At 48.8% G+C, this 126,786-nt stretch overlaps 2 protein-coding genes across 5 annotated transcripts; one reads left to right on the top strand and one right to left on the bottom strand.

The window, feature by feature from the left end:
• Positions 1-7,134: 7,134 nt before the first annotated feature.
• LOC130284973 (TGF-beta receptor type-2-like) lies at positions 7,135-92,934 on the bottom strand. 2 transcript variants are annotated; one of them, XM_056535980.1, is made up of 7 exons: positions 92,799-92,934; positions 36,218-36,368; positions 30,732-30,934; positions 9,777-10,591; positions 8,681-8,822; positions 7,622-7,749; positions 7,135-7,504 (listed from the first exon to the last, which is right to left on the bottom strand). In XM_056535980.1, exons 3-7 carry the CDS (start codon positions 30,904-30,906, stop codon positions 7,340-7,342), a joined length of 1,425 nt encoding a protein of 474 aa, XP_056391955.1. In that variant the 5' UTR covers positions 30,907-30,934; positions 36,218-36,368; positions 92,799-92,934; the 3' UTR covers positions 7,135-7,339. The 2 variants fall into 2 exon arrangements, with proteins under 2 accessions (XP_056391955.1, XP_056391954.1); XM_056535979.1 differs by lacking the exon at positions 92,799-92,934 and adding an exon at positions 82,852-82,988.
• On the top strand, positions 92,872-122,394 carry SNX4 (sorting nexin 4). 3 transcript variants are annotated; one of them, XR_008847203.1, is made up of 15 exons: positions 92,872-93,032; positions 102,553-102,674; positions 102,753-102,888; positions 103,236-103,385; positions 104,441-104,488; positions 106,087-106,142; positions 108,536-108,608; positions 108,738-108,799; positions 108,879-108,944; positions 113,192-113,281; positions 114,358-114,457; positions 114,661-114,806; positions 115,433-115,547; positions 121,154-122,128; positions 122,233-122,394. XR_008847203.1 is itself a non-coding variant. In XM_056535981.1 (14 exons), exons 1-14 carry the CDS (start codon positions 92,937-92,939, stop codon positions 121,199-121,201), a joined length of 1,308 nt encoding a protein of 435 aa, XP_056391956.1. In that variant the 5' UTR covers positions 92,872-92,936; the 3' UTR covers positions 121,202-122,197. The 3 variants fall into 3 exon arrangements, 2 of the variants coding, with proteins under 2 accessions (XP_056391956.1, XP_056391957.1); XM_056535981.1 differs by lacking the exon at positions 122,233-122,394 and having other exon boundaries at positions 121,154-122,197; XM_056535982.1 differs by lacking the exon at positions 122,233-122,394 and having other exon boundaries at positions 92,873-93,032; positions 104,441-104,482; positions 121,154-122,196.
• The last annotated feature ends 4,392 nt before the right edge of the window (positions 122,395-126,786 follow it).

Raw genomic sequence — 126,786 nt, 5'->3', positions numbered from 1 at the left:
GAATCAGTGCTGATCGCTGTGGACAGTAAACGCCGTCCCATTCACTGGGAACTTGTTCATTTACTTACATCCTACCAGCAGCACAGATGTACCTGTTAACTGGTACACGTAGTTAAAGGGGTATTCCAGGAATTTTTTTTATTTGACTATGCTACAGGGGCTGTAAAGTTAGTGTAGTTCATAATATAGTGTCTGTACCTGTGTGTGACGGTTTTCTCACAATTCTTATGTGATTTTCACCCCAATATTTATTTTTACCAGCATACAAAATGACTGTTGTCTTAGATTTTTCCCAGCTTGCAATGCAGTCGAGACCTGACATCACTAGTCAGCTGATGACAGGGAAGCCTGTCTGCTTCAATGGGTGGAGGGATCAATCTGCAACTAATGCAACAGCCGTAGGCACCCTGATTGAAAACCACAGGTCTTTTGAATGGATGCAACTCATTTATGTATTAATGGGTGGGGTGTCTGATGTGTGGGAGGGAGGAAGATGGAATTGTGGGATTTGTAGTCAAAAAAAGAAAAGTCAAGCAGGAAATACCAGCTCACAAAAAGCTAGCCACAGTGTTATGGTAATCTCACAACATAGCCATTTATCCCCAAGACAAGTGCAGATCCTTCCTAAGCATGTCCATTACTGTCTGCCAGGTACGTACTAAAATCACCTTATGGTGGAGAACCCCTTTAAAACTAACTAAAGCTCTAATGAGAGTCTCTATAAACAGGGAGACCACCCTCGGTCCTGTGTGTATTTCATCTCCCTAGGACTGGTGGTCATCTCCCTGGAGATCTACGCCACTCACTAATGCTGTTTTCTCTCTCTCTTGCAGGTCCTGGAGATTGGCTGGTGCTGTGTCCTGCTCCGGTAGTTTATCTTGCCTGCATGTCTTTGCCTGAGCACTTAGAGCGCCCTCATGCTCCGGAAGTGACGTACGTGTCACTTCCGGTACAATTGGTCTGCAGTGTGGAACTGTCTTCGCTGCTCCTTGGCCATACAATCTCCATTTCCATATCCCTCTTCCTGAGGCTTCCCTCCCAAAAATATTTTACTTTAAAAAAATATATATACCTTAAAGGGGTACTCCGCTCCCCAGCGTCCGGAAGTTTATTGTTCCGAATGCTGTGTGCGGGCTTCCGTGTTCAGGGCCGCCCAATCTGGACATCACCCCCGCCCCCTCAACGAAAGTCCATTGACTTTTGTTGAGGGGGTGGGTGTGATGTCACGATTGGGCGGCCCTGAACCTGGAAGCCCGCACACAGCGTTCGGAACAATAAACTTCCGGACGCTGGGGAGCGGAGCTCCGGAAGCAGGGAAGCTTAGTACCCCTTGAAATTTTCCCCTTCTAGAGGTCATCTCGAGGCTCCGATAGAGGGTCATGTGGCAGGAAGTCAACATAGCCTGTTGTGAATGCAGCATTTCCCTGCCAGACACTTATGAGTATTCCCGGTGTGCCAGCTGTCGCACATGCCCTCCTGATTTCTGATTCCGATCCTCTTTCCATCCAAGACGTGGTGATTTAGGTGAAGGACTATGTCAATTCTACTATGTATCAGTCTAGATTCTGTAAGAGACCTAGACATGTCTGTCCGCAGAGGGCCATGGAAGTGAAGTGAAGTGAAGTGGAGGAAGAAAAGTTCTAGACGGTTAATGGAACCCATATATCCTCTAGTGAGGATGAATCCTCTTCTTTTTCTCTGTGGTTACGATGCAGATACTTATTAAATCCATCTGGGCGGGAGACTAGGATGTAGATATAGCGTGAAGCGCCTGATTCCAGCTCTAGGGGGCGGACAATCGTTTCTCTGTTATGGAAACAGTCGAAGTATCCCGAAAAAGGAACTGGCTAACAGGCTCAAGGTGATGTTTTCCATATTGGACAAACAGCTAAAGTCTTTCACGTTCCCCATCCAGCTATTCCCATCAGAGGTCGTCTCCTTTATTTCCAAGACGTCTGGTCACAAAATATCAGGGATCCCCCTGGGTCCTAAGGATAGTGTCAGAGGGATACTCCGTTGATCTGGTGTCTTGTCCTCCGGGAAAACTTGTTGCATCAAGATGTTTGCCTCGAGAAAAGCAAAGGATCCTAAAGGCTTCAATCATGGAATATCTCCAAAAAGGGGCACTAGAGGATGTTCCTCACTCCAAATCAAAAACGGCGAATTATCCCCCTATGTTTCTCATTCCAAAACCTGTGGGGCATGGCGTATGATAATTGATTTAAGATATGTAAATTGTTACATAAGAATAAAATGTTTCCATATGGAAAATAGTAGACTTCATGGCGACATTAGGCCTAAAGGACACCTATCTTTTATATTACCGCCCATCCTGGGTCCAGGAAATACCAAATTCTGTGCTGCCCAAAGGAGTTCTCGGACATCTTCAGTTTGTAGCCCTGTCGTTTTGGAATTTCTTCAGGACCACACACATTTGGCAGGGTTGAGGTCGCTGTCGTGGCCACTCTTAGGTTCCAAGGTCTAGAGATCGCCCCACACCTGGACGACTGGCTGATCTGAAGCAATTCTTACCCAACATCTTCAGCAGGCTCTTACCTTTCTTTTTCTGGGATGGCTAATGGCACAAATCCAACATTCAGCCGTTGAAGTCTTTGTGATTTTTGGGGTTCATCATAAACTTTACCCACATGTCTCTGCACCTCTCCCCAGTGAGATGAGACAGAGTCCAAACAACTGCAGAGTTCCTATCGGTACCCAAGAGAGTAACCATTCATACGCTGATAAGAATGTTGGGACTCATGTCGGCAACCATGGATAGAGTTCCATGGGCATTATGGCATCTTCACCCTCTTCATTCAGAAGTTCTTGCCAGGTGGAATCACAGGTCGTCAGGGCTAAACAGAAGGTGTTCCCTGTCCTGCTCCAATGTCAATGTCAGAAGGTCTCTGATCCAACCCGCTTGGATCACGTTGATAATGGATGCATCCCTTTTAGGCTGGGGAGCGTATCTCGTGGAACTTCCTGTTCAAGGTGCTTGGACTCTACAGGAGTGGCAATTCTCTTCAAATCTCAGCTAGATCACAGTCGGATTTACACTCCTTCAGTTCGCTCCTAAGATACGGGACAGAGCAGTAAGAATCCAAACAGTAAATGCGATTAATGCCATAAACAAGCATGGAGGCACCAGATCATAGCCACTCCTAAAGAGAGATGGGAATGATCCTACAAAAGGCAGAATGGAATCTTACCCACTGATCTGTAGTCTACATTCATACTCTGAATGTAATAGCAAACTGTCTTAAAGGGGTACTCCAGCCCTAAGACATCTTATCCCCTATCCAAAGCATAGGGGATAAGATGTCTAATCGCGGGGGTCCTGCCGCACCCACCTCTGGGAGCTGCATGCAGTGCTGCAGCCTCTGAGTCTGCCGAGTCACAACTATGGGGCCGGAGTATCGTGACGTCACTATCTCGCATACAGCACCCACCTCTGGGAGCTGCACACAGCTCTGCAGCCTTGGAGTCTGCTGGGTCACTAGTGACGACACGACTTGGCCCCCTGTGTGTTGTCATGCCCCGCAATGCAATACTACGGGACCGGAGTATCGTGACGACACGACTCGGCCCCCTGTGTGTTGTCACGCCCCGCAATGCAAGTCTATGGGAGGGGGCGTGACGGCCATTGGCCGTCACGCCCCCCTCCCATAGACTTGCATTGCGGGGGCGGGGCGTGACGTCACACGGGGGGCCGAGTCGTGTCGTCACGATACTCCTGCCCCGTAGTAGTGATCCAGCAGACTCCAAGGCTGCAGCTCTGTGTGCAGCTCCCAGAGGTGGGTGCTGTATGCAAGATAGTGGGGGTCCCCAGTGGCAGGACCCCCACAATCAGACATGTTATCCCCTATACTTTGGATAGGGAATAAGATGTCTTAGAGCCGAAGTACCCCTTTAATGTGGGTCTTTCTTCAGGAGACTGGGCTCTTGATCTGGACATCTTTCACCAGATCACTCTACAGTGGGGCATGTGAGAGATCTCATGGCTACGAGATTCAATATCAAACTGGAAAGGTTTTGCTCCCTATACAAAGAGAACAACCCAGTAGTGATAGACGCTTCGTCCGTTTCATGGAGGTTCAGGCTGGTATACATCTTCTCTATGAAATCCTTGACACACAGGGTTCTGCTGAAAATCTTGGTTCATTTTCAACCTGACAGCCTGGAGGATTCACCAACCCCTTCTAGTAACATAAGGGCTTTCAGAGTGGGGTCCTTGTCTAATTTCTGTGCAGACTCAACAAAGAAGTCGTATTCTAGGATTCAGAACATTTTCCCAGCGTGGTGTGCCAAGAAGAAGATGACCTTTACAGATTCCTCTATTGCGTCCATTCCGCAGTTCCTTCTGGATGGCTGGTCAAGAGCCTGGTGTCTTCTACCTTAAAGGGGTACTCCGACATTTTTTTATTTTAATCAAATGGTGCTAGAAAGTTAAACAGATTTGTAAATTACTTCTATTAAAAAATCTTAATCCTTCCAATACTTATTAGCTGCTGAATGCTACAGTGGAAATACTTTTCTTTTTGGAACACAGAGCTCTCTGCTGACATCATGAGCACAGTGCTCTCTGCTGACATCTCTGTCCATTTTAAGAACTGTCCTGAGTAGGAGAAAAACCCTGTAGCATACATATGCTGCTCTGGACAGTTCCTAAAATGGACAGAGATGTCAGCAGAGAGCACTGTGTTCCAAAAAGAAAATAATTTCCTCTGTAGTATTCAGCAGCTAATAAGTACTGGAAGGATTAAGATTTTTTAATAGAAGTAATTTACAAATCTATTTAACTTTCTGGCACCATTTGATTTTAAAATATTAAAAAGTTTTTCACCGGAGTACCTCTTTAAGGCTACATTTTACTGTCATTTCTGCCTTACTTGACAGACCTATATCTCAAGACACTCATAAGGAGGTTCCTAAAGAGAGCCAAGAGACTAAGGGTATGTTCACACTGCGTAATTCCTGCAGAATTCAGTGAGTGGTATTCCACGAGTGGAATTACACACAGTACACATTAGCATCACTGTGAATGGGTCTTCCGCGAGACCTGTTCACACTGAGGAATTGCAGCTGCAGAAATTGTTCCGCGCAAAGAAAGAACATGTTCATTCTTTGCTCGGAAGTCCGCGAGCACTGCATAGCCGTCAATGGTGACGACACAGTGCCGCACCATCCAACTGTTGAAGGGCTTTCATCGGCGGCCACCAAATGGAATCTCCGCTTGTGGAATTCGGCGAGTGGAGATTTCGCAGTGTGAACGTACCCTAAGACCTTTTGTCTTACAGCCTATTTCCCAGTGGGACCTATTGGTGGTTTTCAGGGGGTTGTCATCTCACCCTTTAAACCCCTGGAGGAAATAAAATGGAAATTTTTAGCCTGAAAAATAACTTTCCTTCTTGCGGTGCCTTTGTCCAAGAGAATGGGCGCACTACAGGCTCTCTTAGCATTTGAGCTTTATACAAAGTTTTTCTAAGTTCGGTCTTCTACAGTTCCGGACAAAAATGCCATCATTTAAAAACATAAATCAGCTAATATCTCTGAATATTCTTGCTCCAAATCCTTCCTCCGCAGAAGAAAGGGCATTGCAATAACATAGTCAGGTGCCTCCAGATCTATGTGGATAGGTCCGTGGAGTTTAGGGAAGATGAAAATCTTCTTATCCTGTTTGCCGGAAGTTGCAAGGGGCTCCAAAGCCTCCAATTCTACCTCATCTAGGTGGATCAGAGAGGCTATAAGAGAAATCTTTGTTGAACAGAATTTGGGTCCTCCAACTTTTCACTGCTTATTCGACTATGGCAGTGCCTACATCTTATATAAAGAGAAGATCTATTCTGTTGGGAGGTCTTACTCCACTTTCATTTCCAATTATCGGTTAGATTCCAGAGTTTCAACCAAAAGTTCGACCCTGCATGAGGTTATATCCCAATCTGTGCTGCTGTAGGACGTAAAGGAATCATTCATCACTAATGATCATTTGCTTTCCTTTAGTTCTAACAGCAGCACACAAATTTTTCATCTAGTTATTACACACCAGACTGGGGGTGGTCTCCGTCTTATGGGGGGGGTCTTATTAAATCTTCAAAACTGATATTCCCTCCGAAATGAGCCTCCCCAAAAAGAGGGATTTAGAAGCGTAGACTGTAGAGCCGAGGAGCGGCTGCCACTGCTCTGTACTGCGTGCTGATCAGACCAGTAGGAATGTGTAAGTCACTTCCGGAAGATCGCGGCGCCCAGGAAACACAATCACTGGTGCCGCCAAAGTGCTTGGGCAGAGACGTGAAGCAAAGTCAAAAACCGGAATAACCTCACCTGTGCTGCTGTTAGGACTAAGGAAAAACAAATTATGGGTAGAAATTAACGAATCTAATTCCGCTACGGAACTTTTGAAGAGCAGTGTTTCCCAACCAGCGTGCCTCCAGCTGTTGCAAAACTACAACTCCCAGAATGCCCGGACAACCAAAGCATGCTGGGAGTTGTAGTTATGCAACAGCTGGAGGTTGTACTGAGCAGCAGACTCCCATTGAGAACATTGGGAGTCTGCTGCAAGTGGGTATTTGATTGAGGAGGTTCCTTAGTGTGAATGGGCTCTTTTATGGGCTGCAGGAAGGCCCAAAAAGGTTCAGCAGCTGGTTTCTACCTAATGGGCCAGGTTTATAAATTTGCCTGAAGCGAACTGTCTGGTTTTGTCCATAACAACCAATCACAGCTCAGCTTTCCAATCTTAAAGGGGTACTCCATCCCTAGACATCTTATCCAAAGGATAGGGGATAAGATGTCTGATCGCGGGGGGTCCCGCCGCTGGGGACCCCCGCAATATAGCATGCAGCACCCACCTGTATCTGCTTCCGGCAGCCCTAGAGGTTCTGGCTCCCGACCACGGGAACGGAAGATCGTGACGTCACGACTCCGCCCCCGTGTGACGTCACGCCCCACCCCCTCAATGCAAGTCTATGGGAGGGGGTGTGACAGCCACCACGCCCCCTCCCATAGACTTGCATTGAGGGGCGGGACGTCACACGGGGGCGGAGTTGTGACGTCACGATCTTCCGTTCCCGTGGTCGGGAGCCAGAACCTCTCAGCTTTTTTCCCTTTTCCATGACAGAGAATCACACCGGCTGCTGATGTGGTTTACGCTTTATATAGAAGAGTCGGATAAACAGATCAGAAGTCAAATGTTTCTGATTATATAAGTCTGTGATAATATAATATCCTTGAGATAATGCGTCGTCTGTGGCAGGACCCCTTCCAGCCGGATGTTGTGCTATTGTGGTGAAGGTTGGCGTCATCGGCAGGATGTCTTGTTACGCTTTTTCATGTCCCTTCATGTTTAATATTGTCCTGAGTTAAATAGAGAATTTGTGTTTCTGCTGCCGTCCTCGCAGTCAGTCTGTCTCATTATAATGAAGCGCTCGGCCACACAGTGCGCGGTCAGACGAGCTTCAGGGTCGTGGTCCCAGCACTCGATGATTGTGTCACATAGGATGTCCAAACCCTGCGAGGAAGGTCAGAGGTTAGTGGGGTCAATATACTGACCATAGCCCCCTCCCCAGTAGCTCATTCTATAACATAGTGATATACACAAGATCCGTGACCCCCTGCGCAGCCTCACCGGGTGCCTCCTCCAGCTGTCGGGAATATCCGGCCGCCCTCGTCCATGTAACACCACGTCCCTCATGGTTTCCACACATGGCCGCTCCCGGACCATTGACCCAAAGGGCAATTCGTAGTTTCTTACCTCTGTGAGGGCAAATAAGCAAAGAGATCTGTAAAAGAGGTTCCCTAAAGCAGTGTTCACAAAATTGTGGCCCTTTAGCTGTTGAAGAATTATAATTTTTCTTCATAATCGTCTGAATTATTTATGCCGCGTAAACATACCCTTAAAGGGGTTTTCCAGCGAAAGAAACAACCTGTGCACGGTGTCAAAAAGTCAAATAAAGCAACTAATTAATGTTATTAGCCATTGTGCAGAGATCTTCATATCAGTAGAGCTGTCTGGCTTGTAAGCTGTGATGTCACATCACAGGATCTGAATGCAGAGCCCTCCTCCCTCCTGCCAGCCTGTGATGAGACCAGTGATGTGAAGGGGGGAGCTGGTATTTCTGATCATTACATTCTGAGACTGAGTCTGTTCTGAAAATACTGTGGCTAAGAATGGACTCTCTGCTACCTTATCTAATAACTTTAATGAGCAGTAATACCAGCAGACTCCCCTTCACATCACTGGTTCTTGTCCTATGCTGACAGGAGGGGGGGGGGGAGCAGTGACGGTGCAGACTGCTGTAAGGCCCTGTGAAGTGACAGGTCAGATCTCTGTACTATGTCTAATAAATGTATAGAAGCCTCCTGACTATGTCGGTGGAGAGAACAGTGGGGCAGGTTGGATTTTTACCACTTACCTTGTTGTTCTGGAAGAGATAAGTCTTGTTCTCTATGGAGGAAATGTGAACGATCATGTGTATGGGGAGGTCGGGAGAGATGACTATTGGCTGAAGGGTCTCAGTGCTCACCAACCTGTGATACTCCCAGTGTTGTAATACTACAACTCCCAGCATGTCAGATGAAGTATTAGAGGGCCACAGACTGGAGAACTCTAATCCAGATGAGGAACCGGAGCTGCGGCCCCTGTGTTATAATGTGGGATATAAGGAAAATTTCCCACAATCCTCACCTCCAATGGCTTCACACCTGGACACCATTTCCCACAATACTAGAGCCAAGGAGTAAACGTCCATCTGCTTAAAGGATTCCATATCCTCCAGGTTCACTCGAGATTCAAGGACCTCCGGAGCCATGTAGCGCGCCGTCCCAACCTGCGCAGGACATAGAAAGTGTTTCCATATATATACAGTGTGACCATAACACCACACCCACTATATATGACATCACCTCCACACCCACCATATATACTGTGACATCACCTCCACACCCCCATATATACTTGACTATGACATCACCTCCACACCCCCCCATATATACTGTGACTATGACATCACCTCCACACCCACCATATATACTGTGACATCACCTCCACACCCCCATATATACTGTGACTATGACATCACCTCCACACCCACCATATATACTGTGACATCACCTCCACACCCCCATATATACTGTGACTATGACATCACCTCCACACCCCCCATATATACTGTGACTATGACATCACCTCCACACCCACTATATATACTGTGACTATGACATCACCTCCACACACCCCATATATACTGTGACTATGACATCACCTCCACACACCCCATATATACTGTGACTATGACATCACCTCTATATATAGTATAATTATATCATCATCACACCACTCGCCCTCCCATATATACTGTGACTATGACATCACCTCCACACCCCTGTATATACTGTGACTATGACATCACCTCCACACCCCTGTATATACTGTGACTATGACATCCCCTCCACACCCCCATATATACTGTGACTATGACATCACCTCCACACCCCCCATATATACTGTGACTATGACATCACCTCCACACCCCCATATATACTGTGACTATGACATCACCTCCACACCCCTGTATATACTGTGACTATGACATCACCTCCACACCCCCATATATACTGTGACCTATGACATCACCTCCACACCCCTGTATATACTGTGACTATGACATCACCGTCAAACTTCTTCATCTTCTGTTGCCGTTCTGCTCTGTGCTCTACCCCATGAAATGGCCCTGACCAATCCCCCCTCCCCAGCTGACCCTTTATTCTTTCTCATGCCTTACTTGCCCACTGTTGGCAAAGTCATCTGCCGTGAGTGCCGGGTCCAGGCGGAGGGCGATGCCGAAGTCGCACAGTGCACACTCAGAGTCGCTCTTCACCAGGATGTTGCTGCTTTTGATGTCGCGATGAGCTATCGCCACCTTGGGTGCCCCACATGGGGTGTAGTCACTGTGCAGATGAGCCACGCCACTTACAATGGAGCCGGCCATGTCCAGCAGAGAGGTCCAGCTCAGGAGGTGGCGGGACAGGTAGTCCTTCAGGTTGCCCCTGGCATGGTACGCGGTGATGATCCAGTACTCCTTGTGCAGGCAGCTGCCGCGCTCCTCCATAGTGATGAACTGCAGCACGTTGTCATGCTTCAGGTTGGCGTCAGTGAATACGCCGCTCTCGTTCTTCCAGGAGGAGTATTCTTGTGCAGGGAAGATCTTTACGGCCACCATCTCATAGTGCCCGGACTCGGTGTGCTTCAGCTTGGCTCTCCACACCTCAGCGAAGCGCCCCTTGCCAACGCGATGGTCGAGCTCTATGGGGAGGAGCTCTGTGTTGTGGTTGATGCTGTTGGCGCGGGCCGTACTTATGTTACACTGGGAGGCGGACATCAGTGAGGAGGATAGTCTGCAGAAGTCGTGGCCCGGTCTCCGGCTTTGTAACGGGACGTTGTGCGCTGCTCTCTCCAGCCATGACTCGGGCCTCTTCCTCAGCCTGTGGGTACGGTAAAGGTAGAAGAGGCCGGTGACGGTAAGTGCCAGAAGGAGAGGAGGAAGCAGACTGATGGCGGCTACCGGCACGGCCTCCCGGCTATGGAGCAGAGAGTAACCTGAAGAGGAATATAGAAAACATGGAGGAGGATGCACAGTATATCCATCTATCTCATATACAGTACAGACCAAAAGTTTGGACACCTTCTCATTCAGAGTTTTCTTTATTTCCATGACTATGAATATTGTAGATTCACATTGAAGGCATCAAAACTATGAATGATCACATGTGGGATTATAGACATAACAAAAAAGTGTGAGAATCTGTCATATTCTAGGTTCTAGCTCCTTTTGCTTTGATTATTGCTTTGTACACTCTTGGATTCTCTTGATGAGCTTCAAGAGGTAGTCACCTGAAATGGTCTCCACCAGTCTTGAAGGAGTTCCCATGATGCTTAGCACTTGTTGGCCCTTTTGCCTTCATTGGGTTCAGGTCCGGTGACTGTGGAGGCCAGGTCATCTGGGGCAGCACCCATCACTCTCCTTCTTGGTCACATAGGGGGGCATTTACTAAGGGGTTTAGTCATTTTTTTCTGACTATTTTTGGCGCAAAATTGTCTCAATTGCGCCTACCCTATAAATTGTGCGACTTTCCCTAGCAAGAGCTAGAAAGTCAAAAAAAATTTCCCGCTTAATTTACGCAAGTTTTCAGTTTTGACTTGCAGTGGTCAGGAATTTATTAACTGAGACAGTCGCAGTTGCGCAATAAACTGTCGCAACGGCCATAAAAATTGACTAAATTTACTCCAGCTCCAACATGGAGCAGGAAAAGCTACTGCCGCCCGGGCCCCGACATACTTTCTCCACGCTATCCTCACTGCGCTACCGGGACACTGCAGTGATTTATATCCCCCCCCCTCTCACCTGCCAGCACCACACAACTCCCATCTATCTGCTGTTGCAAGACTACAAGTCCCAGCATGGCCTTACAGTGAGGACACGCTGGGAGTTGTAGTCTTGTAGCAGCGGGAGCTGAGCGGCACAGGCGGGAGACAAGGGGGGGGGGGGGTAGCGGGGAGGCCGTATGAGGAGCCCGGGCGGGAGACAAGGGGGGGGTGGGTAGCGGGGAGGCCGTATGAGGAGCCCGGGCGGGAGACAAGGGGGGTAGCGGGGAGACCGTATGAGGAGCCCGGGCAGGAGACAAGGGGGGGGGGGTGGGTAGCGGGGAGACCGTATGAGGAGCCCGGGCGGCTGCACTGTAATGTCAGCCCGGGCTCCTGCCCTGAGAGCCATAGGCTTTGGCTGTCAGGGCATGCTGGGTGTTGTAGTTTTGCAACAGCTGGAGGGCCACAGTTTGCAGACCACTGGTGTGTGGTCTGTAATTTGTAGTCCTCCAGCTGTTGCAAAACTAAACAGCTGAAGGGGACCGGCGAAGAAGTTCACTTACCCTTCCGAGGCTCCAGCGACGATCGCTGACGGAGATCGTCGCGCGGCAGTGTCGCGCGGCAGTGTCGTGCAGCGCTGGATCCTACGGAAGCCGGTAAGTTGCGCAAGCTTCCCAACCAGGGTGCCTCCAAATGTTGCAAGACTACAACTCCCAGCATGCCTGGACACCCTTTGGCTGTCCGGGCATGCTGGGAGTTGTAGTTTTGCAACAGTTGGAGGCACCCTTGTTGGGAAACACTGGCCTAAAACAGTGTTTCCCAACCAGGGTGCCTCCAGATGTTGCAAGACTACAGCTCCCAGCATGCCTGGACAGCCATTGGCTGTCCAGGCATGCTGGGAGTTGTAGTTTTGCAACAGCTGGAGGGCCACAGTTTGCAGACCACTGGTTTGTGGTCTGTAAACTGTAGTCCTCCAGCTGTTGCAAAACTAAACAGCTGAAGGGGACCGGCGAAGAAGTTCACTTACCCTTCCGAGGCTCCAGCGACGATCGCTGTCGGAGATCGTCGCGCGGCAGTGTCGCGCGGCAGTGTCGTGCAGCGCTGGATCCTACGGAAGCCGGTAAGTTGCGCAGGCTTCCCAACCAGGGTGCCTCCAGTTGTTGCAAGACTACAACTCCCAGCATGCCTGGACAGCCTTTGGCTGTCCGGGCATGCTGGGAGTTGTAGTTTAGCAACAGCTGGAGGCACCCTGGTTGGGAAACACTGGCCTAAAACAGTTGGGAAACACTGGCCTAAAACAGTGTTTCCCAACCAGGGTGCCTCCAGATGTTGCAAGACTACAACTCCCAGCATGCCTGGACAGCCTTTGACTGTCCAGGCATGCTGGGGCTTGTAGTTTTGCAACATCTGGAGGCACCTTGGTTGGGAAACACTGTTTTAGGCCAGTGTTTCCCAGCCAGGTTGCCTCCAGATGTTGCAAAACTACAACTCCCAGCATGCCTAGACAGCCTTTGACTGTCCAGGCATGCTGGGGCTTGTAGTTTTGCAACATCTGGAGGCACCCTGGTTGGGAAACACTGTTTTAGGCCAGTGTTTCACAGCCAGGTTGCCTCCAGATGTTGCAAAACTACAACTCCCAGCATGCCTAGACAGCCTTTGACTGTCCAGGCATGCTGGGACTTGTAGTTTTGCAACATCTGGAGGCACCTTGGTTGGGAAACACTGTTTTAGGCCAGTGTTTCCCAGCCAGGTTGCCTCCAGATGTTGCAAAACTACAACTCCCAGCATGCCTAGACAGCCTTTGACTGTCCAGGCATGCTGGGGCTTGTAGTTTTGCAACATCTGGAGGCACCCTGGTTGGGAAACACTGTTTTAGGCCAGTGTTTCCCAGCCAGGTTGCCTCCAGATGTTGCAAAACTACAACTCCCAGCATGCCTAGACAGCCTTTGACTGTCCAGGCATGCTGGGGCTTGTAGTTTTGCAACATCTGGAGGCACCCTGGTTGGGAAACACTGTTTTAGGCCAGTGTTTCACAGCCAGGTTGCCTCCAGATGTTGCAAAACTACAACTCCCAGCATGCCTAGACAGCCTTTGACTGTCCAGGCATGCTGGGGCTTGTAGTTTTGCAACATCTGGAGGCACCCTGGTTGGGAAACACTGTTTTAGGCCAGTGTTTCCCAGCCAGGTTGCCTCCAGATGTTGCAAAACTACAACTCCCAGCATGCCTAGACAGCCTTTGACTGTCCAGGCATGCTGGGACTTGTAGTTTTGCAACATCTGGAGGCACCTTGGTTGGGAAACACTGTTTTAGGCCAGTGTTTCCCAGCCAGGTTGCCTCCAGATGTTGCAAAACTACAACTCCCAGCATGCCTAGACAGCCTTTGACTGTCCAGGCATGCTGGGGCTTGTAGTTTTGCAACATCTGGAGGCACCCTGGTTGGGAAACACTGGCCTAAAACAGTGTTTCCCAACCAGGGTGCCTCCAGATGTTGCAAAACTACAAGTCCCAGGTTGGGAAACACTGTGCCCGGCCTCCGCCCCACCTTACTGTAAGGGCCTGCTGGGAGTTGTAGTCCTGCAGCTGGGGGCAGGGGACAAGCTTGTCACTTGCCCACACATCTCCTGCACCACACAACTACAACTCCCAGCATGTCCTTACTGTAAGGGCATGCTGGCAGTTGTAGTCGTGTGGGGCGGGAGATGTGTGAGCAGGTGATAATAAATGTACTAACCCATTTTTTTTGTTTTCTTCTCATTTCAGCTCCGTGTATCCTGTGGACTCCTTTGGATTCGGTGGACTACTTCGATGACCAGCGTTTTTCTTTGTTTGATTTTAATAAAATGGTTAACGAGGGCTTGTGGGGGAGTGTTTTTTGTAATAAAATTTTTTTAAAACCTGTTGTGTTTTTTTCTTACTTTACTAGACAGGCTTAGTAGTGGAAGCTGTCTTATAGACAGAGTCCATTACTAACCTGGGCTTAGCGCTAGCCACAAAAACAGCTAGCGCTAACCCCCTATTATTACCCCGGTACCCAACGCCACAGGGGTGCCGGGAAGAGCCGGTACCAACAGGCCTGGAGCGTCAAAAATGGCGCTCCTGGGCCTAAGCGGTAACAGGCTGGCGTTATTTAGGCTGGGGAGGGCCAGTAACAATGGTCCTCGCCCACCCTGGGAACGTCAGGCTGTTACTGTTTGGTTGGTATTTGGCTGAGAATGAAAATAGGGGGGGACCCTATGCGTTTTTTTTTTTTAAATAAATAATTAAATATATTTAAAAAACGCATAGGGTCCCCCCTATTTTTATTCTCAACCAAATACCAACCAAACAGTAACAGCCTGACGTTCCCAGGGTGGGCGAGGACCATTGTTACTGGCCCTCCCCAACCTAAATAACGCCAGCCTGTTACCGCCTAGGCCCAGGAGCGCCATTTTTGACGCTCCGGGCCTGTTGGTACCGGCTCTTCCCGGCACCCCTGTGGTGTTGGGTACCGGGGTAATAATTGGGGGTTAGCGCTAGCTGTTTTTGTGGCTAACGCTAAGCCTGGCTTAGTAATGGACTCAGTCTATAAGACAGCTTCCACTACTAAGCCTGTCTAGTAAAGTAAAATAAAAATAAAACACAACAGGTTTAAAAAAAAATTTATTACAAAAAACACTCCCCCACAAGCCCTCGTTAACCATTTTATTAACATCAAGCAAAGAAAAACGCTGGTCATCGAAGTAGTCCACCGAATCCGAAGGAGTCCACAGGATACACAGATCTGTAGAAGAAGTAACCAAAAAAAAAAAAAAAGTGTAAGTACATTTAGGGAGAAAAAAACTGTGTTAAAAAAATGTAATAAACACACACACACACACACACACACACTAAACGCCGTTTACCACTTCTGAGCCATAACTACAATTTACAGTGATCCCTCAACTTACAATGGCCTCAACATACAATAGTTTCAACATACAATGGTCTTTTCTGGACCATCGTAAGTTGAAACCAGACTCAACATACAATGCTACAGACAGTCCAGATCTGTAAAACGTGTCAATGGCTGGAAGAACCAACCAATCAAAATGGGCATTCACTGGTAAAACCCCTGTATTACTGAAGTGTATGCACTGACTGGTGTCTGGTATTACATGTTCTGTACACTTTACCTGTATCAGGGTTAGCTGCTCTTTTGGACACCAGGTGAGGGCGACTCCATTACTTGTTTGGGACATTGCCTGTACTGTACAGGACCCTCTGAAGAAGCTCTTGTCCTCTACATAGACAGTGTTTCCCAAGCAGGGTGGCCCCATCTTTTGCAAAACTACAACTCCCAGCATGCCCGGACAGCCTTTGGCTGTCCAGGCATGCTGGGAGTTATAGTTTTGCAACAGCTGGAGGCTCCCTGCTTGGGAAACACTGACATAGACAGTGATTTACAGCTCCCAGCAGATCTTTATTACTTTTATATGGAAGGATTTGCTTTATCTATATCAGTTATCTACTTATTTTTCTTTGTCACTTTTTCCTATTTTTGGATGACATTTTGGTGCCTTTAGAACCAATTACCACGTTTCCATAGAGTTATGGTCTCAACATACAATGGTTTCAACTTACAATGGTTTTCCTGGAACCAATTAATATTGTAACTTGAGGGACCACTGTAGTTATTGAATTATTTAGATGTGGTGAAAAAGCTAAAAAAAACTCAAAAACAAAAGATCCAGAAGGAAACCAGCAGCCGAACCTATTCAGACAGCAGGAAAAAGGAACAGACTATTTTTTCTACTACATGAAGTAAATTTCCCACTTTTGCCTATGTGCGCCAAATTTATTAATGCCGTGCAGCAATTTAGTAAATTTGTCGCACATAGTCAAAAATGAAGTAGAAAAAAACAGGGTAAAAACCAGACTACATAGCAAAAGATTAGTAAATGCCCCCCATAGTCCTTACACAGCCTGGAGGGGTTTGGGGTCATTGTCCTGTTGGAAAATTAATGTTGGTCCAACTAAACGCAAACCGGATGGAATAGCAGCCGCTGCACAATGCTGTGGTAGCCATGCTGGGTCAGTATGCCTTCAGAATAAATCCCCAACAGTGTCACCAGCAAAGCCCCCCCCCCCCACAACATCACACCTCCTCCCCCACACCATCACACCTCCTCCTCCACACCATCACACCTCCTCCTCCACACCATCACACCTCCTCCCCCACACCATCACACCTCCTCCCCACACCATCACACCTTCCTCCCCCACACCATCACACCTCCTCCCCACACCATCACACCTCCTCCCCACACCATCACACCTCCTCCTCCACACCATCACACCTCCTCCTCCACACCATCACACCTTCCTCCCCCACACCATCACACCTCCTCCCCCAACACCATCACACCTCCTCCCCCACACCATCACACCTCCTCCCCCACACCATCACACCTCCTCCTCCACACCAGCAAACCTCCTCCTCCACACCAGCAAACCTCCTCCTCCACACCATCACACCTCCTTCTCCACACCATCACACCTCCTTCTCCAGACCATCACACCTCCTCCTCCAGGACCATCACACCTCCTCCTCCACACCAGCAAACCTCCTCCTCCACACCATCACACCTCCTTCTCCACACCATCACACCTCCTTCTCCAGACCATCACACCTCCTCCTCCAGACCACATCACACCTCCTCCTCCACACCATCACACCTCCTCCTCCACACCAGCAAACCTCCTCCTCCACACCAGCAAACCTCCCTCCTCCACACCATCACACCTCCTCCTCCACACCATCACACCTCCTCCTCCACACCATCACACCTCCTCCTCCACACCATCACACCTCCTCCCCCACACCATCACACCTCCTCCTCCACACCATCACACCTCCTCCTCCACCATCACACCTCCTCCCCCACACCATCACACCTCCTCCTCCACACCAGCAAACCTCCTCCCCCACACCATCACACCTCCTCCTCCACACCATCACACCTCCTCCCCCACACCATCACACCTCCTCCCCCACACCATCACACCTCCTCCTCCACACCAGCAAACCTCCTCCTCACACCATCACACCTCACTCCTCCACACCAGCACACCTCCTCCTCCACACCATCACACCTCCTCCCCCACACCATCACACCTCCTCCCCCACACATCACACCTCCTCCTCCACACCAGCACACCTCCTCCTCCACACCATCACACCTCCTCCTCCCCACCCACAAACCTCCTCCCCCACACCATCACACCTCCTCCTCCTCCACACCAGCACACCTCCTCTCCACACCATCACACCTCCTCCCCCACACCATCACACCTCCTCCCCCACACCATCACACCTCCTCCTCCACACCATCACACCTCCTCCTCCACACCATCACACCTCCTCCTCCACACCATCACACCTCCTCCCCCACACCATCACACCTCCTCCTCCACACCAGCAAACCTCCTCCCCCACACCATCACACCTCCTCCTCCTCCACACCAGCACACCTCCTCCTCCACACCATCACACCTCCTCCCCCACACCATCACACCTCCTCCCCCACACCATCACACCTCCTCCTCCACACCATCACACCTCCTCCTCCACACCATCACACCTCCTCCCCCACACCATCACACCTCCTCCCCCACACCATCACACCTCCTCCTCCACACCAGCACACCTCCTCCTCCACACCATCACACCTCCTCCTCCACACCAGCAAACCTCCTCCTCCACACCATCACACCTCCTCCTCCACACCAGCACACCTCCTCCTCCACACCATCACACCTCCTCCTCCACACCATCACACCTCCTCCCCCACACCATCACACCTCCTCCCCCAACACCATCACACCTCCTCCTCCACACCAGCAAACCTCCTCCTCCACACCATCACACCTCCTCCTCCACACCATCACACCTCCTCCTCCACACCAGCAAACCTCCTCCCCCACACCATCACACCTCCTCCCCCACACCATCACACCTCCTCCTCCACACCAGCAAACTCCTCCTCCACACCATCACACCTCCTCCTCCACACCAGCACACCTCCTCCTCCCACACCATCACACCTCCTCCTCCACACCATCACACCTCCTCCACACCATCACACCTCCTCCCCCACACCATCACACCTCCTCCCCCACACCATCACACCTCCTCCTCCACACCAGCAAACCTCCTCCTCCACACCATCACACCTCCTCCTCCACACCATCACACCTCCTCCTCCACACCAGCACACCTCCCCCACACCATCACACCTCCTCCTCCACACCAGCACACCTCCTCCTCCACACCATCACACCTCCTCTTCCACACCATCACACCCTCCTCCTCCACACCATCACACCTCCTCCGCCACACCATCACACCCCCCCCCACACCATCACACCTCCTCCTCCACACCATCACACCTTCTCCCCCACACCATCACACCTCCTCCTCCACACCATCACACCTCCTCCTCCACACCATCATACCTCCCCCACACCATCACACCTCCTTCTCCACACCATCACACCTCCTCCTCCACACCATCACACCCCCCCCCCCCCCACACCATCACACCTCCTTCTCCACTCCATCACACCTCCTTCTCCAGACCATCACACCTCCTTCTCCAGACCATCACACCTCCTCCTCCACACCATCACACCTCCTCCTCCACACCAGCACACCTCCTCCCCCACACCATCACACCTCCTCCTCCACACCAGCACACCTCCTCCCCCACACCATCACACCTCCTCCTCCAACACCATCACACCTCCTCCTCCACACCAGCACACCTCCTCCTTCACACCATCACACCTCCTCCTCCCACACCATCACACCTCCTCCTCCACACCATCACACCTCCTCCTCCACACCAGCACACCTCCTCCTTCACTACCATCACACCTCCTCCCCACACCATCACACCTCCTCCTCACACCAGCACACCTCCTCCTCCACACCATCACACCTCCTCCTCCACACCATCACACCTCCTCCTCCACACCATCACACCTCCTCCGCCACACCATCACACCTCCTCCGCCACACCATCACACCCCCCCACACCATCACACCTCCTCCTCCACACCATCACACCTCCTCCCCCACACCATCACACCTCCTCCTCCACACCATCACACCTCCTCCTCTACACCATCACACCTCCTCCTCCACACCATCACACCTCCTCCTCCACACCATCACACCTCCTCCTCCACACCATCACACCTCCCCCACACCATCACACCTCCTTCTCCACACCATCACACCTCCTTCTCCACACCATCACACCTCCTCCTCCACACCATCACACCCCCCCCCCCCCCACACCATCACACCTCCTTCTCCACACCATCACACCTCCTTCTCCAGACCATCACACCTCCTCCTCCACACCATCACACCTCCTCCTCCACACCAGCACACCTCCTCCTCCACACCAGCACACCTCCTCCCCCACACCATCACACCTCCTCCTCCACACCATCACACCTCCTCCTCCACACCAGCACACCTCCTCCCCCACACCATCACACCTCCTCCTCCACACCATCACACCTCCTCCTCCACACCATCACACCTCCTCCTCCACACCAGCACACCTCCTCCTTCACACCATCACACCTCCTCCTCCCACACCATCACACCTCCTCCTCCACACCATCACACCTCCTCCTCCACACCAGCACACCTCCTCCTCCACACCATCACACCTCCTCCTCCACACCAGCAAACCTCCTCCCCCACACCATCACACCTCCTCCTCCTCCACACCAGCACACCTCCTCCTCCACACCATCACACCTCCTCCCCCACACCATCACACCTCCTCCCCCACACCATCACACCTCCTCCCCCACACCATCACACCTCCTCCTCCACACCATCACACCTCCTCCCCCACACCATCACACCTCCTCCCCCACACCATCACACCTCCTCCCCCACACCATCACACCTCCTCCTTCACACCAGCACACCTCCTCCTTCACACCATCACACCTCCTCCTCCCACACCATCACACCTCCTCCTCCACACCATCACACCTCCTCTTCCACACCAGCACACCTGTGAAGTGAAAACCATTTCAGGTGACTACCTCTTGAAGCTCATCAAGAGAATGCCAAGAGTGTGCAAAGCAGTAATCAAAGCAAAAAGTGTCTAGAACCTAGAATATGACAGATTTTCACACTTTTTTGTTATGTCTATAATTCCACATAATTCATAGTTTTGATGCCTTCAGTGTGAATCTACAATATTCATAGTCATGAAAATAAAGAAAACTCTGAATGAGAAGGTGTCCAAACTTTTGGTCTGTACTGTACATAGCTTGCATCTATCACCATGACTACGTTCATTATTACCACCACCATCCCATGGGTGCCATATATATGTGTTCACTGAATAGCACTCTTATGTGGGTCCTGTATGGCACTATTATATGTTCACTGTTTAGCATTCTTGTATGGTGCTGTTATATGTTCAGTGTATATATGGAAATGATGTGGCACTGCTATGTGTTCCGTGTATAGCCCTCTTATGTGGGCACCATACTGCCCTGTTATATATTTACTGTACTGTTATGTGGGCACCATATGGCACTGTTATATATTTACTGTACTGTTATGTGGGCGCCATATGGCGCTTTTATATATTTACTGTACTGTTATGTGGGCACCATATGGCGCTGTTATATATTTACTGTACTGTTATGTGGGCGCCATATGGCGCTTTTATATATTTACTGTACTGTTATGTGGGCACCATATGGCACTGTTATATATTTACTGTACTGTTATGTGGGCGCCATATGGCGCTTTTATATATTTACTGTACTGTTATGTGGGCACCATATGGCGCTGTTATATATTTACTGTACTGTAATGTGGGCACCATATGGCACTGTTATATATTTACTGTACTGTTATGTGGGCACCATATGGCGCTGTTATATATTTACTGTACTGTTATGTGGGCACCATACAGCCCTGTTATATATTTACTGTACTGTTATGTGGGCACCATATGGCGCTGTTATATATTTACTGTACTGTAATGTGGGCACCATATGGCGCTGTTATATATTTACTGTACTGTTATGTGGGCGCCATACAGCCCTGTTATATATTTACTGTACTGTTATGTGGGCACCATATGGCACTGTTATATATTTACTGTACTGTTATGTGGGCACCATATGGCACTGTTATATATTTACTGTACTGTTATGTGGGCGCCATACGGCACTGTTATATATTTACTGTACTGTAATGTGGGCACCATATGGCACTGTTATATATTTACTGTAATGTTATGTGGGTGCCATATGGCACTGTTATATATTTACTGTACTGTTATGTGGGCGCCATATGGCGCTGTTATATATTTACTGTACTGTTATGTGGGCGCCATATGGCACTGTTATATATTTACTGTACTGTTATGTGGGCGCCATACGGCACTGTTATATATTTACTGTACTGTTATGTGGGCGCCATACAGCCCTGTTATATATTTACTGTACTGTATTGTGGGCACCATACGGCACTGTTATATATTTACTGTACTGTATTGTGGGCACCATACGGCACTGTTATATATTTACTGTAATGTTATGTGGGCACCATATGGCGCTGTTATATATTTACTGTACTGTATTGTGGGCACCATACGGCACTGTTATATATTTACTGTAATGTTATGTGGGCACCATATGGCACTGTTATATATTTACTGTAATGTTATGTGGGCACCATATGGCACTGTTATATATTTACTGTACTATATTGTGGGCACCATATGGCGCTGTTATATATTTACTGTAATGTTATGTGGGTGCCATATGGCACTGTTATATATTTACTGTACTGTTATGTGGGCGCCATACGGCACTGTTATATATTTACTGTACTGTTATGTGGGCGCCATACAGCACTGTTATATATTTACTGTAATGTTATGTGGGCACCATATGGCACTGTTATATATTTACTGTACTATATTGTGGGCACCATATGGCGCTGTTATATATTTACTGTAATGTTATGTGGGTGCCATATGGCACTGTTATATATTTACTGTACTGTATTGTGGGCACCATACGGCACTGTTATATATTTACTGTACTGTATTGTGGGCACCATATGGCGCTGTTATATATTTACTGTAATGTTATGTGGGCACCATATGGCGCTGTTATATATTTACTGTACTGTAATGTGGGCACCATACGGCACTGTTATATATTTACAGTAGTTATGTGGGTGCCATATGGCGCTGTTATATATTTACTGTACTGTTATGTGGGTACCATATGGCGCTGTTATATATTTACTGTACTGTTATGTGGCCACCATATGGCACTGTTATATATTTACTGTACTGTTATGTGGGCGCCATACGGCACTGTTATATATTTACTGTACTGTTATGTGGGCGCCATATGGCACTGTTATATATTTACTGTACTGTTATGTGGGCGCCATACGGCACTGTTATATATTTACTGTACTGTTATGTGGGCGCCATATGGCACTGTTATATATTTACTGTACTGTATTGTGGGCACCATACGGCACTGTTATATATTTACTGTACTGTTATGTGGGCGCCATACAGCCCTGTTATATATTTACTGTACTATATTGTGGGCACCATATGGCACTGTTATATATTTACTGTACTGTTATGTGGGCGCCATACGGCACTGTTATATATTTACTGTACTGTTATGTGGGCGCCATACAGCCCTGTTATATATTTACTGTACTGTATTGTGGGCACCATACGGCACTGTTATATATTTACTGTACTGTATTGTGGGCACCATACGGCACTGTTATATATTTACTGTAATGTTATGTGGGCACCATATGGCGCTGTTATATATTTACTGTACTGTAATGTGGGCACCATACGGCACTGTTATATATTTACAGTAGTTATGTGGGTGCCATATGGCGCTGTTATATATTTACTGTACTGTTATGTGGGCACCATATGGCACTGTTATATATTTACTGTACTGTTATGTGGCCACCATATGGCACTGTTATATATTTACTGTACTGTTATGTGGGCGCCATATGGCGCTGTTATATATTTACTGTACTGTTATGTGGGCACCATATGGCACTGTTATATATTTACTGTACTGTTATGTGGCCACCATATGGCACTGTTATATATTTACTGTACTGTTATGTGGGCGCCATACGGCACTGTTATATATTTACTGTACTGTTATGTGGGCGCCATATGGCACTGTTATATATTTACTGTACTGTTATGTGGGCGCCATACGGCACTGTTATATATTTACTGTACTGTTATGTGGGCGCCATATGGCACTGTTATATATTTACTGTACTGTATTGTGGGCACCATACGGCACTGTTATATATTTACTGTACTGTTATGTGGGCGCCATACAGCCCTGTTATATATTTACTGTACTATATTGTGGGCACCATATGGCGCTGTTATATATTTACTGTACTGTATTGTGGGCACCATACGGCACTGTTATATATTTACTGTACTGTTATGTGGGCGCCATACGGCACTGTTATATATTTACTGTACTTTTATGTGGGCGCCATACAGCCCTGTTATATATTTACTGTACTGTATTGTGGGCACCATACGGCACTGTTATATATTTACTGTACTGTACTGTTATGTGGGTGCCATATGGCACTGTTATATATTTACTGTACTGTTATGTGGGTGCCATATGGCGCTGTTATATATTTACTGTACTGTTATGTAGGCACCATATGGCACTGTTATATATTTACTGTACTGTTATGTGGCCACCATATGGCGCTGTTATATATTTACTGTACTGTTATGTGGGCACCATACTGCCCTGTTATATATTTACAGTAATGTTATGTGGGCGCCATACGGCACTGTTATATATTTACTGTACTGTTATGTGGGCGCCATATGGCACTGTTATATATTTACTGTACTGTATTGTGGGCACCATACGGCACTGTTACATATTTACTGTACTGTTATGTGGGCACCATATGGCGCTGTTATATATTTACTGTACTGTTATGTGGCCACCATATGGCACTGTTATATATTTACTGTAATGTTATGTGGGTGCCATATGGCACTGTTATATATTTACTGTACTGTTATGTGGGCGCCATATGGCACTGTTATATATTTACTGTACTGTTATGTGGGCGCCATATGGCACTGTTATATATTTACTGTACTGTTATGTGGGCGCCATACGGCACTGTTATATATTTACTGTAATGTTATGTGGGTGCCATACGGCACTGTTATATATTTACTGTACTGTATTGTAATGTGGGCGCCATATGGCACTGTTATATATTTACTGTACTGTTATGTGGGCACCATATGGCGCTGTTATATATTTACTGTACTGTAATGTGGGCACCATATGGCGCTGTTATATATTTACAGTACTGTACTGTTATGTGGGCACCATATGGCACTGTTATATATTTACTGTACTGTTATGTGGGCACCATATGGCGCTGTTATATATTTACTGTACTGTAATGTGGGCACCATATGGCGCTGTTATATATTTACTGTACTGTTATGTGGGCGCCATACAGCCCTGTTATATATTTACTGTACTGTATTGTGGGCACCATACGGCACTGTTATATATTTACTGTACTGTATTGTGGGCACCATATGGCGCTGTTATATATTTACTGTACTGTTATGTGGGCACCATATGGCACTGTTATATATTTACTGTACTGTATTGTGGGCACCATATGGCGCTGTTATATATTTACTGTACTGTTATGTGGGCACCATATGGCGCTGTTATATATTTACTGTACTGTAATGTGGGCACCATATGGCACTGTTATATATTTACTGTACTGTATTGTGGGCACCATATGGCACTGTTATATATTTACTGTACTGTTATGTGGGCGCCATACAGCCCTGTTATATATTTACTGTACTGTATTGTGGGCACCATACGGCACTGTTATATATTTACTGTACTGTATTGTGGGCACCATACGGCACTGTTATATATTTACTGTACTGTTATGTGGGCACCATATGGCGCTGTTATATATTTACTGTACTGTTATGTGGGCACCATACAGCCCTGTTATATATTTACTGTACTGTATTGTGGGCACCATACGGCACTGTTATATATTTACTGTACTGTATTGTGGGCACCATATGGCACTGTTATATATTTACTGTACTGTTATGTGGGCGCCATACGGCACTGTTATATATTTACTGTAATGTTATGTGGGTGCCATATGGCACTGTTATATATTTACTGTAATGTTATGTGGGCACCATATGGCACTGTTATATATTTACTTTACTGTATTGTGGGCACCATACGGCACTGTTATATATTTACTGTACTGTTATGTGGGCACCATACGGCACTGTTATATATTTACAGTAATGTTATGTGGGTGCCATATGGCACTGTTATATATTTACTGTACTGTTATGTGGGCACCATATGGCACTGTTATATATTTACTGTACTGTTATGTGGGCATCATACGGCACTGTTATATATTTACAGTAATGTTATGTGGGCACCATATGGCACTGTTATATATTTACTGTACTGTAATGTGCGCGCCATATGGCACTGTTATATATTTACTGTACTGTTATGTGGGCGCTATATGGCACTGTTATATATTTACTGTACTGTTATGTGGGCACCATATGGCACTGTTAAATACTTACTGTACTGTTATGTGGGCACCATACTGCCCTGTTATATATTTACAGTAATGTTATGTGGGCACCATATGGCACTGTTATATATTTACTGTACTGTAATGTGGGCGCCATATGGCACTGTTATATATTTACTGTACTGTTATGTGGGCGCCATATGGCACTGTTATATACTTACTGTACTGTTATGTGGGCACCATATGGCACTGTTATATATTTACTGTACTGTATTGTGGGCACCATATGGCACTGTTATATATTTACTGTACTGTATTGTGGGCACCATATGGCACTGTTATATATTTACTGTACTGTTATGTGGGCACCATATGGCGCTGTTATATATTTACTGTACTGTACTGTAATGTGGGCACCATATGGCGCTGTTATATATTTACTGTACTGTACTGTTATGTGGGCACCATATGGCACTGTTATATATTTACTGTACTTTTATGTGGGCGCCATACAGCCCTGTTATATATTTACTGTACTGTATTGTGGGCACCATACGGCACTGTTATATATTTACAGTACTGTTATGTGGGTGCCATATGGCACTGTTATATATTTACTGTACTGTTATGTGGCCACCATATGGCACTGTTATATATTTACTGTACTGTTATGTGGGCGCCATACGGCACTGTTATATATTTACTGTACTGTTATGTGGGCGCCATATGGCACTGTTATATATTTACTGTACTGTATTGTGGGCACCATACGGCACTGTTATATATTTACTGTACTGTATTGTGGGCACCATATGGCGCTGTTATATATTTACTGTACTGTTATGTGGGCACCATACAGCCCTGTTATATATTTACTGTACTGTATTGTGGGCACCATACGGCACTGTTATATATTTACTGTACTGTATTGTGGGCGCCATATGGCACTGTTATATATTTACTGTACTGTATTGTGGGCACCATACGGCACTGTTATATATTTACTGTACTGTTATATAACAGTGCCATATGGCGCCCACATAACAGTACAGTAAATATATAACAGTGCCATATGGCGCCCACATATTTACTGTACTGTATTGTGGGCACCATACGGCACTGTTATATATTTACTGTAATGTTATGTGGGCACCATATGGCGCTGTTATATATTTACTGTACTGTTATGTGGGCGCCATATGGCACTGTTATATATTTACTGTACTGTTATGTGGGCACCATACGGCACTGTTATATATTTACAGTAATGTTATGTGGGCACCATATGGCACTGTTATATATTTACTGTACTGTAATGTGGGCGCCATATGGCACTGTTATATATTTACTGTACTGTTATGTGGGCACCATACTGCCCTGTTATATATTTACAGTAATGTTATGTGGGCACCATACGGCACTGTTATATATTTACTGTACTGTTATGTGGGCACCATATGGCGCTGTTATATATTTACTGTACTGTACTGTAATGTGGGCACCATATGGCGCTGTTATATATTTACTGTACTGTACTGTTATGTGGGCACCATATGGCGCTGTTATATATTTACTGTACTGTTATGTGGGCACCATACAGCCCTGTTATATATTTACTGTACTGTATTGTGGGCACCATACGGCACTGTTATATATTTACTGTACTGTATTGTGGGCACCATACGGCACTGTTATATATTTACTGTACTGTTATGTGGGCGCCATATGGCACTGTTATATATTTACTGTACTGTATTGTGGGCACCATACGGCACTGTTATATATTTACTGTAATGTTATGTGGGTGCCATATGGCACTGTTATATATTTACTGTTATGTTATGTGGGCACCATATGGCGCTGTTATATATTTACTGTACTGTTATGTGGGCGCCATATGGCACTGTTATATATTTACTGTACTGTTATGTGGGCACCATACGGCACTGTTATATATTTACAGTAATGTTATGTGGGCGCCATACGGCACTGTTATATATTTACTGTAATGTTATGTGGGTGCCATATGGCACTGTTATATATTTACTGTACTGTATTGTGGGCACCATACGGCACTGTTACATATTTACTGTACTGTTATGTGGGTGCCATATGGCACTGTTATATATTTACTGTACTGTTATGTGGGCACCATACGGCACTGTTATATATTTACAGTAATGTTATGTGGGCACCATATGGCACTGTTATATATTTACTGTAATGTTATGTGGGTGCCATATGGCACTGTTATATATTTACTGTAATGTTATGTGGGCACCATATGGCGCTGTTATATATTTACTGTACTGTTATGTGGGCGCCATATGGCACTGTTATATATTTACTGTACTGTTATGTGGGCACCATACTGCCCTGTTATATATTTACAGTAATGTTATATGGGCACCATACGGCACTGTTATATATTTACTGTACTGTTATGTGGGCACCATATGGCGCTGTTATATATTTACTGTACTGTACTGTTATGTGGGCACCATACGGCACTGTTATATATTTACTGTACTGTAATGTGGGCGCCATATGGCACTGTTATATATTTACTGTACTGTTATGTGGGCGCCATATGGTGCTGTTATATATTTACTGTACTGTTATGTGGGCGCCATATGGCACTGTTATATATTTACTGTAATGTTATGTGGGTGCCATATGGCACTGTTATATATTTACTGTACTGTTATGTAGGCACCATATGGCGCTGTTATATATTTACTGTACTGTACTGTTATGTGGGCACCATATGGCGCTGTTATATATTTACTGTACTGTAATGTGGGCACCATATGGCGCTGTTATATATTTACTGTACTGTTATGTGGGCACCATATGGCGCTGTTATATATTTACTGTACTGTAATGTGGGCACCATATGGCACTGTTATATATTTACAGTAATGTTATGTGGGCACCATATGGCGCTGTTATATATTTACTGTACTGTAATGTGGGCACCATATGGCACTGTTATATATTTACTGTACTGTAATGTGGGCACCATATGGCGCTGTTATATATTTACTGTACTGTAATGTGGGCACCATATGGCACTGTTATATATTTACTGTACTGTTATGTGGGCACCATACAGCCCTGTTATATATTTACTGTAATGTTATGTGGGCACCATATGGCGCTGTTATATATTTACTGTACTGTACTGTTATGTGGGCACCATATGGCGCTGTTATATATTTACTGTACTGTAATGTGGGCACCATATGGCACTGTTATATATTTACTGTACTGTAATGTGGGCACCATATGGCGCTGTTATATATTTACTGTACTGTTATGTGGGCACCATATGGCACTGTTATATATTTACTGTACTGTAATGTGGGCGCCATACGGCACTGTTATATATTTACTGTACTCTTATGTGGGCACCATATGGCGCTGTTATATATTTACTGTACTGTAATGTGGGCACCATACGGCACTCTTATATATTTACTGTACTGTAATGTGGGCACCATATGGCGCTGTTATATATTTACTGTACTGTACTGTTATGTGGGCACCATACGGCACTGTTATATATTTACTGTACTGTAATGTGGGCACCATATGGCGCTGTTATATATTTACTGTACTGTAATGTGGGCACCATATGGCGCTGTTATATATTTACTGTACTGTTATGTGGCCACCATATGGCACTGTTATATATTTACTGTACTGTACTGTTATGTGGGCACCATACGGCACTGTTATATATTTACTGTACTGTATTGTGGGCACCATATGGCGCTGTTATATATTTACTGTACTGTTATGTGGGCGCCATATGGCACTGTTATATATTTACTGTACTGTTATGTGGGCGCCATACAGCCCTGTTATATATTTACTGTACTGTATTGTAATGTGGGCGCCATATGGCACTGTTATATATTTACTGTACTGTTATGTGGGCACCATATGGCGCTGTTATATATTTACTGTACTGTAATGTGGGCACCATATGGCGCTGTTATATATTTACAGTACTGTACTGTTATGTGGGCACCATATGGCACTGTTATATATTTACTGTACTGTTATGTGGGCACCATATGGCGCTGTTATATATTTACTGTACTGTAATGTGGGCACCATATGGCACTGTTATATATTTACTGTACTGTAATGTGGGCACCATATGGCGCTGTTATATATTTACTGTACTGTTATGTGGGCACCATATGGCACTGTTATATATTTACTGTACTGTAATGTGGGCGCCATACAGCACTGTTATATATTTACTGTACTCTTATGTGGGCACCATATGGCGCTGTTATATATTTACTGTACTGTAATGTGGGCACCATACGGCACTGTTATATATTTACTGTACTGTAATGTGGGCACCATATGGCGCTGTTATATATTTACTGTACTGTACTGTTATGTGGGCACCATACGGCACTGTTATATATTTACTGTACTGTAATGTGGGCACCATATGGCGCTGTTATATATTTACTGTACTGTAATGTGGGCACCATACGGCACTGTTATATATTTACTGTACTGTAATGTGGGCACCATATGGCGCTGTTATATATTTACTGTACTGTTATGTGGGCACCATATGGCGCTGTTAGGTGTTTATGGGTAGAGCCGCCATTACAAGTACTGGCACTTTCTAAGGCCCTCCGTGATCATGTGATCCTCACCGTTGCTCTGGTTGTAGAATATGAGTTTGTCGTTGCACTCCTGCTCCTCCACACAGCCGCATATATACAGGAGGCCGGAGTCTGCGGACATCGCCTGCATCACGCACCGCGCCGTGTTGTAGCTGGGCAGCAGAATGTTCTCCAGGGGGAGGTGAGGGTGGTGGCAGAGGGACATCACCTGGACGCTGTCATTGTCCTGCTTCCTGCAAGAGATCAGGACCCCAAAATAATAACATAGCAGGTCCTAGAGGTGCATGGGGGGCACAGCCTCGTATCTAATGGGGAAGCACAGCCTAGCACCTAATGGGGAAGCACAGCCTCATACCGAATGGGGAAGCACAGCCTCGTACCTAATGGGGAAGCACAGCCTCGTACCTAATGGGGAAGCACAGCCTCGTACCTAATGGGGAAGCACAGCCTCGTACCTAATGGGGAAGCACAGCCTCGTACCTAATGGGGAAGTACAGCCTCGTACCTAATGGGGAAGCACAGCCTCGTACCTAATGGGGAAGCACAGCCTCGTACCTAATGGGGAAGCACAGCCTCGTACCTAATGGGGAAGCACAGCCTCGTACCTAATGGGGAAGCACAGCCTCGTACCAAATGGGGAAGCACAGCCTCGTACCAAATGGGGAAGCACAGCCTCGTACCGAATGGGGAAGCACAGCCTCGTACCTAATGGGGAAGCACAGCCTCAAACCGAATGGGGAAGCACAGCCTCGTACCGAATGGGGAAGCACAGCCTCGTACCTAATGGGGAAGCACAGCCTCGTACCTAATGGGGAAGCAAAGCCTCGTACCTAATGGGGAAGCACAGCCTCGTACCTAATGGGGAAGCACAGCATCGTACCTAATGGGGAAGCACAGCCGCTGCCAGGAACTTCAGCACAGACAGTAATAAAGGAACTGACTAAAACTTCTGTCACTTCTAGCTACCAGATAATGTATTTACTTTTTACTCCAGTCACCTCCAGAGCTGCACTTATTATTCTGATACATCAGGTCTTATCCTCCAGTCACCTCCAGAGCTGCACTCACTATTCTGCTGTTACATCATATCTTATCCTCCAGTCACCTCCAGAGCTGCACTCACTATTCTGCTGTTACATCATATCTTATCCTCCAGTCACCTCCAGAGCTGCACTCACTATTCTGCTGTTACATCATATCTTATCCTCCAGTCAACTCCAGATCTGCACTCACTATTCTGCTGTTACATCATGTTCTATCCTCCTGTCACCTCCAGAGCTGCACTCACTATTCTGCTGTTACATTATGTCTTACCCTCCAGTCACCTCCAGAGCTGCACTCTCTATTCTGCTGTTACATCATGTTCTATCCTCCTGTCACCTCCAGAGCTGCACTCTCTATTCTGCTGTTACATCATGACTTATCCTCCAGTCACCTCCAGAGCTGCACTCACTATTCTGCTGTTACATCATATCTTATCCTCCAGTCACCTCCAGAGCTGCACTCACTATTCTCCTGTTACATCATATCTTATCCTCCAGTCACCTCCAGATCTGCACTCACTATTCTGCTGTTACATCATGTTCTATCCTCCTGTCACCTCCAGAGCTGCACTCACTATTCTGCTGTTACATTATGTCTTACCCTCCAGTCACCTCCAGAGCTGCACTCTCTATTCTGCTGTTACATCATGTTCTATCCTCCTGTCACCTCCAGAGCTGCACTCTCTATTCTGCTGTTACATCATGACTTATCCTCCAGTCACCTCCAGAGCTGCACTCACTATTCTGCTGTTACATTATGTCTTACCCTCCAGTCACCTCCAGAGCTGCACTCTCTATTCTGCTGTTACATCATGTTCTATCCTCCTGTCACCTCCAGAGCTGCACTCCCTATTCTGCTGATACATCATGTTCTATCCTCCAGTCACCTCCAGAGCTGCACTCACTATTCTGCTGTTACATCATGTTCTATCCTCCTGTCACCACCAGAGCTGCACTCACTATTCTGCTGTTACATTATGTCTTACCCTCCAGTCACCTCCAGAGCTGCACTCTCTATTCTGCTGATACATCATGTTCTATCCTCCAGTCACCTCCAGAGCTGCACTCACTATTCTGCTGTTACATCATATCTTATCCTCCAGTCACCTCCAGAGCTGCACTCACTATTCTGCTGTTACATCATATCTTATCCTCCAGTCACCTCCAGAGCTGCACTCACTATTCTGCTGTTACATCATATCTTATCCTCCAGTCACCTCCAGAGCTGCACTCACTATTCTGTTACAATTCCCAGGATGCACATCACCAGAATACTCACTCAGCAGAAAACGAGTAAGCAGGGAACACTATAAGACTTTATCTGAAAAAATGTGACTGCAGCTCTGGATGTGACCGGAGTAGTTACCTCTAAATCAGCACACCATGTACTGTCTATAATGCGGGAACGCAGCTACATTTCACCAGCTTTGCCCGGAACGTTTTGCACACAACATCAGGACGGGGATTTATACAGGAATTAAAGGGATTTTCCAGGTTTTCTGGATGTAATTATGTAGTCACATGACTAAGCTGGACAGAAAGTTCTGCCGCTCTAATAGACTTCTGTTATTCCTTTCCTCACCATCTCCGACAGTGGTCTCCAAACTGTGGCCCTCCAGATGTGCAAAACTACAACTCCCAGCATGCCCGGACAGCCATTGGCTGTCCGGGCATGCTGGGAGTTGTAGTTTTGCACCCTCTGGAGGGCCACAGTTTGGCGACCACTGACATGGTGGATAGAAGATGTATCCCAGGGGATGATGGGGGTGACCTATAGGAGACTGGGGGTTATCTATAGGAGACTGGGGGTGACCTATAGGAGACTGGGGGTTATCTATATGAGACTGGGGGTGACCTGTAGGAGACTGGGGGTGACCTATAGGAGACTGGGGGTGACCTATAGGAGACTGTGGGTGATCTATAGGAGACTGTGGGTGATCTATAGGAGACTGGGGGTGATCTATAGGAGACTGTGGGTGATCTATAGGAGACTGGGGGTGACTTATAGTATACTGGGGGTGACCTATAGGAGACTGTGGGTGACCTATAGGAGACTGGGGGTGACCTATAGGAGACTGGGGGTGACCTATAGGAGACTGGGGGTGATCTATAGGAGACTGTGGGTGATCTATAGGAGACTGTGGGTGATCTATAGGAGACTGGGGGTGACTTATAGTATACTGGGGGTGACCTATAGGAGACTGTGGGTGACCTATAGGAGACTGGGGGTGACCTATAGGAGACTGTGGGTGATCTATAGGAGACTGGGGGTGACTTATAGTATACTGGGGGTGACCTATAGGAGACTGTGGGTGATCTATAGGAGACTGGGGGTGATCTATAGGAGACTGTGGGTGATCTATAGGAGACTGGGGTGACCTATAGGAGACTGGGGGTGACCTATAGGAGACTGGGGGTGACCTATAGGAGACTGTGGGTGATCTATAGGAGACTGGGGGTGACTTATAGTATACTGGGGGTGACCTATAGGAGACCGTGGGTGATCTATAGGAGACTGGGGGTGATCTATAGGAGACTGTGGGTGATCTATAGGAGACTGGGGGTGATCTATAGGAGACTGTGGGTGATGTATAGGAGACTGGGGGTGACTTATAGGAGACTGGGGGTGATCTATAGGAGACTGGGGGTGACCTATAGGAGACTGGGGGTGACCTGTAGGAGACTGGGGGTGACCTGTAGGAGACTGGGGGGTTATCTATAGGAGACTGAGGGTGACCTGTAGGAGACTGGGGGTGACCAATAGGAGACTGGGGTGACCTATAGGAGAATGGGGGTGACCTGTAGGAGACTGGGGTGACCTATATGAGACTGGGGGTGACCTGTAGGAGACTGGGGTGACCTGTAGGAGACTGGGGGTGACCTATAGGAGAGTGGGGGTGACCTATAGGAGACTGGGGTGACCTGTAGAAGACTGTGGTGACCTATAGGAGACTGGGGGTGACCTGTAGGAGACTGGGGTGACCTATAGGAGACTGGGGGTGACCTGTAGGAGACTGGGGTGACCTATAGGAGACTGGGGTGACCTATAGGAGACTGGGGGTGACCTATAGGAGACTGGGGGTGACCTATAGGAGACTGGGGGTGACCTGTAGGAGACTGGGGTGACCTATAGGAGACTGGGGGTGACCTGTAGGAGACTGGGGGTGACCTATAGGAGACTGGGGGTGACCTATAGGAGACTGGGGGTGACCTATAGGAGACTGGGGGTGACCTATAGGAGACTGGGGGTGACCTGTAGGAGACTGGGGGGTGACCTATAGGAGACTGGGGGTGACCTATAGGAGACTGGGGGTGACCTATAGGAGACTGGGGGTGACCTGTAGGAGACTGGGGGGTGACCTATAGGAGACTGGGGGTGACCTATAGGAGACTGGGGGTGACCTATAGGAGACTGGGGGTGACCTGTAGGAGACTGGGGTGACCTATAGGAGACTGGGGGTGACCTGTAGGAGACTGGGGGTGACCTATAGGAGACTGGGGGTGACCTGTAGGAGACTGGGGGTGACCTGTAGGAGACTGGGGGGTGACCTTTAGGAGACTGGGGTGACCTATAGGAGACTGGGGGTGACCTGTAGGAGACTGGGGGGTGACCTATAGGAGACTGGGGGTGACCTATATGAGACTGGGGGTGACCTGTAGGAGACTGGGGGGTTATCTATAGGAGACTGAGGGTGACCTGTAGGAGACTGGGGGTGACCAATAGGAGACTGGGGTGACCTATATGAGACTGGGGTGACCTGTAGGAGACTGGGGGTGACCAATAGGAGACTGGGGTGACCTATATGAGACTGGGGTGACCTGTAGGAGACTGGGGGTGACCTGTAGGAGACTGGGGGTGACCTATAGGAGACTGGGGGTGATCTATAGGAGACTGGGGTGACCTGTAGAAGACTGTGGTGACCTATAGGAGACTGGGGGTGACCTGTAGAAGACTGTGGTGACCTGTAGGAGACTGGGGGTGACCTATAGGAGACTGGGGGTGACCTATAGGAGACTGGGGGTGACCTATAGGAGACTGGGGTGACCTATAGGAGACTGGGGGTGACCTGTAGGAGACTGGGGGTGACCTGTAGGAGACTGGGGTGACCTATAGGAGACTGGGGGTGACCTGTAGGAGACTGGGGTGACCTATAGGAGACTGGGGGTGACCTATAGGAGACTGGGGGTGATCTATAGGAGACTGGGGTGACCTATAGGAGACTGGGGGTGACCTATATGAGACTGGGGGTGACCTGTAGGAGACTGGGGGTGACCTGTAGGAGACTGGGGGTGACCTATAGGAGACTGGGGGTGATCTATAGGAGACTGGGGGTGACCTATAGGAGACTGGGGGTGACCTATAGGAGACTGGGGGTGACCTGTAGGAGACTGGGGGTGACCTATAGGAGACTGGGGTTGACCTATAGGAGACTGGGGGTGACCTATAGGAGACTGGGGGTGGTGCCTCCTTACCAGACGGTGACGCAGATCTCCTCGGTGGTTTCGCAGTAGGAGCTCAGGCTGCAGTTGGTGTAGCAGACGCCGCCCTCGCACACTGGGTGAGAATTGTCGCACCATTTGCACAGGTTGGTCCGGGTGTTGCGGTGAGCGGTGGCCAGCGACACTGCGGGGTACACGGAGAAACCAGAATTATCACAGATCCGACCGTACATATGGGATACATAATAAGGATTTGCTTTATATTCCAGTCACTGCCAGAGCTGCACTCACTATTCTGCTGTTATAGCATGTTCTATCCGCCAGTCACCTCCAGAGTTGCACTCGTTATTCTGCTGTTATATCATGTTCTATCCTCCAGTCACCTCCAGAGCTGCACTCACTATTCTGTAGTTATGTCATTTCCTATACTACAGTCCCCTCGAGAGCTGCACTCACTATTCTGCTGTTATAGCATGTTTTATCCTTCAGTCACCGCCAGAGCTGCACTCGTTATTCTGCTGTTATATCATGTTCTATCCTCCAGTCACCTCCAGAGCTGCACTCACTATTCTGTAGTTATGTCATTTCCTATACTACAGTCCCCTCGAGAGCTGCACTCACTATTCTGCTGTTACATAATGTCTTATCCTCCAGTCCCCTTCAGAGCTGCACTTACTATTCTGCTGTTATAGCATGTTTTATCCTCCAGTCACCTCCAGAGCTGCACTCACTATTCTGCTGTTGTAGCATGTTTTATACTCCAGTGACCTCCAGAGCTGCACTCACTATTCTGCTGTTGTAGCATGTTTTATACTCCAGTGACCTCCAGAGCTGCACTCACTATTCTGCTGTTGTAGCATGTTTTATACTCCAGTGACCTCCAGAGCTGCACTCACTATTCTGCTGTTGTAGCATGTTTTATACTCCAGTGACCTCCAGAGCTGCATTCACTATTCTGCTGTTGTAGCATGTCTTATCCTCCAGTCTATAATAGAGCTGAACTCACTATTCACATGTTCCAGTCACCTCCAGAGCTGCATTCACTATTCTGCTGTTACATCATGTCTTATCCTCTAGTAACTTCAAGAGCTGCAGTCATTATTCTACTGTTACATCATGTCTTAAAATCCAGTCACTTCCAGAGCTGCACTCACTGTTCTGCTGTTACATCAGGTCTTATACTCCAGTCACCTTGAGAGCTGCATACACTATTCTGCTGTTATAGTATATTTTATCCTCCAGTCACCTCCAGAGTTGCACTCATTATTCTGCAGTTATGTCATGTGGTATACTACAGTCCCCTACAGATCTGCACTCTCTATTCTGCAGTTACATCATGTCTTATCCTCTAGTAACCTCGAGATCTGCGCTCATTATTCTGCTGTTACATCAGGTCTTATCCTCCAGTCATCTCCAGATCTGCCCTCACTATTCTGCAGTTACGTCATGTGTTATACTACAGTCCCCTCCAGAGCTGCACTCACTATTCTGCTGTTATGTCATGTGTTATACTACAGTCCCCTCCAGAGCTGCACTCACTGTTCTGCTGTTATATCAGGTCTTATCCTACAGTCACCTCCAGAGCTGCACTCACTATTCTGCTGTTACATCATGTCTTATGCTCCAGTCCCCTCCAGAGCTGCACTCACTATTCTGCTGTTACATCATTCCCTATGTTCCAGTGCAGCTCTGGAGGTGACTAGAGGATAAGATATGATGTAATAGTGAGGTACATGGACGCCTCCTTTCCTCCAGTATATAGTAACGTTTCTTGCTCGTATTTTGTGAGCTGTTTTTCTTCCCATAACATCTGGGCGCCGCTCGTCTCTGTGTGGCGGATTATTACGGCGCCGTCCTCAGCTGCCATTAATTACTCTATTGATAAAGATGTGGATCTTGTTATAAACATCTGTTAACTGTCTGAGAACCGCAGAGGAAGATGATCAGAAGCAGCTGATCCACAGCGGGTATTGTAGAGGACGGCGGAGCCCCCGAAGTCATCAGAAGAATGCAAAAGAAATACAAAGTATCTGAGGCCTCACAGAGCACAAAACCTCCTGGCACACTGTAACAGCCCCACTGCAGGGTTCATATAAGGACTATAGGACTAAGTACTCACTATTCTGCTGGTGAGGTCACTGTGTACATACATTACATTACTTATCCTGTACTGATCCTGAGTTATATCCTGTATTATATTCCAGAGCTGTACTCACTATTCTGCTGGTGAGGTCACTGTGTACATACATAACATTACTTATCCTGTACTGATCCTGAGTTATATCCTGTATTATACTCCAGAGCTGTACTCACTATTCTGCTGGTGGGGTCACTGTGTACATACATTACATTACTTATCCTGTACTGATCCTGAGTTATATCCTGTATTATACTCCAGAGCTGTACTCACTATTCTGCTGGTGAGGTCACTGTGTACATACATTACATTACTTATCCTGTACTGATTCTGAGTTATATCCTGTATTATACTCCAGAGCTGTACTCACTATTCTGCTGGTGGGGTCACTGTGTACATACATTACATTACTTATCCTGTACTGATCCTGAGTTATATCCTGTATTATACTCCAGAGCTGTACTCACTATTCTGCTGGTGAGGTCACTGTGTACATACATTACATTACTTATCCTGTACTGATCCTGAGTTATATCCTGTATTATACTCCAGAGCTGTACTCACTATTCTGCTGGTGAGATCACTGTGTACATACATTACATTACTTATCCTGTACTGATCCTGAGTTATATCCTGTATTGTACTCCAGAGTTGTACTCACTATTCTGCTGGTGAGGTCACTGTGTACATACATTACATTACTTATCCTGTACTGATCCTGAGTTATATCCTGTATTATACTCCAGAGCTGTACTCACTATTCTGCTGGTGAGGTCACTGTGTACTTACATTACATTACTTATTCTGTACTGATCCTGAGTTATATTCTGTAAATCTTTTATTAGAAAAATATAAATCATAACAAAACATAAACCAGCACAACTTTGCCATAACGGAAAACAACAACATGAAATAACATAAACCCAAACTTTACATTTAAATAAAAGAACAAAAATCCTGCCTAACCGGCCAGCCCAGCTTTCCTACTAGGACTAGAAGTATTATAACTACTAGAAATATTATAACTACACCTTTCATAGCCAAACAACACACTCATAAGAAACATAAAAATAGCACTATTTCGCTTTAACTCAAAACACCCAAACTCGGGAAAAATCATACATAGAAAACACAACAAGCACTCACACTGCACACCATGTTTTTTTTTTTTTTTTTTATAATAATATTAATAATAATAATAATAACACTATACCACACTCACACATGCACACATATATATACATATATTAACTACATTTAACCAAGAAACCAAAAATAAATAAATAAATTAATTAAATTCAACTCAAAATACCCAAACTCGGGAAAATATCTCAGAAAACACAATACACACATGCTTACACACATCTTTACTACATACTACATATATAAACCAAAGAAAATAAATCCACAACGGGATACTAAAGAAACATTACTACAAAAACAAAACTGGTTCGACTGCCATGTCTATCTCTACTATAAATACTATATACTTAAAAAACATACATTATACATACTATATACATAACTAACTATATACACTACTATGTACAATACTATACACAAACTATATACACCTATAAATAAATAGAAAACACACCTACAAATATAAAAGAACATTCTACACTAAACTGACCCTTCACCCACACCACCCGCCCTCCTGTACATGGGTCAGAGTTTTTTCCATACAGTTCATAGTCCTCAATGTCCAGTACACAACTGACCCATGTCAGGTCCACCAAAAGAAAAGACCACCACCACCCACAAATATACCCTCCCAACCTAGAACTCCTCCCAACCAACTTAACCATAACCAGCTTTAACATACATAAGCAAACAATACAACTCACTTTAGGCCCAAGTTCGGTGCCTGTAAGCCCTTCATAACCATAGCATCTGAAAACAAAACAAAAAGCTATGGTGCACATGCATTAGCCCACCACCTGGAAGAAGGATGGCAATCCTGATACATACAAAATGTATATTCTTTCCCTAACTGCACCCTACCTCTCACCCTACCATTATCCCTAAAGATAAACTGACCCTACTATCACCCTAACCCTGTCCCTACATCACTGTCCCTAACCAAATCAAGGGTACTCTACCCAAAAGGTCTAGTACCTAGGGCACATCAAAAGAAAACCCTCTCCATAGGAGAGAAGCCCTACTGGTACCAAGACTGCCATACTCCAAAGACCTGATCTTCCCGAGGTCACCGGTGATGTTCCTACAGACCTCCACCTCGGAGAGGACTTTGCGCTGATTAGACACTAAACACCGTGCATTCCACGTGTAGTACCTAACCACTAAGCTGACTAAAAACAAAGTGCCCCGATCTCGGCCACCCAGGTTCCTGAATGCCCCATAAGCCCACTCTGGATAGGTAAGGCCGGCAAGTTGACTCCAGCAGATGGAAGCGCCCACCCGGTTGTAGACCCTTATATTAAAGGGACAATGAAGCAGGAAATGGTCCATGCTTTCCAGCATGTCCCCGCACTCTTCTCGGGGACACCCCCGGTCATCAGATCTCCTGCACTTCAAATTGTCCCTCACATATAACTTCCCCTGAAAGCAGCGCCAGGCCAAGTCCCAAAACTTCTGGGGGATCCTTTTCATATTTAAGAGATACAACCCCACCCTCAGATCCCGACCTGGGCAGTCCCTGAGCGCCAGAGGCTTCTGGAAGTGGGTCAACAGAACCCGTTTGTCAAGGAACTGCCTTGACTGGGTCCTGATCTCCCACACTCCCAGACCCCACCGACGTATCGCCTTCAGAGTCGGGGTAGCATAAGCCGGAAGATGCCCATGGGGCGTACGGAGGTCCTTCACTTGCCCTCCTGTCTCCCATTCCTGGAAGAAAGGCCGAAACCACTCCCTGCAGGAGAGTACCCACGGAGGAGCCCTCTCTGACCAGAGGTTCGAGATGTTAGCTTTCAAGAAGGTGTTCGTTAAGAACACCACAGGGTTTACCATAGATAAACCCCCTAGTCTCCTTGTGCGGTACGTAACCTCTCTCTTGACTAGGTTCATCCTGTTCCCCCATAACAGTTGGAAAAACAGGCTGTAGATCCTAGTGTAGTAAGCCTCTGGCAAGATACATACACTGCCCAGATAGATAAACAAGGGGAGCAGGTACGATTTGATCAGGTGTACCCTTTCCCTGAGGGTCATAGACCAACCCTTCCACTGATCCACCCTATGAGTGGCATCCTGTAGCTTACCGTCCCAGTTTTTGGTGGGATAATCATCCTGGCCGAATGTGATGCCCAGAATTTTTGCTGAGTCTTGGGGCCCTGGGAGGGTGTCCGGGAGATCAAAAGTGGGATCTCCCCCTCCCAGCCAGAGACTTTCACACTTATCCCGGTTGATCTTAGACCCGGATGCCTCCGAGTAGCGTTCCACCTCCGACATCACCACATCGACCTCCTCTCTCGAGGACACGAAAATGGTGACATCATCAGCGTACGCCACCACTCTCTGGGCGACATCCAGCTCTGCCAGACTCATCCCGACTCCCGCCAACGGCTCACAATCTACCCTCCGGACGAAGGGATCGATTGCGAACACGTATAAAAGCGGGCTCAAAGGACAACCCTGACGGACTCCAGACCCCACCTCAAAAGAGCGGCCAGACCAACCGTTCACCAGCGGGAAACTCTCTGCCCCTGCATATAAGGTCTTAAGCCAATTAATAAAAGCACACGGTAAGCCATATCTCAGGAGGACGGACCAGAGGTACTCGTGGTTCACCCGATCAAATGCTTTGGCCTGATCCAGGGACAGCAAGTACCCCTTCCAGAGACCTGCACTACTCCGCTCCACTGCCTCCCGGACACCGAGAACAGCACTTAAGGTGCTTCGGCCTGGAACAGAGCAGTGCTGGGCCCCCGAAAGGAGCCGGGGTGCAAACTTCACCAGCCGATTAAACAGTATCTTGGCCAGAAGCTTCCTGTCCGTATTGAGAAGAGCTATGGGCCTCCAATTCTCAATACGGCTGGGATCTTTACCCTTTGAGAGAAGAATCAGGGCTGACCTCCTCATTGACTTCGGCAGAGTGCCCGAGGAGAGACACTCATTGAATACCTCAGTCAAGAGGGGAGCTAAAGACTCCTTAAAGGTCTTGTACCACTCGGATGTTAAGCCATCCGGACCTGGTGACTTCTTGGGGGCAAGCCCCTCAATCGCCAGTCTCACTTCCTCTTCCCTGATTTTTTCTGCCAAAACATCAAGAGAGGGGTCTACCCCTGGCTCAGGAATGGTTTCAGCCAGGAAAGCCGACATCCCGTCTCGATCTAGATCCTTCCTTCCCAAGAGGTGTGAGTAGAAGGATCTGACGACCTCCAAGATCCCTGATCTGGACCGATTCAGAGATCCCGTACTATCAATCAGTCCTGAAATGACTTTACTACTCACTGACATCTTACAGTTTCTGTAAGGGTCGGGCGAGCGGTACTTCCCGAAATCCCTCTCAAAAACCAAAGATGCGTGCCTATCGTACTGACACCTCATCAGCAAGGACTTCACTCTGGAGATATCCTCCCGGCTACCTCCAGTCGAGACGAGAAGCTCGAGTTTCCTCCTCAGTCCCTGATACAGGCGATACCTATTCAGGGACCTGAGGCTCGAGAGCTGGCGGAAGAACCCCGCAACCCGCTTCTTGAACATCTCCCACCACTCTGACTTACTACTACATAGGCCCAGTAAAGGTACCTGACTCTGAAGAAAATCCTCAAAGGACTGTCTTACCTCCGCTTCCTCCAGGAGGGCCGAATTCAGCTTCCAATAACCTTTACCCATCCGAGGGGTCTCTGAAACATTCAGGGAAAACAAAATCATACAGTGATCGGAGAACTCCACCTCAACCACGGACACTGCAGAAGAGACAGCTTCCTCCTTCAAATAAAACCTGTCTATTCTAGACCTGCAGCTACCTCGATGATAGGTGAAACCCGCGTGGCCTGAGGGGCTCCGGATGTGGGCGTCCTCTAGGCGAGCTTCCCTAACTATACTATTGAGAGCTATGCTATCATAAGCCAACCGATCATTGGAGCCTCTCCTATCTTGGGATCTCGTGACAGTATTGAAATCCCCTCCAAAGATCACCTGTCTGCTTGTAAAAAGAAAGGGCTTAATCCTCATAAAGAGATCTTTTCGTCCCCACTTGGTTTGTGGGGCGTAGATGTTAATGAGCCGGAGCTCTTGCCCCTTCATGAGGACATCTAAGATCAGGCACCTCCCCATTTCTAACTCAATAACCCGTCTGCATTCAACAGGAGCGGTAAAAAGGACCGCCACCCCACTATACGGCTCAGCCGCAAGAGACCAGTGGGAGGGGCCACGTCTCCACTCTCTCCTGGCTTTTACCAGAGAGGCAAGATCTGACAACCTGGTCTCCTGCAGATACAAAATATCGGCTTCAACACGGCCGAGAAAATCAAAGGCTGCGAATCTAGCCGTATCAGACTTTATGCTGGCACAGTTAATAGATGCCAGCGTCAATGGGGTGAGTGCCGCCATCATGGGTGATTGAGTTAGATAGCCCTAACCCCCTCATTTCTGTTTTTTCTTTACCCCCTCATCCCCGGAAGAGGAGGCTTCTTTCTCTTTAAACCTTTTTTTGGACTCAGACTGGTCCATTTTTAAATCGCCATCTCCGCCTGGCTCTGGTTTGGCCCCATCCCCTGAGGAAATTGCCCCATGTGGACAGGGCCCAGTTCCCCCTGGAGGCTCCCCCACTTCAGGCACCCCATCCTTGACCCCCCCCTCCATGGAGGGGGAGGAGATGTCTTCAAGGACAGAGTACCGGTTAGACAGATCAATCAGAGGGGGGGCAGGTAAGCTTCCGCTTGGGACCTGGTCCGTAGCACGGAGACTAGAGGGCTCTGACCTCTTCTTTCTCCCTTTACTGCCCTTCTTTTTTGGCCTCTCTTCACCCTCCTCATCCACACTTTCACAGTGGGAGGAATCGGAAAGATCGGCCTTGCTGCCTTCTTCTCTACAGATTCTCCCCATTTCCTCATCCAGCACATTCTCCTCCAGGGCCTCAGCAGTTTCAGGACTAACCTCTGGAGCAGGGCCAGAAGCTACCCCTGCCACATGGGAACTCTCCAGTTCCCTGCTCCTTCTGCGATTAGCCTCCCGCCTCAGCTTGGCGGGACTTTTCCTCTTCACTGACCCTGTTGCACCTTCACCCGCACTCGTGCCCTCCCCAGCTGAAGCAACATTACTGCTGTCTCCAGCCAAGGTGACCGTCGCACGGGCAAAGGCGCTAGGACAACGGCTGAAAGGGTGTCCTAAGACACCACACAGATGACACCTGATCTGCCTACAGGATGCGGCAAGATGACCTACCCCACCACACAGAGCACAGACCTGCACAGTACAGGCTGCGCTAAAGTGAGTGGGGCTGCCGCACCTGTGACAGACCTTGGGCTGCCCCTGGTAGAAAATTTGGATTCTGTCTCTTCCTAGAAAAGCAGCTGATGGGATGTGGGCAACAGTGCTCCCCGAACGCTTCAGTTTGACGGAAAACGTCCAGGCCCCAGACCAGATCCCATGTTCGTCATAGTTCTTTTTTGGCATGTCCGTCACATCACCATATCGGCTGAGCCAGGTCATGATATCATAGCAAGATAGTGACTCATTACGTGTCAAAACGGTCACTTTCTTGGCCAAATTCTGACGGGATATCGCCTTTACGGCAAAATCCCGCCAGCCGGGCTCGTTTTTCACCACCTCATAGTTCGACCAGAAGAGTTCAAGACCCTCCGGCCGAACAAAGCTGATGTCAAACTCAGAAGTAGCGTAGGGGTGGATCAGGGCAAAGATGTCACTTGCCCTGAATTCCATTTGGAGGAGGAGCTCAACCACCTTACCCCGTGGCGGACATGCATCTTCGCCCCTCCACACTAAACGGACCACATTCCTACGGCCACTTTCCTGCCCGGATGTCGGGAGGGACCAGACCACCTCCCCATTATGTTCTCGGAATGCGCCTAAGCCATGTCTTTCTATCCAAAAAGACAGGTCAACCTCACCCCTCCCCTCTACATGGATTGACCTGTCTCCCCTACGTAGAGCCTCCAGTAGGCGCTGTTGCAAGTGACCACCAGAGCCAGACGGAGATGGGGATCCCCCGGCAGTGACGCTGGCATAGCTTCTGGGAGAAGCAGCCACTACCGGGGGGGCAGTCGAACCAGAACCTGATCCAGACCCCAAACCAGCACCCTTATTCTTAACAGAGGTGTCTGCCACCAATCCTTTCTCTGGCATTCCACTACCACCCCTCTCTTGCGCTCCACTACCACCCCTTTCTTGCGCTCCACTTTCACCCCTCTCTTGCGCACCACTACCACCCCTCTCTTGCACTCCACTTGCACCCCTCTCTTGCACTCCACTTGCACCCCTCTCTTGCACTCCACTTGCACCCCTCTCTTGCACCCCACAAGTTCCCCCCTCATCCACACTGCTACCACAACTCCTCCCATGCACACTATAACTCACATTCTGCACATTACCATTTTTAGTCACATTTTTTCCCTCACTTTCACTCTTGCCTACACTGTCCCTTGATGTATTAGAGGCCGGGCTGGCTTGGTCTATAGCTCCGTGTACAAGGGTTGCTGGCTTAAGGATCAGCGCTGCACAGCTCCTCCGTTCAGTCTTCTGGGGCATGGACACAGGCCCCGCCCCCTCGCACAGCGCCATAGATTTTGGCGGGAGCTGTCCCACCGGATGCACTCCCGCCCCGCTTACTGCAGCTGACGGGCGCAGAACCTCCCCCTTCACAGGGGAGAGTCCCGACGCGCCAGAACTGGTACCAACTGTGTAACCTAGGGGACCGCCCCCTGAACCAACAAGGTCCGGCACCCGGACACTCCCCCCCCTCACAGGGGAGTGCCCCGCAGTGCCAGGACCTATACTGCCAGCTTCAATCGGGGGACCGCCCCCCAAATTGGTAAATCTGCCGCTATTTTCTGGTGCCTGGACACCCTCCCCCCTCACAGGAGGGTGCCCTTTTTTTTCTATAGCACCCGCGGCCATTTTGGGTGCACTACTGTATCCCCCATGCTGGCCCCGCTCCACTACAGAAACGGGGTCTGGCAGATTGGGGGACCCAGCACCCTGAACCGACTTTTCAGCCGACCCAGGCTGCTGGAAGGGAGCAAAGACAAACTTCACTGCCTGTGTCTTCTTCCTCTTCTTGCCCTTCGCTTTTTTCTTCTCCTCTGGGCCCAAATCATCCCCGAAAGAAAAATTTTCTAGACGAGTGGGGGACTCCTGCATAACAATTGCCCGCAGGAGACCCCCATCTGCCAAGCCGCTGCAATCACTACAGTCACTGCCATCCTCATCGTCCTCACTGGAGGGAGGTAAGGCCACCTGAGCCGGGTTTATATAGTCCTCACTGAGGGTAAGTGGGGGGTCTGGGGTAACAGTGGTGGTACAAACAGAACCCGTGTCCATATCCCCCTCACTCACATCCCCCTCCTCACCTTCCTCCATCTCCTCCTCCTCCTCACTCTCATCTTGGTGACTTTCTTTTTCTGAACCTCTGGAGACCCCCTTGAGGGGAACCTCTCCTCATTTAGAATCTTCTCACTGAAGAAGCCGGCTCCAGCCACAATGTCCGCTCTCAGCTGAACAATCTCCTCCACCTCTTTCTTTAATGCTCTCACCTTTGCAGTGAACGCTGCTCTCTTGCCCTTGGCTGCTGTATCCGCCTGGTAAGTTGCAAACTTTATATCTTCTCTTAGACCTCGTAGCTGTTTCCCAAGTTGCTCATATTGGGCCATCTTTGCCTGGATTCTTGAACCAAAAGTCTCCAGGGATTCCCTTGGCCCCTTGACCCCCCATTGCTGGGGTTCTGAGGAGCCTGAGGTAGAAGCCTTCACTCCACTCCTCTGCCTGGATGAGCTTCTTTTCCCAGAGGAACTTTTGCTGGAAGCCTTGCAGCTCCCAGCTGGGGATGGGGGAGGGGGCCCCACATGGCGATGGGCCCTGGTGGATCGTCTCACCCCATCCTGGCTGCTGGCCGTCGCATTTTCCTTTGCACCCCCCGCCGGCCGGGTACGGGGAGTGCAAGATGAAGCCTCCTGGGGCTCCATAGCAGGAAAACCCTCTACCCAGGTATCTGCCACACACCTGGGGAGGGGCGGATGGAAATCACTGCTTCACTGGAAGAGTCTGGAAGTAACAGGAGCTCAGACACACCCAACCTCTCTCCAGAGCTGTACTCACTATTCTGCTGGTGAGATCACTGTGTACATACATTACATTACTTATCCTGTACTGATCCTGAGTTATATCCTGTATTATACTCCAGAGCTGTACTCGCTATTCTGCTGGTGAGGTCACTGTGTACATACATTACATTACTTATCCTGTACTGATCCTGAGTTATATCCTGTATTATACTCCAGAGCTGTACTCACTATTCTGCTGGTGAGGTCACTGTGTACATACATTACATTACTTATCCTGTACTGATCCTGAGTTATATCCTGTATTATACTCCAGAGCTGTACTCACTATTCTGCTGGTGAGATCACTGTGTACATACATTACATTACTTATCCTGTACTGATCCTGAGTTATATCCTGTATTATACTCCAGAGCTGTACTCACTATTCTGCTGGTGTGATCACTGTGTACATACATTACATTACTTATACTGTACTGATCCTGAGTTATATATCAGACAGGAGGCGAGTATCTTGCATTAAACTTTCTTTTTAATGCCCATAGCAGAAAACTACAGACAATTCATATACTTCAGTATAAAAATTTCATCAAAACTACAACTCCCAGCAGCCCCTGGGTCCCCCCTCCCATGGGTTGGAGACCCTATATAAGGCGCTGTCTGGATCTCTTCCTCCTCTTTCTTTCTGCTCATGGCAGTTAGTTACGTTTTAAATTTTATCTTCATTGTTTTTCATATAGAGATTTCCTTTATTGTTCTTTCATTGTACCAGGTTACTGGTGTGTGGGGACCCTTTCAAGTGTTCCTATTTCTCCAGTTGTCCTGGTTTTGTTTTCCAATTCCATTCTAGATATATTTCTATATATTCTACATATTTATATACTGTCCTATATTTTCTGTATTCCATATTAATTGTATTTCAGTGTGATTATTATTTTCCCTTCTCTGTCTCCACGTTCCCTTTTGTGTTTTCACTGTTCCCGGTTCTGACTCTCCGGGTCCTCTCTCCTGTCAGGCGCCATTTTACCCTATTTTTGCGCCGTCCTCTTCGGCTTCTTTCTGCCACTCTCGTCCTTTTCGCGGGCTCTGCAGCGTTCGGGGGGCGTGTCCGAGTGACGCGTTCCTTGCGACGCGCCTCCGCTGAGTCCGCGCGTCCTATCACAGGGGTTCTAGCCGTAGTCTCGCGAGACTACGGCTGTGAGCTCTGCTTGCTGGGATCCTCCTCCTCTCACCGTCGCCAGTGTTGTGCGAGCGGTGAGAGGAGCGCCAGCATCTTAGGTACAGATCCCATTGCAATATATCTAAGATGGTTTATTGCTAAATTCTTTACTGTCTTATTCAGTTAGGCTACTTGTAGCTTCCCCTTATTCATACTGACATCTATAAGATGGCTGGAGATAATTCTGCTCCATTTTCTACCCATGTTAATGAGGAGATTGACATTGAAGCCTCCCAAATAATGTCCGCTTCCCAAATTCAGGACTTGATTACTAAGTCCATTCAGGCAGCTCTAGCTGCTAATGTACGTTCTGACCCCTCTTTACCCTCTACTTAGCCCCCAAGTTAAGGGTAAAGTGACACAAAAACGTAAACATGTGAACGTACACTACGACTCCCCGGCAGGGGAAGTTTATAATGTGCCCCAGGCAGGACCCGAACCGGCCTGCCGCACCCCGCATCTCAGTGACCTCCCTCGACCCTTGGGCCCCAAGGAGAATATTAAAAAAGGGCTGAAGTCCGCCAGGTGTATAAAACCGGACTCATACAACACGTCCAACGACGAGTCATCCGGCGAGTCGGACACGGCTCAAGCCACGGACTCTGACTCTGATAATGAAGATGCGGGGTTTCAGGCTGATTGTAATGATGCCGAACCTGAAGTGTCCAGTGAGGCGATTTTGGACGCTCAGGGACAACCACTTTTCAACCCTGATGAGATCATACACCCTCGCTCAGGTGACTGGGCGCCGCTACCACACGTAGCTCAATACATAGAGCATTGGACTAGACGGTCATTAGACCGCACAAACAGGAACAAACTCAGGGCGGAATGCCCTAGGCTCTATGTGGCCAAGAAGGTGGCGGTCACCCCGGAGATAGACCCGGTCCTCCTTAAGTATCTGACCCGGGCTGGCAAATATTCCAAATAGGGTATTGAACGGTCCTACAAGTTAATACAGGATCGCATACTAGATCTGCTTGGACCGCTCACAAAGATTCTCAATCTATCTGAGCAGGCAGCCTCAGCAGACCAACCGGTGGACTTGTCACAACTTAGAGGTTGGGCCCAGCGTGCGATATGCATGCTAGGCAGCGCAAACACGGCGTGCTCTACCGAACGTCGCCGTTCGATTTTAATGAACCAGCTCAGTCATTTAGCGGAGAATGAGCCCGGACCCTCCGCGGAAGGTCTTCTCTTCAGAGAAGATCTCATTAAAAACATTAATAAGGTGATCAGCCTATTTTCCAGTCTAGATAAGGCGCAGACCTCACTAAAGAAAATGGGTGAGTACACATACAATTTCCATTCCACACACAATGGTGGGGGGCAGACTGATGTATTTTACCCACGTCTGGTCCACGATTATGGCAGACGTGTGGATCCTCAATACGGTAGCAGGCTACCAGATAGAGTTCCAATCTCTCCCCGTACTGAATTTTATACCTCCACCCATTCAGTTTTCCGCTCAAAACATAGAACTCATAGACAAGGAGCTCCGGGAGCTCCTGTCCAAACAGGCGGTGATAGATGTAAACCCCTTGTCCCCCGGTTTTGTAAGCAACCTCTTCTTGGTAAAGAAGAAGGATGGCGGTTATCGCCCGGTGATAAATCTAAGAGATTTAAACCAGCACGTGATATATCGGCACTTCAAGATGGAGGGTATCCATCTGTTATGCGACCTTCTCTGGCCAGGAGACTGGTTGGTGAAGATCGACTTGAAGGACGCATATCTTACCGTTCCTAATCACCACTCCTCCCAACCTTTTCTTCGGTTTCTATGGAGGGACCGAATGTGGCAGTTCACCTGCCTGCCATTCGGATTATCATCAGCCCCTTGGTGTTTCACCAAGTTTCTGAAACCGGTGGTAGCCGCTCTCCGGAGCAGGCGGGTACGGCTTATCATCTACCTAGACGATCTGCTGATCATGGCACGTTCCAGAACGCAGGCCCTGTTGCACAAACAATGGGCGGTTTCTCTGATGGAGGACTTAGGATTCCTCATCAACCACAAGAAATCTGTGCTGACTCCCTCACAAGAGCTAGAATTCCTAGGTTTCCTAGTGGATACCAAACGTGCCGTTCTGAATCTACCAAACTCCAAGTTAGCTCTGATTCGGAAGGAAATCAGAACGACTTTGCGCAAGGGTCGAGTGTCTCTGAGGATGATTGCACGCATAGTCGGCCTATTATCGGCCTCGATTCAAGCTATCTTCCCGGCCCCACTTCATTATCGGGCCCTTCAACGACTCAAGAACCTTCACATACTCCAGGGTCTCCGCTATGTGGACGAAGTTACCCTTTGCCCGGAGGCAGTGGAGGAATTACACTGGTGGCTGCGCCACGCCGTCGAATGGAACGGCAAGACTATATTCAATTCCTGCCCGGACATCATAATAGAGTCCGATGCGAGCCGCCATGGCTGGGGTGCTCGTTGCGGGCGCAATACCACAGGAGGGAGATGGTCCGTAGAGGAGTCTCTCCTCCACATCAATGCCCTGGAACTTTTGGCAGCGTTCTTCGCTATCAAGAGCTTTCTCCCTCACAATACCAATTGTTGCGTTCTTTTACGCATGGACAATGTGGCTGCGGTTAAATATGTCAACCGCCTTGGGGGGACGAGGTCCAGGGTACTGGCAGACATCGCATCCGAATTCTGGCACTTTTGCTTGTCCCGGGACATCATTCCTATTGCGGAATATCTTCCCGGTGTGTCCAACACAGTGGCAGACTGGAATTCTCGTTATTTGAGGGATTCCAGCGATTGGACATTAGACCGTTCTATTTTTCGGGTTTTGTGGAATCTTTGGGGTCCCTTATACATGGACCTCTTCGCATCTCGCCTCAATCGACAATTGCCTCGCTTTTACAGCTGGAGGCCGGACCCGGAGGCATCCGCAGTGGACGCATTCCGCCAGATATGGTCACCGGGTACACACTATGCGTTCCCCCCATTCAATACGATCTCCAGATTCCTTCTCCAAGTACTGAATCAGAAGGCGACGGTGGTGTTGATCACCCCTTGGTGGCCGACACAACCGTGGTTTCCCCTTCTCCTAGGGATGACAATCGACTTTCCTCGGTTGATTCCCCAGTCGCCTCACCTTCTCATGAACCCTACCATGGGTCCTCATCCGTTGATTTTGGAGGGCAACCTTCCACTCCTTGCGTGGTTGGTTTCGGGGTCCCGGACACCGGTAGAGACACAATCGGCTAGAGACCTCCTCGCCTTGGCCTGGGCCCCAGGGACTAGATCGACATATCGATCGGCCTGGACTTTGTGGGTTCATTGGTGTGATCGACAGCAAGTTGATGCCGTTCAAGCACCTGTTTCAGTGATATTGAACTACCTCGCGGACTCTTTTGAGTCTGGAAAATCGTATAGTTCACTTAACGTGTACAGGTCCGCCATATCGGCATACCATTGCCCGGTGGACGCATTACCAGTTGGCAAACCTCCTTTGGTATGTAGGCTCTTAAGGGGAGTAAAATTTAAACGTCCTCCCCGTCCTAGATACCAGTCTACTTGGGATGTCTCCCTGGTGTTAGAACTGTTTTCCTCCTGGGCGGACAATGATGCACTCTCCTTAAAATTTTTATCCCTCAAAATTACTACCCTTTTATGTTTAGTGTCTATTAAACGGGTGTCGGACGTTAAAGCGTTGGATATCTCCAGGCGACAGTTTTCGCCAGAGGGAGTTCGCTTTTCTGTGGTTCGCAGAACTAAGACAGGACTTCACTCCGTCTTCTATCCCTTTTTTCCGGATCACCCGCGCCTGTGCGTGGTATGCTGTCTACAAACGTATGAGGTGCGGACCACGCCTCTGCGATCCGAGTCTCACAATCAATTATTGTTATCGTATGTCATGCCTCATCTTCCGGTATCCTCGGCTACCTTGGCCAGGTGGGTCAGATCAGTCATGGAAATGGCTGGGATTGACATTTCTCTCTTTGGTGCCCACTCTTCTAGAGGAGCTATGGCCACCAAAGTGGTTACTTCAGGAGGTTCGCTTTCGGACCTTTTGTTGGCCGCCGATTGGTCGTCCGAGACAACTTTTCGGCAGTTTTATTTTAGGCCACAAGAACACGTTTCTGTATCTGTACTCTGACATGTCTGTTCTTCTGTCTTTAGCTTTAAAATTGAAAGATATGAGCCTCCTGTCTGATATATAAATCGAGATTTTCCTAGCTAACGTGACGGAAAATATAAGTTATATGAAGACAGGAGGCGAGTATCTTCCCTCCCGACCCCACCCTGTCATGGTGTTCCTTTCTCGTTTCAGGATATTGAAGAACGGGACTTCCTTCTACACGGAAGAATCTGAGGAGTCCCTGAGTTACAGTGGTTATACTTTTCTGTTCCAGTTCGAACACAGTTCACGGAGGCCCTGTTGGCCCCGACTACCAGGTACCAGGTGTCGGAATTTCGTGTGACGTCACAAGTTCTCCAGATGTGTCAGGATGTCGTGCGCGGTTCCGAAGTTCGCACGAAAGAAAGAGGAGGAAGAGATCCAGACAGCTCCTTATATAGGGTCTCCAACCCATGGGAGGGGGGACCCAGGGGCTGCTGGGAGTTGTAGTTTTGATTAAATTTTTATACTGAAGTATATGAATTGTCTGTAGTTTTCTGCTATGGGCATTAAAAAGAAAGTTTAATGAAAGATATGAGTCTCCTGTCTTCATATTACTTATATTTTCCGTCACGTTAGCTAGGAAAATCTCGATTTATATCCTGTATTATACTCCAGAGCTGCACTCACTATTCTGCTGGTAAGATCACTGTGTACATACATTACATTACTTATCCTGCACTGATCCTGAGTTATATCCTGTATTATACTCCAGAGCTGCACTCACTATTCTGCTGGTGAGGTCACTGTGTACATACATTACATTACGTATCCTGTACTGATCCTGAGTTATATCCTGTATTATACTCCAGAGCTGTACTCACTATTCTGCTGGTGAGGTCACTGTGTACATACATTACATTACTTATCCTGTACTGATCCTGAGTTATATCCTGTATTATACTCCAGAGCTGTACTCACTATTCTGCTGGTGAGGTCACTGTGTACATACATTACATTACTTATCCTGTACTGATCCTGAGTTATATCCTGTATTATACTCCAGAGCTGTACTCACTATTCTGCTGGTGAGGTCACTGTGTTCATACATTACATTACTTATCCTGTACTGATCCTGAGTTATATCCTGTATTATACCCCAGAGCTGTACTCACTATTCTGCTGGTGAGGTCACTGTGTACATACATTACATTACTTATCCTGTACTGATCCTGAGTTATATCCTGTAACTCTTTTTATTATAAAAATACAAAACACATCCAATACAAAACATAAAACAAAAACAAGCTTAACCAGCTATAACAAACATAACAAAAATAAAATTACAAAAACAAACAAATTTACTAAAATACACTTTTTTTTTCCTTTTGCCCATACCAAAATAACTCACACAAACACACATACAAAAAAAAAACATGAACAGAAAAATAGCCCAACTTGGCTTATAAAAAATATATAAACATAAAATTCAGCATGACTTGGCTATAAAAATAAAACAAAAAGGAACATAAAAGTAGCACAACTGGCTATAACTCAAAAATTATCCTCACCCAGGGAAGAGAAGAAAAAAAAAATTATTATAATAATAAATAAATAAATTACTAAGCACAACTTGCTTTTAAAAAAAAATAAATAAATAAATAAATTGATACAAAATTATGCTCTGCCTCCCAGCCAGAGATCCACCGGTGAAAGAAGGGCAAGGAAAAGCAGCGCGGAGATGCGGCCGGAGAGAGGGCCCAAAGAGCCCAGCCCCACGCACCGCCCCCGCACGGCCGCAAGGCCCGCAAAGCACGCCCAGCACGGCAAGGAGCCGAGGACGGCCAGGGAGGATCTGCGCACGGCCCAGAATCCGGCGAGCGCCTAACCCAAAAAGAGCAACCCAGAACCGAAGAGAAGGACAACACCTCCGAAAAACGAGACCGCAAAGCCGGAGGCGAGGAGAGCAGAGACACCGGAGGGGAGCGGCCCCCCCCAAGGAGAAACCTAAACATACACAAACATACACATAAATACATATGACACCACTTTACTACTGGCCCGACTGCCACTATACACTATATAATATAAAACAATATAAATACAAAACACAATATATACAAAACCCAATATATACAAAATCACAGAAAATATACAAAATATAATAAATACACTACAGAAAACAACAGAAAACACCTACACTAAAACTATCCCCTCACCCACGCCACCCCTCCTGTACATGGGTCAGAGTCCATACCGTCCATACAGTTCTCAGTCCTTAACTGACCCATGTCAGGTCCCCAAAACACCACAAAACCACCACCCACAAATACACCCTCCCCACCTAACACTCCTCCCAACCAACTTATATACAAACTTATACACTCTTATCCACAACCCCCTTTAGGCCCAAGTTTGGTTGCCTGTAAGCCCTTCATACCATGTCAACTGAAAACAAAACAAAAAGCTAATGTGCACATGCATCAGCCCACCATCAGGGAGAAGGATGGCAGACCTGATACAGAAATCATTTTATACTCTTTCCCTAACTCCCCCTACAATTCTCCCTAATTCTATCCCTACAATAAATCTGACCCTGCCCTCACCCTATCTCTACCCCTATAACACTGCCCCTAACCAAAAATAAAAGGTACTCTACCCAAAAGGTTTAGTACCTAGGGCACATGAAATGAGAAACCTCTCCACAGGAGAGAAGCCCTACTGGTACCAAGACTGCCATACTCCAAAGACCTGATCTTCCCGAGGTCACCGGTGATGTTCCTACAGACCTCCACCTCGGAGAGGACTTTCCGCTGTGTAGATACTAAACACCGTGCGTTCCACGTGTAGTACCTAACCACTAAACTGACTAAAAATAAAGTGCCCCGATCTCGGCCACCCAGGTTCCTGAAAGCCCCATAAGCCCACTCCGGATAGGCAAGGCCGGCAAGTTGACTCCAGCCGATGGAAGCGCCCACCCTGTTGTAGACCCCTATGTTAAAGGGACAATGAAGCAGGAAGTGGTCCATGCTTTCCAGCGTGTCCCCGCACTCTTCTCGGGGACATCCCCGGTCATCAGAGCTCCTACACTTCAGGTTGTCCCTTACACATAGCTTCCCCTGAAAGCAGCGCCAGGCCAAGTCCCAAAACTTCTGGGGGATCCTTTTATGTTTAAAAGATACAACCCCACCCTCAGATCCCGACCTGGGCAGTCCCTGAGCGCCAGAGGCTTCTGGAAGTGGGTCAACAGAACCCGTTTGTCAAGGAACTGCCTTGACTGGGTCCTGATCTCCCACACTCCCAGACCCCACCGATGTATCGCCTTCAGAGTCGGGGTAGCGTAAGCCGGAAGATATCCATGGGGCGTACGGAGGTCCTTCACTTGCCCTCCTGTCTCCCATTCCTGGAAAAAAGGCCGAAACCACTCCCTGCAGGAGAGTACCCACGGAGGAGCCCTCTCTTTCCAGAGGTTTGCAATGTTGGCTTTCAAGAAGGTGTTCGTTAAGAACACCACTGGGTTTACCATAGATAAACCCTCTAGTCTCCTCGTGCGGTACGTAACCTCCCTCTTGACTAGGTTCAACCTGTTCCCCCATAACAGTTGGAAAAACAGGCTGTAGACCCTAGTGTAGTAAGCTTCTGGTAAGATACATACACTGCCCAGATAGATAAACAAGGGGAGCAGGTACGATTTAATCAGGTGTACCCTTTCCCTGAGGGTCATAGACCAACCCTTCCACTGGTTCACCCTCTGAGTGGCATCCTGGAGCTTACCGTCCCAGTTTTTGGTGGGATAATCATCCTGGCCGAATGTGATGCCCAGAATTTTTGCTGACTCTTGGAGCCCTGGAAGGGTGTCCGGGAGATCAAACGTGGGATCTCCCCCTCCCAGCCAGAGACTTTCACACTTATCCCGGTTGATCTTGGACCCGGATGCCTCCGAGTAGCGGTCCACCTCTGACATCACCATATCGACCTCCTCCCGTGAGGAGACGAAAATAGTGACATCATCAGCGTACGCCACCACTCTCTGGGCGACATCCGGCTCCGCCAGAGTCATCCCGACTCCCGCCAACGGCCCACAATCTACCCTCCGGACGAAGGGATCGATTGCGAACACGTATAACAGCGGGCTCAAAGGACAACCCTGACGGACTCCGGACCCCACCTCAAAAGAGCGGCCAGACCAACCGTTCACCAGCGGGAAACTCTCTGCCCCTGCATATAAGGTGACAAGCCAATTCACAAAAGTACTCGGTAAGCCATATCTCAGGAGGACGGACCAGAGGTACTCGTGGTTCACCCGATCAAATGCTTTGGCCTGATCCAAGGACAGCATGTACCCCTTCCAGAGACCCGCACTACTCCGCTCCACTGCCTCCCTGACACTGAGGACAGCACTTAAGGTGCTTCGGCCTGGAACAGAGCAGTGCTGGGCCCCCGAAAGGAGCCGGGGTGCAAACTTCACCAACCGATTAAATAGTATCTTAGCCAGAAGCTTCCTGTCCGTATTGAGAAGAGCTATGGGCCTCCAATTCTCAATCCGGCTAGGATCTTTACCCTTTGACAGAAGAATCAGGGCTGACCTCCTCATTGACTTTGGTAGAGTGCCCGAGGAGAGACACTCATTGAATACCTCAGTCAAGAGGGGAGCTAAAGACTCCTTAAAGGTCCTGTACCACTCGGATGTTAAGCCATCCGGACCTGGAGACTTCTTGGGGGCGAGCCCCTCGATCGCCAGTCTCACTTCCTCTTCCCTGATTTCTTCTGGCAAAACATCAAGAGAGGGGTCTACCCCTGGCTCAGGAATAGTTTCAGCCAGGAAAGCCGACATTCCGTCTCGATCTAGATCCTTCCTTCCCAAGAGGTGCGAGTAGAAGGATCTGACGACCTCCAGAATCCCTGATCTGGACCGATTCAGAGATCCCGTACTGTCAATCAGTCCTGAGACCACTTTACTACTCACTGACATCTTACAGTTCCTGTAAGGGTCGGGCGAGCGGTACCTCCCGTAATCCCTCTCAAAAACCAAAGATGCGTGCCTATCGTACTGACACCTCATCAGCAAGGACTTCACTCTGGAGATATCCTCCCGGCTACCTCCAGTCGAGACAAGGAGCTCGAGTTTCCTCCTCAGACCCTGATACAGGTGGTACCTGTTCAGGGACCTGAGGCTCGAGAGCTGGCGGAAGAACCCCGCAACCCGCTTCTTGAATATCTCCCACCACTCTGACTTACTACTGCAAAGGCCCAGTAAAGGTACCTGACTCTGAAGAAAATTCTCAAAGGACTGTCTTATCTCCGCTTCCTCCAGGAGGGACAAATTCAGCTTCCAATAACCTTTACCCATCCGGGGGGTCTCTGAAACATTCAGGGAAAACAAAATCATACAGTGATCGGAGAATTCCACCTCAACCACGGACACTGCGGAAGAGACGGCTTCCTCCTTTAAATAAAACCTGTCTATCCTAGACCTGCAGCTACCTCGATGACAGGTGAAACCCACGTGGCCTGAGGGGCTCCGGATGTGGGCGTCCTCTAGGCGAGCTTCCCTAACTATATTATTGAGGGCCACGCTATCGTAAGCCAGCGGACCATTGGAACCTCTCCTATCTTGGGACCTCGTGACATTATTGAAGTCCCCTCCAAAAATCACTTGCCGGCTAGTAAAAAGGAAGGGCTTAATCCTCATAAAGAGATCTTTGCGGCCCCACTTGGTTGGGGCGTAGATGTTAATGAGCCGGAGCTCTTGCCCCTTCATGAGGACATCCAAGATCAGGCACCTCCCCATTTCTAACTCAATAACCCGTCGGCATTCAACCGGAGCGGTAAAAAGGACCGCCACCCCACTATACGGCTCAGCCGCAAGAGACCAGTGGGAAGGCCCGCGCCTCCACTCTCTTCTGGCTTTAACCAGAGAGGCTAGATCTGCCAACCTGGTCTCCTGTAAAAGGAAAATGTCGGCTTCAACACGGCCGAGAAAATCAAAGGCTGCGAATCTAGCCGTATCCGACTTTATACTGGCACAGTTAATGGATGCCAGCGTCAATGGGGTGAGTGGCGCCATCATGGGTGATTGAGTTAGACGGCCTCACCTTTATTTTTTCTTCCCCTTCTTCTTCGCCCCCTCATCCCCAGAAGAAGAAGAAATGGCAGGACCGCTTTTACCTCTTTTTTTTTACTCACTCTGGTCCATATGGTCCCCGTCTCCGTCCGACCCTGGTCTAGCCCTGCCCTCCGAGGAAGGTGCCTCAACAGGACAGGGCCCAGTTCCCCCCAGAGGCTCTTTCTCCCTGGGCACCTCGCCCTCACCTTCCCCCTCCAAGGAGGGGGAGGAGATATTATCAAGGACGAGGTACCGGTTTGACAGGTCAACCAGAGGGGGGGCAGTCAGGCTTCCGTTTTGGACCCGGCCCGCAGTACGAGGGAGAGAGGGCTTGGACCTCTTCTTTCTCTCTTTCCTTTTGCCCTTGTCTTTCTTTTTGGCCTTCTCTACACTCTCCTCATCCACACTTTCATAGTGGGAGGAATCGGAAGAGTCGGCCATATTGCCTTCCTCTTCGCCCAGTCTCCTGAGCTCCTCATCCAGCACGTCCTCCTCCAGGGCTTCAGTAATTTCAGGGCCAGCTTCAGGAGCAGGGGCCGGAGCTACCCCCGTCACTTGGGCACTCTCCAGCTCCCTACTCCTCCTCCGATTTTCCTCCCGCCTTAGTTTGGCGGGGCCCTTCCTCCTCACTAGCCCTGGTGCGCCCCCATCCCTGCTCGTACCCTCTCCAGCCTAGGCAACTTCACAGCTCTCCCCAGCCGGAGCGGCTGCCGCACGGGCGAAGGCACTAGGACAACGGCTAAAAGGGTGCCCGAGGACACCACACAGATGGCAGCGGATCTGCCTACAGGATGCGGCCAGATGACCCACCCCACCACACAAAGCACAGACCTGTACAGTACAGGCTGCGCTAAAATGGGTGGGGCTACCACACCTGTGACAGACCTTAGGCTGCCCCTGGTAGAAGACCTGGATCCTGTCACGTCCAAGGAAGGCGGCTGACGGAATGTGGGCAACCGTACTCCCTGAACGCCTGAGTTTGACGGAAAACGTCCAGGCCCCGGACCAGATCCCGTGCTCATCAATGTTTTTCTTGGGCATGTCCGTCACATCCCCATACCGACCGAGCCAGGTCATGATGTCGTAACAAGAAAGTGACTCGTTACGGGTCAAAACGGTCACCTTCTTGACCGAGTTCTGACGGGAAATTGCCTTTACGGCAAAATCCAGCCAGCCGGGCTCGTTCTTCGCCACCTCGTAGTTTGACCAGAAGAGTTCGAGACCCTCTGGCCGAACGAAACTGACGTCAAACTCGGACGTACCGTAGGGGTGGATCAGGGCAAAGATGTCACTCGCCCTGAATTCCATCTGGAGGAGGAGCTCAACCACTTTAGCGCGAGGTGGGCACACATCCTCACCCCTCCAAATCAGACGGACCACATTCCTGCGGTTATTGTCCTGCCCGGTTGTCGGGAGGGACCAGACCACCTCCCCATTCTGCTCTCGGAAAGCCCCCAAACCGTGCCTCTCTATCCAGAAAGACAGGTCGACTTCACCCCTTCCCTCTACCTGGATCGACCTGTCTCCCCTACGCAGAGCCTCCAGGAGGCGCTGTTGCAAGTAACCCCCGTGGACGGACGGAGACGGGGACCCCCCTGGACCCCCGGCAGCGACATTAGCATAGCTCCTAGGAGCAGTCACTGCCGGGGGGGCAGCCGGGCCAGACCCAGACCCAGAACCACCATTCACACCACCATTCACATCATCCTTTTTTCCATCCATACCAGACTTCCCATTCGTACCACTACTCCCACCAACATTCACTCCACTGACACTCCTCTCATTCACAACACTACTACACTCAGCATTCTCACATCCTGCACTCATACCTTGCCTAACTGACTCTGGGCTGGCTGGGAGTTGTAGTATGGCTGGTTTAACCAAAGCCTTTTTCTCTGGCTTGGCTGCTGGGGTCAATGCTGATGGCGATGGCTCCTCCTCCTTACTAGGCAATGACGCCTCCTGAGTCTGGGGCTGCCCCCCCCGAGCGCACCCCAGCTCCTCCCACGGCGCCATTGCCGGACACTGATCCCGGCACCGGAACACTCCCCCCCCTCACAGGGGAGTGCCCCGCAGTGCCCACAGAACACATTGTACTCGGGGGACCGCCCCCCGAGCACACAGACACAACGCTCTCCGGTGCCCGGACACTCCCCCCCCTCACAGGGGAGTGCCCCGCGGCGCCAGTAGTGCCCACAGTACTCGGGGAACCGCCCCCCGAGCACACGGCAGCGTAGCTTGCCTCTGGCACTTGGACACGCCCCCTGCCACCCTGGGGCGGTCCTGCAGTGCCAGAGCTGCCCGGCATGAGCCCATCCTGCCCTTCCCTACCGACAGGATGGGTGGGCTTCACAACTATTGCGCCCTTAGCCTTTCTTGACGCCATACTGTACTCCCCATGCTGGCCCCGCTCCACCACAGGAACGGGGTCTGGCAGTTTGGGGGAGCCCGCAGCCTGAACCAGCTTTGCAGCTGGCCCAGACTGCTGGAAAGGGACAAACACATATTGTACTGTCTCCTTCGTCTTACGCTTCTTGGACCTCTGCTGGACCACCACATCCTCACATTCCTCGTCCCCAAAAGTGAAATTCTGGAGGTGGGCTGGGGACTCCTGCATCACAATTGCCCTCAGCAGACCCCCAGCCTTACCCTCCACGTCATCCTCCTCACTCTCGCTTGGTGGTAGTGCCACCTGTCCAGCCTCAATGTAGCTGTCCTGGGTCTGGGTTTCACATGGAGCAGCTAAAACATTCACACTTTCCTCCATCTTCTTTTCTTCCTCCTTTACCTCCTCACCAACATCCTCACTATCTTCGCCGCCACTACTCTCTCCATCATCCACCTCCACCTTACCTGGGGATTTCATGGCGGCAAACCGATCACTGTTGATCAGCTTCTCCTTGAAGAGACTGCTCCCCTCCAGTATCTCCGCTCTCCTCGCCTCCAGCTTCACAATCTCGCCTTTCAGCGATGTTATCCTTCTCTTCAGTTCTGGCTTGCTCTTTCTGGATCCGGTGCTCATCAGATTCTGGGCCGCACGCAGATCCTCTCTGGCCATCCTCAGCTCCTTGCCGCGCTGCTCATACTCTGCAAACCTTGCGGCCATGCGGGAACAGTACGTGGAACTGGACTCTCCGGGCCCACTCTCCGACCACATCTCCACACTGCTTTTCCGTGCCCCTCTTCCACCTGTGGATCTCTGGCTGGCACCCGTAGCCTGGGAAGCAGAGCCTGCATTTCTGCAGACTCTGCCAGATCTTCTCCCGGCCGGAACAATGGCTGTTGAAGTTTTCACTCCACTCCCCGCCAGCCTAGAACGGGAAGTGGAGCCATAAGGCTCCATTGCAGGAGGCTCTTCCCCAGGAATCTGCAACCTCCCTGGGAAAGCAGGTGGAAAAAATCTCTCTCCTGTGGAAGTCTGGAGTCTCAGGAGCTCAGCAACACACAGACACACCTAGTGACCACACCCTCCAGAGCTGTACTCACTATTCTGCTGGTGAGGTCACTGTGTACATACATTACATTACTTATCCTGTACTGATCCTGAGTTATATCCTGTATTATACTCCAGAGCTGTACTCACTATTCTGCTGGTGAGATCACTGTGTACATACATTACATTACTTATCCTGTACTGATCCTGAGTTATATCCTGTATTATACTCCAGAGCTGTACTCACTATTCTGCTGGTGAGGTCACTGTGTACATACATTATGTTACGCCGAGCGCTCCGGGTCCCCGGTCCTCCCCGGAGCGCTCGCAACATCCTCGCTACGGCAGCGCCCCGGTCAGACCCACTGACCGGGTGCGCTGCGATACCGCCTCCAGCCGGGATGCGATTCGCGGTGCGGGTGGCGCCCGCTCGCGATGCGCACCCCGGCTTCCGTACCTGACTCGCTCTCCCTCGGTCCTGTCCCGGCGCGCACGGCCCCGCTCCCTAGGGCGCGCGTGCGCCGGGTCTCTGCGATTTAAAGGGCCACTGCTCCACTGATTGGCGCAGTGGTTCCAATTAGTGTCTTCACCTGTGCACTCCCTATGTATACCTCACTTCCCCTGCATTCCCTCGCCGGATCTTGTTGCCCTTGTGCCTAGTGAAAGCGTTCCCTTGTGTGTTCCTAGCCTGTGTTCCAGACCTCCTGCCGTTGCCCCTGACTACGATCCTTGCTGCCTGCCCCGACCTTCTGCTACGTCCGACCTTGCTTCTGTCTACTCCCTTGTACCGCGCCTATCTTCAGCAGTCAGAGAGGTTGAGCCGTTGCTAGTGGATACGACCTGGTCACTACCGCCGCAGCAAGACCATCCCGCTTTGCGGCGGGCTCTGGTGAATACCAGTAGTGACTTAGAACCGGTCCACTAGCACGGTCCACGCCAATCCCTCTCTGGCACAGAGGATCCACCTCCTGCCAGCCGGCATCGTGACAGTAGATCCGGCCATGGATCCCGCTGAAGTACCTCTGCCAGTTGTCGCTGACCTCACCACGGTGGTCGCCCAGCAGTCACAACAGATAGCGCAACAAGGCCACCAGCTGTCTCAACTGACCGTGATGCTACAGCAGCTACTACCACAGCTTCAGCAATCATCTCCTCCGCCAGCTCCTGCACCTCCTCCGCAGCGAGTGGCCGCTTCAGGCCTACGACTATCCTTGCCGGATAAATTTGATGGGGACTCTAAGTTTTGCCGTGGCTTTCTTTCACAATGTTCCCTGCACTTGGAGATGATGTCGGACCAGTTTCCTACTGAAAGGTCTAAGGTGGCTTTCGTAGTCAGCCTTCTGTCTGGAAAAGCTCTGTCATGGGCCACACCGCTCTGGGACCGCAATGACCCCGTCACTGCCTCTGTACACTCCTTCTTCTCGGAAATTCGTAGTGTCTTTGAGGAACCTGCCCGAGCCTCCTCTGCTGAGACTGCCCTGCTGAACCTGGTCCAGGGTAATTCTTCCGTTGGCGAGTACGCCATACAATTCCGTACTCTTGCTTCTGAACTATCCTGGAATAATGAGGCCCTTTGCGCGACCTTTAAAAAAGGCCTATCCAGCAACATTAAAGATGTTCTGGCCGCACGAGAAATTCCTGCTAATCTACATGAACTCATTCATCTTGCCACTCGCATTGACATGCGTCTTTCCGAAAGGCGTCAGGAGCTCCGCCAGGATATGGACTTTGTTCGCACAAGGCGTTTTTTCTCCCCGGCTCCTCTCTCCTCTGGTCCTCTGCAATCCGTTCCTGTGCCTCCCGCCGTGGAGGCTATGCAAGTTGACCGGTCTCGCCTGACACCTCAAGAGAGGATACGACGCCGCATGGAGAATCTCTGCCTGTACTGTGCCGGTACCGAACACTTCCTGAAGGATTGTCCTATCCGTCCTCCCCGCCTGGAAAGACGCACGCAGACTCCGCACAAAAGTGAGACAGTCCTTGATGTCTACTCTGCTTCTCCACGTCTTACTGTGCCTGTGCGGATATCTGCATCTACCTTCTCCTTCTCTACTATGGCCTTCTTGGATTCCGGATCTGCAGGAAACTTTATTTTGGCCTCTCTCATCAACAGGTTCAACATCCCGGTAACCAGTCTCGCCAGGCCCCTCTACATCAATTGTGTTAACAATGAAAGATTGGACTGTACCATACGTTACCGCACGGAGCCCCTTCTAATGTGCATCGGACCTCATCAAGAAAAAATTGAGTTCTTGGTCCTCCCCAATTGCACTTCCGAAATTCTCCTTGGACTACCGTGGCTCCAACGCCATTCCCCAACCCTGGATTGGTCCACGGGGGAGATCAAGAGCTGGGGTACCTCTTGTTTCAAGGACTGCCTTAAACCGGTTCCCAGTACTCCCTGCCGTGACCCTGTGGTTCCCCCTGTAACCGGTCTCCCTAAGGCCTATATGGACTTTGCTGATGTGTTTTGCAAAAAACAAGCTGAGACTCTACCTCCTCACAGGCCGTATGACTGTCCTATTGACCTCCTCCCGGGCACTACTCCACCCCGGGGCAGAATTTATCCTCTGTCCGCCCCAGAGACTCTTGCTATGTCTGAGTACATCCAGGAAAATTTAAAAAAGGGGTTTATCCGCAAATCCTCCTCTCCTGCCGGAGCTGGATTTTTCTTTGTGTCCAAAAAAGATGGCTCCCTACGTCCTTGCATTGACTACCGCGGACTTAATAAAATCACGGTAAAGAACCGCTACCCCCTACCTCTTATCTCTGAACTCTTTGATCGCCTCCAAGGTGCCCACATCTTTACCAAACTGGACTTAAGAGGTGCTTATAATCTCATCCGCATCAGGGAGGGGGACGAATGGAAAACGGCATTTAACACCAGAGATGGACACTTTGAGTATCTGGTCATGCCCTTTGGCCTGTGCAACGCCCCTGCCGTCTTCCAAGACTTTGTTAATGAAATTTTTTGTGATCTCTTATATTCCTGTGTTGTTGTGTATCTGGACGATATTCTGATTTTTTCTGCCAACCTAGAAGAACACCGCCAGCATGTCCGCATGGTTCTTCAGAGACTTCGAGACAACCAACTTTATGCCAAAATGGAGAAATGTCTGTTTGAATGTCAATCTCTTCCTTTCCTAGGATACTTGGTCTCTGGCCAGGGACTACAAATGGACCCAGACAAACTCTCTGCCGTCTTAGATTGGCCACGCCCCTCCGGACTCCGTGCTATCCAACGTTTTTTGGGGTTCGCCAATTATTACAGACAATTTATTCCACATTTTTCCACCATTGTGGCTCCTATGGTGGCTTTAACCAAGAAGAACGCCAATCCTAAGTCATGGCCTCCTCAAGCGGAAGACGCCTTTAAACAGCTCAAGTCTGCCTTTTCTTCTGCTCCCGTGCTCTCCAGACCTGACCCATCTAAACCCTTCCTATTGGAGGTTGATGCCTCCTCAGTAGGAGCTGGAGCAGTTCTTCTACAAAAAAATTCTTCTGGGCATGCTGTTACTTGTGGTTTTTTTTCTAGGACCTTCTCTCCGGCGGAGAGGAACTACTCCATCGGGGATCGAGAGCTACTGGCCATTAAATTAGCACTTGAGGAATGGAGGCATCTGCTGGAGGGATCAAAATTTCCAGTTATTATTTACACCGATCACAAGAATCTCTCCTATCTTCAGTCTGCCCAACGGCTGAACCCTCGCCAGGCCAGGTGGTCTCTGTTCTTTGCCCGGTTTAATTTTGAAATTCACTTTCGCCCTGCCGATAAGAACATTAGGGCCGATGCTCTCTCTCGTTCCTCGGATGCCTCGGAAGTAGAGCTCTCTCCGCAACACATCATTCCTCCTGACTGCCTGATCTCCACTTCTCCAGCCTCCATCAGGCAAACTCCTCCAGGGAAGACCTTCGTTTCTCCACGCCAACGCCTCGGAATCCTCAAATGGGGTCACTCCTCCCATCTCGCAGGCCATGCGGGCATCAAGAAATCCTTGCAACTCATCTCTCGTTTCTATTGGTGGCCGACTCTGGAAACGGATGTTGTTGATTTTGTGCGGGCCTGTACTGTCTGTGCCCGGGATAAGACTCCTCGCCAGAAGCCTGCTGGTCTTCTTCATCCTCTGCCTGTCCCCGAACAGCCTTGGTCTCTGATTGGTATGGACTTTATTACAGACTTACCCCCATCCCGTGGCAACACTGTTGTTTGGGTGGTCGTTGATCGATTTTCCAAGATGGCACATTTTATTCCTCTTCCTGGTCTTCCTTCAGCGCCTCAGTTGGCAAAACAATTTTTTGTACACATTTTTCGTCTTCACGGGTTGCCCACGCAGATCGTCTCGGATAGAGGCGTCCAATTCGTGTCAAAATTCTGGAGGGCTCTCTGTAAACAACTCAAGATTAAATTAAACTTTTCTTCTGCTTATCATCCTCAATCCAATGGGCAAGTAGAAAGAATTAACCAGGTCCTGGGTGATTATTTACGGCATTTTGTTTCCTCCCGCCAGGATGACTGGGCAGATCTCCTTCCATGGGCCGAATTCTCGTACAACTTCAGAGTCTCTGAATCTTCTTCCAAATCCCCATTTTTCGTGGTGTACGGCCGTCACCCTCTTCCCCCCCTCCCTACTCCCTTGCCCTCTGGTTTGCCCGCTGTGGATGAAATAACTCGTGATCTTTCCACCATATGGAAAGAGACCCAAAATTCTCTCTTACAGGCTTCATCACGCATGAAGAAGTTTGCTGATAAGAAAAGAAGAGCTCCCCCCATTTTTTCTCCCGGAGACAAGGTATGGCTCTCCGCTAAATATGTCCGCTTCCGTGTTCCCAGCTACAAATTGGGACCACGCTATCTTGGTCCTTTCAAGATCTTGTGCCAAATTAATCCTGTCTCTTACAAACTTTTTCTTCCTCCTTCTCTTCGTATTCCTAATGCCTTTCATGTCTCTCTTCTTAAACCACTCGTCATCAACCGTTTCTCTCCCAAACTTATTTCTCCTACTCCTGTCTCCGGTTCTTCAGACATCTTCCCCGTAAAGGAGATACTAGCCTCCAAAAAGGTCAGAGGAAAAAACTTTTTTTTTATGGACTGGGAGGGCTGTGGCCCTGAAGAGAGATCCTGGGAACCTGAGGACAATATCCTAGATAAAAGTCTGGTCCTCAGGTTCTCAGGCTCTAAGAAGAGGGGAAGACCCAAGGGGGGGGGTACTGTTACGCCGAGCGCTCCGGGTCCCCGCTCCTCCCCGGAGCGCTCGCAACATCCTCGCTACGGCAGCGCCCCGGTCAGACCCACTGACCGGGTGCGCTGCGATACCGCCTCCAGCCGGGATGCGATTCGCGGTGCGGGTGGCGCCCGCTCGCGATGCGCACCCCGGCTTCCGTACCTGACTCGCTCTCCCTCGGTCCTGTCCCGGCGCGCGCGGCCCCGCTCCCTAGGGCGCGCGCGCGCCGGGTCTCTGCGATTTAAAGGGCCACTGCGCCACTGATTGGCGCAGTGGTTCCAATTAGTGTCTTCACCTGTGCACTCCCTATGTATACCTCACTTCCCCTGCACTCCCTCGCCGGATCTTGTTGCCATTGTGCCAGTGAAAGCGTTCCCTTGTGTGTTCCTAGCCTGTGTTCCAGACCTCCTGCCGTTGCCCCTGACTACGATCCTTGCTGCCTGCCCCGACCTTCTGCTACGTTCGACCTTGCTTCTGTCTACTCCCTTGTACCGCGCCTATCTTCAGCAGTCAGAGAGGTTGAGCCGTTGCTAGTGGATACGACCTGGTCACTACCGCCGCAGCAAGACCATCCCGCTTTGCGGTGGGCTCTGGTGAATACCAGTAGTGACTTAGAACCGGTCCACTAGCACGGTCCACGCCAATCCCTCTCTGGCACAGAGGATCCACCTCCTGCCAGCCGGCATCGTGACACATTACATTACTTACTCTGTACTGATCCTGAGTTATATCCTGTATTATACTGCAGAGCTGTACTCACTATTCTGCTGGTGAGGTCACTGTGTACATACATTACATTACTTATCCTGTACTGATCCTGAGTTATATCCTGTAAATCTTTTTATTATAAAAATCTAAAACATAACAGACATAATCAATAATACATAACATAAACTCAGCTTACATGCGCCATAAATATGAAACAAAATAAGACAAATTGTCATTATAACAAAAACTAAACTTTTACCAGCCAGTCCAGTTTCAACTAAAACTAATTACGTACACGTATATATAAACTAATGAAATAATATGTGTACCCCAACACCATACATAACACCAAACTCACACCAAATACACAAACAAAAACTCTGCCATGTCCGGCAATAGGAAATAAAAGCCGTCCAAACCTGGACATAATGAAAATATTGACTAACAGGCAGCAGATACATTACAGACAAAACATACATATAAACATACATATAAACATACGTATAAACATACATATAAACATACATAGACTTTTTTTTTTTTTCCTTTTCCTCTCTCTCTCTCTCTCTCCTCTCTCTCTCCCTCCCTCTCTCCCTCTTTCCCTCTCTCCCTCTCTCCGATCCCACACTCACTCACACCCATCCTCACCACCATCATTAGCGGATATCACACTCATACCCATCCTCTCCTAATATATATTAAAAAAAAAAAATAAATAAATAAATAAATAAAAAAAAAAAAAAAATTTCAAAACAAATAGATCCGGCTGCCTTAACTAAAACGAAAGGTAACTAAACATTAATAAGCATACATATACGGTAATACAGAAATACAGGTAAATGAATAACAATAACAACTCTTTCACTATCTAATCCCAAAGCCCCTCCAGCCCCTCTGGCCATGAGATGGTATAAATGTCCAGTCCAGTCCATAATCCACACCAGGAGCCGGGCATCATGGAGTCCAATATTGTTCATCAATGGCTCCACCCAGCTCACCTCTTACCCCCCATTCCCCCACCCAACCTATTCTATAGCCCCCTATATACATATATAGAAGAAAGTAAAAGCAAGGCCTATTCAGCCATGCCACCAAAAGGTTTGCCACACAACATAATTACTTAAACACATACTATACACTTATTAACATAAACATAACTATATACATAACATAACTATACATATAACTACATTACTATATACATAACATAACAATTGTAAGGCCCAAGTTCAGTTACCTGCAAGCCCTTCATACACTCATTTCTCTAAAACAAAACAAAAAGCTAAAGGTGACATGCGCCAGCCCTCCACCGGGATCAGAGTATGGCAGACCAGATACCAAATAATTTTTAAACCTATCCCTCACCTACTTTCCCTAGACTCACACTATCGCTGCCCCTAAAGTTTAAGCTGTCCCTACACACTGACCCTACACTGACCCTACCACTCTATCCCTAACCAGAATTAAGGTGCCTCCCCCAAAGGGTTCAGCATCTAGGGCACATCAAATGAAAACCCTCTCCATAGGAGGGAAGCCCTACTTGTACCCAATCTGCCATACTCTAAAGACCTGATCTTCCCGAGGTCACCAGTGATATTCCTACAGACCTCCACCTCAGAGAGGACTTTTCGCTGTGTAGATACTAAACACCGTGCATTCCACGTGTGGTACCTAACCACTAAGCTAACTAAAAATAATGTGCACCGATCTCGGCCACCCAGGATCTTGAATGCTCCATAAGCCCACTCCGGATAGGCAAGGCCGGCAAGTTGACTCCAGCCGATGGAAGCGCCCACCCGGTTGTAGACCCCTATATTAAAGGGACAATGAAGCAGGAAGTGGTCCATGCTTTCCAGCGTGTTCCCGCACTCTTCTCGGGGACAGTCCCGGTCATCAGAGCTCCTACACTTCAGGTTGTCCCTTACACATAGCTTCCCCTGAAAGCAGCGCCAGGCCAAGTCCCAAAACTTCTGGGGGATCCGTTTCGAGTTCAAAAGACTTAAACCAACCCTCAGATCCCGACCTGGGCAGTCCCTGAGCGCCAGAGGCTTCTGGAAGTGGGTCAACAGAACCCGTTTGTCAAGGGAACGCCTTGACTGGGTCCTGATCTCCCACACTCCCAGACCCCACCGACGTAACGCCTTCAGAGTCGGGGTAGCGTAAGCCGGAAGATATCCATGTGGTGTACGGAGGTCCTTCACTTGCCCTCCTGTCTCCCATTCCTGGAAGAAAGGCCGAAACCACTCCCTGCAGGAGAGTACCCACGGAGGAGCCCTCTCTGACCAGAGGTTAGCGATGTTGGCTTTCAAGAAGGTGTTCGTTAAGAACACCACAGGGTTTACCATAGATAAACCCCCTAGTCTCCTCGTGCGGTACGTAACCTCCCTCTTGACTAGGTTCAACCTGTTCCCCCATAACAGTTGGAAAAACAGGCTGTAGACCCTAGTGTAGTAAGCCTCTGGCAAGATACATACGCTGCCCAGATAGATAAACAAGGGGAGCAGGTACGATTTGATCAGGTGTACCCTTTCCCTGAGGGTCATAGACCAACCCTTCCACTGGTTCACCTTCTGAGTGGCATCCTGGAGCTTACCATCCCAGTTTTTGGTGGGATAATCATCCTGGCCGAATGTGATGCCCAAAACTTTTGCTGACTCTTGGAGCCCTGGAAGGGTGTCCGGGAGATCAAACATGGGATCCCCCCCTCCCAGCCAGAGACTTTCACACTTATCCCGATTGATCTTGGACCCGGATGCCTCCGAGTAACGATCCACCTCCGACATCACCATCTCGACCTCCACCCTCGAGGAGACGAAAATGGTGACATCATCAGCGTACGCCACCACTCTCTGGGCGACATCCAGCTCCGCCAGACTCATCCCGACTCCCGCTAACGGCCCACAATCTACCCTCCGGACGAAGGGATCGATTGCGAACACGTATAACAGCGGGCTCAAAGGACAACCCTGACGGACTCCGGACCCCACCTCAAAAGAGCGGCCAGACCAACCGTTCACCAGCGGGAAACTCTCTGCCCCTGCATATATGGTGACAAGCCAATTCACAAAAGTACTCGGTAAGCCATATCTCAGGAGGACGGACCAGAGGTACTCGTGGTTCACCCGATCAAATGCTTTGGCCTGATCCAGGGACAACAAGTACCCCTTCCAGAGACCCGCACTACTCCGCTCCACTGCCTCCCTGACACTGAGGACAGCACTTAAGGTGCTTCGGCCTGGAACAGAGCAGTGCTGGGCCCCTGAAAGGAGCCGGGGTGCAAACTTCACCAACCGATTAAACAGTATCTTAGCCAGAAGCTTCCTGTCCGTATTGAGAAGAGCTATGGGCCTCCAATTCTCAATCCGGCTAGGATCTTTACCCTTTGAGAGAAGAATCAGGGCCGACCTCCTCATTGACTTCGGCAGAGTGCCCGAGGAGAGACACTCATTGAATACCTCAGTCAAGAGGGGAGCTAAAGACTCCTTAAAGGTCCTGTACCACTCGGATGTTAAGCCATCCGGACCTGGAGACTTCTTAGGGGCAAGCCCCTCGATCGCCAGTCTCACTTCCTCTTCCCTGATTTCTTCTGCCAAAACATCAAGAGAGGGGTCTACCCCTGGCTCAGGAATGGTTTCAGCCAGGAAAGCCGACATCTTGTCCCGATCTAGATCCTTCCTCCCCAAGAGGTGTGAGTAGAAGGATCTGACAACCTCCAGGATCCCTGATCTGGACCGATTCAAAGATCCCGTACTATCGATCAGTCCTGAAATGACTTTACTACTCACTGACATCTTACAGTTTCTGTAAGGGTCGGGCGAGCGGTACTTCCCGAAATCCCTCTCAAAAACCAAAGATGCGTGCCTATCGTACTGACACCTCATCAGCAAGGATTTCACTCTGGAGATATCCTCCCGGCTACCTCCAGTCGAGACGAGAAGCTCGAGTTTCCTCCTCAGACCCTGATATAGGCGGTACCTATTCAGGGACCTGAGGCTCGAGAGCTGGCGGAAGAACCCCGCAACCCGCTTCTTGAATATCTCCCACCACTCTGACTTACTACTACAAAGGCCCAGTAAAGGTACCTGACTCTGAAGAAAATCCTCAAAGGACTGTCTTATCTCCGCTTCCTCCAGGAGGGACGAATTCAGCTTCCAATAACCTTTACCCATCCGGGGGGTCTCTGAAACATTCAAGGAAAACAAAATCATACAGTGATCGGAGAATTCCACCTCAATCACGGACACTGCGGAAGAGACGGCTTCCTCCTTTAAATAAAACCTGTCTATCCTAGACCTGCAGCTACCTCGATGATAGGTGAAACCCGCGTGGCCTGAGGGGCTCCGGATGTGGACGTCCTCTAGGCGAGCTTCCCTAACTATGCTATTGAGGGCTGTACTATCATAAGCCAGCGGACCATTGGAGCCTCTCCTATCTTGGGACCTCGTGACAGTATTGAAGTCCCCTCCAAAGATCACTTGCCGACTTGTAAAAAGGAAGGGCTTGATCCTCATAAAGAGGCTTTTACGGTCCCACTTTGTTTGTGGGGCGTAGATGTTAATGAGCCGGAGCTCTTGCCCCTTCATGAGGACATCTAAGATCAGGCACCTCCCCATTTCCAACTCGATAACCCGTCTGCATTCAACAGGAGCGGTAAAAAGGACCGCCACCCCACTATATGGCTCAGCCGCAAGAGACCAGTGGGAGGGGCCGCGCCTCCACTCTCTCCTGGCTTTTACCAGGGAGGCTAGATCTGACAACCTGGTCTCTTGCAGATACAAAATGTCGGCTTCAACTCGGCCGAGAAAATCAAAGGCTGCAAATCTAGCCATATCAGACTTAATGCTGGCACAGTTAATGGATGCCAGCGTCAATGGGGTGAGTGCCGCCATCCTGAGTGATCGAGTTGGATGGCCTATCCCCTTTACCTCTTACCCTTCTTCTTCCCCCCTTCCCCATCAGAAGAAGACCCCCTTTCCTTCTTTTTAGACCTCTTTAGGGATGCTGACATATCCATCCCACGATCCTCATCTCCTGACCCAGGGGCCACCTGCCCTCCCAAGGAAGTTACCTCAGAAGGAACAGGCTCAGCACCTCCCGGAGGTTCCTCCGCCTCTGAACAAAGACTCTCAGCCTCCCCCTCCAAAGAAAGGGAAGAGTCCTTGCCAAGGGCCCGATACCTATTGGATAGAACGATCAGAGGGGGGTTGGTCAGGCTTTTCCCAGGCACTTGGCCTGCAACACCGGAGGAGGAAGATGATGCCCTGAGTACCCTCTGGCCCTGCCTCCTTCTGCCGCACTTTTGTTTTTCCTTTTGCCCTTTCCCATCTTCCTCATCCAAACTTTCATATTGAGAGGAACTTGAGGAAATGGCCCTATTTGCCTCCTCTTTACGAAGTTTCCTTATCTCTTCATCTAACTCGGTGTCCCCAAGAGCCTCAGCTGTCTTCTCTGAGCCAACGTCGGGAGCAGGATCCCGGACTACACCTTCTACCAGGGAACTTTCAAGATCCCTGCTCCTTCTGCGCCTCTCCTCCCTCCTAAGCTTAGAGGGGCTCTTGTTCTTAACTTTCTTCACTGGCTCTAGTGCCCCTTCTCCTCTGCTGGTCCCCATCCCAGATGAGGCAACCTCACTGCTCTCCCCATCTCGGGTGGTCACAGCATTGGAGAATGAGCGGGGACACCGGCTAAATGGGTGACCAAGGTCACCACACAGGTTACAGCGAATCCGGCCACAGGTGGCAGCCAGATGACCCTCCGCACCGCACAATGCGCACATCTGCTTAGTGCAGTTTGCGCTAAAGTGTGTGGGATCACCACACTTGTGGCACAGCTTTGGCTGTCCCTGGTAAAAGACTTGGATCCTATCGCGGCCGAGAAAGGCGGCTGATGGAATGTGTGCGACAGTGTTACCTGAACGGCGGAGGCGGACGGAAAACGTCCAGGCTCCAGACCAAATGCCATGTTCATCCAGATTTTTCTTGGGGACGTCCGTCACCTCCCCATACCTGCTCAGCCAGGTCATGATGTCATAGCAAGAAAGAGACTCGTTACGAGTCAGAACGGTCACTTTCTTGACAAAACTCTGGCGGGATACCGCCTTCACAGCGAAATCCTGCCAGACAGGCTCGTCCTTCACCAGTGCATGATTAGACCAAAAGAGCTCAAGCCCTTCTGGCTTCACAAAACTGATGTCGAACTCAGAGGTACCGAAGGGGTGGATCAGAGCAAAGATGTCATTAGCCCTGAATCCCATCTGGAAAAGAAGCTCCACAACTTTTGCCCTAGAAGGGCATGCATCACCGCCCCTCCATACCAGACGGGCCACATTCCTCCGACCACGCTCCTGCCCGCTTGTTGGAAGGGACCAGACCACCTCCCCATTATGCTCTCGGAATGCCCCAAGTCCATGTCTTTCTATCCAAAAAGACAAGTCGACCTCCCGGTCCTCTACCTGGAGCGTTCTATCCCCTCTCCTTAAAGCCTCCAGGAGGCGCTGTTGCAAGTTACCTTCCCCTGGATTAAGAGATGAGGATCCCCTGGGACCCCCAGCAGCGACATTAGCATAACTCCTTATTGGAGCAGTCGCTACCGGGGGGGCAGCCGGACCGACACCACTCCCCCCAGAAACAACAGTAGAGGCAGTAACATTATACATAACACTTGTGCCTGTCCCCTCCTGCCTAGCTGCACTGGACTGGCCGGGATATAATCTTGCTGGCTTTATGATGCCGGGCTTTACACTTGCATCATTGGCTTCATTGGGCACACTCAACCTTGCAGCAGTCTTCCCTTTAGGAATATCGGAAGAAGCTGCTTTGTCGCATACTTTGCCCTCGGCCTCCGCCAATACCTCGGCTTCAATTTCTTTAACTGCTAGTAACATTTCATGGGTTGTATCATGTCCATGTTCCTGTGGTACCAGTCCTCCACCGCCAGCTCCACCCACAGCAGCCCCACCACAGCGCCACAACTCAAAAGAGCCAGACACCGCTGACTGGGCCGCCGAGAATGGCGCTCCGGTTCCAGACACCTGGACACTCCCCCCTTTGCCTGCAGAGGAGTGCCCTGCAGTGCCAGACCTGTTCTGGGAGCTGCCCTCTCCCTTGTCTTTATAATTGCCCGGCCGCCCGAGCTCCATACCAACCTCTGCCACCTGGACACTCCCCCCCTCACCTGCAGAGGAGTGCCCCGCTGCGCCAATATCCCCTAACTGGGGACATGCTACCTTGTCCGCAACACTGTCCGGCCCCTTGGCCGTATCTTTGCAGGTGCTGGCCCCGCTACTATGACAAGCGAGGTCAGCGCTTTCCCCCATCTTTACTGTATTATCCCCGGTGTTCTGGCCCCGCTCCACATTTGCAGAAGGGGGGACAGGCAGATTACCAGGGTCTGCACCCTGAACTGTCTTTGCAGCCGGCCCAGGATGCACAAAAGGAACATAAATCAAGCTTACTTGCTCAGATGTTTTTTTCTGTCTTTTCTTCTTCTTTTTTATTATTTGTTCCTCTCCAAGGTCGTCGCCAAAACTAAAATTATCCAAATGCATGGGGGACTCCATCTTTACAATTTGTGCCAGCAGGGCGCCACCACAACCCTCTTCCTCCTCGCCAGCACTCTCGCCCGATGAAGGTGGTAATGCCACTTGTCCTGCAGGTAGACTTGCTTGGGACATGTTCACACCCTGCATTGGCTGCGGCTTGGCTTCCACAGCTTCCCCACTTGCCAGCACCTTAGCCTCTTCAGCCTCCATTTCTTGGACCTCATCCTCACTACTGCTCTCATCTGCTGAACAATCACCCCCAATCTCCTCTTCTTTTACTGGGGATTTCATCCTGGAGGAGCGATCCTCATTAAGAAGTTTCTCCCTAAATAAATCGCTCCCCTCCAGGACAGCCATTCTCCTCAGCTCAGTCTCCTCCAGCCTCAAGGACTTAACCCTTGCAGAGTACTCTGGTTTCCTGCGCTTGGTAGTTGTGCTCACCTGATACTTGGCAAACTTTAGCTCCTCTCTCAGCTCCCTCAGCTTCTTCCCAAGGAGTTCGTACTCACCAATCTTGGCAGCAAGTCTGGAGCTGTATGTCGCCATATACTCCTTGGGTCTTCTCTGGCCCCACTGCTCCACAACCTGGCTCTTGGAGGAGCTCTTCTGTGCTGCAGAGACCTTCTTTAAACCTGTCTTGCTTGCAGGCTTTTCTTCCTGGCTGAGAGCCTTGCGGCTTCCAACCATTGCTGGAGGGACAGAATCCACATCGCTGCGGACCCTGCCAGATCTTCTAACCCCTCCAGCCGGGGCACTGGCTGGTAGCTTTCCCTCTACACCCCTCGCCAGCCTGGACCGAGGAGTGGAGGTCAGGGGATTCATGCTGATGGCTCCCCCAGGAATCTGCCACCTTCCTGGGAAAGCAGGTGGAAAAATCAGCCTCTCTCCTCTGGAAGTCTGGAGTCTCAGGAGCTCAGCAACAGACACACCTAGCGACCACACCCTCCAGAGCTGTACTCACTATTCTGCTGGTGGGGTCACTGTGTACATACATTACTTTACAGCCAACGGCTGTCCAGGCATGCTGGGAGTTGTAGTTTTGTAACAGCTGGAGACACCCTGGTAGGGAAACACTGGTCTAGATTCTACCATCAACTCATAGGCACTGCAATGGGGGAGTCCACTGGTCCATTGAATGCAAAACTGCAAAACCTGATCATGTGAACAAAGCCTAAAAAGGGCCGGTGATTATTTCCTCACTGTAGTCTGATGGAATCTTTAGTGTAGACATTTATATTACGGTTATTGGCCGCACATCGTCCCATCACCCGACTGTGATCAATTTAATGAATGCACAAACAATCCGTGACCGATCGAGCCTTGTAAATGCGCTGTGTGTGCAGGCGCTGATCAGTGAGATCAATGAGATCAGTGCTTGTTACTCTGCACCAGTCCTCGCATGTAATAGGGAGTTAAGGTCCTTCCTTATCTGGCAGGTAAAGGACTGTGCATCTGCCCACCCACTCCGACCCCATCACCTTCCCTATATACTGTCACCTCATCACCTCCCCTATATACAGTCACCTCATCACCTCCCCTATATATACTGTCACCTCCTCACCTCCCCTATATACAGTCACCTCATCACCTCCCCTATATACAGTCACCTCATCACCTCCCCTATATATAGTGTCACCTCATCACCTCCCCTATATATAGTGTCACCTCATCACCTCCCCTATATATACTGTCACCTCATCACCTCCCCTATATATAGTGTCATCTCATCACCTCCCCTATATACAGTATCACCTCATCACCTCCCCTATATACAGTGTCATCTCATCACCTCCCCTATATATAGTGTCATCTCATCACCTCCCCTATATACAGTATCACCTCATCACCTTCCCTATATATACTGTCACCTCATCACCTCCCCTATATATACTGTCACCTCATCACCTCCCCTGTATATACTGTCACATCCTCACCTCCCCTATATATACTGTCACCTCATCACCTCCCCTATATATACTGTCACCTCATCACCTCCCCTATATACAGTATCACCTCATCACCTTCCCTATATATACTGTCACCTCATCACCTCCCCTATATACAGTCACCTCATCACCTCCCCTATATACAGTCACCTCATCACCTCCCCTATATATAGTGTCACCTCATCACCTTCCCTATATATACTGTCACCTCATCACCTCCCCTATATACTGTCACCTCATCACTTCCCCTATATACAGTCACCTCATCACCTCCCCTATATACAGTCACCTCATCACCTCCCCTATATACAGTGTCACCTCATCACCTTCCCTATATATACTGTCACCTCATCACCTCCCCTATATATAGTGTCACCTCATCACCTCCCCTATATACAATGTCACCTCATCACCTCCCCTATATACTGTCACCTCATCACCTCCCCTATATACAGTCACCTCATCACCTCCCCTATATACAGTCACCTCATCACCTCCCCTATATATAGTGTCACCTCATCACCTCCCCTATATACAGTGTCACCTCATCACCTCCCCTATATACTGTCACCTCATCACCTCCCCTATATACATACAGTCACCTCATCACCTCCCCTATATACAGTATCACCTCATCACCTTCCCTATATATACTGTCACCTCATCACCTCCCCTATATACTGTCACCTCCTCACCTCCCCTATATACTGTCACCTCATCACCTCACCTATATACAGTATCACCTCATCACCTTCCCTATATATACTGTCACCTCATCACCTCCCCTATATATACTGTCACCTCATCACCTCCCCTATATATACTGTCACCTCCTCACCTCCCCTATATACTGTCACCTCCTCACCTCCCCTATATATACTGTCACCTCCTCACCTCCCCTATATATACTGTCACCTCCTCACCTCCCCTATATATACTGTCACCTCATCACCTCCCCTATATACAGTGTCACCTCATCATCCCCTATATACTGTCACCTCATCACCTCCCCTATATACAGTGTCACCTCATCACCTCCCCTATATATAGTGTCACCTCCTCACCTCCCCTATATACAGTGTCACCTCATCACCTCCCCTATATATACTGTCACCTCCTCACCTCCCCTATATATAGTGTCCCCTCATCACCTCCCCTATATATACTGTCACCTCCCCTATATATACTGTCACCTCATCACCTCCCCTATATACAGTGTCACCTCATCACCTCCCCTATATATACTGTCACCTCATCACCTCCCCTATATACAGTGTAACCTCATCACCTGCCCTATATATACTGTCACCTCATCACCTCCCCTATATATACTGTCACCTCATCACCTCCCCTATATATACTGTCACCTCCTCACCTCCCCTATATATAGTGTCCCCTCATCACCTCCCCTATATACAGTGTCACCTCATCACCTCCCCTATATATACTGTCACCTCATCACCTCCCCTATATATACTGTCACCTCATCACCTCCCCTATATACAGTGTCACCTCATCACCTCCCCTATATACAGTGTCACCTCATCACCTCCCCTATATACAGTGTCACCTCATCACCTCCCCTATATACAGTGTCACCTCATCACCTCCCCTATATACAGTGTCACCTCATCACCTCCCCTATATATACTGTCACCTCATCACCTCCCCTATATACAGTGTCAGATCATCACCTCCCCTATATATAGTGTCACCTCATCACCTCCCCTATATACTGTCACCTCATCACCTCCCCTATATACAGTATCATCTCATCACCTTCCCTATATATACTGTCACCTCATCACCTCCCCTATATATACTGTCACCTCATCACCTCCCCTATATATACTGTCACCTCCTCACCTCCCCTATATACTGTCACCTCCTCACCTCCCCTATATATACTGTCACCTCCTCACATCCCCTATATATACTGTCACCTCATCACCTCCCCTATATACAGTGTCACCTCATCACCCCCTATATACTGTCACCTCATCACCTCCCCTATATACAGCGTCACCTCATCACCTCCCCTATATATACTGTCACCTCGTCACCTCCCCTATATACAGTGTCACCTCATCACCTCCCCTATATATACTGTCACCTCATCACCTCCCCTATATATACTGTCACCTCATCACCTCCCCTATATACAGTGTCACCTCATCACCTGCCCTATATATACTGTCACCTCATCACCTCCCCTATATATACTGTCACCTCATCACCTCCCCTATATATACTGTCACCTCCTCACCTCCCCTATATATAGTGTCCCCTCATCACCTCCCCTATATACAGTGTCACCTCATCACCTCCCCTATATATACTGTCACCTCATCACCTCCCCTATATACTGTCACCTCCTCACCTCCCCTATATATACTGTCACCTCATCACCTCCCCTATATACAGTGTCACCTCATCACCTCCCCTATATATACTGTCACCTCCTCACCTCCCCTATATACTGTCACCTCCTCACCTCCCCTATATATACTGTCACCTCACCTCCCCTATATATACTGTCACCTCATCACCTCCCCTATATACAGTGTCACCTCATCACCCCCTATATACAGTGTCACCTCATCACCTCCCCTATATACAGTGTCACCTCATCACCTCCCCTATATACAGTGTCACCTCATCACCTCCCCTATATACTGTCACCTCCTCACCTCCCCTATATATAGTGTCACCTCATCACCTCCCCTATATACAGTGTCACCTCATCACCTCCCCTATATATAGTGTCACCTCATCAACTCCCCTATATACAGTGTCACCTCATCACCTCCCCTATATACAGTGTCACCTCATCACCTCCCCTATATACAGTGTCACCTCATCACCTCCCCTATATACAGTGTCACCTCATCACCTCCCCTATATATACTGTCACCTCATCACCTCCCCTATATACAGTGTCACCTCATCACCTCCCCTATATATACTGTCACCTCATCACCCCCTTTATACAGTGTCACCTCATCACCTCTCCTATATACAGTGTCACCTCATCACCTCCCCTATATACAGTGTCACCTCATCACCTCCCTTATATACTGTCACCTCCTCACCTCCCCTATATATAGTGTCACCTCATCACCTCCCCTATATACAGTGTCACCTCATCACCTCCCCTATATATAGTGTCACCTCATCACCTCCTCTATATACAGTGTCACCTCATCACCTCCCCTATATACAGTGTCACCTCATCACCTCCCCTATATACAGTGTCACCTCATCACCCCCTATATACAGTGTCACCTCATCACCTCCCCTATATACAGTGTCACCTCATCACCTCCCCTATATACAGTGTCACCTCATCACCTCCCCTATATATACTGTCACCTCATCACCTCCCCTATATACAGTGTCACCTCATCACCTCCCCTATATATAGTGTCCCCTCATCACCCCCCCTATATATACTGTCACCTCATCACCTCCCCTATATACAGTGTCACCTCATCACCTCCCCTATATATAGTGTCACCTCATCACCTCCCCTATATACTGTCACCTCCTCACCTCCCCTATATATACTGTCACCTCATCACCCCCCCCTATATATACTGTCACCTCCTCACCTCCCCTATATATACTGTCACCTCATCACCCCCCCTATATATACTGTCACCTCATCACCTCCCCTATATACATACAGTCACCTCATCATCCCCTATATATACTGTCACCTCCTCACCTCCCCTATATACTGTCACCTCCTCACCTCCCCTATATACAGTGTCACCTCCTCACCTCCCCTATATACTGTCACCTCCTCACCTCCCCTATATACAGTGTCACCTCATCACCCCCTATATATAGTGTCCCCTCATCACCTCCTATATATACTGTCACCTCCTCACCTCCCCTATATACAGTGTCACCTCATCACCTCCCCTATATATAGTGTCCCCTCATCACCTCCCCTATATACAGTGTCACCTCATCACCTCCCCTATATATAGTGTCCCCTCATCACCTCCCCTATATACAGTGTCACCTCATCACCTCCCCTATATATAGTGTCCCCTCATCACCCCCTATATATACTGTCACCTCCTCACCTCCCCTATATACAGTGTCACCTCATCACCTCCCCTATATACAGTGTCACCTCATCACCTCCCCTATATATAGTGTCCCCTCATCACCCCCTATATATACTGTCACCTCCTCACCTCCCCTATATACAGTGTCACCTCCTCACCTCCCCTATATACTGTCACCTCCTCACCTCCCCTATATACAGTGTCACCTCATCACCTCCCCTATATATAGTGTCCCCTCATCACCTCCTATATATACTGTCACCTCCTCACCTCCCCTATATACAGTGTCACCTCATCACCCCCTATATATAGTGTCCCCTCATCACCTCCTATATATACTGTCACCTCCTCACCTCCCCTATATACAGTGTCACCTCATCACCTCCCCTATATATAGTGTCCCCTCATCACCTTCCCTATATACAGTGTCACCTCCTCACCTCCCCTATATATACTGTCACCTCCTCACCTCCCCTATATACAGTGTCCCCTCATCACCCCCTATATATACTGTCACCTCCTCACCTCCCCTATATATAGTGTCCCCTCATCACCTCCCCTATATATACTGTCACCTCCTCACCTCCCCTATATACTGTCACCTCCTGACCTCCCCTATATACAGTGTCACCTCATCACCTCCCCTATATATAGTGTCCCCTCATCACCTCCTATATATACTGTCACCTCCTCACCTCCCCTATATACAGTGTCACCTCATCACCCCCTATATATAGTGTCCCCTCATCACCTCCTATATATACTTTCACCTCATCACCTCCTATATATACTGTCACCTCATCACCTCCCCTATATATAGTGTCCCCTCATCACCTTCCCTATATACAGTGTCACCTCCTCACCTCCCCTATATACAGTGTCCCCTCATCACCCCCTATATATACTGTCACCTCATCACCTCCCCTATATACAGTGTCCCCTCATCACCCAGCACCCTTCTGATGATGTCTTCGCACCCTTGGTGTGGTGCAGGGTCGGGTACTCACAGCACATGAGGAGGGCAGTGGTCCCACCACAGACCCCCATACTGGAAGCCTCAGATCATTGTTCCTGGAGGTTTCAGAGCAGAATCCTTCCACCTCCTCCATCTGCAGAGTCTGGAGTCTGGGTGGGGAGAAGGGGGGACCAGCTGTGGAGGAACCGGCGGCCAATGAGCGAGGGGCGCAACTCCAGCCAAGTCTGCAGACCGTCACTCCTTATGTATCCTACACAGTCCTAATACCCTGACTATATAACCCTATACAGCTCTGCAGACTGTCACTCCCCATATTACTACACACTGAAGAACCCTATACAACTCTGCAGACTGTCACTCCCCAGATTACTACACACTAAAGAACCCTATACAACTCTGCAGACTGTCACTCCCCATATTACTACACACTAAAGAACCCTATACAACTCTGCAGACTGTTACTCCCCATATTACTACACACTAAAGAACCCTATACAACTCTGCAGACTGTCACTCCCCAGATTACTACACACTAAAGAACCCTATACAACTCTGCAGACTGTCACTCCCCATATTACTACACACTAAAGAACCCTATACAACTCTGCAGACTGTTACTCCCCATATTACTACACACTAAAGAACCCTATACAACTCTGCAGACTGTTACTCCCCAGATTACTACACACTAAAGAACCCTATACAACTCTGCAGACTGTTACTCCCCAGATTACTACACACTAAAGAACCCTATACAACTCTGCAGACTATCACTCCCCATATTACTACACACTGAAGAACCCTATACAGCTCTGCAGACTGTCACTCCCCATATTACTACACACTAAAGAACCCTATACAACTCTGCAGACTGTCACTCCCCATATTACTACACACTGAAGAACCCTATACAGCTCTGCAGACTGTCACTCCCCATATTACTACACACTAAAGAACCCTATACAACTCTGAAGACTGTTACTCCCCATATTACTACACACTAAAGAACCCTATACAACTCTGCAGACTGTTACTCCCCATATTACTACACACTAAAGAACCCTATACAACTCTGCAGACTGTCACTCCCCATATTACTACACACTAAAGAACCCTACACAACTCTGCAGACTGTTACTCCCCATATTACTACACACTAAAGAACCCTATACAACTCTGCAGACTGTTACTACCCATATTACTACACACTAAAGAACCCTATACAACTCTGCAGACTGTTACTCCCCATATTACTACACACTAAAGAACCCTATACAACTCTGCAGACTGTCACTCCCCATATTACTACACACTAAAGAACCCTATACAACTCTGCAGACTGTTACTTCCCAGATTACTACACACTAAAGAACCCTATACAGCTCTGCAGACTGTCACTCCCCATATTACTACACACTAAAGAACCCTATACAACTCTGCAGACTGTTACTCCCCATATTACTACACACTAAAGAACCCTATACAACTCTGCAGACTGTCACTCCCCATATTACTACACACTAAAGAACCCTATACAACGCTGCAGACTGTCAATCCCCATATTACTACACAATAAAGAACCCTATACAACTCTGCAGACTGTCACTCCCCATATTACTGCACACTAAAGAACCCTATACAACTCTGCAGACTGTCCCTCCCCATATTACTACACAATAAAGAACCCTATACAACTCTGCAGACTGTCACTCCCCAGATTACTACACACTAAAGAACCCTATACAACTCTGCAGACTGTTACTCCCCAGATTACTACACACTAAAGAACCCTATACAACTCTGCAGACTGTTACTCCCCATATTACTACACACTAAAGAACCCTATACAACTCTGCAGACTGTCACTCCCCAGATTACTACACACTGAAGAACCCTATACAGCTCTGCAGACTGTCACTCCCCATATTACTACACACTAAAGAACCCTATACAACTCTGCAGACTGTTTCTCCCCAGAATACTACACACTAAAGAACCCTATACAACTCTGCAGACTGTTACTCCCCATATTACTACACACTAAAGAACCCTATACAACTCTGCAGACTGTCACTCCTCATATTACTACACACTAAAGAACCCTATACAACTCTGCAGACTGTTTCTCCCCAGAATACTACACACTAAAGAACCCTATACAACTCTGCAGACTGTCACTCTCCAGATTACTGCACACTAAAGAACCCTATACAACTCTGCAGACTGTCACTCCCCAGATTACTATACACTAAAGAACCCTATACAACTCTGCAGACTGTCACTCCCCATATTACTACACAATAAAGAACCCTAAACAACTCTGCAGACTGTCACTCCCCATATTACTACACAATAAAGAACCCTATACAACTCTGCAGACTGTTACTCCTCATATTACTACACACTAAAGAACCCTATACAACTCTGCAGACTGTTACTACCCAGAATACTACACACTAAAGAACCCTATACAACTCTGCAGACTGTCACTCTCCAGATTACTACACACTAAAGAACCCTATACAACTCTGCAGACTGTCACTCCCCATATTACTACACAATAAAGAACCCTAAACAACTCTGCAGACTGTCACTCCCCATATTACTACACACTAAAGAACCCTATACAACTCTGCAGACTGTTACTACCCAAAATACTACACACTAAAGAACCCTATACAACTCTGCAGACTGTTACTCCGCATATTACTACACACTAAAGAACCCTATACAACTCTGCAGACTATCACTCCTCATATACATGCACTAAAGAACCCTATACAACTCTGCAGACTGTTACTCCCCATATTACTACACACTAAAGAACCCTATACAACTCTGCAGACTGTCACTCTCCAGATTACTACACACTAAAGAACCCTATACAACTCTGCAGACTGTCACTCCCCAGATTACTATACACTAAAGAACCCTATACAACTCTGCAGACTGTCACTCCCCATATTACTACACAATAAAGAACCCTAAACAACTCTGCAGACTGTCACTCCCCATATTACTACACAATAAAGAACCCTATACAACTCTGCAGACTGTTACTCCTCATATTACTACACACTAAAGAACCCTATACAACTCTGCAGACTGTTACTACCCAGAATACTACACACTAAAGAACCCTATACAACTCTGCAGACTGTCACTCCCCATATTACTACACAATAAAGAACCCTAAACAACTCTGCAGACTGTCACTCCCCATATTACTACACAATAAAGAACCCTATACAACTCTGCAGACTGTCACTCCCCATATTACTACACACTAAAGAACCCTATACAACTCTGCAGACTGTTACTCCCCATATTACTACACACTAAAGAACCCTATACAACTCTGCAGACTGTTTCTCCCCAGAATACTACACACTAAAGGACCCTATACAACTCTGCAGACTGTCACTCTCCAGATTACTACACACTAAAGAACCCTATACAACTCTGCAGACTGTCACTCCCCATATTACTACACAATAAAGAACCCTAAACAACTCTGCAGACTGTCACTCCCCATATTACTACACACTAAAGAACCCTATACAACTCTGCAGACTGTCACTCCCCATATTACTACACAATAAAGAACCCTAAACAACTCTGCAGACTGTCACTCCCCATATTACTACACACTAAAGAACCCTATACAACTCCGCAGACTGTTACTACCCAGAATACTACACACTAAAGAACCCTATACAACTCTGCAGACTGTTACTCCGCATATTACTACACACTAAAGAACCCTATACAACTCTGCAGACTATCACTCCTCATATACATGCACTAAAGAACCCTATACAACTCTGCAGACTGTTACTCCCCATATTACTACACACTAAAGAACCCTATACAACTCTGCAGACTGTTACTCCCCATATTACTACACACTAAAGAACCCTATACAACTCTGCAGACTGTTACTCCCCATATTACTACACACTAAAGAACCCTATACAACTCTGCAGACTGTCACTCCCCATATTACTACACACTAAAGAACCCTATACAGCTCTGCAGACTGTTACTCCCCAGATTACTACACACTAAAGAACCCTATACAACTCTGCAGACTGTTACTCCCCATATTACTACACACTAAAGAACCCTATACAACTCTGCAGACTGTCACTCCCCATATTACTACACACTAAAGAACCCTATACAGCTCTGCAGACTGTTACTCCCCAGATTACTACACACTAAAGAACCCTATACAACTCTGCAGACTGTTACTCCCCAGATTACTACACACTAAAGAACCCTATACAACTCTGCAGACTGTTTCTCCCCAGAATACTACACACTAAAGAACCCTATACAACTCTGCAGACTGTTACTCCCCATATTACTACACACTAAAGAACCCTATACAACTCTGCAGACTGTCACTCCCCATATTACTACACACTAAAGAACCCTACACAACTCTGCAGACTGTTTCTCCCCAGAATACTACACACTAAAGAACCCTATACAACTCTGCAGACTGTCCCTCCCTGTATCCTGCACAGTCCTAATACTAACACTGTATAACTCTGTACATCTCTGCAGACTTTTGTTCCCTATCAATCTAGTCTTTATACCCACATCATATAAATCTATACCACTCTTTAAGTAATCCTGCAGACTGTTACTTCCGATGTATATTTACACAGTCCCCATACTCTCTATAGAACATTATGTATGGGGGCACACTACTAGCATTATTTATGGGGGACATGCTACTGGAGTATTTATAGGGCACACTCTGCTAACATTTATAACCCACACTGCTGTATTTATATAAAGGAACTCTTCTGGCAGTAATTATGGGGGCATTCTGATGCACTATTCATATGGGGCACTCTGCTGGCATTATTTATTGGGGCATTTTGCTTTATGATTTATAAGAGGCACCCTGCTAACATTGATGAGAGCAAGCTTCTGTATCTTTACATGGGCACTCTGCTGTATTATTCATAGGGGGCACTCTAATACTATTCATAGGGGGGCACTCTGCTGTATTATTCATAGGGGGCACTCTGCTGTACTATTCATAGGGGGGCACTCTGCTGTACTATTCATAGGGGGCACTCTAATACTATTCATAGGGGGCACTCTGCTGTACTATTCATAGGGGGCACTCTAATACTATTCATAGAGGGCACTCTAATACTATTCATAGGGGGCACTCTAATACTATTCATAGGGGGCACTCTGCTGTATTATTCATAGGGGGCAATCTGCTGTACTATTCATAGGGGGCACTCTGCTGTATTATTCATAGGGGGCACTCTGCTGTATTATTCATAGGGGGCACTCTGCTGTACTATTCATAGGGGGCACTCTAATACTATTCATAGGGGGCACTCTGCTGTATTATTCATAGGGGGCACTCTGCTGTACTATTCATAGGGGGCACTCTGCTGTACTATTCATAGGGGGCACTCTAATACTATTCATAGGGGGCACGCTAATACTATTCATAGGGGGCACTCTGCTGTACTATTCATAGGGGGCACTCTGCTGTACTATTCATAGGGGGAACTCTAATACTATTCATAGGGGGCACTCTGCTGTACTTTTCATAGGGGGCACTCTGCTGTACTATTCATAGGGGGCACTCTGCTGTACTATTCATAGGGGGCACTCTGCTGTATTATTCATAGGGGCACTCTGCTGTACTATTCATAGGGGGCACTCTGCTGTATTATTCATAGGGGGCACTCTGCTGTACTATTCATAGGGGGCACTCTGCTGTACTATTCATAGGGGGCACTCTGCTGTACTATTCATAGGGGGCACGCTAATACTATTCATAGGGGGCACTCTGCTGTACTATTCATAGGGGGCACTCTGCTGTACTATTCATAGGGGGCACTCTGCTGTACTATTCATAGGGGGAACTCTAATACTATTCATAGGGGGCACTCTGCTGTACTTTTCATAGGGGGCACTCTGCTGTACTATTCATAGGGGGCACTCTGCTGTACTATTCATAGGGGGCACTCTGCTGTATTATTCATAGGGGGAACTCTGCTGTACTATTCATAGGGGGCACTCCACTGTACTATTCATAGGGGGCACTCTGCTGTACTATTCATAGGGGGCACTCTAATACTATTCATAGGGGGCACTCTAATACTATTCATAGGGGGCACTCTGCTGTACTATTCATACAGGGCACTCTAATACTATTCATAGGGGGCACTCTGCTGTACTATTCATAGGGGGGCACTCTGCTGTATTATTCATAAGGGGCACTCTGCTGTACTATTCACAGGGGGCACTCTGCTGTACTATTCATAGGGGGCACTCTGCTGTACTATTCATAGGGGGCACTCTGCTGTACTATTCATAGGGGGCCCTCTGCTGTACTATTCATAGGGGGCACTCTGCTGTACCATTCATGAGGGGCACTCTAATACTATTCATAGAGGGCACTCTAATACTATTCATAGGGGGCACTCTGCTGTACTATTCATAGGGGGGCACTCTGCTGTATTATTCATAAGGGGCACTCTGCTGTACTATTCACAGGGGGCACTCTGCTGTACTATTCATAGGGGGCACTCTGCTGTACTATTCATAGGGGGCACTCTGCTGTACTATTCATAGGGGGCCCTCTGCTGTACTATTCATAGGGGGCACTCTGCTGTACCATTCATGAGGGGCACTCTAATACTATTCATAGAGGGCACTCTAATACTATTCATAGGGGGCAATCTGCTGTATTATTCATAGGGGGCACTCTGCTGTATTATTCATAGGGGGCAATCTGCTGTACTATTCATAGGGGGCACTCTGCTGTATTATTCATAGGGGGCACTCTGCTGTACTATTCATAGGGGGCACTCTAATACTATTCATAGGGGGCACGCTAATACTATTCATAGGGGGCACTCTGCTGTACTATTCATAGGGGGCACTCTGCTGTACTATTCATAGGGGGCACTCTGCTGTACTATTCATAGGGGGAACTCTAGTACTATTCATAGGGAGCACTCTGCTGTACTATTCATAGGGGGCACTCTAATACTATTCATAGGGGGCACGCTAATACTATTCATAGGGGGCACTCTGCTGTACTATTCATAGGGGGCACTCTGCTGTACTATTCATAGGGGGCACTCTGCTGTACTATTCATAGGGGGAACTCTAGTACTATTCATAGGGAGCACTCTGCTGTACTTTTCATAGGGGGCACTCTGCTGTACTATTCATAGGGGGAACTCTGCTGTACTATTCATAGGGGGCACTCCGCTGTACTATTCATAGGGGGCACTCTGCTGTACTATTCATAGGGGGTACTCTAATACTATTCATAGGGGGCTCTCTTATACTATTCATAGGGGGCACTCTGCTGTACTATTCATAGGGGGGCACTCTGCTGTACTATTCATAGGGGGCACTCTGCTGTATTATTCATAAGGGGCACTCTGCTGTATTATTCATAAGGGGCACTCTGCTGTACTATTCATAGAGGGCACTCTAATACTATTCATAGGGGGAACTCTGCTGTACTATTCATAGGGGGGCACTCTGCTGTACTATTCATAGGGGGGCACTCTGCTGTACTATTCATGGGGGGCACTCTAATACTATTCATAGGGGGCACTCTGCTGTACTATTCATAGGGGGCACTCTGCTGTATTATTCATAGGGGGCACTCTGCTGTACTATTCATAGGGGGCACTCTAATACTATTCATAGGGGGCACTCTGCTGTACTATTCATAGGGGGCACTCTAATACTATTCATAGGGGGCACTCTGCTGTATTATTCATAGGGGGCACTCTGCTGTACTATTCATAGGGGGCACTCTGCTGTACTATTCATAGGGGGCACTCTGCTTTACTATTCATATGGGGCACTCTGCTGTACTATTCATAGGGGGCACTCTAATACTATTCATAGGGGGCACTCTGCTGTACTGTTTATAGGGGGCACTCTGCTGTACTATTTATAGGGGGCACTCTGCTGTACTATTCATAGGGGGCACTATAATGCTATTCATAGGGGGCACTCCGCTGTACTATTCATAGGGGGGCACTCTGCTGTACTATTCATAGGGGGGCACACTGCTGTACTTTTCATAGTGGGGCACTCTGCTATACTATTCATAGGGGCACTCTGCTGTACTATTCATAGGGGGCACTCTGCTGTACTATTCATAGGTGGGCACTCTAATACTATTCATAGGGGGCACTCTGCTGTACCATTCATAGGGGGCACTCTGCTGTACCATTCATAGGGGGCACTCTGCTGTACTATTCATAGGGGAAAACTCTGCTGCACTATTCATAGGGGGCGCTCTGCTGTACTATTCATAGGGGGCACTCTAATACTATTCATAGGGGGCATCTGCTGTACTATTCATAGGGGGCACTCTGCTGTACTATTCATAGGGGGGCACTCTGCTGTACTATTCATAGGGGGGCTCTGCTGTACTATTCATAGGGGCACTCTAATACTATTCATAGGGGGCACTCTGCTGTACTATTCATAGGGGGCACTCTGCTGTACTATTCATAGGAGGGCACTCTGCTGTACTGTTCATAGGGGGGCACTCTGCTGTACTATTCATAGGGGGGCACTCTGCTGTACTATTCATAGTGGGGCACTCTGCTATACTATTCATAGGGGCACTCTGCTGTACTATTCATAGGGGGCACTCTGCTGTACTATCCATAGGGGGGCACTCTGCTGTACTATTCATAGGGGGGCACTCTGCTGTACTATTCATAGGGGAGCGCTCTGCTGTACTATTCATAGGGGGCACCCTGCTGTACTATTCATAGGGGCACTCTGCTGTACTATTCATAGGGGGCACTCTGCTGTACTATTCATAGAGGGGCCCTCTGCTGTACTATTCATAGGGGAGCACTCTGCTGTACTATTCATAGGGGAGCACTCTGCTGTACTATTCACAGGGGAGCACTCTGCTGTACTATTCATAGGGGGGCACTCTGCTGTACTATTCATAGTGGGCACTCTGCTGCTCTATTCATAGGGGGCACTCTGCTGTACTATTCATAGGGGGGCACCCTGCTGTACTATTCATAGGGGGGCACCCTGCTGTACTATTCATAGGGGGGCACCCTGCTGTACTATTCATAGGGGGGCACCCTGCTGTACTATTCATAGGGGGCACTCTGCTGACATTATTTATGAAGCCATTATGCTGCCCTATCCATATAGGACATTTTGCTAACATTTGTGTGGGCACGCTGCTGTATTTTTTATGGGGGCACTCTGCTGGCATTATTTATGGGGGACACTAAGCTCTTATTACTTATAGGAGACACTGCTAGTAGTATCTGATGGGGGGCACAGTCTTGTCTAGGTGGGTGGGTGGGTGGGTAGAAATCTCAGTGTGTACATGAGCTCACTAATAGAGACACCCCCTAGAGGCCGGCATCTGTAACCACAGGGGGGGGGGGGTGAACACTTAAAATTCCCAACTTTATGTCTTAAGTTTTGTTTCTTTTAGAAGAACAAATATTTCCATCCTGCGCCACAATATCAGGACCTCTCAGCAGCCGCCATGTTAGATCTCCTTCAAGTAAAAAAGTCTAAACTACAAATGTCCCTAATAGTGTTTCCCAACCAGGGAGTCTCCAGCTGTTGCAAAACTACAACTCCCAGCATGCCCGGACAGCCAAAGGCAACACAGCTCATAATGAGAAAAATAATGAGAATAATGGAAAAGGAAAAACGTGGCGCAAAGTGGGTTAAAATAATTTTTTTTTTTTGGGGGGGGGGGGGCGAGTTGCCTCAGTTACGTAAAATATTAGAATTTCAAGACGGCTTCACGAAAATCAATTATTCTTGGTTGCGTTTTTGCTTGTTTCACTTTGCAGGGAGGTTCTGCAGCAGCTGAGGTGGGTATTATACGGATTACCCCTCAGGGTCACGTGACTGTAAGATTCCTATAATGTAATGTAATATTCCAATAATGTACAGCCGCACACTCACCCGGCCGCGCATGCGCAGCGCTCTCAGTGCAGTCGGTTCCTATAGAGACTGGGGAGGAGCTTGATACCGGAAGTTGTCAGCTGCCAGACTGACACCCGGAATACTCCTCATACCGGAAGTGGGTGATATAGCGGAGAGATGAGCGGGGATGAGGAGCCTGCCGGGCTATTTGACAACGAAGACACCGAGGCCGGAGAGGAGGGACCAGGCGGCGACCTGAAGGGGGCGGAAGTGGTGTGTACGCTACAGACTATCTCTCCTCCTACCAAGCACAGTCCTCCTCCCTGTCCTGCAGACTCTCTCTCCCCCTGCCCAGCACAGTCCTCCTCCCTGTCCTGCAGACTCTCTCTCCCACTGCCCAGCACAGTCCTCCTCCCTGTCCTGCAGACTCTCTCTCCCCCTGCCCAGCACAGTCCTCCTCCCTGTCCTGCAGACTCTCTCTCCCCCTGCCCAGCCCTCCTCCCTGTCCTGCAGACTCTCTCTCCCCCTGCCCAGCCCTCCTCCCTGTCCTGCAGACTCTCTCTCCCCCTGCCCAGCGCAGTCCTCCTCCCTGTCCTGCAGACTCTCTCTCCCCCTGCCCAGTGCAGTCCTCCTCCCTGTCCTGCAGACTCTCTCCCCCTGCTCAGCGCAGTCCTCCTCCCTGTCCTGCAGACTCTCTCTCCCCCTGCCCAGCGCAGTCCTCCTCCCTGTCCTGCAGACTCTCTCTCCCCCTGCCCAGTGCAGTCCTCCTCCCTGTCCTGCAGACTCTCTCCCCCCTGCCCAGCGCAGTCCTCCTCTCTGTCCTGCAGACTCTCTCTCTCTCCCCCTGCCCAGCGCAGTCCTCCTCCCTGTCCTGCAGACTCTCTCATCCCTGCCCAGCGCAGTCCTCCTCCCTGTCCTGCAGACTCTCTCATCCCTGCCCAGCGCAGTCCTCCTCCCTGTCCTGCAGACTCTCTCATCCCTGCCCAGCGCAGTCCTCCTCCCTGTCCTGCAGGCTCTCTCCCCCCCCCCCCCCTGCCCAGCGCAGTCCTCCTCCCTGTCCTGCAGGCTCTCTCTCCCCCCCCTGCCCAGCCCTCCTCCCTGTCCTGCAGGCTCTCTCTCCCCCCCTGCCCAGCCCTCCTCCCTGTCCTGCAGGCTCTCTCTCCCCCCCTGCCCAGCCCTCCTCCCTGTCCTGCAGACTCTCTCTCTCTCTCTCTCTCCCCCCCTGCCCAGCCCTCCTCCCTGTCCTGCAGACTCTCTCTCTCTCTCCCCCCCTGCCCAGCCCTCCTCCCTGTCCTGCAGACTCTCTCTCTCTCCCCCCTGCCCAGCCCTCCTCCCTGTCCTGCAGACTCTCTCTCTCTCCCCCCCTGCCCAGCCCTCCTCCCTGTCCTGCAGACTCTCTCTCCCCCCCCGCCCAGCCCTCCTCCCTGTCCTGCAGACTCTCTCTCTCCCCCTGCCCAGCGCAGTCCTCCTCCCTGTCCTACAGACTCTCTCTCTCTCCCCCTGCCCAGTGCAGTCCTCCTCCCTGTCCTGCAGACTCTCTCTCTCTCCCCCTGCCCAGCGCAGTCCTCCTCCCTGTCCTGCAGACTCTCTCTCTCTCCCCCTGCCCAGCGCAGTCCTCCTCCCTGTCCTACAGACTCTCTCTCCCCCTGCCCAGCGCAGTCCTCCTCCCTGTCCTGCAGACTCTCTCTCCCCCTGCCCAGTGCAGTCCTCCTCCCTGTCCTGCAGACTCTCTCTCCCCCTGCCCAGTGCAGTCCTCCTCCCTGTCCTGCAGACTCTCTCCCCCTGCCCAGCGCAGTCCTCCTCTCTGTCCTGCAGACTCTCTCTCTCTCCCCTGCCCAGCGCAGTCCTCCTCTCTGTCCTGCAGACTCTCTCTCTCCCCCTGCCCAGCGCAGTCCTCCTCCCTGTCCTGCAGACTCTCTCATCCCTGCCCAGCGCAGTCCTCCTCCCTGTCCTGCAGACTCTCTCTCCCCCTGCCCAGCCCTCCTCCCTGTCCTGCAGACTCTCTCTCCCCCTGCCCAGCCCTCCTCCCTGTCCTGCAGACTCTCTCCCCCCCTGCCCAGCACAGTCCTCCTCCCTGTCCTGCAGACTCTCTCTCCCCCTGCCCAGCACAGTCCTCCTCCCTGTCCTACAGACTCTCTCTCTGTCCCCCTGCCCAGCGCAGTCCTCCTCCCTGTCCTGCAGACTCTCTCTCTCCCCTGCCCAGCGCAGTCCTCCTCCCTGTCCTACAGACTCTCTCTCTCTCCCCCTGCTCAGCGCAGTCCTCCTCCCTGTCCTGCAGACTCTCTCTCCCCCTGCCCAGCGCAGTCCTCCTCCCTGTCCTGCAGACTCTCTCTCCCCCTGCCCAGTGCAGTCCTCCTTCTGTCCTGCAGACTCTCTCTCTCCCCCCCTGCCCAGCCCTCCTCCCTGTCCTGCAGACTCTCTCTCTCTCTCCCCCCTGCCCAGCACAGTCCTCCTCCCTGTCCTGCAGACTCTCTCTCTCCCCCCTGCCCAGCACAGTCCTCCTCCCTGTCCTGCAGACTCTCTCTCTCCCCCCTGCCCAGCACAGTCCTCCTCCCTGTCCTGCAGACTCTCTCTCTCCCCCCTGCCCAGCACAGTCCTCCTCCCTGTCCTGCAGACTCTCTCATCCCTGCCCAGCGCAGTCCTCCTCCCTGTCCTGCAGACTCTCTCTCCCCCTGCCCAGCCCTCCTCCCTGTCCTGCAGACTCTCTCTCCCCCTGCCCAGCCCTCCTCCCTGTCCTGCAGACTCTCTCCCCCCCTGCCCAGCACAGTCCTCCTCCCTGTCCTGCAGACTCTCTCTCCCCCTGCCCAGCACAGTCCTCCTCCCTGTCCTGCAGACTCTCTCTCTCTCCCCCTGCCCAGCGCAGTCCTCCTCCCTGTCCTGCAGACTCTCTCATCCCTGCCCAGCGCAGTCCTCCTCCCTGTCCTGCAGGCTCTCTCTCCCCCCTGCCCAGCCCTCCTCCCTGTCCTGCAGGCTCTCCCCCCCTGCCCAGCGCAGTCCTCCTCCCTGTCCTGCAGGCTCTCTCTCCCCCCTGCCCAGCCCTCCTCCCTGTCCTGCAGGCTCTCTCTCCCCCCTGCCCAGCCCTCCTCCCTGTCCTGCAGACTCTCTCTCTCTCTCCCCCCCTGCCCAGCCCTCCTCCCTGTCCTGCAGACTCTCTCTCTCTCCCCCCCTGCCCAGCCCTCCTCCCTGTCCTGCAGACTCTCTCTCTCTCTCCCCCCCTGCCCAGCCCTCCTCCCTGTCCTGCAGACTCTCTCTCCCCCCCCCCCTGCCCAGCCCTCCTCCCTGTCCTGCAGACTCTCTCTCTCCCCCCCCGCCCAGCCCTCCTCCCTGTCCTGCAGACTCTCTCTCTCTCCCCCTGCCCAGCGCAGTCCTCCTCCCTGTCCTGCAGTCTCTCTCCCCCTGCCCAGCGCAGTCCTCCTCCCTGTCCTGCAGTCTCTCTCCCCTGCCCAGCGCAGTCCTCCTCCCTGTCCTGCAGACTCTCTCTCTCTCTCCCCCTGCCCAGCGCAGTCCTCCTCCCTGCCCTACAGACTCTCTCTCTCCCTGCCCAGCGCAGTCCTCCTCCCTGTCCTGCAGACTCTCTCTCTCTCCCCCTGCCCAGCGCAGTCCTCCTCCCTGTCCTGCAGACTCTCTCTCTCCCCCTGCTCAGCGCAGTCCTCCTCCCTGTCCTGCAGACTCTCTCTCCCCCTGCCCAGCGCAGTCCTCCTCCCTGTCCTGCAGACTCTCTCTCCCCCTGCCCAGTGCAGTCCTCCTCCCTGTCCTGCAGACTCTCTCTCCCCCTGCCCAGCGCAGTCCTCCTCTCTGTCCTGCAGACTCTCTCTCTCTCCCCCTGCCCAGCGCAGTCCTCCTCTCTGTCCTGCAGACTCTCTCTCTCCCCCTGCCCAGCGCAGTCCTCCTCTCTGTCCTGCAGACTCTCTCTCTCTCCCCCTGCCCAGCGCAGTCCTCCTCCCTGTCCTGCAGACTCTCTCATCCCTGCCCAGCGCAGTCCTCCTCCCTGTCCTGCAGGCTCTCTTCCCCCCCCCCCCCTGCCCAGCGCAGTCCTCCTCCCTGTCCTGCAGGCTCTCTCCCCCCCTGCCCAGCCCTCCTCCCTGTCCTGCAGGCTCTCTCTCCCCCCTGCCCAGCCCTCCTCCCTGTCCTGCAGACTCTCTCTCTCTCTCCCCCCCTGCCCAGCCCTCCTCCCTGTCCTGCAGACTCTCTCTCTCTCTCTCCCCCCCTGCCCAGCCCTCCTCCCTGTCCTGCAGACTCTCTCTCTCTCCCCCCCTGCCCAGCCCTCCTCCCTGTCCTGCAGACTCTCTCTCCCCCCCCCCCTGCCCAGCCCTCCTCCCTGTCCTGCAGACTCTCTCTCCCCCCCCGCCCAGCCCTCCTCCCTGTCCTGCAGACTCTCTCTCTCTCTCCCCCTGCCCAGCGCAGTCCTCCTCCCTGTCCTGCAGTCTCTCTCCCCCTGCCCAGCGCAGTCCTCCTCCCTGTCCTGCAGACTCTCTCTCTCTCCCCCTGCCCAGCGCAGTCCTCCTCCCTGTCCTACAGACTCTCTCTCTCTCCCCCTGCCCAGCGCAGTCCTCCTCCCTGTCCTGCAGACTCTCTCTCTCTCTCCCCCTGCCCAGCGCAGTCCTCCTCCCTGTCCTGCAGACTCTCTCCCCCTGCCCAGCGCAGTCCTCCTCCCTGTCCTGCAGACTCTCTCCCCCCCTGCCCAGCGCAGTCCTCCTCTCTGTCCTGCAGACTCTCTCTCTCTCCCCCTGCCCAGCGCAGTCCTCCTCTCTGTCCTGCAGACTCTCTCTCTCTCTCCCCCTGCCCAGCGCAGTCCTCCTCCCTGTCCTGCAGACTCTCTCATCCCTGCCCAGCGCAGTCCTCCTCCCTGTCCTGCAGACTCTCTCCCCCCCTGCCCAGCGCAGTCCTCCTCCCTGTCCTGCAGACTCTCTCTCCCCCTGCCCAGTGCAGTCCTCCTCCCTGTCCTGCAGACTCTCTCTCCCCCTGCCCAGCGCAGTCCTCCTCTCTGTCCTGCAGACTCTCTCTCTCCCCCTGCCCAGCGCAGTCCTCCTCTCTGTCCTGCAGACTCTCTCTCTCTCCCCCTGCCCAGCGCAGTCCTCCTCCCTGTCCTGCAGACTCTCTCATCCCTGCCCAGCGCAGTCCTCCTCCCTGTCCTGCAGGCTCTCTTCCCCCCCCCCCCCTGCCCAGCGCAGTCCTCCTCCCTGTCCTGCAGGCTCTCTCTCCCCCTGCCCAGCCCTCCTCCCTGTCCTGCAGGCTCTCTCTCCCCCCTGCCCAGCCCTCCTCCCTGTCCTGCAGACTCTCTCTCTCTCTCCCCCCCTGCCCAGCCCTCCTCCCTGTCCTGCAGACTCTCTCTCTCTCTCCCCCCCTGCCCAGCCCTCCTCCCTGTCCTGCAGACTCTCTCTCTCTCCCCCCCTGCCCAGCCCTCCTCCCTGTCCTGCAGACTCTCTCTCCCCCCCCCCCTGCCCAGCCCTCCTCCCTGTCCTGCAGACTCTCTCTCCCCCCCCGCCCAGCCCTCCTCCCTGTCCTGCAGACTCTCTCTCTCTCTCCCCCTGCCCAGCGCAGTCCTCCTCCCTGTCCTGCAGTCTCTCTCCCCCTGCCCAGCGCAGTCCTCCTCCCTGTCCTGCAGACTCTCTCTCTCTCCCCCTGCCCAGCGCAGTCCTCCTCCCTGTCCTACAGACTCTCTCTCTCTCCCCCTGCCCAGCGCAGTCCTCCTCCCTGTCCTGCAGACTCTCTCTCTCTCTCCCCCTGCCCAGCGCAGTCCTCCTCCCTGTCCTGCAGACTCTCTCCCCCTGCCCAGCGCAGTCCTCCTCCCTGTCCTGCAGACTCTCTCCCCCCCTGCCCAGCGCATTCCTCCTCTCTGTCCTGCAGACTCTCTCTCTCTCCCCCTGCCCAGCGCAGTCCTCCTCTCTGTCCTGCAGACTCTCTCTCTCTCCCCCTGCCCAGCGCAGTCCTCCTCCCTGTCCTGCAGACTCTCTCATCCCTGCCCAGCGCAGTCCTCCTCCCTGTCCTGCAGGCTCTCTCTCCTCCCTGTCCTGCAGGCTCTCTCTCCCCCACCCCCCCCCCCCCCCCCCCTGCCCAGCGCAGTCCTCCTCCCTGTCCTGCAGGCTCTCTCTCCCCCCCTGCCCAGCCCTCCTCCCTGTCCTGCAGGCTCTCTCTCCCCCCCCTGCCCAGCCCTTCTCCCTGTCCTGCAGACTCTCTCTCTCTCTCTCTCTCCCCCCCTGCCCAGCCCTCCTCCCTGTCCTGCAGACTCTCTCTCTCCCCCCCCTGCCCAGCCCTCCTCCCTGTCCTGCAGACTCTCTCTCTCTCTCTCCCCCTGCCCAGCGCAGTCCTCCTCCCTGTCCTGCAGTCTCTCTCCCCCTGCCCAGCGCAGTCCTCCTCCCTGTCCTGCAGACTCTCTCTCTCTCCCCCTGCCCAGCGCAGTCCTCCTCCCTGTCCTACAGACTCTCTCTCTCCCCCTGCCCAGCGCAGTCCTCCTCCCTGTCCTGCAGACTCTCTCTCTCTCTCTCTCTCTCTCTCTCTCTCTCCCCTGCCCAGCACAGTCCTCCTCCCTGTCCTGCAGATTCTCTCTCTCCCCCCCTGCCCAGCACAGTCCTCCTCTCTGTCCTGCAGACTCTCTCTCCCCCCTGCCCAGCACAGTCCTCCTCCCTGTCCTGCAGACTCTCTCTCCCTGCCCAGCACAGTCCTCCTCCCTGTCCTGCAGACGCTCTCTCTCCCCCTGCCCAGCACAGTCCTCCTCCCTGTCCTGCAGACTCTCTCTCTCCCCCCTGCCCAGCACAGTCCTCCTCCCTGTCCTGCAGACTCTCTCTCTCCCCCCTGCCCAGCACAGTCCTCCTCCCTGTCCTGCAGACTCTCTCTCTCCCCCCTGCCCAGCACAGTCCTCCTCCCTGTCCTGCAGACTCTCTCTCTCCCCCCTGCCCAGCACAGTCCTCCTCCCTGTCCTGCAGACTCTCTCTCTCCCCCCTGCCCAGCACAGTCCTCCTCCCTGTCCTGCAGACTCTCTCTCCCCCAGCACAGTCCTCCTCCCTTCTCTGGTACAATATAGGGTGATAATCTATCATATTTCACCATAATTAAGGTTTGGCGCTGCACGGTATCTGTGCTGGACTCCTCCTTGTCCTGCTGTGGGTGCTGCCCCGCACCATCCAGGGAAACAGAGATTATATGAGGATAAAGCTGGACATGCCCTGCAGACTATCTCTCCTCTTCCTTCTCTTGTTTCTGCAGACTATCTATTCTCCTTCTTCCTTGTAGTTTCTGTTCTTCTTTCTGCAGAATATCATTCTTCTCCCTGAAGGCTGTCTCTCTCCTCTCCCATTAGATTAGCCCTCTCCCCACCCCTTCCCTGCTGACTGTCTCTCTCCTCTCCCATTAGATTAGCCCTCTCCCCACCCCTTCCCCGCTGACTGTCTCTCTCTCTCTCTCTCCTCTCCCATTAGATTAGCCCTCTCCCCACCCCTTCCCTGCAGGCTGTCTCGTCTCCCCCTTCCCTATAGACTTTCTCCTCTCTGCACTGCAGACTCTTTCCTCTTCCCCCTAGTTCTGCAGACTCTCTTTTCTTCTCCCAGTTCTGCAGAGTCTCTCTCCTCTTCCTCGGGTTCTGCAGACTGTCTCCTCCCTTTTTCCCTCTGCAAACTCTTTACTTTCCTCTGGCCCTGTAGACGTTCTCCTTTTCAATAAGTTCTGCAGACTGTCTCCTCCCTGCTCTGCAAACTCTTCTGCCCTGCTGAGTCTCTTTCCCTTCCACCCTGCCCTGCAGAATCTCTCCTATCCCCCTGCTCTATAGACTGTCTCTTATTTCCTCTCCTCTGCCCTGCAGACTGTCTCTTGCCCCTGCCCTGCAGGCTGTCTCTCTTCTTCCTCGCCCCTGCCCTGCAGGCTGTCTCTCTTCTTCCTCGCCCCTGCCCTGCAGGCTGTCTCTCTTCTTCCTCGCCCCTGCCCTGCAGGCTGTCTCTCTTCTTCCTCGCCCCCTGCCCTGCAGGCTGTCTCTCTTCCTCCTCGCCCCTGCCCTGCAGGCTGTCTCTCTTCTTCCTCGCCCCTGCCCTGCAGGCTGTCTCTCTTCTTCCTCGCCCCTGCCCTGCAGGCTGTCTCTCTTCTTCCTCGCCCCCTGCCCTGCAGGCTGTCTCTCTTCCTCCTCGCCCCTGCCCTGCAGGCTGTCTCTCTTCTTCCTCGCCCCCTGCCCTGCAGGCTGTCTCTCTTCTTCCTCGCCCCCTGCCCTGCAGGCTGTCTCTCTTCTTCCTCGCCCCCTGCCCTGCAGGCTGTCTCTCTTCTTCCTCGCCCCCTGCCCTGCAGGCTGTCTCTCTTCTTCCTCGCCCCCTGCCCTGCAGGCTGTCTCTCTTCTTCCTCGCCCCCTGCCCTGCAGGCTGTCTCTCTTCTTCCTCGCCCCCTGCCCTGCAGGCTGTCTCTCTTCTTCCTCGCCCCCTGCCCTGCAGGCTGTCTCTCTTCCTCCTCGCCCCCTGCCCTGCAGGCTGTCTCTCTTCTTCCTCGCCCCCTGCCCTGCAGGCTGTCTCTCTTCCTCCTCGCCCCCTGCCCTGCAGGCTGTCTCTCTTCCTCCTCGCCCCCTGCCCTGCAGGCTGTCTCTCTTCTTCCTCGCCCCCTGCCCTGCAGGCTGTCTCTCTTCCTCCTCGCCCCCTGCCCTGCAGGCTGTCTCTCTTCTTCCTCGCCCCCTGCCCTGCAGGCTGTCTCTCTTCTTCCTCGCCCCCTGCCCTGCAGGCTGTCTCTCTTCTTCCTCGCCCCCTGCCCTGCAGGCTGTCTCTCTTCTTCCTCGCCCCCTGCCCTGCAGGCTGTCTCTCTTCCTCCTCGCCCCCTGCCCTGCAGGCTGTCTCTCTTCCTCCTCGCCCCCTGCCCTGCAGGCTGTCTCTCTTCTTCCTCGCCCCCTGCCCTGCAGCCTGTCTCTCTTCCTCCTCGCCCCCTGCCCTGCAGGCTGTCTCTCTTCTTCCTCGCCCCCTGCCCTGCAGGCTGTCTCTCTTCCTCCTCGCCCCTGCCCTGCAGGCTGTCTCTCTTCTTCCTCGCCCCTGCCCTGCAGGCTGTCTCTCTTCTTCCTCGCCCCCTGCCCTGCAGGCTGTCTCTCTTCCTCCTCGCCCCTGCCCTGCAGGCTGTCTCTCTTCTTCCTCGCCCCCTGCCCTGCAGGCTGTCTCTCTTCTTCCTCGCCCCCTGCCCTGCAGGCTGTCTCTCTTCCTCCTCGCCCCCTGCCCTGCAGGCTGTCTCTCTTCTTCCTCGCCCCCTGCCCTGCAGGCTGTCTCTCTTCTTCCTCGCCCCCTGCCCTGCAGGCTGTCTCTCTTCTTCCTCGCCCCCTGCCCTGCAGGCTGTCTCTCTTCTTCCTCGCCCCCTGCCCTGCAGGCTGTCTCTCTTCTTCCTCGCCCCCTGCCCTGCAGGCTGTCTCTCTTCCTCCTCGCCCCCTGCCCTGCAGGCTGTCTCTCTTCTTCCTCGCCCCCTGCCCTGCAGGCTGTCTCTCTTCCTCCTCGCCCCCTGCCCTGCAGGCTGTCTCTCTTCCTCCTCGCCCCCTGCCCTGCAGGCTGTCTCTCTTCCTCCTCGCCCCCTGCCCTGCAGCCTGTCTCTCTTCTTCCTCGCCCCCTGCCCTGCAGCCTGTCTCTCTTCCTCCTCGGCCCCTGCCCTGCAGCCTGTCTCTCTTCCTCCTCGGCCCCCTGCCCTGCAGGCTGTCTCTCTTCCTCCTCGCCCCCTGCCCTGCAGGCTGTCTCACCTGTATCGTGCTGTAGAGAATGAATCTTATTTTCAGCCATAATTCCTGCCGCTGTCGGTCGCTGTGCTTTCGCACCTTTTGACTCTTTCCTATGATTATATCTTTTCTCTATGTAAGATGCCGGGGGAAGAATCTCTGTTAAAGAAATATGAGATCAGCGTCTCAGAAGCCGAGAAGCGGACCGGGAAAAATGCGGTGAACATGCAGGAGACGTACACTGCGTACCTGATAGAGACCAGGTATATGGCGCGGCCACCATGATATGACCTGCGGGGGGCGATGTGGATCCTATCTGGCTGACCTCTCTCTTTTTGCAGGTTGCTGGACGCTCACAATGAGGGACACAGTTCGCTGGATTGTCTGTGGAGGAGATACAGCGAGTTCGAGCTGCTGCGCAATTACCTGTCTGTCACGTATCCATTCATTGTCGTCCCACCATTGCCGGAGAAAAGGGTAAAGTGCAGGGGCTCCATAGTGAGGAGATGGCGCTGGCACATTATAAGGCCAGTCCAGTCTCCTATAAATCACTGGATAATGAACATTTCAATTTCTTACCATATTCAAGATCTCTGCTTGCTGCAAGTGGATGGGAACATTCGATCATTTTGTTTTCTCATATGTTGCAAAACTACAACTCCCAGCATCCTTAGAGTTGTTGTTTTGCAATAGCTAGAGGCACAATGGTTGGAAAACACATAAGAGCCCCCAGGTAGTCGGTGCTCCTGATAAAGTTCTTCTGGTGGTCTCACTGCACCCCGGAGTTCCCCCATATGGTTTCACACTGCCCCCTGTATTTACAGGCAGAGTTCGTGTGGCACAAGCTCTCGGCTGATAACATGGATCCTGACTTTGTGGAGAGGAGGAGGATCGGACTGGAGAACTTTCTTCTGCGCGTGGCTTCTCACCCCGTCCTGTGTAACGACAAGATCTTCAATACCTTTCTTAAACAGGTACGCTGCTCCGCGCTGTCACGTCCTCCAGAGGGTCAGCAGTCCTATGTAAGGGAGGCTTTATAATGTCTTCACTTCTCATAAAGTCATGGCGTGTTTTTAGAATAGGCTATTTATTATTGTTAAGGGTCCAACCTCTAGGACCCCACAGATCCTGGGTATGGAGGTGCTGCAGCAGTGTGTCCTCCTCATCACCCCCATTATTCTTATCATTGGGGGGGAGGTCCCAAATGTCAGTCTGAGTGATATTCCATCACTTTAAACCATGGGAATACGCCTTAAATGGGTTATCCAGGAAAAAACTTTTTTTTATATATCAACTGGCTCCAGAAAGTTAAACAGATTTGTAAATTACTTCTATTAAAAAATCTTAATCCTTTCAGTACTTAAGAGCTTCTGAAGTTAAAGTTGTTCTTTTCTGTCTAAGTGCTCTCTGGTGACACATCTCGGGAACCGCCCAGTTTAGAAGAGGTTTGCTATGGGGATTTGCCTCTAAACTGGGCGGTTCCCGAGACACGTGTCATCAGAGAGGATTTAGACAGAAAAGAACAACCTTAACTTCAGAAGCTCATAAGTACTGAAAGGATTAAGATTTTTTAATAGAAGTAATTTACAAATCTGTTTAACTTTCTGGAGCCAGTTGACATATAAAAAAGTTTTTTCCTGGATAACTCCTTTTTAAAAGCAGTGTTTTCGGAGCAGTGTGCCTCCATCTGTTGCAAATCTACAACTCCCAGCATAGGCTGTCGGGGCATGCTGGAAGTTGTAGTTTTGCAACAGCTGGAGGCACACTGTTCAGGAAATACTTCCTTAAAGGGACAATCCTATTGAGTTTGCGTCTCGGTTATTAGATGTAGGTAAAGCACTGCGGAATCTGTGTGCGCTATATAAATTATAATAATATTATAATAATGTTTTTATATTCTTCTTATTTTTTTTAAACATGGAATTGTCGTTGATCAGTCCCAACACTGCAGTGTATTATGTGATGTGTCACACTTTGTCCTGTTGCTTCTCTCCTTTCATACCTGTGTATTTATTTCTTCTGTTTCCAGGAAAATGGATGGAAGGAGATGCTGAACGAGGCAGGACTGCAGGTAAAGGTAAAGTCACCCCCCCGATGACCTGTATACATGGCCATGTACGGTGGAGTTGACGGTTCAGTACAGGATAAGTAATGTATTGTATATACACAGTGGGGGACATGTATCAAAGATTTTACCCCTGTTTTGTGTGTATTTTTTTGCGCAAAATTTTGCGCAAGCCCTTTTTTTGCGCAATTTTTTTGCGCACGTTTTGGTAGAGCATGTCCTCCAGATGTGGCTGAATCAGGGCACCTTGGAGTGACATCCATAGTACACATGGATTTATTAACTGCGTGCTTTTTTTTTACACCAAAAATTTTGCCGCAAGAGCTGTTTTTTTTGCGCAAATATAAACCATCTTGGACTTAACGTAGCAAGATGCTCTAAATCATTGATTCTATTTTCCAAAGAGTGGATTTAGGAGATTACTATATTTACCCGCAATTTATGAAGCTCATTGCGCCTGATTGATAAATTTAGCGCTTCTGCACATAATTTAGAATTCTGGAAAAGGGGTAAAATGCTTCTACCATACACAAATAATGATACATGTCCCCCAGTGACCTCACCAGCAGAATAGTGAGTACAGCTCTGGAGTATAATACAGGATATAACTCAGGATCAGTACAGGATAAGTAATGTAATGTATGTACACAGTGACCTATCCAGCAGAATAGTGAGTACAGCTCTGGGGTATAATACAGGATATAACTCAGGATCAGTACAGGATAAGTAATGTAATGTATGTACACAGTGATCTCACCAGCAGAATAGTGAGTACAGCTCTGGGGTATAATACAGGATATAACTCAGGATCAGTACAGGATAAGTAATGTAATGTATGTACACAGTGACCTCACCAGCAGAATAGTGAGTACAGCTCTGGAGTATAATACAGGATATAACTCAGGATCAGTACAGGATAAGTAATGTAATGTATGTACACAGTGATCTCACCAGCAGAATAGTGAGTACAGCTCTGGAGTATAATACAGGATATAACTCAGGATCAGTACAGGATAAGTAATGTAATGTATGTACACAGTGATCTCACCAGCAGAATAGTGAGTACAGCTCTGGAGTATAATACAGGATATAACTCAGGATCAGTACAGGATAAGTAATGTAATGTATGTACACAGTGACCTATCCAGAAGAATAGTGAGTACAGCTCTGGAGTATAATACAGGATATAACTCAGGATCAGTACAGGATAAGTCATGTATGTACACAGTGACCTCACCAGCAGAATAGTGAGTACAGCTCTGGAGTATAATACAGGATATAACTCAGGATCAGTACAGGATAAGTAATGTAATGTATGTACACAGTGATCTCACCAGCAGAATAGTGAGTACAGCTCTGGAGTATAATACAGGATATAACTCAGGATCAGTACAGGATAAGTAATGTAATGTATGTACACAGTGACCTATCCAGAAGAATAGTGAGTACAGCTCTGGAGTATAATACAGGATATAACTCAGGATCAGTACAGGATAAGTCATGTATGTACACAGTGACCTCACCAGCAGACCCCACAAATTCTAGGAAGAGACATCACTTTTGAGCAGTCACCAGGACCCACCCCAATGACTTATATATCCTTTTTATAGACAGACTCCAGGCTGAAGGCACTAAATGCAACTTTCCGTGTCAAAAACCCAGACAAGTAAGTATGATGGGTAGGTGTTAAATAGAAACCAAAAACATGTGTTAGTAGGTTCAAGCCGTGTTTATGCCGTAGATCATTATGTTAGCATCCCCCCCATGAAAGGAATGCCAACATATATACGGTTGTGTACTGCAGTGGGCCCCATCAGACAGGTGGGAGACTTGTGCTGCTGAAGTATAGGATTTAGTTGATTGTCTCGACTATTACAATTAAAGTGTGTCATCAGGATAGTTTAAAGGGGTATTCCAGCTAAAAACTTTTTTTTATATATCAACTGGCTCCGGAAAGTTAAACAGATTTGTAAATGACTTCTATTAAAAAATATTAATCCTTCCAATAGTTATTAGCTTCTGAAGTTGAGTTGCTGTTTTCTGTCTAACTGCTTTCTGATGACTCACGTCCCGGGAGCTGTCCAGCTCCTATGGGGATATTTTCCCATCATGCAAGGGATATTCTCCCATCATGCACAGCTCCCCGGACGTGACATCATCATTGAGCAGTTAGACAGAAAACTTCAGAAGCTAATAACTATTGGAAGGATTAAGATTTTTTAATAGAAGTAATTTACAAATCTGTTTAACTTTCCGGAGCCAGTTGATATGTATAAAAAAAAGTTTTTGCCTGGAATACCCCTTTAAAATGGCTTCCCCCTCATGCCTCTGGAAGAAAGTTTGGAGTCTCATCACTTCGGTTGCGCTGAGTCCTATCTAAGTGCAGTAACTTAAAGATCAACTTCTGTCCCCTTATACCAGTATTTCCCAACCAGGGTGCCTCCAGCTGTTGCAAAACTACAACTTCCAGCATGTTGAACTATATAGTAATATATAGTTTAGTTCAGTGTTTCCCAACCAGGGTGCCTCCAGCTGTTGCAAAACTACAACTACCAGCATGTTGAACTATATAGTCATATATAGTTTAGTTCAGTGTTTCCCAACCAGGGTGCCTCCAGCTGTTGCAAAACTACAACTCCCAGCATGCCCGGACAGCCTTTGGCTGTCCGGGCATGCTGGGAGTTGTAGTTTTGCAACAGCCGGAGGCACCCTGGTTGGGAAGCACTGCCTTACACTATAGAGCAGTTTACCAACCAGTGTGTCTCCAGCTGTTGCAAAACTGCCAAATGATTCCCAGGCATGCTGGAAGTTGTAGTTTTGCAACAGCTGGAGGCACACAGTTTGCGAAACACTGCTATAGAGTAATATACAGCTGCAGTTTGTCTTTTTTCTCCCTGTTATTGTAGATCTTATACACAGGAGAGCAGTGATAGTCTGTATCACACAGGACACAATACAGAATCAGGTTAGGTGTATAACACTGTAGTTATCAGTGTATCGACCCGCTTACTATTATAGATTTCTGTCCCTTAAAGGGGTACTCTACTGGAACACATATTAAAAAAAAAAAAAAAACTTGTGACAAAGTTAAAAGGTTTGTAAATTACTTATATTAAAAAATCTTAAAGGGGTACTCCGGTGGAAAACTTTTTTTATTTTTTATTGTAAGTGAATTGGTGCCAGAAAGTTAAACAGATTTGTAAATTACTTCTATTAAAAATCTTAATCCTTCCAGTACTTATTAGCTGCTGAATACTACAGAAGAAATTATTTTCTTTTTGGAACACAGTGCTCTCTGCTGACATCTCTGTCCATATTAGGAACTGTCCAGAGCAGCACATGTTTTCTCTGGGGATTTTCTCCTACTCTGGACAGTTCCTAAAATGGACAGAGATGTCAGCAGAGCGCACTGTGCTCGTGATGTCAGCATAGAGCACTGTGTTCCAAAAAGAAAAGAATTACCTCTGTAGTATTCAGCAGCTAATAAGTACTGGAAGGATTAAGATTTTTTTAATAGAAGTAATTTACAAATCTGTTTAACTTTCTGGAGCCAGTTGATTAAAAAAAAAAATAATAATTCCACCGGAGTACCCCTTTAATCCTTCCAGTAATTATCAGCTGCTGTTATGATCCACAGGAAGTTCTTTTCTTTTTGAATTTCCTTTCTGTCTGACCACACTGCTCTCTCTGCTGACACCTCTGTCCATGTCATGAACTGTCCAGAGTAGGAGCAAATCCCCGTAGAAAACCTCTCCTGCTCTGGACAGTTCCTTAAATGGACAGAGGTGTCAGCAGAGAGCACTGTGGTCACGCAAAAAGGAAATTCAAAAAGAAAAGAAATTCCTGTGAATCATAACAGCAGCTGATAAGTACTGGAAGGATTAAGTTTTTTTTTTTTTTTTTTTTAATAGAAGTAATTTACAAATCTGTTTAACTTTCTGGAGCCAGTTTATTAAAAAAATAAAATTGTTTTCCAGTGGAGTACCCCTTTTAAGATCTTCCGTGGGGTCATGTTCTGTGCCTTCTCTTGGTTTAGGACGATCTGTTCCTGTTTTGCAGGCGCTTCACAGAGCTGAAACACTACAGCGATGAGCTGCAGTCCACAATCTCTCACCTCCTGCGTGTCCGTGCGGTGAGTGTACCCTAACCCTTGTGTGTGCCCGCTGCATGCTCTCCATAGAGGGAGGGGTGTTACATTTGATGCTGTTTTTCCACCTAACCGGTATGATACACGTCTAATTTATTTCTGTGTGTCTCATAGAGAGTGGCCGACCGGCTGTATGGTGTCTACAAAGTGCATGGGAATTATGGACGAGTTTTTAGGTCAGTTTGCTTGTCACATTTGCGAAGGGGGGGGGGTCCAGGCATTTACTGTATTCTATAATGCTCCTTTTGTCCGCAGTGAATGGAGTGCCATAGAAAAGGAGATGGGAGATGGTCTGCAGAGCGCCGGACATCACATGGACGTGTAAGTGTGTGAGAAGACTTATACCGATGCTCAGACAGGAGAGGACTCTAGATTAGAATCACCTTAAAGGGAACCTGTCATCAGATTTTACCATATATAATGTGTGGCAATGCATTATGTATGGGCATAGTAAGGAAGGTACAGAAGAAGATTTTACTAAGAGATATGTGTACGTGTGTGTGTGTGTGTGTGTGTGTGTATATGTATGTATGTGTATGTATGTGTGTGTGTATATATATCTATATATATATATATATCTATATCTATCTATATATATATATATATATATATATATATATATATATATATATATATATATATATATATATATATATATATATATATATATATATCTCCAATAAGAACAGCACCTCCAGAAATGTAAATAAAAAAAGAAATTGGGGTGCCCGCATATTCTGAACCTCGGTCCACTGGTTCCTCAATGCATACAAAAATATAGAAGCAGCACACCACAGGTAGATTTCAAAGGAACGGTGAATTTATTCCATGATGTGAGAGACTACGTTTCTCCAGCCTCACGCTGGCTTGAGAAACGTAGTCTCTCACATCATGGAATAAATTCACCGTTCCTTTGAAATCTACCTGTGGTGTGCTGCTTCTATATTTTTGTATATATATATATATATATATATATATATATCCTTGAGTACCGTCATTAATCTCCGCATCTGATACAAAATACAGTTCTGTAAATGAAATGAGTCGCAGCTTCAAGTACAAGCAAGAAGTAGCAGGACTGTCTTTGGGGGTGCAGCAGCAACGGGACATTGACAGTCATCGGACACACCACATTACGGTATTAACGGAATCTGAGGGAGAGCCATAGCTCAATCTGAAAGGGAATCAATCATCAGATTTTAATAAATATATATGAAAAGAAAAGGCATCCTGCACTCACCGAGTAAGACCTGGTTATCTGGCTCCCATCTCTGGCTGCTCCTCCAGTAGGGACTTCACAACAGCGTAGTCTTGAAGTCCCTACCGGAGGAGCAGCCCGAGATGGGAGCCGGATAACCGGGTCTTAAGCGGTGAGTGCTGGAAGTCTTTCCTTTTCTTTAGTTTTTCTATTGCGGACTACTTTTTGCATTGTCCTAGCACCGCCGTGTATGGTTAAAGCTGGTTGCCTACCTGGAGTGAGTATATATCTCGCTGTTTGTGGGCTAAAGGTATAGGTGCCACGGTTTGGATTCTTTGGTTTGAATATGAATATATATATATATATATATATATATATATATATATATATATATATACACACACATACACACACACACATACACACACACACACAAAGAATAAGTTGGCCAGCACTATTGATTCCAAACTATTATACGGACCTGGCTTACAGGTGCAGGCTGCTGGGCTAAATATACAGCAACAGGAGAATACAGCAGCACACTGCTAGCACAAATATATAGATAAAACATGAGTATATAGATACAACATGAGAAGCTATTCAGCTATGGTGCAGTAATGAAATAGTGAGATACTTAGCTTGCAATTTGGTGGCAAAATAGCTTGGACCGCCCCACCACGGTAAGGTGATCTCATTGGGACGGACCCTACACTGTGAATATGCCTCTGTGTGAATAGATCAGCAGGCATTGCAGGATCTGGAACATCCAAATCACCTTATATACACCTGATAGAGGTGGGGGAGTGGCTACCTCCATGTTGGTTATTGCACCCCACCCACCTCTATCAGGTGTATATAAGGTGATCTGCTGATCTATTCACACAGAGGCATATTGATAGTGTAGGGTCCGTCCCAATGAGATCACCTTACCGTGGTGGGACGGTCCAAGCTATTTGGCCACCAAATTGCAAGCTAAGTATCTCACGATTTCATTACTGCACCATAGCTGAATAGCTTCTCATGTTGTATCTATATACTCATGTTTTATCTATATCTTTGTGCTAGCAGTGTGCTGCTGTATTCTCCTGTTGCTACATATATATATATATATATATATATATATATATATATATATATATATTGACCCCTCTACTTATGATGGCCTCGACATATGATCATTTCAACATATGATGGCCTCTCAGAGCCCATCGTATGTTGAAGGCAGCCTCAACATGATGCTGCTGTGTGTCGGGGCCATCGTACAAACAGCTATCTGACAGCGCTGACAACTTCAGCAACAGACAGATAGTTGTTTAATGTGCCCCGTGTGCCCCGTTCTGCCTCCTGTTACTCACATGCTGTCCTGCTAACTCATACAGGCTTCCACTGTGAGCTCCGTGTAAGCCCCGCCCCCCCAGTGCATCCATAGCCAATAGCCTGTAGCATCTTGCTGCAGGCATCCAATGAGCTGCTGGCTGCCCTCCCCTTCCTTTCCTATAGAGCTGTAGTCGGCAGGATGGTAATGGAGGACATTCTGCCCCCCCTGAAGGTATTTAAAGAACTGTACAGTACTGTATGCGATGTCACACATCACATACAATACATATACACACTATACACCCCATACATCAATGTTTCCCTATCAGTGTGCCTCCAGCTGTTGCAAAACTATAACTCTCAGCATGCCCAGACAGTCAATGGCTGTACATGCATGCTGGGAGTTGTAGTTGTGCAACAGCTGGAGGCACCCTGGTTTGTTAAACACTCCCCATACACTCCACATACAATGGTCATCCCAGAACCAATTAGCAGTTTCCCATAGAGATATGTATTCAACATACAATGGTTCCGAGGCCCCAGAACCAATTACCATTTTTACATAGACATATGTACTCGACATATGATGGTTTCAACATATGATGGTTCTCCTGGAACCAATTAATATCCATATGTTGAGGGACCACTGTGTGTGTGTGTGTGTGTGTGTGTATATATATATGTATATATATATATATATAATACATATACACACACACAGTGGTCCCTCAAGTTACAATATTAATTGGTTCCAGGACAACAATTGTATGTTGAAACCATCATATGTTGAGACCAGAACCTGGTAATTGGTTCTGAAGCCACCAAAATGTCGTCCAAAAATAGGAAAAAAGTGAGAATTAAAGAAAAATAAGTAGATAACTAATATAGATAAAGCAAATCCTTACATATAAAAGTAATAAAGATCTGCTGGGAGCTGTAATCACTGTCTATGTCAGTGTTTCCCAAGCAGGGAGCCTCCAGCTTTTGCAAAACTACATCTTCCAGCATGCCCGGACAGCCGAAGGCTGTCCGGGCATGATGGGAGTTGTAGTTTTGCAACAGCTGGGGGCACCCTGCTTGGGAAACACTGGTCTATGTAGAGGACAGGAGCTTCTTCAGGGTCCTGTACAGAACACGCAATGTCCTAAAAAAGTAAGATGGAGTCGCCCTCACCTGGAGCAGGTAACCCTGGTACAGGTAAAGTGTACAGAAGAAGATGTAATACCTCCCTGTACTGTAGGGGGCGCAACCAGACATCAGTCAGTGCATACACTTCAGGAATACAGGGGTTTTACCAGTAAAATGCCCATTCTGATTGGTCTGTTCTTCCGGCCATTGACAAGTTTTGCAGATCTGTACTGTCTGTACATTGTATGTTGAGTCTGGTTTCAACTTACAATGATCTTTTCTGGACCATTGTATGTTGAAACTTGTATGTTGAGGCAATTGTAAGTTGAGGGATCACTGTGTGTGTGTGTGTGTGTGTATATGTATGTGTGTGTGTATATATATATATATATATATATATATATATATATATATATATATATATATATATATATATAAATTATATTATATTCTACAGGTGCTAACAAGATTGTTGATAAGAGCCCTTCCCCTCCCACTAGTTACTAATTAAAAGAATGTCCCCTGAGTGGGTGGAGCGGAGTTCCTCCGTGTACTCTGTGCTGCTCCGTTCACTGTGGGACTGCGGAAGAGAGTGCAGCTCTTGGACCCCACTTATCATCTAGTTCTCCCTATACTTTGAATTGAACATATGTTATCCACTTGGGATAACCTCCTGAAAGTATAAATGTCCTGGTTCTCTTCTGCCAGATCTTTATATTCACTGTGGATGGAGTCGAGTCCATGCTCGGCACATTTTGCACATGACCCCTACTAGTTAGAAAAGGACCAGTGCATGACACCCACTGACTGATGCCTCGACAACCGGACTGCCCAGCGATGACTTGGGCCTGACCTAAAGTGGAAGAAAATCATGACATGTGCACTTTAATGATGGGAATAACTCTTTATTTTATGGCGTCCACAGGTATGCAGCGTCCATTGATGACATCCTGGAGGAGGAGGAACACTATGCCGATCAGCTGAAAGAATATTTATTCTATTCTGAAGCTCTAAGGTACCTTTATGCGTTTTCCTTCTCTCCACCACATATACTGCTAATGGTTTGAGTGGAGAAGTCAGATTGTAGATATGCAGCATGGCTACTGTGGTCTTGGCAGAGATGTATCAGAACATGACATCAAACACCATCATTTATTATTATTTATTAATAATAATTATAATCATAATTATTAATAATAATTATTTTATGTTTATTTGAAAAAAAAAAAAATTCCACCGGAGTACCCCCTTTAAAGGGGTACTCCGCCCCTGGCATCTTATCCCCTATCCAAAGGATGGGGGATAAGATGTTAGATCGCCGCGGTCCCGCTGCTGGGGACCCCAGGAATCGCCGCTGTGGCACCCCGCTATCATTACTGCACAGTGCGAGTTCGCTCTGTGCGTAATGACGGCCGATACAGGGGCCAGAGCAGCGTGACGTCATGGCTCCGCCCCTCATGACATCACGGCCCGTCCCCTTAATGCAAGTCTATGGCAGGGGGCGTGACAACCGCCACGCCCCCTTCCCCATAGACTTGTATTGACGGGGGCGGGCATTGACGTCACGAGGGGCGGAGCCGTGATGTAACAATGCTCCGGTCCCTGTATCGCCCGTCATTACGTGCAGAGCGATCTCGCTCTGCGCAGTAATGATAGCGTACCCGTACCCAAAACCGCAGCCTACCACAATTTTTCGTCGGGTGAAAAACCGTATTGTAATGTATGCATGTTTTTTTTTTTTTTTTAACATGGGAGTCAACGGGAATCATACAGAACCGTATGTGCATACGGTTCCATCCTGTTTTCACAATACGTTTTTTTTTCACTTTGCATAGTTTTCAATCAAACAAGTGAAACTTTATTCATAATGGAGAAAAAGTTAAAAACGTATACCTTTTTTGTTTCTTAAAAAACGGATGCAACCGGACATGATTTTTAAACTGTATACGTATTAAAATTTGTACACACGTTTTGAAACAGTTTAGTCCGGTTTTGAGGAATCCGTTTTTTTATCTAAAACCTGATACGGGAACTGTATTGTAAAAAACGTGTTGTGCACCCGGCCTTATTCTGCATCTAATCTGTTTTCAGAGCCGTCTGCAGGAAACATGAGCTGATGCAGTACGACTTAGAAATGTCGGCGCTGGATCTGGCCTCTAAAAAGCAGCAGTGTGAGGAGCTGTCCACCGGGGTGAGTAAAGGCTGCGCTGCCAGGGGGAGTAAAGGCTGCGCTGCCGGGCTGGGATCGTTCAGCCGTAACTGCACCAGAAATTGGCAGGAAGTCTATAGGATTGGACTATAAATGTCTCTATGGGATGGAGCCTGTATTTCTGACCTTGGACCTCCAATATTATTTGCGTGTGTTCACACTGGCTTCTCTGGTTTGCCCTGCAGACTGTGAAAACTTTTTCGATAAAGGGAATGACCAGCAAACTGTTTGGTCAGGAGACTCCGGAGCAGAGAGAAGCCAAAATAAAGCTGCTGGAAGAACAGATAGAAGAGGGACAGGAGCAGCTGAAGGTGCAGAACGTAGAGAGCAGGTGCGTTGTTCTGGTGTCGCAGTGGGAGGAGTCTGTCTCCTGCTGTTTCTTATGGGGGTTTATAGTCTTGAGGCTGAGAACAGGGTTTTTGTACTAGGGACCAAAAACGCTGTAGCCTAGATGTTACCTGGTGTCAATAGAGAAATATGAAACGCCAGGCCAGTGTTTCCCAACCAGGGTGCCTCCAGATGTTGCAAAACTACGACTCCCAGCATGCCCGGACAGCCAAAGGCTGTCCGGGCATGCTGGGAGTCGTAGTTTTGCAACATCTGGAGGCACCCTGGATGTGGAAAACTGCACCAGACCCATGTGACTCGTGCCTGAAAAAAATGAAAGTTGTCTTTGTAGCCTAAATGAGAATTACACTTTGTATATAGGTGAAAGCAGTTATGAGGTAATGTCAGCATTATTATTATTATTATTTTTATTATTAATAAAATATATATATTATATATTATATATTTATATATATATATATATATATATATATATATATATATATATATATATATATATATAAATAAATATATAAATAAATATTTATTTATTTATTTATTTATTTATTTATTTATTTATTTATTTATTTATTTATTTATTTATTTATTTATTTATGTATTTTTTTTCAGGGACTTTGTGCAGAACGCTTGGTTGGAGATTGAACGTTTTAAGGATCAGAAGAATCGGGACCTGAAGGAGGCTCTGATCAATTACGCCGTCATGCAGATCAGTATGTGCAAGAAGGTGAGCGCTGCAGTGCGATCTGGAGAACATCCACTATAATGCCTAAAGTATGTGCACCCCCCCTATTAACTATTGGATTTGCCCATTATAGCCATCCCCGCTGTTAGATTATGTTCACAGGGCGTAAAATTTGCAGAATGTCTACCTGGAAAACGCGGACTGACATTCCGTAAATTTAAACGTTCTCCCAACGCTAGGAATGCTCGGAAATCTTCTTAGACGGCAATGCATTTCTGAGCAGAACCTGTAGAAACAATAAACGTGTTTGTTTGTGCAGAAACCAAAATCAAGATTTCTGAAGCAGAAACGGTGCAGCAGAATAGGTGTCCTCTGCAGTGCAATTTCCGAGCATTATACTTCAGCGAAATTCCGCCGTGTGAACATGGCCTTAAAGGGAAACGGACACCTTTTTGACGTAGGGAAAAGATTGATTTGGTTAGAACTTAAAAGGGGTTATCCAGGAATATATATATATATATATATTATATTATATTATATATATTATATATTATATATTATATTATATATATTATATATTATATTATATATATTATATATTATATTATATATATTATATATTATATTATATATATTATATATTATATTATATATATTATATATTATATTATATATATTATATATATATTATATATTATATTATATATATATTATATATTATATTATATATATATTATATATTATATTATATATTATATTATATATTATATTATATATATATTATATATATATATATATATATCTCGCGCTCTCATCTGGCTACAGAAAGTTAATATATATTATATATTATATTATATATATATTATATATTATATTATATATATATTATATATTATATTATATATTATATTATATATTATATTATATATATATTATATATATTATATATATATATATATATATATATCTCGCGCTCTCATCTGGCTACAGAAAGTTAAACAGATTTGTAAATGACTTCCATTAAAAAAAAATCGTAATCCTTTCATTACTTATGAGTTGCTGAAGTTGAGTTGTTCTTTTCTGTCTAAGTGCTCTCTAATGACATGTGTCTTGGGAACTGTCCAGAGTAGAAGCAAATCCCCATAGCAAACCTCTTCTACTCTGTGCAGTTCCCGAGACAAGCAGAGATGTCAGCAGAGAGCACTGTTGCCAGACAGAAAAAAACTCTGCTTCAGCAGCTGATAATTATTGGAAGGATTAAGATTTTTTTTTAATAGAAGTAATTTACAAATCTGTTTAACCTCTTCAGGACATAGGGCGTATGGATACGCCCTGAATCCCGAGTCCTTAAGGACCGAGGGCGTATCCATACGCCCGTGGGAATTCCGGCCCCCACCGCTAGCCGGTTGGGGACCGGAGCCGGATGCCTGCTGAAATCGTTCAGCAGGCATCCCGGCATATCGCCCAGGGGGGTCATTATGCCCCCCCATGTCGGCGATCGCCGCAGATCGCTGGACAATTCAGTCCAGCGATCTGCGGCGATTCCGGGTCAATCGGGTCTCCAGTGACCCGATGACCCGGAATTACTGGCTGTTCGGGGCCGTCAGAGACGGCCCCGAACAGCCAGAGCCTGCAGGGGTGAGGTGGCACTGGTGCCACCTCACGATCGCCCTGATTCGTCGGCCGGATTACCGGCCGACCAATCAGGGCGCCTGCTGCGGGTGTCACTCCCGCACCCGCTCCGCCCCTCTTCCGGAGGACGTGAGCGGGTGTGGGAAGACGACCCCCGGTGCTGGGGACCCCCGATCCCCGGCGCCCCTGTTGGGATCGGGGCCCCAGGAGCAGCTGCGGCGGCGGGACTGACCTGCAGAGTCTGGATCGTTGGAGGTGAGTGACAGCCTCCTGCTGTTGCTTAGCAACAGCTCCCAGCATGCAAAAAGGGCATGCTGGGAGCTGTAGTTATGCAACAGCAGGAGGCAGACCACCACAACTCCCAGCATTCCCTTATGGGCATGCTGGGACTTATGGTTTTGCAACAGCTGGAGGCACATTCTTTCTATGGAAAAGTGTACCTTCAGCTGTTGTCTAACTACAACTCCCAGCTTGCACAAACAGCTAAAGTGCATGCTGGGAGTTGTAGTGGTGCATCTGCTGGTTGCATAACTACAACTCCCAGCATGCCCGTTGGCTGTCGGTGACTGCTGAGAGTTGTAGTTTTGCAACAGCTGAAGGCACACTGGTTGTGAAACTCAGAGTTTTTTTTTACCTAACTCAGTGTTTCACGACCGGTGTGCCTCCAGCTGTTGCAAACTACAACTCTCAGCAGTCACCGTACACCATGCACCGTACATGCTGGGAGTTGTAGTTTTGCAACAGCTGGAGGCACACTGGTTGTGAAACACTGAGTTAGGTCACAAACTCAGTGATACATAACCAGTGTGCCTACAGTTGTTGCAAAACTGCAACTCTCAGCAGTCACCGACAGCCAACGGGCATGCTGGGAGTTGTAGTTATGCAACAGCTGGATGTCCCCCCCAATGTGAATGTACAGGGTACACTCACATGGGCGGAGGATTACAGTAAGTATCTGGCTGCAAATTTGAGCTGCCGCAAACTTTCTGCTGCAGCTCAAATTGCCAGCGAGAAACTACTGTGAACCCCCGCCCGTGCGACTGTACCCTAAAAACACTACACTACACTAACACAAAAAATAAAATAAAAAGTAAAAAGCACTACATATACACATACCCCTACACAGCCCCCCTCCCCTCCCCAATAAAAATGAAAAACGTCTGGTACGCCACTGTTTCCAGAACGGAGCCTCCAGCTGTTGCAAAACAACTCCCAGTATTGTCGGACAGCCGTTGACTGTCCAGGCATGCTGGGAGTTTTGCAACAGCTGGAGGCACCCTGTTTGGGAATCACTGGCGTAGAATACCCCTATGTCCACCCCTATGCAATCCCTAATTTAGGCCTCAAATGCGCATGGCGCTCTCACTTTGGAGCCCTGTCGTATTTCAAGGCAACAGTTTAGGGTCACATATGGGGTATCGCCGTACTCGGGAGAAATTGTGTTACAAATTTTGGGGGGTATTTTCTGCTTTTACCCTTTTTAAAAATGTAAAATTTTTGGGAAAACAAGCATTTTAGGTAAAAAAAAAATTTTTTTTTTACATATGCAAAAGTCGTGAAACACCTGTGGGGTATAAAGGTTCACTTAACCCCTTGTTACGTTCCCCGAGGGGTCTAGTTTCCAAAATGGTATGCCATGTGGGTTTTTTTTTTGCTATCCTGGCACCATAGGGGCTTCCTAAATGCGGCATGCCCCCAGAGAAAAATTTGCGTTCAAAAAGCCAAATGTGACTCCTTCTCTTCCGAGACCTGTAGTGCGCCAGCAGAGCACTTTTCACCCCCATATGGGGTGTTTTCTGAATCGGGAGAAATTGGGCTTCAAATTTTTAGGGGTATTTTCTGCTATTACCCTTTTTAAAAATAAATTTTTTTTGGGAAAACAAGCATTTTAGGTAAAATTTTTAATTTTTTTTTTACATTTGCAAAAGTCGTGAAACACCTGTGGGGTATTAAGGTTCACTTTATCCCATGTTACATTCCCCGAGGGGTCTAGTTTCCAAAATGGTACGCCATGTGTTTTTTTTTTTGCTGTTCTGGCACCATAAGGGCTTCCTAAAGGTAACATGCCCCCCAAAAACCATTTCAGAAAAACGTACTCTCCAAAATCCCCTTGTCGCTCCTTCCCTTCTGAGCCCTCTACTGCGCCCGCCGAACACTTTACATAGACATATGAGGTATGTGCTTACTCGAGAGAAATTGGGCTACAAATACAAGTAAAAATTTTGTCCTTTTACCCCTTGTAAAAATTCAAAAATTGGGTCTACAAGAACATGTGAGTGTAAAAAATGAAGATTGTGAATTTTCTCCTTCACTTTGCTGCTATTCGTGTGAAACACCTAAAGGGTTAAAACGCGGACTGAATGTCATTTTGAATACTTTGGGGGTGTAGTTTTTATAATGGGGTCATTTATGGGGTATTTCTAATATGAAGACCCTTCAAATCCACTTCAAACCTGAACTGGTCCCTGAAAAATACTGAGTTTGAAAATTTTGTGAAAAATCGGAAAATTGCTGCTGACCGTTGAAGCCCTCTGGTGTCTTCCAAAAGTAAAAACATGTCAATTTTATGATGCAAACATAAAGTAGACATATTGTATATGTGAACCAAAAAAAAAATGTATTCGTAATATCCATTTTCCTTACAAGCAGAGAGCTTCAAAGTTAGAAAAATGCTAAATTTTCAAATTTTTCATCAAATTTACGTATTTTTCACCAAGAAAGGATGCAAGTATCGACAAAAATTTACCACTATGTTAAAGTAGAATATGTCACGAAAAAATAATCTCGGAATCAGAATGATAACTAAAAGCATTCCAGAGTTATTAATGTTTAAAGTGACAGTGGTCAGATGTGCAAAAAACGCTCCGGTCCTTAAGGCCAAAATGGGCTCCGTCCTGAAGGGGTTAAAGGAGTTCTCTAAGCTAAAATTTTTAACCCCCGCTGTGCCCGGGCTGTAAAACTATACATAATAACCTTTCACTTACCTGCCTACGATCCCCCGTTGTTCCGATATCGCCGTCCCGTTCTCCGGTCTCTTCCACTTCCTGCAGGTCGGTGACTTCACTCTGCGCTCAGCCTATCAGCGGCTGCGACGGGACATTGCTGCGGCCGCTTGATCGTAGGCAGGTAAGTGAAAGGTTATTATGTATAGTTTTACAGCCCGGGCACAGCGGGGGTTAAAAGTTTTAGCTTAGAGAACTCCTCTAACTTTCTGGAGCCAGTTGATATATATAAAAAAAAAAAAATTCCTGGAATACCCCTTTAAGTGTATGTGTTGTCAGCAAAAACTTTTTATAGAGTGTAGATAATACTATTATATGTATATTTGTAATATTCATTGGTTAAAAACCTTTTTAGATTTTTGGGTGAAATAATGTTGTCCCTGCAGCTATTGCCTGTGTGTCTCCATGCGGAGACCAAATACAGGAAGTGAGGGCGGGACAAGCAGGGCTCTCTGTATGCTCCCAGCTTGTCAATCAGTCTGCTGTGTAAGCCAGGAGCATGACGGAGAGCCTCGGTGCCCATGGCCCCCCTGCCTGTCCTCGGTGCCCATGGCCCCCCTGCCTGTCCTCGGTGCCCAGGGCCCCCCTGCCTGTCCTCGGTGCCCAGGGCCCCCCTGCCTGTCCTCGGTGCCCAGGGCCCCCCTGCCTGTCCTCGGTGCCCAGGGCCCCCCTGCCTGCCCTCGGTGCCCAGGGCCCCCCTGCCTGTCCCTCACTTCCTGTATTTGGTCTCCTCCATAGAGACACACAGACAATTTCAACCAATGTATATTACAATTATACATATGTTATTTTCTACATTATATAAAGTTTTTTTCTAATGACAGGAACACTTTAATATGTTGCAGTAAGTTTCAGGCTGCGGTCTTAATTTTTTTTTATTGTTTTTGTGACCCCCTGATATGCAGTTTGCTGCCTGCTCCTACTCGATTATCATGTTTATACAGATGATCTGTAGTGTGTGATAGTTTATATGTCTTGTATTCTGACCTGTATCTTCTCTTTCGTTGTCTTCAGGGCATCCAGGTCTGGACTAACGCTAAGGAATGTTTCAGCAAGATGTGACCCCTGGAGCCCATTGTGTCCGCACGTCCGGGCACTGAAGCTGCAGCCTAATCTTCTGGGAATTTGGACGTCCTCTGCCTCAACCGTGAAAATCTTGGAGACTTTCATTGTCGTTTTGTTTTTTAACTGGAATATCTGACATGGAGTTGTTCTAGTAGCCGGGTGCAGAGGACGGCATCGGCCTTCACCTTGGCTGTCTGTGACGTCTCGGTGCCAACAGATCCGCTACAGAACTCTTTCTTATTCCTCTACCTTCAGCCGTCACTTTTCAGGCCCGTTGTCTGCACTTTGGCTTGAAGGAATGACCTGTTCCCCCGGAGCATGTGCAATCAAAGGGTCAGTAGTCACTTTGTGCCTTAGTGATGTCACTAGGGGGAGTAGATCAGCCCCTGTACCCACCGCCTTCATGTGGGGGCTTGTAAGGGATCCCATTATTTTTAGAGATTCTAAAAACTGCAGCTTAAGATTCCAAATATCACATTTTGGCTTTTCTATAACCTTGTCCCTTACATGCAGGAACCCGATCGCTATTTATAATGGTGCCGTCTGCTGAAAGAGCTTTTGCTGCAGCTGACTTTCAATTTAATTTCTTCACCATTTTCAAGATCTCTGCTTGCTCCCACTGAAGGATTAAGATTTTTTAATAGAAGTAATTTACAAATCTGTTCAACTTTCTGGCACCAGTTAATTTAAAATTTAGTTTGCCACCAGAGTACCCCTTTAATGATAAGAACTCTGTAAATTAAGTATTAGGCTGCTTTCAAATGCGTCAGTAAAAGCCTGCAGCTGCTGCGCATGTTTAGAGATCACAACCGGCACCTGAGGTTGCCTTTTTTAATAGCGGCAGGTCCAGGCAGCGGCTGCTATTATCAAGAGACAGATAGTCATTAGTGCCAGAGATTGTAATTACAGCCGCTACCTGGACTTGTCACAGCTTAAAGCGACAACTTCAAGGCGGCTCCAACGACTAAATGGACGCAGCTGCCCTAGTCTCCTGCCAAGTGTAACCCTTACACTTGGCAGGAGACTAGGGCAGCTGCGTCCATTTAGTCGTACACATGCAGTGCCAACATTAATCGCTTTGCTGACAACTGGAGCAGCGGGCCCTGTTCACTTTAAAGGGGTACTCCAGTGGAAAACTTTTTATTTATTTTTTTTAAATCAACTGGTGCCAGAAAAACAGATTTGTAGATTACTTCTATTAAAAAATCTTAATCCTCCCAGTACTCATTAGCTGCTGAATACTACAGAAGAAATTATTTTCTTTTTGGAACACAGAGCTCTCTGCTAACATCACGAGTAGAGATGAGCGAACTTACAGTAAATCGATTCGTCACAAACTTCTCGGCTTGGCAGTTGATGCCTTTTCCTGCATAAATTAATTCAGCTTTCAGGTGCTCCGGTGGGCTGGAAAAGGTGGATACATTCCTAGGAGACTCTTTCCTAGGACTGTATCCACCTTTTCCAGCCCACCGGAGCACCTGAAAGCTGAACTAATTTACGCAGGATAAGTCATCAACTGCCGAGCTGAGAAGTTTGTGACGAATCGAATTTACTGTAAGTTCGCTTATCTCTAATCACGAGCACAGTGCTCTCTGCTGACATCACGAGCACAGTGCTCTCTGCTGACATCTCTGTCCATTTTAAGAACTGTCCAGAGTAGGAGAAAATCCCCATAGCAAACATATGCTGCTCTGGACAGTTCCTAAAATGGACAGAGATGTCAGCAGAGAGCACTGTGGTCATGATTCAGCAGAGAGCTCTGTCTTCCAAAAAGAAAAGAATGTCCTCTGTAGTATTCAGCAGCTAATAAGTATTGGAAGGATTAAGATTTTTTTTTTAATTGAAGTAATTTACAAATCTGTTTTAACTTTCTGGCACCAGTTGATTAAAAAAAAAAATTAATAAATAAAAAAAGTTTTCCACCGGAGTACCCCTTTAATGGCCAAACTGAGTGACCAAGTGATTCTATTGGGGATGTAGCCTCTATTTTAAGTGCATAGGGGCTACTGTTCTTTTTGAAATAGAGCATTAGTTCTGAAAAGGAGACACTAGGTGACGCAGTTCAACCATAGAAGTGAATGGCGTCCTCTGCTCCCATTATTGGCAAAGCGATTAATGGGGGTGCTGCATGTGGACCTTCCCGTAGAGCGGCCATAAAGGGAGGGGGTAGCTGAAAGAAGTTGAAGTGGCGAAATTGTTCAATTTACACAACTCCCGTTGGCCTTTTAATAAGAGTTGCACAAATTACGTAGCCCTGCGAGCTGCAACGTTTACATAATTCTCAGAGCTGCCTAATCATTGTAGCTTGCGGGGTTAAGTTATTGCGCAACTGCCATTAAAGGGGTACTCCGCTGCTCAGCGTTTGGAACAAACTGTTCCGATCGTTGGAGCCGGGAGCTCGTGATGTCATGGCCACACCACCTCATGACATCATGCCCCGCCCCCTCAATGCAAGTCTATGGGAGGGGGCGTGACAGCGTCACGCCCCCTCCCATAGACTTGCATTGAGGGGGCGGGACTATGACCTCACGAACTCCCAGCTCCAGCGTTCGGAACAGTTTGTTCCAAACGCTGAGCAGCGGAAGACCCCTTTAAGGTCAATGCGAGTTAAAGTTGCGTATCTTCCCTTCTGCAGCTGCTTCCAGCTTCCCGACTACTTCCAGCAGCAGCTGCAATCAGGCCAAAGGGGGGTATCAAGATGTTGAAATCAGGAGATGGGAAATGCCCCTCTTAAGAAGTGACAGGAGCGGCCTGTTACCACCACCCCGCTTTGACCCCTTTTCCCTGCCTGGTACTCCGCACTTTGCCTCCTGCATGTCACTCGGACGCGCCGCTTTGGTTTTCTTTTTATGATGTTATTTTCCATCATTGACCAATATTCGTTATGAGAACGGTTATTACATTCCTTGTGCCAAATTCACAATAAATTATAATAAATTCATCCTTTGGGGTTTATGAGTGATACTGTTTTGCATACGATCTGAACTTACGACCTTATGACCTGGCGAGAGATCCAGATTCATCGTCGTGTGCAGAGTTGTCAGAACTATGATCCTGCTCGGTAAACGGCGTAAACAACAACTAAAAAGGTTATAGAGTGATTTTTAAGCATATTACGGTACTTAAACGGGTACTCCACCCCAAAATATCTTATCCCCTATTTAAAGGCCCAGCGGCGGGACCCCCACGATCTCGGCTGCTGCACCCCAGACATCCGATGAACGGAGCAAACTTTTCTCCGCGACGGATGACTGGCGATGTGGGGCGGAGGCACGTGATGTCACTGTTAGGACCCGCTCGTGATGTCATGGTCATGCCCCCTCAATGTAAGCCTATGGGAGGGGGGCGTGGCGGCCGTCACACCCCCCTCCCATAGACTTGCATTGAGGGGGTGTGGTCGCGACATCACGAGTGGGGCATGGTCGTGACGTCGCGAGCCTGCGGCGCTGCACCCGTCTCTCTAAACTAGAGGTCTCAAATTATCTGGGGTCCACTGGAGGTAGAGGCTGGGTGAGGTTGGGCCACATGTGCTCCTCACATATAATGCCCCCATCATGTGCCCCTCACATATAATGCCCCCATCATGTGCCCCTCACATATAATGCCCCCATCATGTGCCCCTCACATATAATGCCCCCATCATGTGCCCCTCACATATAATGTCCCCATCATGTGCCCCTCACATATAATGCCCCCATCATGTGCCCCTCTCATATAATGCCCCCATCATGTGCCCCTCACATATAATGCCCCCATCATGTGCCCCTCTCATATAATGCCCCCATCATGTGCCCCTCACATATAATGCCCCCATCATGTGCCCCTCACATATAATGTCCCCATCATGTGCCCCTCACGTATAATGTCCCCATCATGTGCCCCTCACGTATAATGTCCCCATCATGTGCCCCTCACATATAATGTCCCCATCATGTGCCCCTCACGTATAATGCCCCCATCATGTGCCCCTCACGTATAATGCCCCCATCATGTGCCCCTCACATATAATGCCCCCATCATGTGCCCCTCACGTATAATGCCCCCATCATGTGCCCCTCACATATAATGCCCCCATCATGTGCCCCTCACGTATAATGCCCCCATCATGTGCCCCTCACGTATAATGTCCCCATCATGTGCCCCTCACATATAATGTCCCCATCATGTGCCCCTCACATATAATGCAATACAGAAATGTGGGTGCACTACTGTGGTAGATGTATACAATGACATTGGCTAATCCCTCAACACTGATGTTAAAATTGAGACATTCGCCAGTGTATCCTTATATTAAGGACACACCAGAGCCCGCACACCAACGCCAAGGTTTCTCAGATGGCACGGGACCTAACGCTAACCTACCTGTGCGTAATAAGCAAAAACCAGAGGCCAGTGGGCAATTACAGCAGCACTAGGTCGACATGTAGCCTGCTCCCAGTTCCCTCCAGCGTGACTAAGCACACATACAATGGAAGGGGGGAGAGAGGCTACAAGCCCCACCCAAGTTGGCTGATATAGGTGCATGGCCTCACAGGTGCAACCCTAATGCTGCCTGGAAAATGTTCAAGGCGCATTAACATATGGAGTTTACACACCTCCACGTATAAATTTACAAACAACAACAAAAAACGTGGTCTCAAATGGCTGGAGGTGCTCAACCCCAAATGCAGTCGTGCATATATACTGGGGGAGCAGATCCTGCCCTTGTAGTCCGTTGCTAGGGGCGATCCCCAGCATAAAATGCATACAATGGAGGATGCCTGCAGTGGACTACAAGTGCCACAATAGAATCCTACACCAGATAAACGGTGCGGATGTGTAACAATTAGAATACAATACAGGAATGTGGGTGCACTACTGTGGTAGATGTATACAATGACATTGGCTAATCCCTCAACACCGATGTTAAAATTGAGACATTCGCCAGTGTATCCTTATATTAAGGACACACCAGAGCCCGCACACCAACGCCAAGGTTTCTCAGATGGCACGGGACCTAACGCTAACCTACCTGTGCGTAATAAGCAAAAACCAGGGGCCAGTGGGCACACTGTTTATCTGGTGTAGGATTCTATTGTGGCACTTGTAGTCCACTGCAGGCATCCTCCATTGTATGCATTTTTATGCTGGGGATCGCCCCTAGCAACGGACTACAAGGGCAGGATCTGCTCCCCCAGTATAAATGCACGACTGCATTTGGGGTTGAGCACCTCCAGCCATTTGAGACCACGTTTTTTGTTGTTGTTTGTAAATTTATACGTGGAGGTGTGTAAACTCCATATGTTAATGCGCCTTGAACATTTTCCAGGCAGCATTAGGGTTGCACCTGTGAGGCCATGCACCTATATCAGCCAACTTGGGTGGGGCTTGTAGCCTCTCTCCCCCCTTCCATTGTATGTGTGCTTAGTCACGCTGGAGGGAACTGGGAGCAGGCTACATGTCGACCTAGTGCTGCTGTAATTGCCCACTGGCCCCTGGTTTGCTTATTACGCACAGGTAGGTTAGCGTTAGGTCCCGTGCCATCTGAGAAACCTTGGCGTTGGTGTGCGGGCTCTGGTGTGTCCTTTATATAAGGATACACT

Source organism: Hyla sarda, chromosome 8 (assembly GCF_029499605.1).
Source record: "Hyla sarda isolate aHylSar1 chromosome 8, aHylSar1.hap1, whole genome shotgun sequence".
NCBI classification, from domain to species: Eukaryota; Metazoa; Chordata; class Amphibia; order Anura; family Hylidae; genus Hyla; species Hyla sarda.
This window is presented reverse-complemented; position numbering and strand designations above follow the sequence as displayed.

What these genes read in the sequence shown, in the direction of transcription:
- LOC130284973 (XM_056535979.1), bottom strand. Translation starts at nt 82,891, where the DNA reads ATGGGGGTCTGTGGTGGGACCACTGCCCTCCTCATGTGCT. An exon ending in GAGATCTGCGTCACCGTCTG is followed by an intron (nt 30,935 to 36,217) that starts GTAAGGAGGCAC and finishes GATCTCTTGCAG; the next exon opens with GAAGCAGGACAATGACAGCG. An exon ending in ATTCTACAACCAGAGCAACG is followed by an intron (nt 10,592 to 30,731) that starts GTGAGGATCACA and finishes ATTCCTCTTCAG; the next exon opens with GTTACTCTCTGCTCCATAGC.
- SNX4 (XM_056535981.1), top strand. Translation starts at nt 92,937, where the DNA reads ATGAGCGGGGATGAGGAGCCTGCCGGGCTATTTGACAACGAAGACACC. An exon ending in GCGTACCTGATAGAGACCAG is followed by an intron (nt 102,675 to 102,752) that starts GTATATGGCGCG and finishes CTCTTTTTGCAG; the next exon opens with GTTGCTGGACGCTCACAATG. An exon ending in CACCATTGCCGGAGAAAAGG is followed by an intron (nt 102,889 to 103,235) that starts GTAAAGTGCAGG and finishes CTGTATTTACAG; the next exon opens with GCAGAGTTCGTGTGGCACAA.